At 30.4% G+C, this 144,179-nt stretch overlaps 1 protein-coding gene across 1 annotated transcript; it reads left to right on the top strand.

The window, feature by feature from the left end:
- The first annotated feature begins 75,943 nt into the window (after positions 1 to 75,943).
- Positions 75,944 to 78,325, top strand: LOC122499311. The gene has a single exon (XM_043607590.1). It carries the CDS (start codon positions 75,944 to 75,946, stop codon positions 78,323 to 78,325), a length of 2,382 nt encoding a protein of 793 aa, XP_043463525.1.
- The last annotated feature ends 65,854 nt before the right edge of the window (positions 78,326 to 144,179 follow it).

Genomic DNA, 144,179 nt, shown 5'->3' with positions numbered 1-144,179 from the left:
GGTGTCGTAGTGTATTATACTAAACATACAGTTGGCGCCACTAACCGGTGCACTAAATGATTTACTAAACGCTTTCTGTCACATTTACTGCAACTCTTCTCTCCGTGATTCGTTTAACCAGGTACCCACCCATGTAAGTTAACATAGAAAAATTGTCCCCTAACCCCCCCACCCAAATGACCTTACGTAATTTATGGACGGCCCCCAATTTTCTTCACAAATTAATAAAATTCGAAAAAAACTGACTGTAAACAAGATTTAAATAAAAATAAGCAGAAGATTCTATTAAAAAACAACTTTAAAACACTGAAAAAATATTATATAATGTTAAACAATCAAAGAAATTCGTAAATATTCGAAATTTAAGATGTCGGATCCAATATGGCGTCGACTTTTTTAAAATTCACCCAATTCGCCTGAAACTTGTTACTCGGGAATTTTTGGGGTTGCTAAATACGAATTTCACCTTAGTTTTCAAAAATTCAAAATGGCGGATCCAATATGGCTGACCAATTTTTAAAAAAATTATTGGATTTACCTGAAACATGGTCCGGTCAATACTTCCTTTAAAAAGAATTTTGTGATCCTGTGTTATTATTATTATTATTACTCAAAAGAAATTCGATTATCTTTACAAAATTTCAATAAAAAATTCTTCGAAAAATTTATGAAAAATTACAAAAATGTTATCTTTTGACATTATTATAGGTAACAGCTAAAAAAACGCGCGCGTGTAGTTTCTCCTAGTATCAATAAATAATTAATAATAATGCCTATTAACAATGAAAACGGGTACCTACACATGTTTAATCACAAAAAATAATTCAAATATTAAAAAAACAAAATTTTGCGCAAAAATTATGATTATAAAATAAAAATTATACCTATTTTTTCGTTTAGTAAGAAAAATGAATTTCGTTAAAAATTGAAATTTACAAAATTTATCATTACTTTGCTAACTTTGCATACAATTTTATAAGTATACTTGTGCCTTCAAAAAATGAATTAATTTAAGTTTTTTGAAATGTTACTTCAGTTTTACTTTACGAATGATTCAATTACTTTTGTTACAACAAATTCCTGTTACACATAAGAAAAAAAATTTGTGACCAAAAATTTTGAATGCTTTGCTAACTTTGAACAAAATTTCATTTTTAAGCCTCCTAATAATAAATTGAATTTTGGAAAAACTATATCTATCTGATTGCATAAATTCAATTATTTTCAAAAGTAATAAAATTTTTTTTAGGGATTCAATTATTTTTATAAATAAAACTCATCACAGAGTTTTAATTATTTTTAATACAATTTTAATCAAATTCATCGAAAAATGTAATTGTTCTTAAAAATTTTATAAAAAATTGTTAAAAGAAATCAATTATTTAAAAATGTTTTGATAAAATTCTTTATGAGACTTAAATTTTAAGAAATTTTAATTATTCAATAAATTATTAAATTTTGCATTTAAATTATTGAATTATCTAATAAAAATTTATTTAAAAATGAATTTCAGTTAAAGTTTTACATAATAATTGAATATTGAAAGCATTATAGCATAAATTTTAAGAAATAATTAAATTTTAAAATGGTTTCAAATCAAATTCTTTAAAAATTTGTATTTTTCATACTTATAACTAACAATTCTGTAGAATTAATTATTTTAAAAACGTTTAATTGAATTTTTTTCTGAAATTATTTGAAGTGTTTATTTTTTAATTCGTATTTAATTGAAGAATTTCTGAATAATTTAAATTTAGTAAAATTGATTTGTAAACAAGTGAATTTTAAAATTCTCAAAGAACTTTTTTCAAAAATTATTAAAAATAGTTTATTCCTGTGGGAAAATAATAATGATTAAAATTTATTTACAAAAGAAGCTATTGATGTTATCAAATAATTTTAGAATTAAAGAAATTCGTAAATAAATGTAATAGAACATTTTTTGGAGTATCTAATCATTTTTAGAATGAATTTTTAGTAAATCAAAATATTCTTTAGGGTCTAGGAAGAAGTCAAAATTTTGTCAAGTAATTAAGTTTTTCATATTAAAAAAAGAACATATTTTGCAGGATTTACATTTGTTAATTATCTAAAATGTTTGTTACAAAATGCTAATTTTTTAGAAACAAAATTAATAATAATATTTTTGAATTATTTGAGAAATAAAAATAATATTAAATTTAAAAAAAATAAAAAAATAAAAAAATGTACACTGAGAAAAAAGAGGGCGCGTTGCAGCACATTTTCGATTCATGTTGCGCGACTCAACCCTGTGTTCTGCTAGACACTTTTCTGGGGCGTGCAGCGGACCCCTGAGTCGAGGCGAGCTGTATTTGAAGCGTATTACACGCTCTTTGGGGCGTGCTGCATGCCCCAGAAAGTGTGTAGAAGAATTCAGGGTTGAGTCGCGCAACATGAATCGAAAATGTGCTGTAACGCGCCCTCTTTTTTCTCAGTGTAATATTATCTATCAAAACATATAAAAAAGAAAAGCATGAATTTTGTTAAAAAATCGTTATTTTAAATTATATTTTTTTTTCTATCAAAACGTATAAAAAACAAAACAATAACCATCACTAACTTCAGGTGTGGACAGAATGAAAGAATGAATAAGACGATTATTATAGTTAATGATCCTAATAAGTTGCACATTCTGATACTCTAACTCCACATTCTTCTTTTAATGAAATAATCCACTCGATACAATTATCAAAGTTTAATTAACGCAAGTGAACATTATATAGTCTAGCACACTCAAACCACCACTTCCTTTTAAGGGGGAACTTGACTCTCTCTCTCTCTCTCTCTCTCTCTCTCTCTCTCTCTCTCTCTCTCTCTCTCTCTCTCTCTCTCTCTCCCTCGACAAAATTACATTTTTAAAGCGATTTCAACTTGTAAATTACATAGAACTGGGGCAGTGTACAACGACACAAGTTTTGCATATTCATGTGGAATTTCAGGCTTTTGCGGTAGCCTCTTGTACCTTTCACGCAATAAATGAAAATTACTTTGGAATGGGTCGAAATTGTGTGGTGTACAGGCGGGAAAGCATATACATACGGCTATATATATATTTGTATATATACGAGAAACTCCCATTGCACGTATATGAGGCATTTTACGTAAAATGTCCTAAGTTGAAATTTCAACTTCTTGAAAAAAATTGAAACTCAGCGAATTTGTTGTTCTATCAAGTAGAAATGTGCCCCAAAAAATATTTTTGATTTTTTCGAAAATTTGGAGGGGGTAGAGGGGGGTCAATTTGACCAATTTTGCTAAAACCGGCTACTTTGTGAATTTTTTCTGAACATACTTGTAATGGGAAAAATTTTTTAGAATATGTTTCTGAAAGGTTTTTTCGTCCTCTTTCCAATAGTGTATTTTATTTTTTAATATTTTAAAAATTTACCCTAATTTTTGATAATTAATATTTAATTTTCAATTTCCCAAAAATCGGTCCATTTTTTTTTAAATAAATTATTGCAAACGAAAGCTGAGGTTTTTTCCTATCGGCATGTAAATTTTCAGAATGCCCTTTTTTTTGTTTTTGAGTTGTTAAATTTCAAAGAATAAATTGCGGCGCGCTGCGTCGCGGTTGCACTGAGCCGCGTGGCAACCGGCATGAGACGAGGCGCCCGGGACGCAATTTATTTTTAAAAAAATACACTATTGGAAAGAGGACGAAAAAACCTTTCAGAAACATATTCTAAAAAATTTTTTCCATTACAAGTACACTACCGTCGGGAATTATCGGTACGGCTGCACACGCACGGCCTAAAAACATGCCAATCTTTAAATCTCGATTTCTTTGTAAATGCAAATGTCAGAAAATTAACAAATATACCATTCGAAAGATTATTAAATTCTACGATTAATGGTACATAATTGAAAATTTTAATAATTTATACAAAGATTGCAGCAATTGACAAATTTGACAAAAAAATTTCAAAAATGAAATTTTTTTGGAAATTTTTTCAACCGCTGCACATTTTTTAAAAATTGTAGAAAAAATTTGAAACTTATATAGGTGTAATCATTCAAGTCGCATCTTTAATTTAAGACCAAAAGAGTTTAAGAATCTTATTCGGTTCGTGAGATATCATTATAAACGTCGGAGCATGTTTTTTGACAAATGCATTGAGTTAGTCGATTTTGAACGGTTTTTGGCTGAAAATGCTCGGCCGTTTATAATGATATCTCGATAACCGATTAAGATTTTTTAACTTTTTTGGTCTTAAATTAAAGATGAGACTTGAATGATTACACCTATATAAGTTTCAAATTTTTTCTACAATTTTTAAAAAATGTGCAGGGGTTCAAAAAATTTCCGAAAAAATTTTATTTTTTAATTTTTTTTGTCAAATTTGCCGATTGCTGCTAATTTTGTATACATTATTAAAATTTTCAGTTATGTATCATTAATCGCAGAATTTAATAATCTTTCGAATGGTATATTTGTTAATTTTCTGACATTTGTATTTACAAAAAAATCGTGATTTAAAGATTGGTATGTTTTTGGACCGTGCACGGAGAAACTTTTTCTTCTAATATTAAATATATTTGGTTATCTTTATTCTAAAAGTACGTTAGAATGTGAGGATTTTTCGTGCGTTGTGCTAATAATTTCAACATTAATACGAAAATATGATAAGTTCGTTATATATTAAGCAACCTTCGGTGTACAAAAATTACTATCTGCATTAGAAATAGTCTTATTTTTCTTTAGAAAAGAATAAAATGCTAGTTTTTGTTTGTGAAATAATACGGTAATTCTAACCTTTTTTCCACATATAGATAGAATATATAACAGACATTCTAACGTAACATACCAATTTTGGAAGGACTGCGGGCGGACTTAACCGATTTAACCCGAGCATCACCGAGTCCATCACCTGACGTCGCGAACTAACCCTAATGTTTTCGAAGTTGAAATTCACACGTGTATGAAAGAAAAAAACCTTTTATTAATAAACGTGAATGTCTCCTCATGCCACATTAAATTCAAGAACTGTTCCTCAATATAACATAATTTTTTTCACGACTTTTACTTATTTACATAATTTGATTAGTAAGTTATTTTAAAAAATGCTCTCTCTCTAAGGCACATATTTTTCCACTCGTTTAATATATAAGGACGATTCAGCTGTGTACTTCTAACGAATCGTGCGATCTTTCGGTTTCCGTGACCAATCGTCGTGTCTTTACTTGCGTGTGCGTGTGTGCGTTAATAATATAGGTTAGGTTCTTACGTCGTGTTAAATATATTTACCTACAGTTACAGTGATATACACTAATGCCATCTACCATCAGATCCAAGTATCACTATCGTCTCTATGAGTATCTATAGACAATTAATTTGTTGTGTTTCTTTTTAATTCATGGCTTTCCCAACTTTGCAAAAATTATTATTTTCTTTCTAAAACAACATACTAATTTTCCTTAGTTTCCTTATGAAGAACTGTAAAATATATACTGAATGAGTGTTTTTGATAGTCTTAATAGCAATTTCTATAACCTATGTCGTTTTTCCCTTGAATCTAACCTAACATACTAAAATGTCTCACCAGTTTTAAGAATTAGTGGTATTAAAAGTTTCTCCGTGTGCGCGTGCAGCCGTACCGATAATTCCCGACGGTAGTGTATGTTCAGAAAGAATTCACAAAGTAGCCGGTGTTAGCACCCGTGTAGAAAAATTTCTTGGCGCTAGCTAGCAGTGCTAGATACATGGTAAATTTACATGCAGTCTAGCGCTGCTAGCTAGCGCCACGCAATTTTTCTACACGGGCAAAATTGGTCAAATTGACCCCCCTCTACCCCATCCAAATTTTTGAAAAAATCAAAAATATTTTTTTGGGCACATTTCTACTTGATAGAACAACAAATTCCCTGAGTTTCAATTTTTTTCAAGAAGTTGAAATTTCAACTTAGGACATTTCACGTAAAATGCCTCATATATATACGTATATATACATATATTTATAAAAGGTCCAGTTACTGGTCAGTTTCTTGCCAGATAATCTAACCAGTGACTGCTAAAGCATCGCGTTACATTTGTAATCAATCACTTGCCAGATTTTCTAGTCAATCACTGGCCAGAATCTATAAAAACTTCCCAGTGACTGGTCATTATAGAGTTGAAATTTCAACCTGGGTATTTTAGGAGTTTTAGAAACAAACATTATCAGAACCATAATTAATAGCAAAAGCATTATTAGTACCAACTTTAGAAGCAAAAGAATTGTCAGTAGCATCTGTAGAACTATACTTTATGTTAATATTAACTTAAAAACAGAAACATAATTAGGTATTAGTAACATTTTGAAAAGTAGAAATGTTACTTGCTGCATTTTTAAAATCAGAAACATTATTAGGAGCATCTATAGAAGCAGTAACAATATTAGTAGTTTTTGGAGCAGAAACACTATTAGCATCTTCTTTAAAAGCAGAAACATTATCGCAGTAGCATACTTAACAGCAGAGGCATTATTAGTAGCATCATTAGAGATTCCCTACCGATTTTCCTAATCGTAGATTCCTAATTTCAACGTTTCCTAAAAACGAATTTCCTAAATTTGAAATTCCTAAAACAATTTTCCTAAGCGAAAATTCCTAAAGTTATTAAATTTTCCTAATTTCCTAAAAATTTTAATTTAAAAATGAAGTGGAAATAATTTAAAATTAATTACTAAAATTTAGAGAACAATTGTATGTGACAAATTTTCTAGATATTTCAGAACTGCGTCTGGTTTATAAACTTCGTTCTATCCATATTTTTTTTCATACCAATCTCCATTGTTTTTATTTAAAATATAAATTGAGGCCTTGGATCCAATAACTCGCCCGACGCTCGGAGGAACGCGCAACTGCCAGTCAGTGAGCAGTGAGCGCCTCTGGGCCACTCACTGCTACCCGACTGGTATTAGCGCGTTCCTCCGAGCGTCGGGCGAGTTATTGGATCCAAGGCCTCAATTTTTTTATTTTATTTATAAATTACACTTTTAATTTAGACTCGAAATATTAATTTTCATTCAAAATTTTGGAACTTTTGACATTTATATTTGTTGCTATTGAAAAAACAATTGCAGATCGCATATCGTCATAAAAAATATATATTAGGAAAAATGATATTGTTCGGAAAAAAAGACTTTAGGAAAATTGAGTTCGGAAAAATGATTTAGGAAAATAGTTTTAGGAAAAATTAACTATTAGGAAAAGTAGTTGTTAGGAAAATACGTTTAGGAATCTAAGATTAGGAAATTCGTCGGGGAACGTCATTAGAAGTAGAATCATTCTTAGTAGCATTTTTAGAAGCAAAAACACTATTAGTAGCATATTTAGAAGCGTAATTAAAGGCAGAAGCATTATTAGTAGCATTTTTAGAGTTCTAATGGTGTGTACCGGACAATAATCGACGGTGCACATCATTATACCTCGACGTCAAACCTCCGACTCAGATTATCTCACGTGCCGGAAAAATACCAAGCCAAATGGGCGCGAACTAAGGGTACTTACCCTTGGTCCTAAAAAGTCCGCCAAGCGAGGCATCCATCCGACGGAGCTAATTTAAGCAGAAACATTATTAGAAGCGTATTTTAAGGATAATCTTCAAAAACAAAAAAATTGTTATTAGTGTTATTTAGAATCAGTATCATTATTAGCAGCATTGTAAGAAGCAGAAAGTTATTAATAGCATATTTGACAACAGAAACATTGTTAGTTGCATTTTTTGAAGCAGAAACATTATTGGTTGCATTTTTAGAAGCAGAAGCATTGTTAGTAGCATTTTTAGAACCAGAAACATTATTAGTAGCATCTTTAGTATCAGAAACACTATTAATAACATTTTTAGAAGCATAAACATTGTCAGAAGCGTAATTAATAGCACAAGCATTATTAGTATCATCTTTAGAAGTAGAAACATACTTAGTAGCATGTTTAGAAGCAAAAACATTGTCAGTAGCATACTTAATAACAGAGGCATTATTAGTAGTATCATTAGAAGTAGAAACATTCTTAATATTATTTTTAGAATCAAAAACACTATTTGTAGCATCATTAGAATCAGAAATACTACACGGAGAGAAAAATCTAGCTTTAATAGTATGACACTACCTATACTAATTTCGCATGACTATAGTCACGCTTCAAACGCATGAATTCATACCCAAAAACCATGCGTCCACGCTTCACCATGGTTTTTCGGTATGTTTTCATGCGTTTGAAGCGTGTCTATAGTCCATGCGAAATTAGTATAGGTAGTGTCATACTATTAAAGCTAGATTTTTCTCTCCGTGTATTAGTAGCATATTTAGAAGCAGACACATTGTTGAAAACGTAATTAATGACAGAAGCATTATTAGTAGCATCATTAAAAGTAGAAACACTATTACCCGCGTAGAAAAATTTCGGGGCAGTCTGGAGTCCAGAGATTGCCCCAACTAGACGCATCTGGACGGTCTAATCTGGACGGTCTAACTGTGTGCTATATGGGATTTTTCTGGACGGTCTAATTTAGACTTTCTAACTGTATGCTACATGGGATTTTTCTGGACGGTCTAATTTAGACTGTCTAACTGTATGCTATATGGGATTTTTCTGGACCGGTCTAATTTAGACTGTCTGTATGCTATATGAGACTTCATTGGCATCACTAGAATTCAAAATTTTTAAAGTACAAATCAAAGTACAATCAAGACTTTAGTGCCCGATTTGTCGGTCTTCTTTGAATTTATACATGGATTGTCACTTGAAAATTCAATGGAATAATTTAGTCAATCTAAAGAATCGTTCAAAAATAAATATTGTAGGTTTATATGAATTATTATAAATAAAATTTTCAATGAGTTTAATTAAAAATTCTAAAGATCTTAGATTTTTGAAAAATGCCTAATAATTCAAATTCTCCTGAAATTAGATAAATTTTTTAACATATTGTATTTGATTTTTTGATTAATTATTAAAAATAATTTATCTGTAGAAGAATTTTAGTTAAAAACACTATAAACAATTGAGTGTTGGAGAAGTTACAGATTATTGTAGAAATTTAATTATTTTCAAAAGTAACAAAATTCTACACAGAAATTCAATTATGTTCAAAAATTTGTTTAAATTCTCATCAAAATTTCAATTATCTTTATAAATAATAAAATCGTTCTCTGAAATTCAATTATTTTCCAAATTTTTAACAAGATTCTTGGCAAAATAAAATGTAAGCAAAAATTTAATTACTTTCATAAATAAAAAACCTTTCACAAAAATTCAATAAGGATTTACAAATTTTTTATAAGTTTCTTCTCAATAATTCAATTATTTTTATAAATAATAAAATTCTCAAAATTTTTTTATTATTCAAAATTTCTTAGTCAATCTCAGAATTTCTTAATTATTTTTAATACAATTCTAATCGAATTCTTCCCTCCCTAGGGGTTTCAAGACCTTGCCGTTGGTGGGAGGTGCACGAGGGGCTTTTACCCAGTGGGAGGCTACTTCTCGATATCTCTCGTGGGGACTGAGGGGGCGAACCCTTCAAAATGGGTCGGCCGCTACAGAAACCGAATCTTCTGTGTTTCGCTGGGCAGTGTCTCAGGGCACGGGGATTTAGAGGGATATCGAGAGAGACGGGATGGACAGAGGCTTAACCGCGGGTCCATTCCGAAGACTTCCTACTGGTGGAAGTCTGACCAAGAAGAAACCCTTCCATGGTTACGTTGGCTGTGCCATGGTGATTGAGGCGCGAGTCTCTGCCACCCAATCCGTGATGAACTCGTGTCCATGGATGAATGATACTAGGGTTAACAAATCCGTCGGGTTCTTCCGTGGGGAGGGGGTTGGACGGGGGACGACCTTCGCTGGGCACAATTAACCGTAAACCGTAAAGCTCGGGAACGGTTGTGTTACAGGAAGGGCCCGTCTTCTGGACGACCCGTCCCCGGGGTGGGGCTTGAATGGAGGTATCTTGAACGAGACTCTGAGATACCAGGCGAACTTTCAGATGTAATTTAGCCTTTTCCTTAAATAGAGGCTCTTTAAGGAATGACCTTTCTTTCCTCTTTTCTCGTGGGACCATAATGGATACTACAGAAACTAATAAAAATAAAACCACACACGTGAGCGTCGAAGAGCCCTTTTGGGGGATCACGATGCTGGCGATCAAGGTGTGGACGCGACAGAGGGGACCGTGAGTCAGTCTTAAATATGGCTGCTTCCGGGATCCACTGTATGCAGATTAACTTGCATCATTGTAAGGGCGCTTCGGCGATTTTAGCCAAGAACTTTGCAAGGATGCAGGCAGCTATAGCCTTTGTTCAAGAACCTTGGGTTTACAAGGGTAAGATTAGAGGTCTAAGTGGCGGTGGGGTGCTAGTCAGTTCACCACAGGAACCAGTTCCAAGGGCTTGTCTGATCTATAAAGGTCTAGATGCTTTCCCTCTATTGGAATTAACTACCAGGGACTTAGTTGTTGTTAAGGCTAAGTACCTAGAAAAGAACGGAAATAAAAGGGAGGTTGTAGTAGCTTCCGCATATTTTCCGGGATCGGGGGATGACCCCGCACCACCTGCAGAGGTGGAGAAGTTGGTAGATTACTGTCAACGGCAAGGTCTCCCATTAATAATAGGTTGTGATGCCAATGCGCACCATGTCGTATGGGGCAGCACTGACATTAACGATAGAGGCAGAAGACTTTTAGATTTTCTGTTAGATACAGATTTAGATATTTTAAATCAGGGTAATGAGCCGACTTTCGTTACTGTTAACAGAAAAGAGGTGTTGGATATTACGATCTGTTCCAAGTCTTTTTGTGATGGCGTGAGGGACTGGAGGGTGTCTGATGAAGATTCCCTCTCGGACCACAGGCTTATTACGTTTGGATTGGAATCGAAGGATTGGGAACAGGAGTGGGGACGTAATCCTAGGAGTACCGACTGGACTTCATATAGTGAATACCTCATGGCCTCCATGGCATGCTTCCCCACTTCCTATGGAACGATGGAGGAGTTAGAGCTTGCAGCGGAATATCTGCGAGATTCTATTATCTGTTCCTTTGAAAGGAACTGTGTAGTTAAGAAAATGGGCTTCAATGGGGGCGGTAAATGGTGGACCCCCCGTTTGGAGGAACATAGGAAAACTGTAAGAAAGCTTTTTAATAAAGCCAAGAAACGTAGGCATCAGCGAGCATGGGATGAATATCATACCGCTCGCGATTCTTATAAGAAAGAAGTAGATAGGGCAAGGGGTGTCAGCTGGAGAAGTTTTTGCGAGGGAATCGAGAGGGTACCAGAAGCTTCAAGACTTCATAAAGTACTAGCTCGAGACCCAATGGCAAAATTAACTACTATTAAGCTGCCTAATGGGCAGTATGCCCAGGATAAAAGGGAGTGTCTAAAGCACCTGATGGGAGTAAACTTCCCGGACTTTAGAGAAGGTTTGGAGAACAGCCAGGGCATAGGACCAGGTAGGAACCGAGGATATCGGGAACACTGGAAACTAGCAGCCAGGGTTGTAACTCCGGAAGGGATTGATTGGGCAATAAGCACTTTCAAACCATTTAAGGCTTCAGGGGGGGACGGTATATATCCGGTTCTTTTGCAAAAGGGATTGGATTGTATTAGAGTACCCCTGTGTAAAATTATGAGAGCATGTATAGCTCTTGGTTATACACCGGAGTCTTGGAAAAAGACGAGGGTTGTGTTTATTCCGAAGGCCGGTCGGTCAGGCTATACTGCGGCGAAGGACTTCAGGCCAATCAGCCTAACTTCCTTTATATTAAAGACGTTAGAGAAACTGGTGGATAAGTTTATTAGACAGGAATGTCTTGGAGATTTTCCCCTACATCAGGGACAGCATGCATATAGAGCAGGCTTCTCAGTAGAAACAGCCCTCCATTCGGCAGTAGGTAGAATAGAGGGACAAATTAGCAGTGGTGGTTATGCGGTTGGTACCTTTCTTGATATCGAAGGTGCCTTCCCTAACACCTCTAGCAAAACTATCTGCAGGGCAGCCAGAATGCGAGGTGTGCCCGAGCCGCTAGTTAAGTGGATCGACAGCATGCTTCGCGAAAGGGCCCTGGAGGCAGAGTATGGTGAGGCCAAGGTAACCGGCCTTGTCTCAAAAGGGTGCCCACAGGGAGGAGTTCTCTCTCCTTTATTGTGGTGCTTAGTGGCAGATGAGTTAATTAGAAACCTCAATAGCCAGGGATATTATACGCAAAGTTATGCGGATGATTTCCTTATAATTATAAGAGGGCACTCAATTGAGACCCTCTTAGAACTTACGGAACGTGCGCTTAAGATTGTCAAGGATTGGTGCAATCTGACTGGACTTTCTGTAAACCCAGAGAAAACGAATATAGTAGTTTTCACAAGAAAATATAAGGTACCGAGTTTGAAGAAACCGATATTTTATGGAAAAGAGATTTCCTTTTCTGAATCGGCTAAGTATCTGGGAGTAATCCTGGATAAAAAGCTGGTTTGGAGGGAACATTTCGAATATCAGTATAGCAGGTTTTGTACCGCGTTTTGGGCGTGTAGAAGGGCGATAGGGTCATCATGGGGACTAAGGCCTAATATGGTCAACTGGCTCTATCAGATGATCTTAAAACCAAGGTTTCTTCACGCGGTGGTTGTCTGGTGGTCCAGGACTCAACTGATAACGGTTAAAGAGAAACTGGGCCAACTGCAAGCAATGATTTTCAGGGGTATTACGGGGGCAATGAGGACCACGCCAACAGCTGCGTTGGGATTCATGCTTGCCGAGGCACCTCTGCATATTGCCGCGGTGAAAAAGGCGGCTCTTACTATGAGCAGGTTAACTGCGCAGGGAAGGTGGAAGGTTGGTGGTATACACACCAAGCTTCCACGCTCAATTCTATCAATACCAGAATTAAGTATGGTGCAAGATAGAATGATCAAGAGGGTGAAATTTAAACCCCGCTTTAAGATCATTACACCTTCCAGAATGGACTGGAAGAAAGGTTTTCCACTTGGGGACGAAGTCTGGTATACAGACGGCTCCAAGATGGACTGCGGTGCAGGCTTCGGAATTTATCGGAAAACTGGCTGCATTAAAGTGGCTGAGTCATTAGGACAACATGCCACAGTCTGGCAGGCAGAGGTCTGTGCGATTTTAACTTGCGCCCAAATATCCATTCGAAATGGAACAAAGGGCAAGAGGATTAGTATTTGTGTGGACAGTCAAGCGGCCTTAGGGGCTCTGAAAAATCCCACAATAGAATCAAAACTCGTCTGGGAATGCCGCAGCGTACTAGATGAGTTGGGTTCAACAAATAGACTTTCATTGATTTGGGTACCGGGTCACTCGGGAATCAAGGGTAATGAAAGAGTAGACGTCTTGGCGAAAACCGGTTCCGAGACGAAATTTATAGGTCCTGAACCAGCAGTGGCAATAATGCCATGCTTGGTTAAGGGAGCCATAGAAAGATGGGGTGAAAAGGAACATGAGAAGTATTGGGCGAACGTTGGGGTGGGAAGGCAAGCGAAAACTCTGTTGGGGTTAGCACTCAACAAGAGGCGAGCGAGCGATCTCCTAAAACTCGATAAGATCAGAGTTAGAACCGTAGTTCGTCTACTTACGGGTCATGGACTATTGAACTACCATCAGCATAAAATAGGCAGACAAGTTTCACCTATGTGCAGACTGTGTGGGGAAAGTAACGAAACTTCAACTCACATATTATCTGAATGCCCAGCGTTAGCTAGGATCAGGCTATCTAGCTGGGGTCAAGCAATTATTGACCCTAAGCAGGTGAGCAACCTATCGATAGAAGAGATACTGGACTTCTGGAGAAGAACAGGACTCTAAGGGGTTGCTATAAACGAGCGAGCTGGAGTCTGGTACAATGGGTTCTATAACCTAGGTGCTTACTTTCCCCTCTTGAGGAAAATCCAGCTCGATCTCGGTATTAGATTAGATTAGATTAGAATCGAATTCTTCGAAAAGTGTATAATTATACTTAAGAATTCTATTGAAATTCGCCATAAGAATTCAATTATTTAAAAAAATTTTTGATAAAACTGAAAGTAATTCATTAAAAAATGGTTAATGATTATAATTGTAGTAAGAATTATTTATTTAAATATTCATATATAATAATTAAAATAATTCGGGATTATTATGTGTAATAATTTTAGTCATAGTTTTCACTTCGTCCTTATAAGCAACAGAATATATGACACTGGCATTGATATAGTAAATTAGGAGAGTTCACACCCAGACTTCAGTGGCCGTGCGGTTCGTCAAGGGTGGGAGGCGTGAGTTCGATCCCACATGCGAGCGGATATTTTTCATTGTAAGTGTTATATAAAATAATAAAATTACTATATTTAATCTGTATAAGTGTTATTAATTAATATTGTAAACATGTTTGTAAATAATGTTAAAGGCCTGTTAAAGAATGAATTTAAAAAATGTACCAATTAACGCAAATTGTTTTTTTATTAAAATTATCTTTCAATATTACTCTTTTAAATAATATTTACTGCTAGTGCAGTATATTATTTATTTGAAAATAATATAATTATTATAATAATAAGTTATTGTCATTAAATACATATACACACATATATATGAATAACAATAATATTTATTTATTATTAATAATTCATATTTTCACATTACATTGAATAAACGTGAGAACCGAGTAAATTTGGGTAAATTATTTAAAATTAAAAAACTGAAATATTGAAATCGAACCTAAAATTTGAAATATTAGTACTGCTCATTAGCCCTGATTAGCTCGTCCAGTCTGGACCAACGCGTGGTTCGATCGTCACTGGTCTGATTAGCCCATGGTCAGACAGTCTTTTCAGCGCCCAGTTAGAAAATAGACTGTCTTTCAGGCACCACACTAGAACCCAACAATTTTTCTACACGGGTAGTATCATCTTTAAAAGCATAAACATTGTCAGAAGCCTAAATAATAGCAGAAGCATTATTAGTATCATCTTTAGAAGTAGAAACATCCTTAGTAGAATTTTTACAAGCAAAAACATTGTCAGTAGCATACTTAATAGCGGAAGCATAATTAGTAGTATCATTAGAAGTTAAAACATTCTTAGTTTCATTTTTAGAAGCAAAAACACTTTTTGTAGCATCGTTAGAATCAGAAACACGATTAATAGCATCTTTAGTAACAGAAACACTATTACCCGTGCAGAAAATGCCCCACTTTGCCCTATTTAAAACAGGGTTCTGGTCGGGGCCTCGACAGTTTTCCCTATTAAAATTTTTTTTTTTTAATAAAGTTTTTAGAATTCCTTTTTGTTTTAGAAGCTATTAACAATGAAATGCAATCTTTATTTTAGTTATTTAATAATTTTTTTATTTCAGGGGTTTGACTAAAATTCTTAGCCAGAACCCCAGGTAGGGTGTTCATTAGATTTTAGATAGGGCTCTGATCAGGACCTCGACATTTTTCCTCGTTTGAATAAAGTGTAAATGAATTAAGTTTTTGAAATTAGTTCCCATAATAAAGTTATAAACAATTGAAGAAATTAATTAAACGGAGTAATTATACTACATTTTTAAGAATTTTTTTATCTTATGGGTTTGACCAGAAATTCTGGGCAAAACCCTAAGTGGGGTGTTCACTAGATATGAAATAGGGCTCTGATCAGGGCCTCGACAGTTTTCCTCGTTTTAAAAACATGTAAATAAATTTAATTTTTTAAAATTAACTTTTTTAAAACAGTTATTTAAGTTAAAAAAGCGTGTTCTTTTAAAACAATTTACAAAATATTTATGGTAATATATTTAAAAAACGAAAATACATATAATTTTTTTTTCTTTAAGTACAATATTATAATAAAATTTATTTATTAATAATAACAACTAAATTATAAATAACGAATAATAATAGTTATTAAATAATTAATTATTCTACATTTATTTAAAAATAAAAATTATGAATTTAAAAAATAATAATAAATAAACAATTATTAATAAATTATACTTAATGAATTTTAATAATTATTAATTTATAGGATGAATTTATTATTTGGTTTGTTTATATATATATATATATATATATATATATATATATATTATTTTAATAATAATTATTATTTTATATTATATTAGCTTAAAGTGAGAAAATGATTCGGAGAGATTGTTAAATTTAACACCTTCAATATTTAATAACTATTTTTTAAACATAATAAATAAATTTGAATAAAATATTTATTAAATAAATATTAATTATTACTTATACATTTGAAATAAAAAATTATAACCTTTATTAATATTATAAAATTAAGGAGGCAGAAAGGAGCGACAACCTCCAAAAGAAAAATGAATTAATCATAAAACCAAAAATTATATTTTTCAAAAATTTTTAAGTTTTTCTATTCTTGAAATTATATTATTTTTATCATTTTCACTTTTAAATTAGTCAAAATGACTATAATACCTCATTATGTTATGTATAAATATGTTGTATATATAATGAATATGTTCATTATGTTTCTAATATAATAATATTTGTAATTACAGTAATTTTATTGTAATTTCTTTTGAATAAAATTAACCTCACAAAATAGGGCAATTTTAAGAAAAACTGACGAGGCCCTGACCAGTTTTTCTCTAAGTAGGGCATTAGTCGGGAACAGCGTCACACACTAGTCGGGCACTGGTCAGTTTCTCTACCCAGAGCCACACCAGAGATCGGGAAAACTGTCCAGTACCCTATCAGGCCCACATTTTAATTTCTGCACGGGTAGTAGCAGCTTTAGAAGCAGAAACATTATCAGAAGCATAAATAATAGCAGAAGCATTATTAGTAGTATCTTTAGAAGCAGTATAATTAATAGCATTAGCATTATTATCAGCATCTGTAGAATGAGTATCATTATAAAGATCAGTTTCAAAACCTAAATAAGCATCATTTTTTGCATCTTTAAAATGAAAATTTTAAAAAAGTTACAATTTTTAGTTACATATATTTTGTACCAGAATCATTATTAATAGCATCTTTAAAGTTGAATTGATTATTTGCAGTATCATTAAAGTCAGAATGATTATTTTCATCATTCTTAAAACTGGAATCAGCATCTGTTGTATCCCTATAAAATGTTAGAAATATCTTTATTCACATTTTTGTAAGATATGTTTTTATACTGGAAACTTGTACACATCATTAATACATGTCCTTCTCGTTTTTATTATATATATATATATTTATTTATTTCATTGTTCCGAAAAAGCGTATTGAAATTGAAAAACTGAATGAAAAATCACTGATGCTAATTCACTAAATTGTCACATATACACACGTACTTTATAAAAACAAGATAAATTGTTCCACACGTTAAAATTGAACAATAAAAATTACATCAAACTTGAACGAGCACACAATGAGAATTAATTAATGCGAAAAGGTGTTTTCTTTTTTATGAGGGGGAGTCACGACATTTGCACTTTAAAATTCAACAGTTGAAACGAGAGACAACTATTGTAACATTAAAAGTGTGCGCGTAAGTTTCAAGAGTGAAAGAAAGGTCAGTATTATTAATCTCAACAATATGGATATATCCTATATAATAATTGGAAATAAATTTCTATTTGACACAGAACTCGTGAATACTGGCTTTCAACTAAGAAATTGAAAAGAAATCTATATATAAATGGGTGGAAATCTCTCAATTCTTTTGAAAAATTCGTCGACTATTCATCACAACGGTGTCATGCAATATAAAGCATATATATATTTTCTTTCTTTCTTCTTTTTTTGGGAGAATGGACTCGAGCCAAAAAAGAATATATGGTGCGGTTTTTAGTTATAGTGTCCATGGACAATTATTGGCAAAAACCTGTTGTTAGTGAAGTAACGCTCCAGTGAGCCATACCAGACGTACCTGGGGTCGTTTGGACCCCAATGGAGTAGGTAATATGTCACCCGGTCTGTCGTCGGCCCCGCCAAAAAGAAAGTATATATATATGTATATAATACAAACAGGAAAGAAAATGAAAAAAAAGAACAAGAAAGTGTCGCCTTTGACCGACCCGAACAAAATCCGCAAATTAACGGAGATTTAATTTACACCCCGTTGCTCTCGAGCAAGAATCTCGCTCATCTCTTTCAAAAATTTAACTTACTTTTTTCATCTTTTTCTCCAACTTGTTCTTCTTAATCTTTTCCTTTTTTGCTTTCTTTTCCCTTTAATTAATCAAGGGGAAAAAATTGCAGTCACGATTTTTTGAATCTTGTCATTTTGTCGATGGAAAAAAGACGAAAGTTTATCCACTAATGTACTGTGAAATGAAATACGAGATATTGGATTGAAATAGGAAAAAAAGTGGAGGTAAACGATCGTGAAATTTTAGTAGAAAGGGGCAGAGATATTTAAGTTTTGTTGCTAATTGTAAAACAGGATGTCTACTAACCGGGAAATAGCCGGGAATAAGCCAGGAATGTTATGCTAAACCAGGAATTTTTTAACCAAATTAAAAAAAGTTTTATTATTTTAATTTGTTTTTAAAAAATCGTTTTTTATTTTAATTTTTATAGATATTTATACTGTTCTCTAAATTTGAATTAGTTAAAAATATTTAATTTGATAGTAAAATATCAGTCACTGATTCAAATATAGTATATAAATATATTTAAAAAAAAATTTTGTGAAATTCAACTGAAAATAATAAAATTTATTAAAGAATTTCATTAAAAACCTTTTTAACAAATCGAATTTTTAAAGTATTTTAATTTATTAATTGATAAATAATTGAATTTTATAAAGAGTCACATTCTAATGTATTCATTTTTCTTTGTGCAAAGATTAATAATTAAAATTTTTATTAGTTAATTAAAAAAAATACACTTAAATTTTTTTAATAAACTGAATTTTTGCAAAGTTCTTTTGAAAATTCTGAAAAATAAGATTTTTTAAATTTTGTAATTCTGTTGTTTCAAGAGAATTGAATTTTTATAAACAAATAACACAGGTCAACAAAAAAAGACTTACTTTTTTTTATGAGATAGCGGAATGGTTTCCTATGTATTTTTGGACGCTGATCACGATCCCGACTTCCAAATTTGCCCATCACGTCAGGATTTTGAGAAAAGTGGGGGTAAAGACCCCAAAAACGCTTTTTTGAGGATTTTCAACATTTCTTTTCTCTTTAACCTGACGTGCTAGAGACTTCCACAAGGTCTTAAATTAAAGCTTGTGATGTGCACTACAAGACCAATATCCATAAAATAAAATAAAAATTAAATTTTTTTAAAAAAATGGGGTTGAAGACACCAAAAATTTGTGTTTTTGGATTGCTTTAATAGACTTCTTGCAATCGCTTGGATTCGCTTGAAAATTGTTATTTCAGGGTTTTCGGGGTCGCTGATTACGAATCCGATATTTGTTTGCAAAAATTTAAAACGGCGAAACCAAGATGGCAGATGTAAAAATTAAGAATTGCTTGGATTCGCTTGAAAATTGTTATTTCAGGGTTTTTGGGGTCGCTGATTACGAATCCGCCATTTTTAATTTTTGCAAACTAATATCGGATTCGTAATCAGCGACCTCAAAAACCCCAAGTAACCATTTTCAAGCGAATCCAAGCAATTGCAAAAAGTCTGTTAAAGCAATCCAAAAACACAAATTTTTGGTGTCTTCAACCCTATTTTTAAAAAAAAAATTTAATTTTTTTTTATTTTATAGATATTGGTCTTGTAGTGCACATTACAAGCTTTAATTTAAGACCTTGTGGAAGTCTCTAGCACGTCAGGTTAAAGAGAAAATAAATGTTGAAATTCCTGAAAAAAGCGTTTTGGGGTCTTTACCCCCACTTTTCTCAAAATCCTGACGCGTTATGGGCAATTTTGGAAGTCGGGATCGTGTTCAGCGTCCAAAAATACATAGGAAAACATTCCGCTATCTCATAAAAAAAGTAAGTCTTTTTTTGTTGACCTGTGTAATTAAAAGTTTTTGAAATAATTTAAATTTCTTTATATTCTATTAAAAATAATTAACTTCTTTTAAAGAATTTTATTTAATTTTTTCAAAAATAATGACGGGAAGTTAGTCACCGTAATTATAATTTTATTTTTAAAAATTTCTTTGCAATATATATGTCGTAGGCCGATAGACAATTCAGGCCATTAGCTAAAAGCCTAGGCGATTTGCTAATGGCCGGCCAGTAGACGAAATCGAATTTTTAGATTCTCTTAACGTCTACTTGCCTAGAAATATCGGGCCGTTAGCTACTAGCCTAATCATATTCAGTCCATTAGAATAAACACTATTCAATAATGATGACCTCTCGTTAATAAATATAAATATTAACATTTGTATTTGTCTGTAGGTAATTAATACAGGTAATTAGTCATACATTATATAAGTTGAATAAATTTGATAATAAACTGTAGTTTTTCATTTTATTTCAAACGATATAGTCGCGAAAATGTCGGAAATAATAATTGTCGATCGTGCAGAATTTGAAGCGAAATTAATTGATCATTATTCAAAAAATTCGTCGAGCAACAGATCTGTGTGGAATAAAGTGCATGAGCAAAGTGTTATTTCATCTCTCCTGGAATGTGAGCAAGAAAATATAAAAAAACCTCATCTTTATCATTACTCAAAACTCTACGAACTTTTGAAAATCGGAAATAAAACACAAGTATAATATTGAAAAGAAGTGATCCTAATGACCCCTTAATTTTCATGGTTGCAATGGAGGATTTTTACGATAAACTATTAGAAGCTCACGTTCGTACAGGTCATGGTGGGAGGGATAAAATGATGTTTTATGCCAAAGACAAATGGAAAATTACAAAAATAGCTTGCGGTATTTTTGTTTCTTTTTGCAAAACTTGTGCCAGAAAGCGTGTCACCCCAAAAAATGGCATTGTTGTCAAGCCAATCATTTCTGATGGGTTTAATATGAGAGGTCAGGTAGATCTCACTGACTTTCAGTCATGTCCTGATGATGAGTTCAAGTGGTTAATGAACTACCAAGATCATGCGACAAAATTTCTGCATCTCCGTCCATTAAAGAGATTAATAAATTAATTAATTTAATTTAATTTATTTAATTTATTTAATTTATTTAATTTATTTAATTTATTTAATTTATTTACTTTATTTTTTATTATTTAATTTAATGTAATTTATAATTTTAAAAAATGAGCAATTAAAACAAGAAAAAAGTAAAATTATAATCTGTGTCTATTCTAATGGCCTAAAAATGATCAGGCCAGTAGCCATCTAACAATTTTTTTTATCTAACGGCCTGATTTTGTCTACTGGCCGGCCATTAGCTATACTCGCCTAGGCTTTTAGCTAATGGCCTGAATTGTCTATCGGCCTACGACATATATATATATATATATATATATATATATATATATATATATATATATATATATATATATATATATATATATATATATATATATATATATATATATATTCAATTATTTTCATAAATAGTAAAACTCATTGCCGAATTCCAATTATTTTTAATACAATTTTAATCACATTCCTCGAAAAATGTAATTATTCTTAAAAATTTTATTAAAATACGCTAAAAGAATTCAATTATTTCTAGAAACTGAAAAAAAATCTTTTCAAGAATTCAATTATTTCCATAAATAGCAAAATTCTTCAGATTTACTAAACTCTTTTGAATATTATTTTTTAAAAATATTCTTCACAAGAATTCAATTATTTTCATAAATTTCCATAAAATTCTAAAAAAGCAATTCAATTATTTTCAAAATTAATAAAATTCTTCACAGAAATTAAATTATGTATATGTTGAAAAATTTTTTTAAATTCTCAAAATTTCAATTATTTTTATAAATAATTAAATTGTTCTCCACAATTCAATTATATATTCAAAAATTTTAATAAAATTCTACGCAAACATTTAATTATTTTCATAAATATGTAATAATATTCTTTGGAAGGATTTAATTACTTTTATAAATAGTAAAATTCTTTACAGAAATTTAATTAGTATCAATACATATTTAATAAAATTTAATAAATCAAATTTTAAATTATAATTATGAACAGACAAGATTATTTGAAAAAATTCTTTGTTTAATTCAATTATTTTCCAAACTTTTAATTAAAATTATTTAAAAAAGCCTGTTGAAGCTAGCAGTCGCACTCAGCACCCTCCCATAGATTGTTTTTTGAGTAAATTTGAAATAAAAAGAATCTGAGGGGTAAGAAAACGATGCAACTTTAGAGAATTGTAGTTTATACATCAGTAATGAATTTTTAAAAATTAAACAAACAAAATTGTTATAAACAATAGCCAGCACCAACCAAAATTTCTGAGATTTTTTTAATGTTTTAAGTAAATTCGAAATAAAAAATCTGAGGGGTAAGAAGACGATGCGACTTTTACGAATTGTAGTTTATACATCGCTGATAAATTTCCAAAAGTTAAACAAACAAAATTGTTGTAAACGAGGGGGAATTTACTAGTAAAAATAGTGTACACTTGACTCCCTGTTCCACTTATTATCATTATTACCAAGTATTACTGAGTATTACTAAGTATTACCAAGTATTACCAATTATTACCAAGTATTACAACTTATTACCAAGTATTACCTATTATTTTCAAAATATTCCCGCATTCAAAAATTTAACACGTTGAATTTCACTTTCTTATACGTAGAATTTACAACAAAATTATTTAAAAATCTTATTTAAAATAAAAACTACAATGAAACGCAGAGAAATAAATAATTAAATAATTCGTACATACAAAATACAATAATAATTTAATTGAGAATTGTCTCTTTTTAAAAACATAAATAAAAAAAATATCATTTGAATTGGTTTGAATTTTCTTTTAAGAGTCAGAATTTCCCAAACGGATCACCTAAATCTAAAAAATTTTCATTTTGAACCAAAATATATTTGTTTTACTCTTAATGTGGTTAAGAATAATCCCTGAAAACATTAAGCCAACAAATTTTTTTTGTAAAAGTTATTAACAATTGAGTTTTTTAGAACTGCTAAATGAAAAATTTTTTTTTGCGTTCCAGTTGACAAATTTAAAAATCAAAATATGTATTATTTTCGTCTTGAATTGCACTATTTGAATATTTTTCTTTAATTTTTTAAATTTTTTATATTATTTGTTTATAAAATGTTAATAAAGAAATATGTTCTTCACGTCCTAACAAAAAAATTAAAATTGTATTATATTCTTTAAATGTCTCCGAGTATGAAACTTAAATTAAAGGAGATAAAATTTATAACAGATTCCTCTAAACCGATTTTTGAATTTTTATTTGTTTATATTTTTTTGTTACTCAAAGTTAACAATTTACAATATATTTAGAAAAAATCATGTTTATTTTTTTATTTTTCCATTGCACATGATCGAAATCAGTTTAAATTAGTCTAGTATGTGTACCAGATAAATAATAATATGCATAATGCAATTTATTTAAATTTTTGAAAACAATATTAATTAACAAATAGATAATTTTGGTCATTGTTCATAAAACAATTGTTTTTTTGCAAACAAAATGTTTATTTAAGTAATTTATGCCTATTTTGCTAAAAAATTATTTTGAATTTAATAATTACCATTGTTATTAACAATAATTGCATGAATAATTGCATGATCTAGTTACCAATAATCAAGTAGAGCTTTACATGACATTAAACTCGTAAAACAAGAAAAACAGTTTTTCTTTTTGCAGAAATAAGCCATTTATTTGTTTAATAAGTGAATCATTTGTTTATAACAAATGTAATTGTTTATGCTAATAAATTTTTTAAGTTTTTTAAAGAATGTACGTATGACCAGGCATTACTAAGTATTATTAAGTATTATCTATTACCAAGTATTACCAAGTATTACCAGGAGAGTGTACACTTTACTCCCTGAGTAAATTCCCCCTCGGTTGTAAACAATAGCCAGCACCTAGTTTTGTAAACAAAACGCCTATGGGAGGGTGCTGAGCGCGACTGCTAGCTTCAGCCGGCTTAAAAAAAACATTATTTTCAAAAAATTTAAAGAAACTTTTCAAAGTAATTTAATTATTCATAAAAACTCTAATAAAAAATTAAGAAGCCATTTGTAGATTTATTTATGTTCGAAATCAAATAAATTAAAATTTGATGAGAAAAAAACCGGAAAAAATTTGGACAAAGCCGGGAAAAAACCGCGAATTTTGTTAAATGAAAATAGTAGACACCCTGTAAAATTAGCGGATTAATTATTAGGACTTGCATTTTGGTAGAATGAAATAAAAATTTCTATTTGAATAGACTTTTAAAGAACACTTCTCTTTTTGTTTTGTTGTTTATCTCTAAATTAATTTCAAATACTTTTTTCATCACATATTCTGGAAGTGATATGAGTCTGATAAAATAAGCAAAAAACAAAAAAAAAAATAGAAGAAGAAAAAAAGTGAAGAAAATGATGGAAAAAACGTGAAATAAGGTCAACAGGTATACGATAATACAGTTTAGACACAATACGTGGACTTGAAGTCGACTCGAATTACATGAGATCGGTGTTAAAAGATAGGCTCTCGCCACAGTTGCTCGATGGACCAATAATAGACGTGCCTTATCTCGTTAGGTTACCGTCAGAGTTGGTATAATAAACGCACGAAAACAACTTCAATGTATCATATATACATATATACACATTTCCAATTTGGTCAAGAATAAACGTGTTCATTTTTTCCCTCTTCATTTTTCATTTTTTTGCCCTTTTTTTATATATCGAAGTTTTTTTTCTATCGAAATGACCATCACAAGTGAGAATAGATAGAAGGAAATGTGTATTTAGGTATATATATATATATGTGACTGTCCACGAGAAAACAAGGCTTAGCTCCCAAACGTGAATTTCACAGGGCGAGCGATTGAAGTACTACGATTGAAGTTAACTACGCTTGACATACCCATCTTTAAAACGATATATTGTCGAAAGTAATTGATATTTTTAACTTCTGACTTTTGCATTTGAAAAAGCAACATAAAATCTGTCGATTACCATAAAAAAATCAAAATTGATTTTTTGGACCTAAGCCTTGTTTTCTCGTGGATATATATATATATATATATATATATATATATATATATATATATATATATATATATATATGTATATACGTACTTATATATGTACTTATATATATATATATATATATATATATATATATATATATATATATATATATATATATATGTAGCCTTTTAAACTGAGGTTGAAATTTAAATCAAAATAAGAAACTGACTTTAAAATATGGATTAGAATAAAAAATGGCATTAAAATTTAAGTCAAAATGAGAAACAATTTTTAAAAAGTAGGTTAAATAGGTAAGAAATTTTTAAATTTAGGTCAAAATAAAATAGAATCCTTAAGACTTTGGTTAAATAAGAATTGGACATAAAAAATAAATCAAAATGAAAACCTAACCCTATAAATTAGGTCAGAATGAGAAAGAAGCCCGAAAATTTAGGTCAAAACAGGAAACTAACCATAATCATTATGTTCAGTAGTAAACTAATTTAAAAATCTAAATCAAAACAGGAAACTGAAATAAAAATTGTAAAATAACTGTAAAAATTAATTAAAATAAACAAATAATTTCAAAGTTTAAATTAAAGTAAGAAACTTGCTTTAACATTTAGGTCAAAATGATACAATGGCTTTAAAATATGGAACTAATTTTGAAATTTAGATCAAATTAATTCAAAATTTCAAAATTTTAAATCTTTTATAAGAAATTGACATAAACATTAGGTCAAAGTTAGAAACTAACCTTAAAAATTAGGTTAAATAGAGAAGAAAATTAAAACTTTCACAACATAGCAATAGCCCAGACAGCACGTAATGTTGCAGCAAGCTTGTGGCAAGCTTGCCGCGTAAGATTGCTAATATTGCCGAGCAAGCTTGCGGCAATATTGTGGCAAGCTTCAAATGTCCCACCTACAGGAAGCTTGCCGCGTAAGCTTGCAGCAATATTGCCTTGTAAGCTTGCTGTAATATTGCACGGCAATATTGCCGCAATGTTGCACTGTAAGGTTGTGGTAAGGTTACACGTAAGGTTGTTGTAAGGTTGAGGTGAGGTTGTGGTAAGTTTACAAATTATGGAAAAAAATTGAAAAAATAATTAATAATTTAAATAATTAATAAATATTAATTAAAAAATGAAGTATGTTGCTCTTCTATATTTTTGATACCTAACATGAAACAGAAAATTTTGAAAACAAACTTGGGGGCACTGGGATTTGAACCCGGGATCGACGCGCATAAACCTAACACCCTAACTAACTGAGCTAAGTGGGGAACTGAGGAAGAGAAACTCAATTTTGCTATTAAGGTGCACCAAGAAGCTAACTAACTCCTTAAAAGCAAAATTGAGTTTCTCTTCCTCAGATCCCCACTTAGCTCAGTTACACGGAGAAAAATGGAAAAATGATTTATGCAGTCAGTGTAGTACTCCTTTATAGAATAATATGTGACAGGTACACACTATAGTATTAGAAGTTTCATAGCTGAACAGTTTGGGACTCAACACAAGTTATCCCATTCATCAGCTTAAACAAGACTGTTTATATAGTCTAAGAGGGAATAAGAGTATAAAAAATTGGAATGAGAAATTTCTTTCTCATGTAATTGTTAAAAGAACGCGGCAGTGTACAAAACACAAGTCAATAATAGAAGCGAATATTGAACAAATAGTACTCAGTCCAGTTCTTTCGAAAAATGAACGCCGTGCACATAAAGTAGATACCTACTCAAAAACCACAAGTTATTCTCTCTCTCTCTCTCACACTAATGGTCGTTCACTTATCTTACCGTTTCACTTACTCTTACTACTCTCAACTATTATGCAGTGCAGTTAAGTTCATTAAATTATTAAATATTGCTGTGAGAATAATTAATTATACATTTCATTTAAGGTCAATTCACTATTTTGTACACGAAAAAAAAGAATAATCAAATTTACCATGAGGACTGTCAAACTTAAAAAAGGTTTCAAGGTTATTAAGAAAAAATTAATGTTTTTTATTTATTTATTATAAAATTCTAATAACCGTATCAAATTTAAACTAGTTGACAATATTATTTATTCAATATTATGAATATTGTTGACATCCATACTTACATTAATTACAAAGTAAAATCGACGCATATTCTAATTTATTTCATTGGTAAGGGATGTTTCTTAAATAGGAAATTTCCCCCATCGATTGCGTAGCCGAGAGGCTTAATGTAAAAGCGTGCGATTTATAATTATGCGTATATTTAGTTGTATGGTTAGGTAGATGTTCAATCCCGTATGATTGTAAGATTTTCCGATGCATTTAGTTGTTAATTGTAAGTATGAAGATGTGGGAAGAATAAAACTTGTGAATTAATGAATATGTATATATAAAGAGTGCATTTAACATATTTTTCTTTTTTTTAATGATTGGTTATTGTTTTTTTTTATATAAAATTGACGAAGTGAATAAAAGGAAACACTCGTTTCGCGTCGCGTCGGCCATTTATTTTGACAGGTTCCGCGCCTGCGTTCCCTCATTGTGAAAATTTCGAAGTAGGGGACTGAGTCCAGTTTCTCTACTATGCACACTGCAGCGCGCCTTATAATCTTCGCCTGTGTTTCAATGCTCTTTACAGTGACATTTGAAACTAAGACCCTCTATCCACTATACGCAACACCCTAAGATGCTTGATGGAAATGAATTAATGTACTTTTACTGGACTGAGTCCAGTTTTTTCAATATTGACTCCCAGTTTTTCAAACTCTATTTTTCTCAGTGTAGTTAGGATATTAGGTTTATGCGCGTCGATCCCGGGTTCGAATCCCAGTGCCGCCAAATTTGTTTTCAAAATTTTCTGTTTCATGTTAGGTTTCAAAAATAAAGAAGCGCAACAAAATTCATTTTTTTAATTAATACTTATTAATTATTTAAATTTAAATTATTATATTGCCGCAAGCTTGCTTGGCAATATTGGCAATCTTACGCGGCAAGCTTGCCACAAGCTTGCTGCAACATTGCGTGCTGTCTGGGAGGTCAAAATGAAAAGGAAACTTTAAAATTTAGGTCAAAAAAGAATCTAACCTTAAAAATTATTCCAAGTAGAAAACTAATTTTAAAATATAAGTAAAAATAAGAAATTGACATTAAAAATAGGTCAAAATAAGAATCTAACCTTTAAAATTAAGTCCAATAGGAAAGTAAATGAAAACTTTAGGACACTTATGTAAAAGTTAAAAAGAAGTTTTAAAATTTAGGTCAAAATCGAAAACTAATAAAGAAAGAAAAATAACTTTAAAATTTAAGACAAAGTAAGAAACTGACTTTGACATTTAGGTCAAAATAAAAAATGTTAGCTTTTAAAATTTGGATGAAAGTAAGAAATTTACTTTCAGAATTAGGTCAAATAGAAAACTAATTTTGAAATTTAGGTCGCAATAAATTAATGTAAGGAATTCAGATAAAAATTAGGTCAAATAAGAAAGAAGCTTAAAGATTTAGATCAATTATTTTCATAAAAAATAAAATTTTTATAGGGATTCAATTATTTTCGTAAATAATAAAACTCATTGCAAAATTGAATTATTTTTAAAGCAATTTTAATCAAATTCCTTGAAAAATGTAATTATTAAAGATTTTATTAAAACTCGTCTAAAGAATTTAATTATTTAAAAATTTGTTGATGAAATTTTTTATGAGAATTTAATTTTAACCCTCCATCCGTCGCATGGTGAGAATTTCCCTCACCCAGTTTCTTTTTTTATTTATAACTTTTAAAATACAAAAAATTATAATTTCATATTCTCAGTACCTTTTACGGCACTCTTCTTCTTTACATTAAAACAATTTTGGTGTTTTTTTATATTTTAATTTCTTTGTTATTGAATTATTTTGAAAGCAGTAAATGTCGGGGATTTTTGACGTGAAGTGAGGGAACTTCTCACCATGCGACTGACCGCGTATACTCGATTTCATTTGTCATTAATTTTTTATTTAAATAATTAACAGGAAATAAGAGTTAATTTTACTGCCAATAGGTTGTTTAGAAATTCTAATGAACATTCAAAAAAAAATTTGGCATTTTAGAACAAGTTTGGACTAATTTATGAGGGTGAGAATTTCCCTCACCTGCGACGGATCGCGTTACAAAAAAAGGTGCGACGGATGGAGGGTTAAGAAACATTAAATTAAAAAATTATTCATTTTTGTATTTAAATAATTGAATTCTCGTAGAATTTACTAATAAAAATTGATTTAAAAATGAATTTCAGTTAAAATTTTAGATTATAATTAACTAATAAAAGCATTATGGATTCAAATAATGTTACATTTTATTAGGAGAAAGTGAAATGTAGTTACAATTTTGATTTTAACAAGTCATAAATTTTGTTATTGTTTAAATATAATACGTGAAATTATTTTATTCTAAATTTTAAATTCAAAACTAAGTGAGGGGCTTTACCCCGAGTGTATTCCTCACATTTCAGAATAAATTTAATTGAATCTTTTTGAAATAAGACAAAACTATATATGCGGGCAATTCCACACGGAAAAAAATTTCTTATAGAAAACACAAACTTTTTCGTAAAATATACAAATAGGTTAAGTTGTGCTTTATGCAGGCGAGTTTTGTGTTTCCAACAAGCTGGTTTGTGTGTACCACAAACCAATCTGTTATAACACCAAGAAATCCACGCATGCGCAAGAAAATTCAAGTGAACGTCTGCTTGTCGTCTGCTGCGTGACTGTTTAAGCTGTTGAATCATAAACTGAAGTTTGTGACAAGACTCATTCTGGTTTGTGTATTTCCCAAACTCAGCCGTTTGTGGATACTACAACCGCCGTTCATAGATGGCACAGGAAATCTTGTAATTTTCACAGGAAATTTTTTTCCGTGCACGTGAGATTTAAGTCGACTTCTTAAAATCGGCCAAAAATATTTTTTTTCTATTTTGCATAAAAAAAAACAGTTACGTATTTTTTTATTTTTGTTTAATTGTCCAAATTTTCGAGTTATGAATTTTCGAAATTTTGGACTTTTAATTGTAGACCTATATTCAGTAGCTTATAAGTCCGAAAATATTGAGTTTAGGAAAAAGTTGTCAAAGAATGAAAGTTTTAGTTTTCTTTCGACTTTTAAGAAATTTAAGCAAAAAAATTTTTTTTTATTTTTATTTAAAAAAATTTTTTTTTATATAAACAAATTAATTTTTTTTAACTTTGGGCCGGATTTTTTTTTTTTTTTAAATTTATTGATACCTTATAATATAGAGATTTTCTAAATAGTCCCGAAATGGGCTTTATGTGTTAAATGAGTTTTAAAACATTTTCAAAAATCACTTGCAAGCATCACAGTGGGATTTTTTGACAATCAACTTTTTAAAACTGTCTACATCGTAGACCCTTTAATTTAAAACAAAGAACAATCAAAGAGATTAAAAATCATACGCTGTAGACAGTTTTAAAAAGTTAATTGTAAAAAAATCCCACTGTGATGCTTGAAAGTGATTTTTGAAAATGTTTTAAAACTCACATCAGGCCCATTTCGGGACTTTTTGGAAAATCTTCTCTATATTATAAGGTATAAATAAATTTTAAAAAAATAAAAAAAATCCGGCCCAAAGTAAAAAAAATTAATTTGTTTATAAAAAAAATTTTTTTTGTTTACATTTCTTAAAAGTCGAAAGAAAACTAAAACTTTCATTCTTTGAATAAAAAAATACATATCTGTTTTTTTTCGATACAGAATAGAAAAAAAATATTTTTTGCTGATTTTAAGAGGTCGACTTAAATCTCACGTGGAATTGCCCATAATTATGTACTTCGAAGGAGGACATCCAATAGCAACAAAAAAAAATTTGCCAAATAAATTAAGACTCAAAAATAATGATCGAAAAACTTAAAAATCAAAAAAACATTTTTTTTCTGACACCTCTAAAAACATTTGATCGCCTCTGATTCTATGTTGAATTCGTGAAACTATAATCGAAAGTTCGTTAATGTAAGTTGAATGTTAAGTACTATTCACAGTACCAATATCTCCATCTTAAGTTGAGTTCATAGCGTCAAATCGCTAGTGAGCGGGTTTACCCCAGTCTTTCCTATAATTGAATATTAACCCCTTAAGTGTCATGCTAAAATACAAGAAATTAACCACGTGTGTCAGGAAAATTTAAGATTTTAAAAATTAATAAATTTGCTCAAAACAGGCTTTTTAGGGTCGCTGATTACGAATTTAATGTTAGTTTTTCAAAATTCAAAATGGCTGATCCAATATGGCGACTTTATAAAAGTTGACGAATTTGTCTAAACTCGTGAGTTTTTAAAGTTAGGAAATTAAAAATTAATGTGAAATTGTAAAATTTGTTTTTTCTATGAGAGAGAGAATAAAAGAAGGGAAGCTAAAAATCACGAGTATCTAAATTTCTGTTGAAAAGAAAAATAAAGGGAGGGTTCGAGAATCGTTTATACATCGCTTGCAAATAAATAGAGTGTCGGGTCGTGGAGTTCATTGAGAGCAGCGTTTTCACGTTTTCGAGGTAAAGTAGTTTACATAATGGCCACCGTGGCCGTGTCAGCATATACAGGGGATAAAGAGAAAGAAGGAAAAACCACATACATATACATATACTGGGATAAGCGCTCAAAAAAATATATAGAATGGGCCAAAGAGAGTGAGATGGAAAAATTTTACAATCCTCTATAATATATACCTATATATACGCAGTTTTTCTCCCCAAATGTCCCGAATAATCTTCCCTAAAATACGGTTTTATGAAAAGGGACATATAGTGAGAGAATATGTGCCTGTATCTGATAGATAAACGCACTTTGTTTGTGTATCTGTGTATTTGTGTTTGTGTCACGTTTGCGTGATATTTTCCAGTCTTTGGTGTATATTGAACCTCTTTTTTGTGGACTCAGATAACTGTCCATTTTTCTTGATTGGAAAATGATAATCGAGATTGTGACAAAAAAAAGGTAACGAAAAAGAAGGCTAAAAAGATTGAGGAATGTCCTTGTATTATATGGAGCAGTGTGTACTTGAAAGTTTATTTATTGATATAATTTTATTCGTTCTTATATTCAGAAGTTTTATATTAAATCTTAGATTTAATATAATTATTTATGGATTTTTATTTGTTAGCATTTTTGAATTGGAATTTTTGTATTTCGTTTTCGAAATAGTAAAAATACTTTTAATAAATGTGGATTGTTACTTGATAGGAAACTGGTAATTAGAAGTTAATTTCCAGAGATGATATTTTTCTGATTTTTTAGAAGACGACTTTAGGACACTTGGAAGCTTTCTGAAATGGTGCCTTATGATTAGAAGCAGTAGTAATGTATAAGAAAATTGTTAAGATGCTACAGAGGATGACGAGTATATTGTTAAAAATTTTTAAGATGCTGCGGTAATAATTAAAAACAGTATCAAAATTTTCAAAATATAATATAATTTGGAGAATTTTAGAGAAATTACAAATGATTTCAGAATTTTAAATTTAAATAAGAAATTGACATAAACATTAGGTCAAAATTAGAAACTAACCTTAAAAATTAGGTTAAAAAGAGAAGAAAATTAAAACTTTCACAACATAGCATAGGTCAAAATGAAAAGGAAACTTTAAAATTTAGGTCAAAAAAGAATCTAACCTTAAAAATTATTCCAAGTAGAAAACTAATTTTAAAATATAAGTAAAAATAAGAAATTGACATTAAAAATAGGTCAAAATAAGAATCTAACCTTTAAAATTATAAGTACAATAGGAAAGTAAATGAAAACTTTAGGAACACTTATGTAAAAGTTAAAAAGAAGTTTTAAAATTTAGGTCAAAATCGAAAACTAATAAAGAAAGAAAAATAACTATAAAATTTAAGACAAAGTAAGAAACTGACTTTGACATTTAGGTCAAAATAAAATATTAGCTTTTAAAATTTGGATGAAAGTAAGAAATTGACTTTCAGAATTAGGTCAGGAACTAATTTTGAAATTTAGGTCGAAATAAATTAATGTAAGAAATTGACATAAAAATTAGGTCAAAATAGGAACCTAACCTTAAAAATTATGTCAAATAAGAAAGAAGCCTAAAGATTTACGTCAAAATACTTTAGAAATAATAAAATTCTTCTCTAAAATTCAATTATTTTCAAACATTTAAATAAAATTCTTGGCAAACATTTAATATTATTTTCATAAAATAATAAAAATTTCACAGGAATTCAATTATTTTCAAATTTTCTATAAATTTCTTTGCAACAATTCAATTATTTTCATAAATAATAAAATTTTTACAGGGATTTAATTATATGTTTGTAAATAATAAAATTCTTTTTAGGAATTTTATTATTTTCATAAATAATAAAACTTATTGCAGAATTTCAATTACTTTTAATATACAATTTTAATCGATTTCCTCGAAAAATGTAATTATTCCTAAAAGTTTTATTAAAATTCTTTAAAAGAATTCAATTATTCCAAAATTTGTTGATAAAATTCTTTGTGAGAATTAAATTTTTAGAAACATTCAATTATTCAATAAATTATTTTTTTGTATTTAAATAATTGAATTCTAGTAGAATTTTTTAATAAAAATTGATTTAAAAATGAATTTTAGTTAAAATTTGAGATTATATTTGAATACTAGCTGTCGGACCCGTCTTCGACGGGTTTTAGTTTCTGCTAATACATTTGAAAGGGTGTCTACCAACCGGGAAATAGTGGGGAATTAAATTTTACTGGGAAAAACTAATAATTAGATTTAAGTATTTCTTTAGGAAAATATTACTATTTGAATCGCAGTGACAGACTTTTTTCTATCAAATTTGTTATTCTCAGGAACAGTATTTGTCAACTTGTTACTACAAGTTGACAAATACTGTTCCTATTTTATGTGTTTCCCTAGTAGAAATTTGTCCTAGTTATTATAATGGAACTGTCCAGTCGCGCTTGAAATTGTCTAGTTACTTTACAAGCCAACTGGCTAATAACTGGAATGGAGTGTCACGCTTTTTTCATCAAGTTATTATCTAGCCCAACTTTATTAATTCTGGTCAGCGGTTCTGTAGAAAAACTAGACAAATTAATTCTTTTAAAATACTGAAAATTTGTTTAATATTAAGATTTACTGTAGTTAACACATTTATTTCATGCAATTAATATAAATTTTCTATTTAGCACCAAAGAAATTTAATAAAGAATATTTTTGGAAAATTTCTGTATCCATTATAATATATACATAATAAATGGAATAGAATAAAAAATTATATAATATTTTATAATTTTTAATTAATTAGTTTAATTATTATATAAAAATAATGTGAATAGTAAATTATTACTTGTAATTTTCTACATTACTTTTTGATTTTTAATTGAATTAAAAAAAAATTCTTAATTCGAATATTCTAAATATTTACTGTTTTCAAACAACTTTCATTTTTTTAATGCACTATTATTAACAATAACACTGAAACAAATATTTTTTATTAGTATAAACACTTATAATCTATATAAACCTTAAAACGATAACGCAATTTCACCGAAAAAATCTTGGGGGGTAACGGGGAGCGAACCCGGGTCCCGCTGGACTACAGTCGCACCGCTTAACGCACTCGGCCGTTCAACGCAATGGATACTGGGAATTAATAACCACTGCACATGTTTCAGTTCAGTACCGTAACTAGAGATTTTAAGCATTGGTATATACTTTTAATATTTTCTATGTAATAAAACATTTTAGATGATTTTTTAATTATTATAACTTTTTAGTAATTTAATTTGCAACGTTAACAATTAATAACTAAATTGATTACTGTAATTAAATTTTAAATTATTTTTAATAATTTATCATAAATTATTATAAATATTTATTAATTAATTTTATTATTTAATATGATTAATTGATTATTAATTAATAATAATAAATTCCTTAAATTTTTAATTAATAAAAAATTATAATTAAACTAAAATGGAATTAAAAAAATTATTTTTTAACTAATTTTATTATTTTTATATTTATTATAAATAATTATAAATATTTATTAATTCCCCGCCGATGGTTGTCCACTACCGAACATCATCGATGTCTTCGACGTGCTGGGAGAAGCGGATCCACTGCCAAATGTCATTGATTTCTTTGATGTACTGGGAGAAGTGGACCCACTGCCGAACATCATTGATTTCTTTGATGGGCTGGGAGAAGTGGGTCCGCTGCCAGACATGATTGATTTCTTTGATGAGTTGGGAGAAGTGGGTTCGCTGCCAGACACGACTGGCATCTTGGATATGTTCGGTAGACCTTGCCGTGGTGGCGGGGCTTTTCACTAAAGGACAACCAACAGGGTGGTACCCTGATTCTAAAACCAAAAAAAAAAAAAAAAAAATGATTATGAATCATAATATAAATGAATTACCCCAAGGAGGAACCCCGAAAGGGGACAATACTCCCGACGGTGTCTCTTCGAACACCGCCGCAGGCCCCACGGATTTTGGGGGGGCCAAAACAATAATCAGCCGTTAATATATGAGACAAATGTTTCAGACCAGTTCGTGGCTATTCCGGGAATCTTCAAAAGCTTGCGCCAGGGATTCAAGCGCCAAAAGAACGTCAGTCGGGAAATCCAGGATGGCGTGACGGTTTTGGAAGGTGCGTTTGAGATAATCTGTAGGAATTTACGTTTTATCCCCAAGCCTTTCATAGACCAGGAGCCGCAACACCCAACTGTGGTAGCTCCACAGCAGACGGAGAGCACTACTGCACCTCTGAACGGCGCAAAGACATGTCCTAATAAGGCAAAAGGCGTTAATAAACGCCCCAGGGAAGGTACAAGCCCAGATGCGAGTCCGCGACGGGCGACTCAAGGCGGGAAGAGAATTAAGCGAAAGGAGGCTCCACAGCTTGGTTCTGAGTCGCTGGTTGGAGCAAGAGAGGCGCCCTCAAACAGTCCTGGCAAGTCGTATGCTGAGACCGTCTTGAGGGACGGAACGGACAATGGAGACGGTTTCAAGGTTGTTAAAAACAAGGAGAAACGGACTCCAAAAGAGAAACCCTTAGGTGAGAAAAAGGAGCTTCCGAAGCCCCCTTTGAAGCTAAGGAGCACGGAAGCTGTTAAAATTACGGCAAGCGACCCAAAGTTTTATGAGGGTATCTTGCCGCTAATAAAAGCAAAGGTAAACCCAGAAGATACGGGTACCGTGATCCGGAAAATCAGGAGAACTTTTAAACAGGAGGTTCTCGTGATAGTGAAAAAGGGCGGAGAGATCTTAAAATTTGCAGATGCACTGTCTTCGGCCCTGCATGGTAAAGCTGAGGTCACACCTCTAGTGAATAAAAGGTCTCTAGAGATTAAGGATTTGGACGAAGCCACCTCAGAGGATGAGGTAAATGCAGCACTAAGAGAAAAGCTGGGTAAACCTGACCTGAAGATGGAGTGTCGACTTTTGCCGCGCTACAGAGAAACTAAGGTTGCTCTAGTACGTCTGACAGAGGCAGAAAGTAATACTCTGCTAAAGCTTGGTAAAATAAAAATCGGATGGATAAATGCTCCAATTCGCGAGCATGTTGAAGTAGCTAGGTGCCAAAAGTGCCTAGCATACGGACACTTAACCCGAACCTGCAAAGGCCCCGACAGAAGTAAAAACTGTCGGAGATGCGGCGGAGAGGGACACCTCGCGAAGAGCTGTAAAGTTAAGCCGAAGTGCCTTACGTGCTTGGACCTGGGGAAGCCAGAGACGGATCACGATTCCGGAAAGAGAGCCTGCCCGGTTTACAGAGAAGAACTGCAAAAGATTAAAAGGGCAAATCCTTAAAATTTTTGCAGGTCAACCTGCATACAAGTAAGGATGCACAGTTGCTCCTAATGCAAACAGCAAGGGAAAATGAGGTCGATATCCTGTTCTGCAGTGAGCAGTATCAAGGAAGCGACCTCGCCCCTTGGTATCAGGATAAGGCGAAGAGAGCCGCTATAAAGCTGTGCAACCCAGAATTGCGGGTTGACAAGTTTCTGGAGACGAGAAGTGGGTTCGTGTGGATAGAGGTAGCTAATATACGTATGTATTGCTGCTACTTCTCACCCAACGACCCACTGACAAACTTCGAAGCCAATATCGAAGACCTAGAAGCGAGCCTCACAGAATCCAGGCTGGATGTCATCATCACTGGCGATTTTAACGCAAAGTCGCCAGAGTGGGGTGAGACGAGACTCGACAAGAGAGGAATTCGTATTGGAGAAATGATCTCCAGAAACGACTTATTAGCTGTAAACCGAGGCAATACATGGACTTTTAGAAGAGGTGCGATCGGATCAATTATAGATCTAACGATCGCATCGTCTAAACTATTTAGCCGCATAACCGACTGGCGGGTCTCTGAGGAATATACCGCAAGTGACCACCAGTACATTGAGTTCTCAGTCTCGATGGGAGACACACGAGGAGGAAAAATACAGGATGTTCCTAGTCGCAAAACCAACTCGTGGAATATGAAGAGACTCGACAAGGAAAAGTTCGGCCGGTCCCTAAGAGAAGCCCTTTTAATTGAGGACTTGGGCTGGGTGAAGAGGCCGAGAAGTCTGGATGGGGAGGTGCGAGCGGTGAGGAACATGATAGTCACCGCTTGCAATGCGTCAATGCCACGCAAAGGCGCCACTCCCGTAAGAAAATCCTTGCACTGGTGGTCAGAGGAGCTAGCCTCCTTGAGAAAGGAATGCCTCAAAGCAAGAAGGACATATACCCGATCTAAGGGAGATCCCTTGTTGAAAGAGGCTTTCAAGGAGGCGAAAAAGAACCTCAAGAAAGAGATCCGGAAGTCGCGACGCCATAGCTGGAAGGACCTAATCGAGGAAGTCAATAAGGACCCATGGGGTCTGGCTTTTAAAATCGTAACTAAGAAATTAGTGACGAGGCAAAAGACCCCCGGCCTGGACAATCCCGATTGGGTCAGAAAGATAATAAGTTCTTTGTTTCCTCCTGCGGAGCCATACCTTAGAAGGGACTGGAGTTTTTGCAAAGTCGAAGAGGAAGAACTCTTCACACTTAGTGAACTGCAAAAAGCAGGCAAAAGATTGAAAACAGGCAAGGCGCCTGGAATCGATGGGATAAGTAACGAGATCCTAAAGTTGGTAATCGACACTTCACCCCAGATTCTGCTTCGATGCTTCAATCTTTGCCTTGAGAGAGGAGAGTTCTTCCGCGACTGGAAGCGACAGAGGTTAGTCCTCCTAAGGAAAGGTGAAAAACCTCTAGATAAGGTTTCATCGTACAGGCCTATATGCCTGCTAGATACGATGGGTAAACTTCTAGAGGATATGGTTCTGCAGAGAATGCAAAGCCACTTGACCGAAGAGAATCGTCTATCCGATCACCAATTTGGTTTCCGTAAAGGCAAGTCCACGGTTGATGCCATCCAGGCAGTTGTGGACATAGCCAAAGCAGGAAAAAACAAATTGGGACCTGGGAAAAAGAAGAGCTTCTGCGCGTTGGTAGCAATTGACATACGCAACGCGTTTAATTCCGCAAGATGGAAAGATCTCATCGAGTCGATGGAAAAGAAAAACATGCCGCCCTACTTGTTGCCGATAATGGATAATTATCTTAGCGACAGGTGGGTTATATATGAGGGAGACACCTGCACTCACAAGGAAGAGATGCAGCGTGGGGCTCCTCAAGGCTCGAGGGTGGGTCCATTTGTATGGAATGTATCTTACGATGATTTTCTGCGAATGGATCTGCCCGAAGGTGCGGTGATCATCGGCTTTGCGGACGACGCGTTATTCGTGTGCACTGCCGAAAGTGAGGAGGCTCTTGGGACATTGGTGAACGAATGTCTGCGACTAGCTAAAAGCTGGCTGGATACCAGAGGTCTTGAAATGGCCCTGGAAAAGACCGAGGCACTGCTGGTCACAGACAGACGTGGTTATGAGCTCCTACGAATCGTGATAGACGGATTCGAGGTCAAGTGGAGTAAGCAAATTAAATATCTTGGTGTGGAGTTAGATGGAAGGTTAAACTTCCACCACCACATGGCTACGGCGTCAAATAAGGCGATCGAGTGTGCGGCTAATCTTTCACGGCTAATGCCAAATGTTGGCGGACCCCGTGAACAAAAAAGAAGACTGGTGGCGAGTGTCGCCCACGCTAAAATGCTCTATGCAGCACCAGCGTGGGCCCCATCCCTGAGGAGTAAAAGATGTGTGACCATCTGTGAAAAGATACTGTCTGCGCAGAGATCGATAACAACGCGTATCATCTCTGCATATAAGACGGTATCTACGAGTGCTGTGCAGGTCCTTGCAAGTGTCCCGCCAGCAGATCTTTTGGCGAGGGAAAGGGAAGAAATGTTTCTCTTTTCTAAAGAAAGCAGTTCCTTGAATGAGGAATTAAGACCAAGCAAGGGCCTTATCCGCAAAGAAGCGAGGCACAGGCTCATAGAAAGATGGCAAGAAAGATGGGATGGTGAGGAAAAAGGTCGATGGACTTATCGCCTTATCCCGGCACTCGCCACCTGGATAAATAGGAAACACGGTCAGGTTTCCTATTATATGACTCAGGCGCTCACAGGTCACGGGTGTTTTAACTCGTACCTGTGTCGCTTTAAATTACGCGAGGACGAGGTGTGTGCATATTGCCAGTTCCCTGAGGACAACGCGGAGCACACCCTCTTCTCATGCAAGAAATGGGACTTGGAGAGGCAGGCCATGTTCGAAGGTGTAAACAGTCAAGTTACACCGGAGAACATGGTATCGCTGATGACCCAGTCAGAGGAGAATTGGCGGCAAGTCGAGAACTTCATAATCTCGGTTATGTCGAGGAAGGATCTCGACGTCCGCCACAAAGCGTCATTTAAACAGCTTTTAATTTATTCGTTTGTTTTTTTATTAATTTATTTTGTGATTTATTTGTCCTTATACATTTTTTAATTGTTTGTGTTTTTTATTCATCTTTGTACAGTTTTATGTTTTCAATTTTTTATACGCGTTTATTTTTTCTTTTTTTTTATATATCCGTTTATAATTTTATCTTCTGACTTTTTACACTTAATTACACATTTGTTATTTTTAATTATTGTTGTGCTGTTAATTCCGCTTTATATTGAAATAGTTTTAAATTTTTAACTATTAACGCAGGATGACCGCAGAGAAAAGCAGAAAGTCGCATTAGCGACAGAGTTGGAGCGCCACCCTCGAAGGCTAAAGTCTTACGACAGTTCCGGGGGAGGGTAAAGGGCTCCAGAAGAAGGGTTACGGGTTTTAGTGGGTCGGGCTGGCAGTAGGTCGCCAGTTTATTAAAATTACTATTTTATATATTTATTTTTCTTTTTTTATCTCCTTTTGTTTTATCACACCAACCCCACATAGCCTTGGAGTGCGGAATCCAAGGTATCTGTAGGCAGATTTCCCAAAATTCCCTAAGCAAAAAAAAAAAAAAAAAAATATTTATAAATTAATTTTATTAATTAATATTATTAATTTATTTTATTAATTATTAATATTATTAATTAATATTATTAATTAATATTATTAATTAATATTATTAATTAATATTATTAATTAATATTATTAATTAATATTATTAATTAATATTATTAATTAATTTTATTAATTAATATTAATAATTTATAATAATAAATTAATTAAATTTTTAATTAATAACAAATTAAAATGAAAAGTTTTAAAATATTGGAAAGAATAAGAACAAATTTATCTCTAGCAAATAATCAGTCGAGCTGTCTAGTTATTAGACATATTGCAGTGTCATCGACACGACAAACTTAGAACTATAATTTCTAGGAGTACTTTAAAGTAACATTAGAAAAACTAGACAGAAGTTATGTCTAGCCAATATAAAATTCAACTTGAATCTTTGACGAAGAGCGTTGGTCAGTAACTTTACAGTTATTTACCAGTCCGCCTAGAATCAGCGTCCGTGACAAAAACTGTCCAGTAACTTGAACAATCGAGTGGCTCCATGACAAATTTCTACTAGGGTTAAAGTACTGCAATTAATGTATTAAAAATTAATCCTAAATTTTCACCAGCTTTTGGAGTCAAAGTAGAGTCTAATTAGAAATAATTGTGCACAGTAAAAAGTAAATCTTAATTTAAGAGCTGCCTTAAAAAAACGTGCGTAAATTCAACATTGACTGTCTTAAAAATGTTGCATCTTAATTTAAGGCAGGTTTCGTGCCTTAAAATAAGATTTTCTTTTTACTGTGTGTCGCAATAAGACCCAACGTTACGATTGCTAAAACCTAAACAAAATCTGTAGTATGTTCAGGCTGAAAGTAGGGCTTAAATTTGGACTATGGTCTGTTTACATAAATATTACATCAATAAAGATTAAAGTAAAAAGCAATTTTTAAAAACAAATTAAATAATAAAACTTTTTTAATTTAGTAAGAAAATTCTCGGTTTTTCCTGGCCAAATTAATTTTCCGGCTATTTATCAGTTTCCCGCGCAATTGGATAGACACTCTGGTCAAATGTTTTATAGTACTAGGGTAAGGGCTTTCTGAAGTGTACTCATGATTTTCGAAGGGTATTTTAATTTCTTTCAAACACTATATTTTAAAAGTAAATAATGATAAAAACAACACCTGAAAATAGTTTTTAAAAAAAATTAAAAAAAAAAAAAATTTTTTTTAAAGTTATTAATTCGATTAATTCGATTAATTCGATAAAATTTTAACCACTTATTTAAAAAATCTTCCTTTCTAAAACTCCAATTCCAGTTTTAAATTATCATGTAATTTGTTTAAATAATAAAAAAATTTTTTAAACAAATGAAAATTTAAGCATGTTCTTAATGAGATAATTAAATTTTCTTTACAGCATTTTATTCTACGTAAAATGTGGAACTATTACCAAAAAAAAATGTTTAGGCCCGCATTTTATTTACAAAATAAAGCTATATTTTTGTTAAGCGCCATATTATTCGCCATATTGGATTTGCCATTTTGAATTTAATTTTAATTAAAATTTTTGAAATTATGTATCAAATGCTTTATAAATAACCCCTAACTAACAAATTGAAACCAATTCAACGCATATAACGCGGCAGTGCGACCGCCCGCGAAACTGTACGCGACATGTCTTTGTTACAGCTCGTAATAAAAATAGCTGTAATTTGTAAATAAAATGCGGGCCCTAAAATTTTTTTTTTGGTAATACTTTCAAATTCTACCTAGAATAAAATGCTATAAAGAAAATTTAATTATTTTATTAAGAACAGGCTTAAAAAACCATCAGTACACTTCAGAAAGCCTTACCCAATAATACTAGTAAATTTGTAAAAAAAAATTGACTGCATAAGTAAATATTTTATCTATCATAAGTAAATACCTTGAACAAAAAGTCGGACCGATTACGGACTAATCCGGAATTTGTCCGCAAGAGTACGGTTTATTGTGGATTCTTTTACCCTGAATTAAGTTTGAACTGAATACAGTTTTTTATAACTATTGAATCCGTAATTAGTCCGATTTAGTCCGAAGTTAGTCAGATCATATGCAACTAGTAAATGCAGAAGTAATCCGATTGGTTTAACCAGTGAATCCGCAGCTAATCCGAAACAGTCGGCTTATGGTCAGGTTTTTGTCCCTCAGAATTAGCCCGGATAAATCCAAACTCAATACGGTTTTTGTATAACCAGTAAATCCGGAATTAGTCCAATCTAGTCCGAAGTTAGTCTGATAATATGCAACTTGCAAATGTGAAATTAGTTTCATTTAAGTCCGGAATTAATCTGGTTATGGTCAGGCTTATGTCATACAAAAATATATTTATAGTTTAAATTAATCTGAATTTAATACCAAATTGTTTTTAATATACAAATTCAATATTATACCAAAATATTTGCATACAGATTTTGGATTGTTCCATACTTGTTTCGGATTAAATCTTTCAACTGGATTACTTTCGGATTATTGCCGACTGATTTCGTATTCTTTACATATTGATTTTACATTATTCCGTATTTATTTTAGATAAATTTTTTAACGGATATAATTTCGGACTGTTGCGTAATAATTACAGACTTAATTCATAGACATTCATGATTACTCCAGACTGATTTAGGATTCATAATTTCGCTCGGATTAACGTTAGATTAATTCGGATCATTTTCGGATATTTTTCGTATAATTATCGTTCTAATCCACAATAATATGTCCGGATTTAACCCCTTAGCAGTGTAGTCAAAATAAGCTTTTCGTGCCACAAATGTGCAAAAAAATTTTTTTTTTTTAATTACTTGATATTATTATATTTTATGTTTTCGGGGTCGCTGAATCCGAATATTTGATCAAAATTTAAAAATTCAAAATGGCGGCTCCAAAATGGCGGCTTAAAAATTTAAAAGTTTCCGTATTTGACTAAAAATACTCACTTGGGGGTTTTTGGGGTCGCTGATTTCGAATATTTGGTTAAAATTTAAAAATTCAAAATGGCGGCTTCAAAATAGCGGCTTCAAAAATTTAAAAGTTTCCTGATTTGACTAAAAATGCTCACTTGGGGGGTTTTTGGGGTCGCTGATTTCGAATATTTGGTTAAAATTTAAAAATTCAAAATGGCGGCTTCAAAAATTTAAAAGTTTCCTGATTTGACTAAAAATGCTCACTTGGGGGGTTTTTGGGGTCGCTGATTTCGAATATTTGGTTAAAATTTAAAAATTCAAAATGGCGGCTTCAAAAATTTAAAAGTTTCCTGATTTGACTAAAAATGCTCACTTGGGGGGTTTTTGGGGTCGCTGATTTCGAATATTTGGTTAAAATTTAAAAATTCAAAATGGCGGCTTCAAAATGTCGGCTTCAAAACTTTAAAAGTTTCCTGATTTGACTAAAAATGCTCACTTGGGGGTTTTTGGAGACACTGAATTAGAATATTGGGTTTAAATTTCATAATTCGAAATGGCGACTTCAAGATGTCAACTAAAAATTTAAAAGTTTACGAATGTGGTTATAAATAGTTATTCGAATCTTTTGGGGTTTATATTTTTATATTTTTATATATGTATAATATATTTTACATATATTATATTTTTATATTTATATATATTTACACAAACTATTTAAAACACCGCTCTTAGTCGAATCCGGAATTACGAACTATTTAATTTAATTACTATTATTAAATTTTTTAATATAGATCGATTTTGAGTATTTCACAATGTTTTAAAACATCGGACATATTAATTTCTCTGCTTTAAATTTTAAGAACTAATTTGAGAACTTTAAATTTTTTTGGTCGCCATTTTAGAGCCGCCATTTTGAATTTTGAATTTTTGATTAAATATTTGGATTTAGAGACCTCAAAAACCCCCGAATGAGCATTTTCAGCCAAATTCGTAAACTTAAAAAAATTTTTAGTCGCCATTTTGAAGCCGCCATTTTGAATTTAAAATTTTCAATAACGGATTTGGATTCAGCGACCCCGAAAACCCCCGAGTAGGCATTTTTAGCAAGATTCGTTAACTTTTATATAACTTTTTTTTCGATGCCGCTATAGCGGTCATACACACTGGGGGCACGAATTATTTTGTCCTCTATAGACGTCAAACACTGTGAAGGGGATAATACAGATTAGTCCGAAATTTTTGCCAGAGATATAATATGATTCGGGTGTCCGACTATTTCCGGATTCTTATCATACATATTTCGGATTGTTTCGTATTTGTTTCGGAATAGTTGCGGACTAATATCGGATTTCTTGCTTACTCTCTAAATTTGAATTAGTAGAATTCTACTAATTCTTAGTCAAATTCTACTAATTGAAAAGGGGAAAAGTCTTCCACTAAGAATTAGTAGAAAACTACTAATTAAAAAAGTTATTTTTCGCTACTAATTGAATTAGTAGAATGTAGAATGTCAATGCGCATGCTCCCGCGTGCGTCTTTTTTACTCGCTTCTTTGATTTTATAAAAACATGCCATCTAAAGAATTGTAAAACTATTTAATTATATTGATTGATTTAAACTTTTATTCAGATTATAATTACATATAATTGAAAAAGAGAAAGAATGTTTGAGGTTAGGAGTTTATATACAATTTTTTAATTATTAAAAAAGAAAATTGAATATTATATATGTTAACTATTTTATCGACAGTATATATAATACAATAAATAATTTACACCATAAAAATGTAGTTAATACACATTTTTTGTATGCACGTTTTCATCATTCCAGCATGCAATGATGAACGATGATGAAAATACCGGCGTCTAAAGATATATATATATACAAACAAAAAAAGAAAATAAAGAGAATGTGTATACACACTTTCCCAGTTCTAAAAAAGTAATGAACGATGATTTCAATATCACTTCACGCACTTGTTGTTTGTATAAATTTTTTGAATTTTAAAATCTTGGAAAAAGTTTGCAGCTTGCTCAGGAAAAACCTTTGACACTACACAACAGGAAGCAAATGGCCGTTTAGTGTTACCAAAAGTGAACGCTAAGAGCGCTCCTTCGCGTCACCTGACTTTTACTAATTCAAATAGTAAAAATTACTAATCAAAAAAGTAAAAATTCTTACTAATTTGAATTAGTTATATTTTTGCGTCGACATTCTACTAATTCATTAGTCATAGTTCATAAAACTACTATTTCATTAGTAAAATATTATACTACTAATTTAAATAGTAAAAATTCTACTAATTCAAATTTAGAGAGTACATAGTTCGGATTGCTTCGGACATTTTACGGATTAAGTTTTTTAACTAGATTCCCGTGTAGAAAAATTTCGGGGCAGTCTGGAGTCCAGAGATTGCCCCAACTAGACGCATCTGGACGTTCTAATCTGGACGGTCTAACTGTGTGCTATATGGGATTTTTCTGGACGGTCTAATTTAGACTTTCTAACTGTATGCTACATGGGATTTTTCTGGACGGTCTAATTTAGACTGTCTAACTGTATGCTATATGGGATTTTTCTGGACCCCGTGTAGAAATTTCGCTGGGGCCCTGATCAGGGCCGGATAGGGCCGACCTATTAGGGAATGAAACGCCGCGCCCGATATGGCCCTGATCTGAAAATCCACATTTTCTTGTCGCCCCGATCTGGGCCTGATCGGGCGCGGCGTTTCATTCCTTACTATGGCCCTAGTAGGGTTATTTCTACACGGGACGGTCTAATTTAGACTGTCTAACTGTATGCTATATGGGACTTCATTGGCATCACTAGAATTCAAAATTTTTAAAGTACAAATCAAAGTACAATCAAGACTTTAGTGCCCGATTTGTCGGTCTTCTTTGAATTTATACATGGATTGTCACTTGAAAATTCAATGGAATAATTTAGTCAATCTAAAGAATCGTTCAAAAATAAATATTGTAGGTTTATATGAATTATTATAAATAAAATTTTCAATGAGTTTAATTAAAAATTCTAAAGATCTTAGATTTTTGAAAAATGCCTAATAATTCAAATTCTCCTGAAATTAGATAAATTTTTTAACATATTGTATTTGATTTTTTGATTAATTATTAAAAATAATTTATCTGTAGAAGAATTTTAGTTAAAAACACTATAAACAATTGAGTGTTGGAGAAGTTACAGATTATTGTAGAAATTTAATTATTTTCAAAAGTAACAAAATTCTACACAGAAATTCAATTATGTTCAAAAATTTGTTTAAATTCTCATCAAAATTTCAATTATCTTTATAAATAATAAAATCGTTCTCTGAAATTCAATTATTTTCCAAATTTTTAACAAGATTCTTGGCAAAATAAAATGTAAGCAAAAATTTAATTACTTTCATAAATAAAAAACCTTTCACAAAAATTCAATAAGGATTTACAAATTTTTTATAAGTTTCTTCTCAATAATTCAATTATTTTTATAAATAATAAAATTCTTAAAATTTTTTTATTATTCAAAATTTCTTAGTCAATCTCAGAATTTCTTAATTATTTTTAATACAATTCTAATCGAATTCTTCGAAAAGTGTATAATTATACTTAAGAATTCTATTGAAATTCGCCATAAGAATTCAATTATTTAAAAAAAATTTTGATAAAACTGAAAGTAATTCATTAAAAAATGGTTAATGATTATAATTGTAGTAAGAATTATTTATTTAAATATTCATATATAATAATTAAAATAATTCGGGATTATTATGTGTAATAATTTTAGTCATAGTTTTCACTTCGTCCTTATAAGCAACAGAATATATGACACTGGCATTGATATAGTAAATTAGGAGAGTTCACACCCAGACTTCAGTGGCCGTGCGGTTTAAATGCTTCGAGTCGAGTCGTCAAGGGTGGGGGCGTGAGTTCGATCCCACATGCAAGCGGATATTTTTCATTGTAAGTGTTATATAAAATAATAAAATTACTATATTTAATCTGTATAAGTGTTATAAATTAAAATTGTAAACATGTTTGTAAATAATGTTAAAGGCCTGTTAAAGAACGAATTTAAAAAATGTACCAATTAACGCAAATTGTTTTTTTGAGCAATTCCACGCCAAGTGATCATAAGAATTTTCGATGATTTTAGCAATATTAAAAATACTTTCAAAATTTGTTCCTTTTTATACATGGAATAAAAGTGTATAAAAGTTTTTTCAAAATTTTCAAAATTTTTTGAGTTACCTCTTACTCAAAATTTTGGTCGGTTTTTCAAAAAAGGCACATAACTTTTTTTCTTGTTAACCGATTAAGATAATTTTTTTTTGAAAATACTCATAATAAGAAGTACTTTAAAGAAAAAAAGAAAAATTAAAAAAAAAAATTTTTTTGCCCGAAAAAAATTTCAAAAAATTTTTTGAATTCAAATTTTGAAAAAAATATATCTTCGATTTGAAATTTTTTTTTTTTTGTAAATATTGTCAATAAAGTAAGGAATACTTCCTGTAAATTTAATTATGGGACAACAATAACTTTACGAGAAAAAAAATAAAGTGTCCAGCGCGGCGTGCTGGGACTTGTGCATGTATTCACTTATGGCGGCGCAAGTTTCGTTTCAAATCACTCTACAGGTCACAATTCTTTACCAAAACGCTTTTTCTTTTTTTCTGAATCTTCGTAATTAAATTCTCTATCGATCTCTCGAGCCTTATTTTTGAATTTTTGTTTTTAAACATTTTTTAAATAACAATAAGTATTAAAATAATCAAAAAATCGTAAAATATATTTTCCTTAGTTTTATTGATTAAAAAAGCTATTTAAAAAACCTATTAAAATAATGTTTGATTGATAAAAAATAAAAAATTATTTAGTTAAAAATTGTTATACAATAAAAAGTTATTATTTTGTTATAAACTGTACTTAGGCCTAGAAATTACTAGTTTCTTCTCAAGTGTACAATTTTTCGTGAGTAATACATCTACTGATGATAAAAAAACAATTATTTATTAAAACATTGTTTAAACAATTAATTGTTACTATTTTTTACATAAAATATTTATACTTAGGGTAAGAAATTTATATTTGTTTCTTATGTAATTTTTTTAATTTTTTCATAAGTTTCATTTGGGTTAGAAATTTCTAATTTTTTATAAACAATTAATTGAAAAGTTGAAAACTATAAACTGTTTAAACAAGGGTTAAATAATTAATTTGTAGTTTTTCTTTTGTACTTGAATACTTTACTTATGAAAAATTGCACAATTCAGAAAAAATATAAATTTTTAACCCTAAGTACCGTTTATAACAAAATAATAACTTTTTATTGTATAACAATTTTTAACTAAATAATTTTTTATTTTTTATCAATAAAACATTATTTTAATAGGTTTTTTAAATAGTTTTCTTAATCAACAAAACTAAGAAAAATATATTTTACGATTTTATGATTTTTTTAATACTTATTGTTATTTAAAAAATGTTTAAAAACAAAAATTCAAAAATAAGGCTCGAGAGATCGATAGAGAATTTAATTACGAAGATTTAGAAAAAAAGAAAAAGCGTTTTGGTAAAGAATTGTGACCTGTAGAGTGATTTGAAACGAAACTTGCGCCGCCATAAGTGAATACATGCACAAGTCCCAGCACGTCGCGCTGGACACTTTATTTTTTTCTCGTAAAGTTATTGTTGTCCCATAATTAAATTTAAAGGAAGTATTCTTTACTTTATTGACAACTAGCGACATATACCTCACTCGCTAACGCTCGTTCGGTTGTATTTAAACTTATTTGTTTTTACTTATTTATTTTTATTTATTTGAACTAAGTAAATATTTACTGGACGCAAATATTTTAATTTATGGTATCAAATAAATAATTATTTGAACCAAATACAAATTACTTAAGTCAATTAAATGGAATAATTTTATCGCTGGGTTAGTGGACAAAAAGGACACATCGAATTTTGGTTCAAAAAGAGGACACCTCGCTTTTTAGTTGAAGAAAAGGACACCTCGAAAATATTAATTTTAAATGCATTTTTGTTTGACGATAATATCGTTTTCTCCAAGTGGAATGTACGTATGTTTAAAGAACATTTTAGAAGTTACGTATCTTCCAGGTTCAGTGAAGAAACCACGTATCTTTCTGTTCCGTGCAAAAACTACGTATCTCTGTCAGTCGCTTTAAAAACTTCTAATAATATTCTAATATTTTTAAGAAAAAAAATTAAATTATTTTAAAAAATATATATTTTATTGCATCAACTTTTGAAAAAATTATTACTTCATAACAAAATATTAACTTCAAAATAATAATAATAATAAAAATAATAATAATAATAATAAAATGTAGATCTTCTAAAGTGACTGACAGAGATACGTAGTTTTTGCACGGAACAGAAGGATACGTGGTTTCTTCACTGAACGTGGAAGATACGTAACTTCTAAAATGTTCTTTAAACATACGTACATTCCACTTGGAGTGAACGATATGTGTAAAGTAATTGACTTATGATATTTTGTGCTCAAAAAACTATGAAGATAATATGTTCTTAAATCTTCTATTACAAAAAACAATTACATTACACATAGTATCGCCTAGTGATGCATAACGAGACTTTGTCCTTTCATAAAAGGAAAGAGATGAAACTGTAACATTCAATTGTTTTCATTGTATTTTTCGCGAGATTCTCGATATTCGCTCGTAATGCATCACTACTAGTATCGCCAAACGAAAGTTGATGTAAAATGAATATTTTCGACGTGTCCTTTTTTTCAACTAAAATGCGAGGTGTCCTCTTTTTCAACCAAAATTCGAGGTGTCCTTTTTTTCGACTAACCCATCGGAATGAAGGGAATATTACATTTCATATTCGGAATATTCTAGTGGAATGTTCCAGGATCTTAAAGTAATATTAAAATGTCCGCCCCACAGGAATATTCCAAAATAGCATTGAGGGAATGTTCCACGGTAATTTCGAAGTAATATTCCAGGATGATGTTGAGGCAATATTCCACCGTAATATTAATGGAATATTCCAAGGTAATGTTGAATGAATATTAAGGGAATATTCATATCTTTTACAATTTTGAAAGAAATAACGAAAGCCCTAACATAGTAACGAAGATTCTTTGGGCTGACACTAATTCTCCCATTACCCCACAGAATTGTTACAGGCCAAAATTTGAATAAAAAAATAAAAATATTAACAAATTTTATTATTATCTCGATTTTTATACAAGTATACATATCTACACATATTCACCTATAATATAATGAAAAAGCATAACTAAATAATACGATTTTAACTACTTATGGTGATGTTTACAACGAAAACTAAAAAAATACATTTTCCCTTGTCTTTACTAAAAATTTGTCAAGAATGTAATCGTTTGTTTTGGAATGATATAAACAAAGGTTGTAGAAGATTTTCTAGACATTGCAGCGAATTTTAAGGCTTTTAAGTACGTGAAATTTGAAAGCTCACATTACCCCACGCTCCCCTGCACAAAAAATAAAAAAGATATTTCAAAAATAATATTTTCCCATCTTTTAGTACTTTTGACCCATTTTCCCCTAAATTTTTTATTAAAACCAGCCAATATCGTAGGTTTTAACTTGTTCACAATGTGAATCATCTTAAAATGCTATATGGGGCGTTCCATGGCTCTATGAACCGACGAAATTTTGGTTTTGCTTATACCCAAGCAGCACGGAATATAACCTTAAAATGAAGGGAATATTACATTTCATATTCGGAATATTCTAGGGATCTTAAAGTAATATTAAAATGTCCGCCCCACAGAAATATTCCAAAAATAACATTGAGGGAATGTTCCACGGTAATTTCGGAGTAATATTCCAGGATGATGTTGAGGCAATGTTCCACCGTAATATTAATGGAATATTCCAAGGTAATGTTGAATGAATATTAAGGGAATATTCCCAGAATATTCCCTGGAATTATTCCAAAATTTCATACTTTGAAAAAATTTGACTTTTTTTCTCTTTATCTTCTTTCTTTAGTAAAAACGATTTTCAATGGTATTTTCAACATATTTAATATTATCTAGGAACATTCCCTCAACATCACCCTGGAATATTCCATTAATATTACGGTGGAACATTCCTTCAACATCATCCTGGAATATTTCTTCGATATAATCGTGGAACATTCCCTAAATGTTTATATCTTGGAATATTCCTGTGCAGCGGACATTTTAATATTACTTTCCCAGTAGCACGTAATATTACAGCGATATTGAGAACATTGCCTTAACATTACCAATATTGCCTCAATGTCGTGGCATATTGCTGGAATGTTCCCAATATTACGTGCTACTGGGGTTTAAGATCTCTGGAACGTTCCACTGGAATATTCCGAATATGAAATGCAATATTTCCTTAAATTTAAGGTTATATTCCGTGATACTTGGGTACTTTGTAATTTGATAGTGTTTAGGGTCCTAAATAAGTGTGCCAAAAAGTTTTACAAAATTTTTAATATTTTGCAAGATATTTGCAAGGGTGCGTTCATAAATGATGTCACGTTTTTTGGGGGAGGGTGGAGGGTCTCTACTAAACGTGACACAATGTATTTTTACATGTGAAATTGCATGAAATTTGTTTGACAGGGGGAGGGGGGGGGGTTATAAAATCCCGAAAAATTGCGTGACATCATTTGTGAACGCTCTTCAATCAAATAATTTCAACACTTTTTTTTCAGGAATTTTTATCTCGTAAACTATATAAAAATGCTATTTTATTAATTTTTTTGAGAAATGTTTTTTTGAAATTTTTACTGCATTATTCTTACGCACGTCACCGTCACCAATATTGTTACAATATATATTGTAACAATATTGTTACGACAAATTTGTCTAGACTTTGGGTTTTTGCAAGTCTAGACAATATTGTTATATAATAATATAAATTTTTCTTTCTAAACTAGAGCTTGAACATTTACAAAATTAAAACCTTATAGTGGTTAGAAAATGTAAAAAATTATTAATATTTATAAAAATATAAATTATTTTACTTAAAATCATTGTGTAATAAGACAAAAATTATTATGAAGTGACATTTTAAAAAATTGTCATTGTACATTATACGAAATGTTATTTTTACGTATTCTCTTACTAAATCTTTCATTTTCGTCCGCTATCCTGGATTCGCCATTTTGTATTTTTAAAAAGTGACTTTGGATTCATAATCAGTGGAATTTTACTGAAAATCAGTTGAAAAGTACTAAAATATCAGTCATTCTTCACTGATTGTTATTGTATTGTGATTTATTTATTATTGTAAATTTCTGTCAAACAAATAATTTTACTAAAAGTCAGTTGAAAATTACACTTACAGAAATATAAGTCATTTTTCACTGATAATCCATTTAAAAAGTTATTGTTGATTTCTGTCAAACAAACAAACCCAAGTGCGAAATGCCAAGACTGCAAAAACGGCCCATAATTGGTCTAGTAATGTCTGCCGAGAATTGGCAGTAGTTACTGGGCCATTACTGGTGTTCAAAACGTCCCATTGATGGGCCAATGATGGCGCCGATGGTCAGATTTTCAAATTTTTTAAGACTGGGCCAGCTCTCGGCCTAATAGTGGCACATTCATGGCAAAGTTGATCAATCTTTAATGGCAAAAAGCAATTGCCAGTGATGTGCCGACCATCGGCCCATTAATGGCACTTTAATGGCAAAAATTTTGTATCTTTGATGGCAAATTATGATTACCAGTATTGGGGCGTAGCTTGGCTCAATAATGGCACATTCATGGCAAAGTTGATCAATCTTTAATGGCAATATTCAATTGCCAGTGATGTGACGAAGATCGGCCTATTAATGGCACATTAGTGGCACTTTAATGGAAAACATTTTGTGGCAAATTATAATTGCCAGAATTGGGACGTACCTTGGCTCAGGAATGCCATATTAATGTCTATCATTTTGTATCTATGATGGTAAATTATAATTGCCAATATTGGGACGTAGCTCGGCCCAATAATGGCACAGTATCGGCCAGTGTAGTATAGCTTATAAGAACCCTTTTGCTTCCTCGACTTCACGTCAGAGTAGCAGAGTGGTCAGAGTGTTAGGCTTTGGTGCGTCAGGTTCAGGTATCGATCCCCGCGAGCGGTAAGAATTTTTCAAATATTTGTAAGTTTGCGATTAATTCAGGGAAATAAACTGTATAAATATTATGAATTAATTAGTTAGTTAAATAAAAAATATATTTTTTTTAAATTTTTTCAACACTGGGGAGTAATGGCAGCCAATAATGGGCCATTAATGTTTACCGAGAATCGGCCGATGATTGGCTGCCGACGGCCTACCGCGGTTAACCTCCCGACAGTCGGGCCACTATTGTCTGCCAAGAGTAGGCACTGACTATGCCGTCACTGGGCCAGTTTTGGGCTGTTTTTAATTTCGCACTTGGGAATAAGTAAATACACAAGTAAATAAATAATTTCCCTTACAACACAGACAGCGCAGCATTAGCGAGTGAGGTACTTACGTATATTTAAAAAAATTTCAACAGACACTACGTGCATCAACGAATCTTAAAAAATTCAGCAATTTATATTATCAATCGTTTATTAAATCTATATATGTGATTTGTGTATATGTAGCAGTTTATATCTGCACATGAGTCAGTATACATGTGTATATAATTTATGTACATGTGTGAGTATACATGTACATGTGATTAGTGTATATGTTGAGTATACATGTGTGGGTGAATTGCGCGCATGCTTGATATTCATAGAACACTACTGCACATGCCTGATATTCATAGAACACTGCTGCGCATTCCTGACATTGATAGAACACTACTGCGCATGCCTGATATTCATAGAACACTACTGCGCATGCCTGATATTCATAGAACACTACTGCGCAGGCCTGACATTGATAGAACACTATTGCGCATGCGTGACATTGATAGAAAACTACTGCGCATGCCTGATATTCATAGAACACTACTGCGCATGCGTAACATTGATAGAACACTACTTCGCATGCCTGACATTGATAGAACACTACTGCGCATGCGTGACATTGATAGAAAACTACTGCGCATACGTGACATTGATATAACACTACTGCGCATGTGTAACATTGATAGAACATTACTGCGCATGCGTAATATTGATAGAACCCTACTGCGCATGCGTGACATTGATAGAACACTACTGCGCATGCGTGACATTCATGAAATACTACTGCGCATGCGTGACATGACATGTATGTGTTTTGTGTATATGTGTAACATTCATGGGTATGTGTTTTTTGGATATGTGTGAGTGAAGTATTTTCAAAGATAGTTAGACAGAATAGAAAGAGGTGTGAGTCGGTCGGTCGGTCGGTCGGTCGGTCGTACATTAACTTAATATAATATAGAGGATTTTTAGGAAATAATTAAATTCTTTTGAAAAATTTCTTCAGTTTATTGAATACAATCGAATTTGTTAATAATTATTGTATTTAAAATAATTGAATTCTAGAGAAGAATTTTATTTTTTATGAAAAATAATTTGTTTCTTACGATGAATTTTACTAAGCTTATAAAAATAATTGAAATATTTCGAAGGATTTATTAAAATTTTAGAAAATAATAGGATTCTTTCAAAGAATTTTATTAAAATTTTTAAGAATAGTTAATTAATTAATTAATTACTACTGGCCATGCGTAATAATGATAGAACACTACTGCGCATGCGTAATATTAATAGAACACTACTGCGCATCCGTAACATTGACAGAACACTACTGCGCATGCGTAATATTGACAGAACACTACTGCGCATGCGTAACATTGACAGAACACTACTGCGCATGCGTAATATTGACAGAACACTACTGCGCATGCTTAATATTGGCAGAACACTACTGCGCATGCTTAATATTGGCAGAACACTACTGCGCATGCGTAATATTGGCAGAACACTACTGCGCATGCGTAATATTGGCAGAACACTACTGCGCATGCGTAACAGTGATAGAACACTACTGCGCATGCGTAATATTGACAGAACACTACTGCGCATGCGTAATATTAATAGAACACTACTGCGCATCCGTAACATTGACAGAACACTACTGCGCATGCGTAATATTGGCAGAACACTACTGCGCATGCGTAACATTGGCAGAACACTACTGCGCATGCGTAACAGTGATAGAACACTACTGCGCATGCGTAACAGTGATAGAACACTACTGCGCATGCGTAATATTGGCAGAACACTACTGCGCATGCGTAACATTGGCAGAACACTACTGCGCATGCGTAATATTGACAGAACACTACTGCGCATGCGTAATATTGGCAGAACACTACTGCGCATGCGTAACATTGACAGAACACTACTGCGCATGTGTGATTTGTGAATATGTATACATTTGTGTTAATATTATTTTTAAAAGATATACATATATATATACGGCTAGGGTCGGTCGGTCGGTCGGTCGGTCGGTCGTTCTTCAACTTAATATAATAAGAGATATTTACCAAAAAAAAAATTTTAAATCGAAGATATATTTTTTTTTTAAATTTTTATTTTTTTCTTTAAAGTACTGCTTATTATGAGTATTTTCCAAAAAAAATTATCTTAATCGGTTAACAAGAAAAAAAGTTATGTGCCTTTTTTGAAAAACCGACCAAAATTTTGAGTAAGAGGTAACTCAAAAAATTTTGAAAATTTTGAAAAAACTTTTATACACTTTTATTCCATGTATAAAAAGGAACAAATTCTGAAAGTATTTTTAATATTGCTAAAATCATCGAAAATTCTTATGATCACTTGGCGTGGAATTGCTCTTTTATTAAAATTATCTTTCAATATTACTCTTTTAAATAATATTTACTGCTAGTGCAGTATATTATTTATTTGAAAATAATATAATTATTATAATAATAAGTTATTGTCATTAAATACATATACACACATATATATGAATAACAATAATATTTATTATTATTAATAATTCATATTTTCACAATACATTGAATAAACGTGAGAACCGAGTAAATTTGGGTAAATTATTTAAAATTAAAAAACTGAAATATTGAAATCGAACCTAAAATTTGAAATATTAGTACTGCTCATTAGCCCTGATTAGCTCGTCCAGTCTGGACCAACGCGTGGTTCGATCGTCACAGGTCTGATTAGCCCATGGTCAGACAGTCTTTTCAGCGCCCAGTTAGAGAATAGACTGTCTTTCTGGCACCACACTAGAACCCAACAATTTTTCTACACGGGATTAAATTCGGATTGTTGCGGACTGATTCCGTATTCTTTACACATTGATTTCGGATAATTCCGTACTTATTTTAGAAGAATTCTTCACCGGTCATAAATTCGGATTGTTGCAGACTAATTACGGACTGAATTCGTAGACATTCAGGATTACTCCGGAGTGTTTTCGGATTCAGGTTTTCGTTCGGATTAATATCAGACTAACGCGGATCATTTTCGGACTAATCCGTAATAATCTGTCCGTATTTAATCCGGAATTAGTCCGAAATTTTTACCAGGGATGAGACTTCCGATTATCGCCTAATAGAACGGCGCGGCACTGACTGGTTTAAAAGACCTGAAATAGGTAAACAAACATTTTCCAACAAATTTTTCTCCGAACACAGACACTTTTTACAAAATCTGCTTACATACACTGAATAAGCGTCTTCTAAATTATAATAACCGAAAAGATTGTTTAAATCCATCCGTAAACGTTATTATAAAATGGAAAATTGGAAAGTTAAATGCTACTAACTATATCAATAGTTTAGAAAATGCTGCTAATAACAGGAAGTAGTATCAAAATTTTCAAAAATGCTGCTAAAAACTGTAAATAGTACCAAAATTTTCAAAGATGCTGCTAATGATTGGAAAAAGTATACCAAAAATTAGAAACTTGCAATTAGAAGTAGAACCAAAATTTTTCAGGATTCTGTTAATGATTAGAATTAGTACCACAATTCTCAAAGATGAATAAACTAATAATTAGAAGTAGTTCCGAAATATCGAAGATGTTATACAATTATAGAAATGGTATCAAAAATTGTAAAAATGCTCCTAGTACTTAAAAGTAATAACTAGTTTTTTTGAAAACGCTGCTAATAATTACATACAGTTGTAAAATTTTCCAATGATGTCGCTAATGATTCGTATCGATACAAAAATAGTTAAAAGTTCCTCGAAAAGTTCTGCTAATAAGAAGTTGCATAAAAAGTTTTCTAAGATGCTCCTAATTTCAGCACTACAAAAAATTTAAATTGTACTAACAATTTTGTAGGTATCAATTATTGTAAGAACAAAGATTTGTAAAGACTTTAAAAATTTTGAAGATTTAATGAAAGATATTACGGTTATAAAATTGATAAAGATGTTCGACATCGAGATACAATCGCAGCAACAAGTGAAGCTTTCCACAACTCATCAGTTTTCCTCATCTCCTTCATAATCGAAAAATTTGAAGTTCTTTTTCCCGTACACTGTAAAAAATTTTTGGGGTAATTTTATCAAAAATGTTTTGGAAGTAATTTACACCAAGAATTTGTGGGTAAAAATACACAAGATTTTTGGAAGTTTTACCCAAAATTTCTTGAAAAAATTCCTATTACGTTTTAGGTAAAAATGCACAAGATTTTACCCAAACATTTTGGAAAAAATACCTAAAAGGTTTTAGGTAAAAATGCAAATATTTTAGCATCTTTTATAAAAGTTTTGGAAAAAATACCCAAAAATTTTTAGGTAAAATTACACAAGTTTTTGTACTTTTGTCCAAAGTTATGTGTAGAAATACCCATGAAATGTTTGGAGAAATTCAAGACTTGTGATAATTTTTTATCTAAACATTTTGAGAAAATACGTAAGTGATGTAATGGAATAGTTAATTTTTCATCCGCAATTTAAAAAAATTCGCTAATATAATTTTAAACAATAATTGCAGATTATAGTGATTCTTTTTATTTCATATAAAATATGTTTTAATACAAAACTCCCAGGAGGAAAAGTCGGACGAATGTCGGAGTTTACAACCGCCTGGGATCCGCGCCCGTGCGGACCGCCAGTACCGATGTTTTGTACCGATTCGGATCCCAAAATTCAACCGGCGCGGAACAGATTAGGCTCAGAATTTTGGATCCGCCTTTCTACTTTCGTCAGTACTGGCGTGGTACTGGATTTGTTCCGCCTGCGGATTTCATTCTTCTACGGGCGTCGGAAGAATGACGGATGTTAGGTCTGTACTGGCTCGGTGCTGGGGCGGATCCGACTGCGGATCTCGTCATTTATTGTTATAGTTCACATTATCAGTATAATCATAAATTTATTTTATTATATATATCATAGCTAATTAATTATTACAATAACTAATTGCATTTATTATAATAATAATATTATTATTATTATTATTATTATTATTATTATTATTATTATTATTATTATTTAACCAATAAATAAATTAATTGTATTGATGCAAAGGAAGAATATAAGAAACTTAATTTTTTCATTATATTTATAAAAATCCAACTTTATTAATGTGCAATTAAATAAATAATTTTTAATAAATAATAATATTAACTTGAAAGAAAATGCGTTCAATATATAATAATACCTACAATAAATAACACATTAAATAAATATATAAAAAACAGATTATTAATTAATTTATTTATTGTTAATTAATTAATAATCTCTTTTTAATTTAAACAATATATTAAGTAATTATTTATTGACACTTTTCTGCAAATGAAATAATTAAAAAAATGTGTTGTGCATTCAAATTTCATTCAATTAATAATAATTACGTAATAAAATATTAAAAAATATAATAATAAAATAACAATTTTAATAAGTTCCTTTTTAAACGAAATATTAAAATATTCATAAATACCGGTATAACATCAGTCCGTATTTGAAAATTGTTTATTGCCGCGTAGTAATTTTACAATTTTCATTTTAGCTAGTGAGACTTGAAAGCATTTAAGATTTGAGAGTTCCATGCGAGCGTAGCATAGTGGTTAGCGTGCGTGATTTCGGTGCGTAAATATTCGGTTAGGCGTAGGTTCGTACCCCCAAGCGTTAGGATTTTCCAAATGTGAATATAAAAAAATACCGTTAAGTGTATAAAAAAATGTGTAAAGTGAACTATCAATGAATTGTTATCAGTATTTATCTTTTGCAATTAATTATTATTTTTTTATTGATATTTGTTGAAATTATTATTTTGATCCGAGCCGGTTGTCAGGCGGTAGAATGCCAGCATTGCCAGCGCACATCTGGCTAGGAAATGAAAGATCCGCAGTAGGTACAGTGCCGGGTCCCAGCCGGTTGAATTATACACGGAACGGCTCTTCGCGGCCGGTTATCGGGCGGTAGAATGCCAGTTCCGAGACGGATGGCCAGCCAGCTCCTGGCCAAGTCATCTTCCAATTATTCTTTTCTTCCTTTTTTCAGTTTTTAGGTCGTGTAACCTAAACTTTAAATTGTTGTACCTTAGTGAAAAAAAGTCGGATCGGATCGGGTGTAAAATATTTTGAAAGGTGAATAATTATACTTTCCTTTAAAATTTGTTCGAATGATAAAAAAAAATTTTTGTAGATTTTATTGAGAGTCGAATGTTGCCAAGAATGGCCTTTTTTACTCTTTTAGGTTAGAATATCTCAGAATCCTGACGTGATAGAGCAATTTCGCTGCCAGTTTTGGATTCAGGGTGACAAATTACATCGGAAATGACTTATCCCTTTTCTGGGTCTGACAAAATTCTAAATTTTGTAGGCCTGTGTTATTAATCGACTTATAACAAGAAATTAACAATCGTCGAAATAACAGATAATACAAACAAGCAGATTAATTAATTAAAAAATTCACTATTATTCACTATTTATAAAATATAACATCACACATACATTTACTTTCAATTAAAAACCACATTTTTTATTAAAAACACAGTAAAAACAAAAAAAACCTTCACGCGCGGATGTAGCTTGTCTAGTAAATGCTGCAGAGCAACTGACGCTAAAAGGACCGTTTGACAAACATTTCTAAGAAATTCGAAAAATTTCACAAACATTTCCTCTAAATAAAACTACATATAATAAAAAAACCTGTATTTGAAAGATCATAAAATAGGATCTTTTACCAGGCGAAACCCTTAGCTGGCCATCTTAAGATGAACCAGATGTGACAAACATTTCAAAGAAAAATATATCACACAACTATTATTGAATATTAAGGCATAGTAAAATAAATTTTGTTTAATTATATATGGTAACATTACACAATTTTTGTAAAATTATTAAAAGTTTAAGCTATTAAGAAATTACTTTAAAAAAATTTTTAATTTCCAAAGAAATTACCCAAACATCTTTGTGTAAAATAATTTTACCCTCAAAACCTTGAAAATCTTCACAAGAGTTTACCCAAGCTTTAAGAAAATTTTCCAATTTAATTAGGTAATATTTCACAATTTTTGCAGAATTCCCAACATCTTTGGGTAAAATGACTTTACCCATATTTGGAAATTTTCCCAAGAGTTTACCCAAGTTTTAGGAAAATTTTCCAATTTATTTAGGTAATATTTCACAACTTTGGTAAAATTACCAAAAGTTTTGGGTAAACCGACTTTACCCAAAATTATAAGAGAAATTACCTAAGAAATGTTAGGAAAATTTACCAATATTTTTTACAGTGTAGTCTTAATAACAAATTGAAAATGACAGATGATGATAATTTCTAAATTCAAGTACGCGCCTCGAACTAAAAAAGACTAATGATGCATTAATCACTCGCTCCATATTTTCCTTTCGTACAAGTCAAAAGTGTTCTTGGCGTATGGATCATTCAAAGCAGATGGCTTATTTCTGATTTTTCATTCTTATTCTTAGCAGCTGTCCGCTACTCTTGGACTTCTTGGTGCATATCGTCGACTCTTTATTGCTCGGCCTTCGCACGCCGCAAAGTTTATATAAACATATAGCTATACATAATATATATGTATATATGCCACTGTAATATAAATGCAATACGAACATGCATAAATGACGATAGATATAGAAGATAAATGTACAACTAACAGAAGTATACATATAGCCTCGACATTAGGTACGCGTGGAAAGTCAGAAGAGTCATATCCCCGATTTTGCGCGCTGTTCTTATATATACATACAAACTACAAGTGGATTCACCATGAGAGAGTAAAGGAGATTTAGACTTCTTGATGAAGCGGATTAACTGCGGGTACAATCCTGAGAGTAGAAAATTTATAAGCAACCCACTGTCCCGAGGATTTAACAGAGATCTGAACATTGTGCTGCTAATGGAGTAGATGTTATTAATAGCGAACTAATAGAGACCTTTTTGACCCTACAAATAGCGTATATAACCGCAGTAGTATTCACACACACAAACACAGAATGAGAGAAAGAGACGTCCCTTTTTCCAAAGTCAGAAAGCTGTGCACAATTTGAGTGATTGCTCTCTTGACAATTCACTTTACTTTGCAGGGATTTAATGCTTTATACGTGAAAGCGGAATGTTTTTTACTATAGTCGACTGTTTTTTTATTCTTTTTTTTCTTACGTACTAGTTTCTGTAACAACCAGTAGATAAAATTGCAAATTTGATGAAAATTTCTGAATATTTATTGTTAGTTGTGCTTCCAGGGCTCGAACTAGGTCCGTAAATCCCGTAAAGGTCCGTAAACTTGTTTCAAGTCCGCAAAAATCAGTTTTTTTGAAAAAAAGGTCCGTAAAGTTCGTAATTTGATTGAAGAAAGACGAAAAGTTCGTTAATTGTACGATATAATTTGGAAAATTTTAGAGAAATTACAAATGATTGCAGAAATTCAATTATTTTCAAAAGTAATAAAATTCTTCGCAGAAATTCAACTATGTTCAAAAATTAAAAAAAATTCTCGTCAAAATTTCAATTATCTTCAGAAATAATAAAATTCTTCTCTGAAATTCAATTATTTTCAAAAATTTTAATAAAATTCTTGGCAATCATTTAAAGTTATTTTCATAAAATAATAAAAATTTCACAGGAATTCAATTATTTACAAATTTTCTATAAATTTCTTCGCAATAATTCAATTATTTTCGTAAGTAATAAAATTCTTTTTAGGAATTCAATTATTTTCGTAAATAATAAAATTATTTTTAAGAATTCAATTATTTTCATATAAATAATAAAACTCATTGCAAAATTCGTCAAAAAAATTCAATTATTTTTAAAAATTTGTTGATAAAATTCTTTATGAGATTTGAATTTTAAGAAACATTACATTATTCAATAAATTATTTTTTTGTATTTAAATAATTGAATTCTAGTAGTTATTTAATAAAAATTGATTTAAAAATGAATTTCCAATTATGAAAAGGTTTAAAATTAAAATCTTTGAAAACCTGAATTTTTCATATTTTTAACTAACAATTCTGTGGAATTAATTTTTTTGAAAAAGTTTAATTGCAAATTTTTTTTGAAAATTTTGTTTTCTAATTTCAATTAATTTAAGAATTTCTGAATAATTGAAATTTTGTAAACTTGAATTGCAAACAAATAAATTTGCAAAAATTCTCAAAAAACTTTTTCAAAAATTATTAAAAATAATGGATTTATAGAAGAATTTTACTTACCGTAAGTGAGGCTAAATTCGCTCATGTAGGGTAAATTCGCTCAACCAATGTCTATTTTTTAAAATTCGATTAACATACTTTTTAGACAGAAATATTTAAGATTTACAATTGTTTTGGTTAATATAAATGGTAAACTTTAATTTAAAATTTATTTGCAGCAAATTCATTGGTAACTTTCAGTAGAAATTATATTTAAAACACAAGTGAATAATTTTCATATTGAACAAGTAGTATGAAAAAGTAGGAAATAAAGCTTTACTTCAAAATTTTTAAGTTGAATACTTCTGAACATTACATTTCCTGTATCTCCAACATGATATTCATAAAGCACAAAAATTAAAGCAATAAACAGATTCTGCAAAAAATCAATTAAAAAAAAAAATTCAAATTTGTTGTGTAAATTCGCTCAGGAAATAAGTCTACAAAAAAGATGTTTGGGCCTGGATATTTTAAGTATGTTAATTACTTTAATTTATAATTCGATTTTTTGAAATAATAGTACTCTTATAACTGAAAATTAAACGATTTAAAACGGTTTAAGCACTAAACTGTCAAACTTAACCTTGTTTTTTTATGGTTATGAGTACGTTTGATTGAATGATTGAATCTAATTACTTATTGATAAAACAATATTAAATATTTATTCCAATAACTTTGAATATTGTTCTTAATTTTTTTCTTTATTGATTCTAAAGAATATTTAGTTTCATTTTTGCAGATTATAATATATTTTGCCAGAATAATAATGGTGAGCGAATTTACCCATCATTTAAAGGTAAATTCGCTCACAAAAAAACGGCTTATAAATAATTTTCTGCAACATATTTCAATTTCTTTATGCAGTAATAGGAAAGATAAAGGGTTAAAGATTATATATTTTCAGTGCCAATGTTTATTTTCATCGTTTCCCGAAGTTATTTAAAAAAGAATTGAAAAATTGAGCGAATTTAGCCTCACTTACGGTAAAAAACTGAAAAAATATATAATTTTGGAGGAGTTACAATTTAATTATTTAATTTTGATAAAATTTTAATAAAATTCTTTATGAGAATTCAATTTTAAGAAACATTCCATTATTCAATAAATTTTCTTTTGTATTTAAATAATTGAATTCCAGTAGAATTTTCTAATAAAAATTGATTTAAAAATGAATTTCAGTTAAAATTTTAGATGCCCGTGTGGAAAAGCCACGTTCGAGCCCTACAGCTCCGAGGCCCCCGTTGGGGGCCCTCGTGGAAGATCCATGAGGAGAAATCCACGAGGGCACCAGCAGGGGCCCCGTTCTTTGCCCTTACGGTTGTCCTGCTCAAAAATTTATCTACGTTTCAAAAAAAAAATTTTTTTATTGAAAAACTCTAGTTCAGAATGCATTAAATTACGTTTCAAAGCACCTGAAATAAACATTAAGTGACACTTTTCCAGAAATCCTATCACAAAGTTATGGAAATTTACGAGGGCACCAGCAGGGCCCCTGCTCTTAGCCATTATGAATGCCCTGCTCAACAATTTTTCTAAGTCCAAACAAAAAATTTTTTTTCCAACAAAAAATTATCAAAATCAAAATTTTTGGTACCAAAAATAATGGTTACTTTTTTGTTACTGCTTATAGAATTCTTCTTCTGTATATTTAACACTTTGTTGAAATACTTGTACACTGAAGATTAGTATCATTTCTAAGGGATTGCTTATGCAAATAATACAAACAAATGGAAATCAACGGCTATAAGATAATTTTTCGACGATATTAATAGAGATATTCAATAAAGACAAGCAAACCGCTTATTTTCATTGCTCTGAAAAGTGCAAAGACGAGGAGACGATGACGACAATGACGTTCACGACGTCGTCGTCCCCCGGTTGTGAGGTTATGACCCGCCATCTCGAGCGTTAAGTATGTATATGCAAATTTTTTCGCGTTTAACTATCTTTGATTTTGCTAAAGATAAGTAAGAACGCGCGTACATAGCAACTTACATGCATACAAGCGGATGCAGATAAAATAAGAGGTAATTCACTAACTCATTTCATGTACTTTTCTCTCCCTCTCTCTCTCTTTCGCTCTTTCTACTACCGCGCAGAGAGATTCACCACAAAATGCATATATTTTCCAAATCCCTCCAATCTCCTTTCAATTACACGTTTTTAGCCGCATTTCATCAGTTTAAAAAGAGGGGAAAAAATGCACATCTCTTCATATGCGATCATTTACATTCAATATTACATATATATATATATATCGGGAAAAATTCAGAGGGTCGCTTCATATATGAAGAAGCTCTTATAAGGGCTACAGAATAGTTCCGGAACAATTCCGTATCAAAGAAAATAAAATAAAGAAGTTGTGTATACGCGTATATCCCGTTAACGCCCAAATGGACAAAATTTTGGCATGAAGTTTGAGGACTTACTTCGGTACTTAAAAATCAATAGAAAAATTCACGAATCATTATTTCTTATGTTTTCATATGCGCTCTATCGAATAGCGTTAAAGAGAAAGTCAAAAATTTATAAACAAAAAAGCTATTAGGTGTATTCCACGTCAGTTCAACACAAAAAATTTTATTAGGTTTTGGGATTCGGTTGAAATTGGGTAGATTATATCCTCTGGTGGTAATAAATAAAATCCCCAAGCGATTTTAAAAAATTTCAAAAATTGGCGGACATATTGGATTTTAAATTTTTTTGTACTTTTTTTTGAAAAATATACATCTCTGCTTGTTCTTAACGGATTTTAGTTTAGGACCTCTTAAATTGTTCGTATTGAAATATAAATTTATTTAAAAAATTAAAATTAAAAAAATTATTTAATTTTTTTGTTTAAAAAATTAATTTAATTTTTTGAAATCCATAGAAAAAATATGCTACCTTCAATTTTGATCATTTTTTTACCATTTGTAGCCATAAATGTGTTGAACTTGTCCTAAAATTTTCATCGTGGGACCGCCAGTAGTTTTTGAGAAAAAAAATAAAACGTAAATCCTCGCATAGCGCTCAGTTTTAATGCCGCACGATTGTAAATGGAATTTTAATGAAAGTACGAGTTTTTATTAACCCTAGAACTAAAATATGATTTTTTTATAGACTAACGAAAAACTGGGGTGGTTTGGTACCCCAGATTTGAAACAATTGTAAAAGGTTACCTTTTTTGTAATTTTTTTAATTTGTCAACAATGTGGCTAATTTGAAAAAATTAAACGGATTTTAAAAGGTAAATAAAGAAAAACTGTAAGACCTCGGAAACTCCCCCGTAAAAAATAGAAACCTCCTTTGTAATAAATGATTTTTATTCTATTTTAAAATCATTTAACATTTGTATATATTGTAAATAATATTTAAATTTTCAAGTTGCCTTAATCAAAATAAAATTGTCTCTATGTACCTTTGAAAATCCGTTTAATTTTTTCAAATTAACCACATTGTTGGCAAATTAAGAAAATTACAAAAAAGGTAACCTTTTACAATTGTTTCAAATCTGGGGTACCAAACCACCCCAGTTTTTCGTTAGTCTATAAAAAAATCATATTTTAGTTCTAGGGTTAATAAAAACTCGTACTTTCATTAAAATTCCATTTACAATCGTGCGGCATTAAAACTGAGCGCTATGCGAGGATTTACGTTTTATTTTTTTTCTCAAAAACTACTGGCGGTCCCACGATGAAAATTTTAGGACAAGTTCAACACATTTATGGCTACAAATGGTAAAAAAATGATCAAAATTGAAGGTAGCATATTTTTTCTATGGATTTCAAAAAATTAAATTAATTTTTTAAACAAAAAAATTAAATAATTTTTTTAATTTTAATTTTTTAAATAAATTTATATTTCAATACGAACAATTTAAGAGGTCCTAAACTAAAATCCGTTAAGAACAAGCAGAGATATATATTTTTCAAAAAAAAGTACAAAAAAATTAAAAATCCAATATGTCCGCCAATTTTTGAAATTTTTTAAAATCGCTTGGGGATTTTATTTATTACCACCAGAGGATATAATCTACCCAATTTCAACCGAATCCCAAAACCTAATAAAATTTTTTGTGTTGAACTGACGTGGAATACACCATTAATGTTTTTTATAAAAAAAGTCCGATTTTTTCCAATTTTTGTTTAATTTTCAATTTTTTCTACTATGAAATAGCGGAAAAATAATTCCAAATGTTACAAATAACGTGACATAGATATATAACCTAGAAGATAGGACTATAGAGAAAATTAAAAATTAAAATGGATGCTCAAAAATGGAGTTTGAAGTTCAATTTTTTTTCAAAATTTAATTCGAAAGTACGAAATTGTTAAAAGTATTTAGATCAGCTTAAAATTTGTTACTAGGGAGTTTTAGGGGTCGCTGATCACGAATCTGAAGTCTAATTTTAAAAATTCAAAATGGCGGATCCAATATGGCGGACAATTTTTTTAAAAACTTATTAAATTTGATTGAAACTTGTTACTCGGGGGTTTTAGGGGTCGCTGATCATGAATCTGAAATCCAATTTTCAAAATTCAAAATGGCGGATCCAATATGGCCGCCAAATTTTTAAAAACTCATTAGCTTAGCTTAAAATTTGTTACTCGGGGGTTTTAGGGGTCGCTGATCACGAATCTGCAGTCCAATTTTTAAAATTTAAAATGGCGGATCCAATATGGCCGCCAAATTTTCAACAACTGATTAGATTAACCTGAAATTTGTTACTCGGGGGTTTTAGGGGTCGCTGATTACGAATCTGGAGTCCAATTTTCAAAATTTAAAATGGTGGATCCAACATGGCGGACAAATTTTCTAAAAAATCATTAGATTCGCTTGAAACTTGTTACTCGGGGGTTTTAGGGGTCGCTGATCATGAATCTGAAATCCAATTTTCAAAATTCAAAATGGCGGATCCAATATGGCCGCCAATTTTTTAAAAACTCATTAGCTTAGCTTAAAATTTGTTACTCGGGGGTTTGAGGGGTCGTTGATCACGAATCTGGAGTCCAATTATTAAAATTTAAAATGGCGGATCCAATATGGCCGCCAAATTTTCAACAACTGATTAGATTAACCTGAAATTTGTTACTCGGGGGTTTTAGGAGTCGCTGATTACGAATCTGGAGTCCAATTTTCAAAATTTAAAATGGTGGATCCAACATGGCGGACAATTTTTCTAAAAAATCATTAGATTCGCTTGAAACTTGTTACTCGAGGGTTTTTGATTTCGCTGATTACGAATGTAATGTCCAATTTTTAAAATTGAACATGGCCGCTCCTATATGACAGACGAATTTTTAGTTGAAATTCGATAATCACGTTCTTTAGCCATTAAAATACTTAAAATATTTTTAATGTTTTCCAACTTTTACCACGTGAAGGTAAACGTGAACTGGAAAGTCTTTTTTTTATTTTTAAATTTTGTTTACTTTTTATGTTTTTTTTTCTTTTTTTATTATTTATGTATTTTTTTCTTTTTATTTGTTATTAAAATTCTTAAATTTAAAGGACAAAAAATGGAAATGTATATGTTTAATATTAATCATTACTTATTTCAAGGTCAAATTAAAAAACCAGCTTGCAGCTCTTGTAAAACCTTTCAAAAATCATTATTCACAGTTTTAATTCGGTTAGTTTTACTTATCAATATGTTAAATCGAAAAAAATATATTTTAAAAGGAGACATAATTTATTTTAAAAATAAAAAAAAGACTTTAAAGTTCACGTTTACCTCCACGTGGTAAAAGTTAGAAAACATTAAAAATATTTTAACTATTTTTATGCCTAAAGAACGTGATTATCGAATTTCAACTAAAAATTTGTCTGTCATATTGGAGCGGCCATGATTAATTTTAAAAATTGGACATTATAATTGTAATCAGCGACCCCAAAAACCCTCGAGTAATAAGTTTCAAGCAAATCTAATGATTTTTTAGAAAAATTGTCCGCCATATTGGATCCGCCATTTCGAATTTTGAAAATTGGACTCCAGATTCGTAATCAGCGACCCTAAAACCCCCGAGTAACAAATTTCAAGTTAATCTAATCAGTTGTTGAAAATTTGGCGGCCATATTGGATCCGCCATTTTGAATTTTGAAAATTGGATTTCAGATTCATGATCAGCGACCCCTAAAACCCCCGAGTAACAAGTTTCAAGCAAATTTAATAAGTTTTTAAAAAAATTGTCCGCCATTTTGAATTTTTAAAATTAGACTTCAGGTTCGTGATCAGCGACCCCTAAAACCCCCGAGTAACAAATTTCAAGCTGATCGAAACATTTTTAACAATTTTTTACTTTCGAATAAAATTTTAAAAATAATTTGAACTTCAAACTCCATTTTTGAGCCGCCATTTTAATTTTTAATTTTCTCTATAGTCCTATCTTCTAGGTTATACATCTATGTCACGTTATTTGTAACATTTTGAATTATTTTTCTGCTATTTCATAGTAGAAAAAATTGAAAATTAAACAAAAATTGGAAAAAAATCGGACTTCTTTTATAAAAAACATTAATAACTTTTTTGTTTATAAATTTTTGACTTTCTTTTTAACGCCATTCGATAGAGCGCATATGAAAACATAAGAAATGATGATTCGTGAATTTTTCTATTAATTTTTAAGTACCGAAATAAGTCGTCAAACTTCATGCCAAAATTTTGTCCATTTAAGCGTTACACTGAGAGAAGAGTTATAGTCGTGACAACAAAACGCGTTTAGTAGCAGAAACACATGGAGAGCGATTGTAGCGCCCCTGGCGGTTTAGTTCCTGTTTAGTATCCCTGACTAAACTGACAGTCGTTCCTACTATAGTGTAGTAGATGCGACTGTTAAATTTGTCCGTCGAAAATTAACAAGACTGTTTAGTTATCAGAACTGAACCGATAGTCGCCTTCACTATTCTCTTCTCGCCGTGTAAATGGATATACTTGATCGACATTCGTCAAGCAAGGCGAACTGTGATTGATTGAGGAGGATACACACACATACATACATACATAATACACTTATAGCTACCTACATATATTTTAACGCACACATAATTTATACACAAATAAACGCAAATACACGACGCATTGAATCGCACGCTGGTTGTAGGGACCTGGGAAGTCTCTTATATACTAGATTTTACTTTTATTCAGCGCTTGTGAGAAACGGGGTCGGCACATCTTTTCTTTCGATGAAGTTCGGGAATTATTATGAAATTTAAACTGGAGTTCTCCTTGATTAGACGCTTGTAAATACTATTTTAGAAGAAATATAATTTCTACGACAAAATTTCGATAATATTATAGACCAGTCCTGTATTTCTCCAGGAATTTATTTACAATGCTGATCTTGAAAGTCTCACAAAAACCGTTTCGTAATTAGTTCGGAACGATTCAGATATACTTACATTGAATTTCTAAAAATTTCTGGAACTTTGCACAAATCCTCAATTATGGAACAAATTCAGGAATTCTTACAGAATTTATTTTTTCCGTGTGGGTTAAAACGTCCAGACAATGTATGATTGTTTAATTATTTTTTTTTCATAAAATAAATAAATTTTTTATTTGAGTGTTTTTATATCTTAAAGTACACTATTAAAAGAGTAACTTGTAAAAATTTCGTTAAAAAATATTTAAAATCAGGGCCGTACCTACAGGTTCTTTGAGAACCCTTCCAAAAAAGCGGTGGTCACGATATCTTCTGACCGGTTCATTGAAAATCAAAAAACCAAATATTTTCTGTTAGTGGATGAGTATAGCTCGTGATTGAACGAAGGAATATTTTTTTGTTGATTAGAACCGATTTTACATGGTCTTAATGGTTCTAAAAATTTTAACTTTTGATAAAAGACACTGTCAAACATCCAAATTTCAATTTCTTTAAAAACACTTCGTTCAATCACGAGATATATTCACTCACTAACAGAAAATTTTTTGTATTTTGATTTTAGATGAAGCAGTCAAAAGATATCTTGACCACCGCAAAAGCAATTTTTTTTAAAGGGGCCCAAAGAACTGTTGCTACGGGCCTGATTTTTAATATTTTTTATCAAAAATTTAATATCTTTCTCATTTAATAGTGTACTTTCAGATACCAAAGTGTTAAAATAAAAAATTTTATTTATTTTATGAAAAAAAAATTATTAAAAAAACATACGTTTTCAGGTCGTTTTGACCCATGTAACCCCTTAAAAAAAACTCTCCTGAAAGTTTCAATTATCTTCAGAAATAATACAATTCTTCTCTGATATTCAATTATTTTCAAACATTTTAATAAAATTCTTAGCAAACATTTAATAATTATTTTCATAAAATAATAAAAATATCACAGGAATTCAATTGTTTACAAATTTTCTATAAATTTCTTTAGTATAATTGAATTATTTTCATAAATAATAAAATTTTTACAGGGATGCAATTATTTTCGTAAATAATAAAATTCTTTTTAGGAATTCAATTATTTTCATAAATAATAAAACTCATTGCAAATATAAATTATTTTTAATATACAATTTTAATCCCAGGTTAAAATCCCCGTACAGGATCCTTAAAGGATTCTCTCGGGATCCTGTGCAGGTCCTGTGCAGGATCCCGACCGGATCCCGTACCCGTCCTGTACAGGATCCCGACCGGATCCCGTGCAGTAAATTAGGACAAGGTTCCTATGCAGGTTCCGATGCAGGAACCCTAGCTATCAAAGGTTTCTGTAAAGGTTCCTGTACAGGAACACTTGCAGGATCATGTACAGGAAACTTTGTAAAGGTTCCTGTGCAGGAACCTTTACAGTTTTGTAAACTGCAGGTACTTAAGTATAAAGGATCCTGTAAGGAACCCGTAAAGGATCCTACACAGTTTCCTCAATTAATTTATTTATATTTTTAACTCCTGCGCAGTAGTTTTCTATGAGTTTCTCGAATGCGCAATACATTTTTCTGTCCAACATTGTTATACGAGCCTAACATATTGAAATATGAAGTCTATGTATGTCAAATGTTGCTTAACATATAAAAATTAGAAAAATTAAAAAGTTTCCTGTACATGATCATGCAAGTGTTCCTGTACAGGAACCTTTACAGGAACCTTTGATAGCTAAGGTTCCTGCATCGGAACCTGCACAGGAACCCTGTTCCAATTTCCTGCACGGGATCCGGTCGGGATCCTGTACAGGACGTGTACGGGTTCCGGTCGGGATCCTGCACAGGACCTGCACACGATCCCGGGAGGATCCTTTAAGGATCCTGTACAGGGATTTTAACCTGGGATCAAATTCCTGGAAAAATGAAATTTTTCTTAAAATTTGTCAAAAGAATTCAATTGATTAAAAATTTGTTGATAAAATTCTTTATGAGAATTGAATTTTAAGAAAAATTCAATTAGGGTCAGTTGGGGTAAATAGAAACAGATTTACTAAGTTTCACCAATAACATAAGTTTTTCCTGTTAAATCTGAATACTTTCGGTTTTTTGTGTTTTGAGTTATTTCACTTCCGTGGAACAATTTTATAGAGTAGTAAAAAATATGGGAATCATTAAATCGTAATAATCACACTGAGAAAACTGGAGTATTGGACTAAACATCTGGAGGGACAAATCGTTCATATTTGAGAGTTACACGGAAAGAAAAAGTCTAAAGAATATTTTAATGTTTGTATTAAAAAGTTGGACAAGAGTCACTTTTTAAAAATGTTTCAATACTGTATCTCTAATTAATATTCATAACAATTACAATACAGGTTAAAGAAAATAAAGACAAATATGAATAAAATTTGGATCAATATGAAATAAATTACAATACTGTTTTAAAATACAAAGCCTTTCTATGAAATATTTAATCCTTACATTCATTGAAAGATTCTTAATACAGTATAGTAAATATGTTGACTCAATATAAAGTAAATTACTATACTGTATATAAATGTAAAACCTGACAATGAAATGTATAATAACTTATCATACAGAAAATTTATTTTAAAAAAAAAATTTATATAGTTTACCTTTTAGTTTTTAAATTTTTTTAAAGCACCACGTATCTTGATATTGCACCCAGAATTCATATACTATAAACTCTGAACATTTATTTATACTTAATGATAGCCTACCTAACAGAAAATCTACTAACGACTGGAATCGAACGCACAACCCTAATATTAATAGAACGCAACCCTAACCAACTAGCTACGCAACGCACGCTGCAGGTGGTCCTTCGATACTAGAAGACATTCTCACTGTGAAAATGTATGCGCAGCAGACTACTGCGCAACTGACGCGTGCGCGATTCTTCAAAATATTTCATACAGTATAGTAATTTTTTAAACTTGTCTGGAATACACATCTGAACTCATCTTTCTTATAAGTATTAAAATAATTTTACTTCTGTATATTGATAGTTTCAAAAAATATAATAATAATTTTACGACAATTAAAAACATTTTTTCTATTATATGAGAATATTTATAATCTATAATTTTTTTAATACATTTCAAACGTTTTATCATACGCAACATAAAGTTTCTTAGACATCTTGAAATAATTTTCAGGAAATCAAATAAATATTATAAATTGTTCATCTTGTCAAATTTTTCTATAATATATTATAGAATATAATATATTACAAGGGGTGTTCTGCATTACCGACCTAGTTAGTTCCGGCTGCCACCGCTAGATGGCGCCACTTGCGAATTCCAAACCTGCTGGGCGGGAAATTTAAAATTTTATTTTCAAACTTTCAAGTGGCTTAGAAAGGGTTCTCTGTTTTACCGACAGATTTTTTTTTAGTTCCGGCTGCCGCCGATAGATGGCGCCACTAAATTTTTAATATTAGTGAAAAAATTATTGTTTAAAAAATATTAATTGTAAACATTTGTTTATTATATATATAAAAAATATTAAAAAATATTAATTGTAAATATTTGTTTATTATACAAAAAAATTATTGCTCAAAAAATATTAATTGTAAATATTTGTTTATTATTAATATTTATTCAAAAACTATTTATTTAATTAAGGTAAGTGTAGTTAATTTTTTTTGTTTATTAATTGTTACTATTATCATTAGTTTATTAATTATAGACAATTTATAATTAAGGCAAGAGAAATTATTACTTAAAACTACAATAAGCGTTTTGAATTCAAATTGATTTTCGCGCGTTACCGGCGGTGAGCTCGTTGCCGGCGGTGAGCTGACAGTAGTTCAAGTCAACCGCCACACGCAGCAGAGTGGTGAGCGCGCGTAGTGGGGGAACCGCTTGGTGGGGAGGGAGACCTACGAGGGTGACTAGCACACAGTAGAGAGCTCATTCAGCTCATAGCAGCGGAGTGAGCAAGCTGCAATGGAACCGAGCTGCCGGTGCTACCACTGCGTCGTGAGGATGGTGTCCGAGTATAACGTAAGTAATATAATATAATTTAATATGATATAGTATAGTATATTTTGTTTTTAGTTATAGAATCCAGACAATGAGGTGCCGCTACCTCCAACACCACCCCCTGCGTCACCACCCACGTACCAATGGTACAGGTTAGAGACGCCATCTTTTGTGGAGCTGGGGTTCTACCACGGTCAAGGTCACCTTCACCAGTACCACGACTCGAAGAGAGGGCGCCAGTAGAACCAAGGCTGCCAGTGGTAAATCCCCAAGCGGTCAACGATCAGCGCATGCAACACCGTCGTCGTCGTCGCCAGAGGCGACTAACTGTTAATATCACTATTAATAATTTTTAATAAAGAAGTTTTCATATAAAATGTATATACTTTCTGCGCAATAGTAAAAAAAAGTGGGAATAATGAGTCTGACTTGGGGTAATGTGAGTATAATGCGCATGCGTGATAGGTTGAAGTGGGGGTAAATGGTCTAGTGCGCATGTGTGAAAGGTAGTAGTGGGGATTTCGGGGTATATATTCAGGGATTTTGGCGAGTTTAGTCAGTAGCTGTTCTGTTCACAGGTTCAGCGGTTCCAACAGTAGCAGCAGCAGCAGATTCCCATTAGCACTACTAACTGTCTTTTCTGTTATATTTACTGTCTTTTTTTGTTATATTTACTGTCTTTTTTGTTACATTTATTGTTATATTTACTGTGTTTATTGCATTTACTTTGTATTCATTTTTAGGTTAAGTTCTTTAGTTTGTAAGTTCGTTTTGTTTAGTATAAGTATTTTAGTTTGTAAGTGTGTTCTTCTTTAGCTTGTAAGTGTGTTCTGTTTAGTTTGTAAGTGTGTTAGCTTGTAAGTGTGTTTCTTTTGATTTCAGGTGTAGAGATGAAGCGGAAGGCGACGACCACCGATGGACCACCACGTAAGTATCCGAATTGCGGTACTATTCTCGACGAGAGTGACATTACTGTTACTCTCATTAAAGAAGTCCTTGAGTTGATACCTTATTTGAGTAACGTAAATGAGAGATGCTCTTTCATTGAACAATGGGTTGTAGAATGCTCACAACATGAAAACTTGTTATCGAGCATTCTCAAGTCGATGTACTTTACACATCAAAAGAAAAGATGTGTGAGCATTCTACAATCCATCATTAGACTTCGCGCATTGTTTGAGTCCCATAATGTAGATGGCGCTGGAATCGGTGATCCAGATATAAATAAACGTGTGCGCTGGGAAGAATGTGAGAGTGCGTTTGCGTGTAGACTGTACACTAATGTGATTCTAAATCTTGTACACATTGATATAAGCGCGTTTTTAGACGATGCGTCTAGACTTTTTCAGGACCGCATTAGAGATGCTATAAACAAATATGGTCCTATTTTGGTGTATGGTGTTCTCATTGCCAACTTTAAAAGGGTTGAGAATGAGGAAGAAGTAGTTAAGCCAATTCCGTTTGGAACTAAGGCTAACAGCATCTTCCCCACAACCCTTTTAGATGATTGGTTTGATGAGAACATCTAGCAGCCAATCTTGCGCAGTGTAGAAGAGTTTCACGCAAAGGGTTCAAATTGGAATCTTCAGTCTATTATAAGACTTGAAGTGAATGTAAATAAATACAATCAAATGCGTTCGAGCTCATACATTAATCTACCTTCACAAATTAAAAGAAAGAAAGCCTGTATTAACGTGCAAAACAAAGATAACGAGTGCTTTAAGTGGGCGGTACTGTCAGCCTTACATCCAAATGTCGTGAGAAGTGATCGTGTTTCCAACTATAAAGAATTTGAAAATGAGTTGAATTTTGAAGGTATAGACTTTCCAGTAACGTTAAAAAATGTCTCAAAATTTGAAAAGTTAAATAATATTTCGATTAATGTCTATGGTTTATCAAAATATTATGGAAACTTCTCAACGCACCCTCTTCACCTTACTACAGAGAAAAGAGATAAACATGTAAATCTCTTATATGTTGCTGACATGTATGCAGATGAGGGTATTGATAATAATGTATTGTATAATGATGATGGTTTTATGAACTTCCATTATGTGTGGATTAAAGATTTATCGCGACTAGTGTCTACACAATTGTCTGCTACAAATGGTAAAAAACATATCTGTGATCGATGCTTACATTATTTTTCATCTACAGATAGACTGAATGCTCACCTTGAAAATTGTAAAAAAATGAATGAGTGTAAAGTAACGTTACCAAAACCTGACAAGAGTCTAATTACATTTAAAAATTATAAGAATAAAGAAAAGGTGCCATATGTAATTTACGCCGACTGTGAAAGTCTACTTCTTCCAGCGGATAAAGATGTAGACAATTTAAGTAAGACTGAAGTCTTCCAGCGTCACAAATTGTTAAGCATCGGATATTATATAAAATGTAGCTACGACGAAACATTATGTAAATATGTGCCGTGTCCGAAAAATGAATCTAACCCTGCTAAATGGTTTACTGAGGAATTAAGGCAATTATCTGAAAAAATTGATAATGTATTTAAAAATCTGATACCAATGAATGCCTTAACTCCTCATGAAATCAGTGACTTCAAGCGAGCGACAATATGTCACATTTGTAATGAGAAAATACCGGCAAGTGAGAAGAAAGTCCGCGATCACTGTCACCTTACTGGCAAATATAGGGGTGCTGCCCATGAATCATGCAATTTAAACTATCAAGATTGTCAAACGATCCCCGTAGTCTTCCACAATTTAAGCGGTTACGACGCCCATTTTATAATTCACGCGATCTCGACGAGCTTTGAAGGAAAAATTGACCTCCTCCCCATTAACAAAGAGAAGTATATCTCTTTTACTAAACATGTCAAGGGGAGTGAGGTCAAATTTAGATTCATTGACTCATTGCGATTCATGGCAGCATCCCTGGAAAAACTCGCATCCTACTTAGACGAGTATAAAATTGTAAACTCCGTTTTTGCCAGTACGGTGACAGATCCGGATAAAATCAAATTATTGACGCGTAAAGGTGTATTCCCCTATGAGTACTTTGACTCGAAAAGTAAGCTTGATGAAACCGAATTACCCCCGATAGAGAAATTTTATAGTACTCTGTATGACGCTGGTATTTCTGATGATGAGTATGCGCATGCGCAGAATGTATGGACTGAGTTTAACTGTCAGAATCTCTACGACTATGTACAATTGTATATGAAAACAGATGTATTGTTACTTGCGGATGTCTTTGAAAATTTTCGAAAAGAATGTGTTAAAGCGTACGGGTTAGATCCTCCTCACTATTATACGACCCCTGGTTTAACTTGGGATGCTATGCTCAAGTACACGAGCATAGGATTGCAACTAATAACCGATATCGATATGATTATGTTTGTTGAGTCTGGTATTAGAGGTGGCGTAAGTCAATGCTGCAACCGATATACTATAGCGAATAATAGATATATGGAAAATTTCGATGATAGCAAAGATACTAGCTACATCATGTACTTTGACGCCAACAATTTATATGGCTGGGCAATGGCTCAAGCGCTCCCTTATGGCGGCTTTAAATGGGTTGAAAATGTCGACAACTCTTTCAATTTTAATGTATCCGACGATTTACCTGTTGGATACATACTCGAAGTTGATTTGAAGTATCCTGAAAATCTCCACGATACTCACAAAGACATGCCATTTTGCGCAGAAAATGCGAAACCACCCCTCTCGAAACAGGAGAAATTATTAACAACTCTCCAACCAAAAGAAAAATATGTGATCCACTACCACACTTTAAAACAAGTTGTCGCCAACGGCATTAAGCTTGTAAAAATTCACCGAGTCTTACAGTTTAAGCAATCAACATTGCTTAAACCATACATCGACTATAATACGATGATGCGAACCAACGCCAAAAATGAGTTCGAGAAAAATTTGTTCAAGCTCATGAACAACGCTGTGTACGGTAAAACAATGGAAAATGTCCGTAAACATGTCGACATTAAGCTTGTCACCCAATGGTTTGGCCGCTATGCAATCAAAGATTAATGTTAGCGTAGAATCTCTTTATAAATCAAAACTACTTCCAACAACAGACCTTCACAATGCCAGTGCCAACTGATTTAATATTGATTCATTATTGATTCATTATTGATTTAATATTGATTTAATATTGATTCATTATTGATTCATTATTGATTCATTATTGATTCATTGTTGATTCATTGTTGATTCATAAATGATTCATTATTGATTCATTATTTATTCATTGTTGATTCTTTATTGATTCATTGTTGATTCATTATTGATTCATTATTGATTCATTGTTGATTCATTGTTGATTTATTATTGATTCATTATTGATTCATTGTTGATTCATTATTGATTCATTGTTGATTCATTATTGATTCATTATTGATTCATAGTTGATTCATAGTTGATTCATTATTGGTTCATTATTGATTCATTGTTGATTCATTGTTGATTCATTATTGATTTATTATTGATTCATTGTTGATTCATTGTTGATTTATTACTGATTCATTATTGATTCATTATTGATTCATTGTTGATTCATTGTTGATTCATTATTGATTCATTATTGATTCATTATTGATTCATTGTTGATTCATTATTGATTCATTATTGATTCATTATTGATTTATTGTTAATTTTTGGCACTGGCACTGTAAAGGTCTGTTGTTGGAAGTAGTTTTGATTTATAGAGAGGTTCTACACTAACATTAATCTTTGATTGGTTTGCTGGTTGATTGACATTTGCGTTAAGTTGCTGGGGACGATTTGCGAATAATAGATTATACATTTGCTTTATCTTCCCACGTATTGTGAGAATTATCAAAGCCAAACCATTTGACAAGAACTTTGTTTCCACGTGTTTTGAGAATTTTTTCCACAAGATAAATATCTGAATATTTTACTTTAAGAAGTTCCTCTTCATAAAATCCTCCGCTGATGGGTTGATCCTGGTAATCCTTGAGCTTGTAAGTCACTGATTGAGTTGATATAACTTGATCCAAGGTGAATATTTCTGTTGTTCTATTGGGTGTATATCCTTTCTCGAAAACGTTTTTATATTTGCTTACTCGAACTTTGTCACCAATTTTATACTTTGATCGTCTTAAAGGAATTTTTCTCAGTTTAGAGATCCTTTCTTTTAAAATTTCAACGTCTTCTGAAGTAACATCTTTAGGCTTCATTCCAATTGTTCTATGTTTTGTATCATTATTATAGTTGGAAATAAGAGTAGGCAATATATCATACCACTTGTAATTTCCTTGTAAACTAAATTGCATCCACATTTTTCTTTTTAGTGTTCGATTAAACCGTTCAACAATGGAAGCTTTCATATTACTGTATGTTGAATAAAAATTTATTGTATGCTTTTTCATTAATGCTTCAAATTGTGAGTTATAGAATTCTTTTCCTTTGTCACTATGCAAGTTTTTTGGTATACGTTTTTTAGCAAATATAGATTGCATTGCATGAGAAACATCTTTTCCATTTTTACTTTTTACTGGAACAGCCCAAGCATATTTCGAAAATATGTCTATAACTATTAGTAAATACTTGAAACCTTTATTTATTTTTGAATAAGGTATCATTTCTACTAAATCTGCTTGCCATGTCTCATCAATATCACGCATTTCAACTCGCCGTCGAGGATAATTTTTTCTAGCCTGGGTATGAAGTTCATTCACTACCGTTAATTTTTTGTTGTTCATTCTCGAGAGCACTTAAGCGAGTATCCAATTCACTAATAATTTTAGCTGTTCGATAAGATAAGTCTTGATTTATATCTTTTTCAAAATTTTTTATTTTTTCTGTAATAGAGTCTTCAAGAACTTTTAGAAATAAGTTGTTATTGTCGACTTCTGATCTCAGTGAGGCACTAGCTTCATACAATAAACGCACTTCGTGTTTTATCATATGTCGTACAAGTTTTAAATTGACAGCGTCGTTTTCTTCTTCAGCGTTAGCAAGATTAGAGAGTTTTCTTCCTTCAACGTCAAAGTTACATTGAGAATTAAGTTTAAAACCAACTTCAGGAGGCCCTCGTCTTGCTGTTCCTCTTTGATTGAGAGGATGTCCGAACACGTCAATGCTCATTGTTGAAATGAATGATATTTGCTAAAACACATCTTAATATATAATTTTAGCTTCACGTAGTTCCTCAATGATAGACATGATTTCATTATTGTGACTAGGATTTCCAACAGCTTGAGAAGCCATTAATAGTCTAAGACGGTCAACCAACTCATTTGGATCATCCTAATAGATATATTCTCGTTGAAAATTTTTGTTTGTAATCATAAATTTAGGTAATGAACTAACACTTACAGATGGTTGTTTGGTAGGTGTTCGAGGGAAGAATTGAGATATAAAATTCAAATACTTGTAACTCTTATCTGTACGTACAGATTCAGAGGAACTATACTTCTTTTTGTGTGCATTAGTAGCAATCAGAATCTCTTTATAGTTTCTTTCATCATCTTCACTTATAAGCGATGTAGTAGGTTTACTTTTAAATAAAAGTTCAAGTAATCCAAGCGTTTGAAGATATCGTTTATTACCAATTTTTACATGCTGATCTTCAAGAGTTATTTGTGAATCACCAATCATAAGTGACCCATCACTTAGCTTACGTACGCCGTATGTTGAATCTAAACATTGCTTTCTATTATGATTTAATAAGTATAGAAATTTATTACTTATTTTATCATCATCTGGAGATTTTTCAGTTTCATAGTTTATGCTATCATCTATCTTCTGCTCTTTCTTTTCAATCTTGACATTTTCATATTCAGTGTCTGTCAAGTTGATAATTTTTTGTAAGGGTTGAATTATCGGTTTGAAAGTTTCATTTAACACACTTTCAGCTTCTTCTTTTCCTAATTTTAACATACGATGTTTTCGCCTAATTGCCTCACTAGCTTTAGCAATTTGATGAAGATATTCTTTTTCTTTATGAAACATGTTATTATTACAAGGTTTCATATTGAACTAACAATATTTTAGGGATGATCTTATATTTATAGTGTTACAAAGCTATCAAATCCTTTTCTATATCTTCCATCATTTAAATCAGAATCCTTATCAATTACTACAAATCCATACTTGTCTGAATTCCAACATGTGGCACATAGTTCTCGAAATTAATTAAATGTCATGTCAGTATTAACATGATCATCATAAACATGCCTTAAATTTTTCTCATCTTGACGAAAAAGAACTAGTAAATTAACATTATCACGTACCAAATGTTTGGGAATGCGGGCATATGTTTGACAAAGATAAAAAGAATGAACATCAACATGTCTACCCATGCAAAAGAATGCCCTTACATTATCTTGCTTCTCGAAAGCAATATCATCAAATATAAATATTGAATTCCGTTTTGCATCTTTAGGAGTAATGACTTCTTCATGCTCACTAAATGGTAAATACTCTACTCCTTCAACATTACTTACAACTTGTTCCAAGAATTTATACTTGGGTTGATGTAGAGACTTTGAGTACAAGTAAATATTACTAAATCTAAGACCATTAGGATGTAAAATTAAAGAAAGTAGTACATTTGTCTTTCCACAATTTGATGGTCCACAAAAAATAGCTCGAATACTACCTGATAACAAGCTACCATGACGCTTCACTTTCTTGTCTTGTTGTTCAACAATCGAGTCTAGATTGACGACTGGCAGCTTGTGAAGTTGTTCCTTGAACCGCATCCTGATTTACACTGCCGCTAAAGGTATAAATACGGCGCTTATATAGCTCACAAGTCATTCTAATTTTAACTTTCACAGAGTAAGGTATGATTATATATCATCACTCTCGAGGAAAAGGTTTAATTAATAAACTTATAAACAAGTTGCCATTTGAATTACATTTGCCGGGTTATCAATATTGTGGACCGGGCACAAAGTTAGCAAAACGTCTAGACCGAGGTGATCCAGGTGTTAATCCATTAGACACCGCTTGTAAAGAGCACGATATTGCTTACTCGAAAAATCGAGAAAACGTTGAAGAAAGAAACGCTGCTGATAGAGTATTAGCTGACAAAGCGTGGCAACGTGTATTTGCTCCAGACGCACAATATAGTGAAAGAGCTGCAGCTTACGCAATAACAAACGCTATGAAAGCAAAATCAAAATTTGGAATAGGAGTAAAGAAGAAGACAAAATCAAAAAAACGAGTAAATCTTAGGAAAATTGTGGATGCTGCAAGAAAATCAATAATTCCTGGTAATGATGCTCGATCAACAATAAAGTCAGCTATTGAAACAGCTCGAAAAGCTATAAGGAATGCAGGTGGTAGAGAAAAAGTTTTAACACCTCGTATTCTACCTGTGCCATCAAAAGTTGGTGGTCTGTTACCATTAATTCCAATTTTTGCTGGGCTAAGTGCACTTGGAGCACTTACTGGGGAGCTGCTGGTGTAGCAAAAGCTGTTAATGATGCAAGTGCAGCAAAAGGGCAGTTGAAGTAAGCTCAGCGTCACAATAGAGAGTTAGAAGCAGTTGCACTTGGTAAAGGTCTACATTTAAAACCATACCGACAAGGTTTGGTACTTCATTTGAAACCATACGTTAAAGGACAAGGTATTAAAAGACGATGTACGAAAAAAAAAGTCATCAACATGAAAGAATCTTTTACTATGACTATCTCAGGCAATTCATCTGTCCTGGAGGCAGAATATTTTCCTCCTATAGAATTATTATCTAATAAAAATTATGTACTTGGCTTAGTTGAATTACTAACCTTCAATTCAATTCCTAATATTGATCAAGGTAAAAATAAATTTTATATTGGTGATAAAGTGATTACTATTCCCCCTGGAAGTTATGAAATTGAAGATATTGAAAAATATATTCAAAACTCTATTGAAAATGGATCTGAAATTGTAAGAATCAAACCTAACAATAATACTTTACGTAGTGAAATAACAAGCAGCCTTGAAGTGAGTTTTGAACAAAACGATTCAATTGGTAAATTATTAGGATTTACTCCACGAATATTGACAGCTAATAAGGCTCATACGTCAGATGTACCAGTAGCCATTCTTAAGGTAAATGCTATCAGAATTGAATGTAACATTACTACTGGTGCATACATAAATAATAAAAAGGTACACACAATTCACGAATTTTTTCCAATTGTTCCAGCTGGATATAAGATTGTGGAAGTTCCATCTCACGTCATTTACCTTCCAATCGCCGTGAAGACAATACATAATATTCAAGTAAGAATCGTTGATCAAGACGGAGATTTAATAAATTTTAGAGGTGAAACTATAACAATTCGATTACACGTTAAATCAACGTAATGGGAATTATATTTCATAGAAAAACTGGTGGAAGCTATATAAAAGAGTTGCCATGTCAGAAGTCATTCATTCCTCAATCAGTTCGCAAGAGACTAACATCTCAGAACATACTATTTCTGAAGCAGCTCGGCCTAAGAGTTTATCAAGAAAACAAGAGAAAAAATTGATTTTTCACATACTTTTTATTTGTTGTTGTAACAAAAATGGAAGAAATTTTAAACATTCTAAGTCCAGTTAAATTTGATAATTCTGTGGCACACTATGAGATTCATGCACATCAACCATACGTGTCATCAGCATTTAATAACAGTGACGAGATTCGAATTGCAGTTCAACATCAAGACTTGTACATTCTTCCGTCTAAAAGTACTTTACACGTCACTGGCAGAATTGTTAAGCCAAACAATACGCTCGTAACTAATACAAAGTTAATTAGCAATGGTATTTCCTACCTGTTTAATGAGATTCGTTATGAATTAAATGGTGTTGAAATTGATCGCTCTAAAAATGTTGGTATTACAACCACAATAAAAAATCTAATTTCTCAAACACCTAATCACATGATTTACTCTGAAAATGCTGGTTATCTACCTTATGATGATGATAGTAGAGTAACAAATGATGCTGGATATTTTGATGTAAATATTCCACTAACAATAAGTATGATTATTGGTTTTGCTGAAGACTATCGAAAGATTGTTGTAAATGCAAAACATGAACTTATTTTAACAAGATCTCGTACTGATTTCAATGCTGTAGTAAACATTGGAGTAGCTGAGCGTGAAGAATTTAGAATTATGATTAATAAAATTAAATGGTTAATTCCATATTTAATGGTAAATGATCGACAAAAAATTGAATTATTGAAATTCATTGAAAAAGACTCACTTATAACAATGAGTTTTAGATCATGGGATTTGTATGAGTATCCTATGATTCCTGACACTCAAAAGCACATGTGGACTGTAAAAACTTCAACACAAGTTGAAAATCCTCGATATGTTATTCTTGGTTTTCAAACAAATCGAAAAGAAGATCAAGGAAGGTATGCAAATTTATTTGATGCCTGTAATCTTCTCAATGTTAAACGAAATTGGTTGATACAACCATCGAATGTACTACGAAATAATATAGAAAATAATGATGAAGTTGACAATGATTGTACATTGAAAGATTTTTATAATGATTGTGAAAATTTTCTATATAATGAATAAATGTATTAAATGTCTATTAATGTTTACTTTAATTAACCTTTCCCTATCCTATTATCTTTATTATACTTGTGTAAAACTATTAAACATGTTAAAACTAGTCTAGACTTGTCTTATGACGTCACAAAGTGGGCGTGGCTCAATAATAAAAAGTAGGGGTATTTTACAAACATAAAAAGCTATTGCGCATGCGTAAAATAGTGGTAGGGGTACTGCGCATGCGTAAAAGTAATGGTGGGGATAATGCGTGATATTTGGGTATAAATAGAGGCATCTAAGCCGATTTAGTCATTCTGTTTTGTAACTTCACAAAGTATATCTCTCTAAGAAAAGATGGATCTAACCAAAATCAACGCCATTGGTCGCATGGATGCTTTCCTACTTACGAAGCCGCTATCCGAGCTGACTCCTGGACATAAGTATCCTATAACAAAGATCCAGGTCGTTAACACCAGGTATGGAGTCAAGGTCGTCGTTGAGGTGGATAAAAAGTTCAATACGTTCCTACCTTCAAGATTTGTACCAATGTTCACTGATGACTCGATATGCTTGGACCAAATGCAAGAAGCTATTAGTTCTGGACAATTACGGCTGAAGTATATTGGTGGCCCATACAACCATATTGAATTTAAAATAAAACAAGTGTAAATATTGTATATTGAATATAATAAATGTATGAAATGTTATTAATACTGTATTTAATTAAATACCTCCATTAGTATTACGTTAAATAATAAGGTTTACATTTTAAGGTTATGTTTAATAAAATAGATTTTAAGGTTAAGTTTAATACAATATATTTTACGGTTATGTTTAATATAATATATTTTAAGGTTATGTTTAATATAATAGATTTCAACAACTTTTACAAGCGCCATCTATTAAAATTTTAATAATCTTATTAGTGTAAACAATATGGCGTCATCTTTGCCCGCGAAATACAAACGATTCAGTTGTGGCGCCATCTATCGGGACAACACTCAAACCGCACTCGGTCGGTAAAACAAAATGGCTGCTCTCTGTCCAAGCGGTTTAAATTTTTCAAATAAATTTTTAAATTTCCCGCCAAGCAGGTTTGAATTCGATGGTGGCGCCATCTGTCGGCGGTAGCCAGAACTAAAAAAAATCGGTCGGTAAAACAGAGAACCCCTTCTAAGCCACTTGGCTGTTTGAAATTAAATTTTTAAATTTTCCGCTAAGGGGTTTGGAATTTGCAAGGGGCGCCATCTAGCGGTGACAGCAGGAACTACACTCGGTCGGTAAGGTAGAACACCCCTACAAACCACTGGTAAAGTAGGAATCTGCATTACCGACCGAGCAACTGTCCTAGAACTCTCCTAGCTATACTACTAATTATTCAAATCAAATAAATGGAATATTTCAAACTAATAAACAATTATTTGAATCAATTATATAAATTATTCAACTCAAATAAATATTTACTAAACTTAAGTATTTAGTTTTATCGTATCAAATAAATAGTTATTTGTATCAAATACAAATTATTCAAATCAAATAAATATAATATTTCAAGCTAGTAAATAATTATTTGAATCAATTATAAAAATTATTTCATTCTATATTTAATACAAAAATTTTTTTTTAAGTATTTAGTTTTTTTTAATTTATTAATTTATTATTATATTATATTAATATATTATATTTATTAACTGATATTTTAACAGACTTTTAGTATTATTTACAAACAAGTTCACACAGTTTTTATTCACAACACAACACAGAATTTTATTATTTTATATAACGCTTAAAACGAAGAATGAAAAATATTCGCTCGCATGTGGGATCGAACTCACATCCCGCCGCTCCTAACGCACCTATTTAAACCGCACGGCCACTTAGACTTGGTGAGAATTCGGGCTAATCTACTATATCAATGTCAGTGCCGTATATTCTGTATCCAAATAACACATTTATTTGTCGAAAATTTTTTTATTTGTATTAAATAAATGAAATATTTAAGTGAAATAAATAAATGAACAGTTTCAAGTAATTCATTATTTTCGTTTCAAATAATTATTTAATTCATTGAAATATTTTTTTATTTGTCTTGATAAAATAGTGTATTAGCTTTGAATAACGAATTATTCGGATTAAATAATTAAGTTTATTAGAATCAATAAAATAAATTTATTGTGTCAAATAATTTTTATTTGCATCAAATATACGAAGTATTTGAGTGAAATAAATAAAAGAATAGTTTCAACTAACTCATTATTTGTATTAAACAAATTTATTTATTTAATTCAATTTATTATTTAATTGAATCAAATACGATTTATTTGGTTCAAATAAGTGTGATTCAAATAATTCAAGTTATTTGAATCAAATACATATTTTTGTGATCCAACTAAAAAGTATGTGAATCAATTAAATATTTTTCAAATAATTTGAATTATTTGAATCAAATAAATTTTTTTTTCAGTGCATCACTGACTTAAATCGAATCAGTTTTTAAAAAGTTTAACCTTTTAATATGAAGAAAACTTTGATCATATGCAAAATGACTAAATAAACAATTTTTGTAAGTTTCAAATTTTTTTCTTCAAAATTAATATTTGTTCTTCCAGAAGATACGAGTAACAATAATATTAAAAAAATCCTTTAATGTCAATTTAATATTTTTTCTGAATGTCTACATACCTGTAAACAACCTCCCTCAACGTAAAAACTCGCAAGGAAAATATCCGTAATAAACAAAATATGAAATTGAATTAAATTCCATAAATATTTTTATTGAAATAGCGAATTAATGTTATACTCTTTGTTATAGAGTCGCTGGATGAGAGATTCAAAAAAGTCAATAAAAATTCCTTGCACCTTCTTTGAGAGTTATTTATTGACTGTCAAAAAAATAGTAGGTTTTTGTATAAAAGAAATAATAATTTCAACTTGTTTACAGTTTTTCTGAAATTTTTTTATTATTCACTGACTTTAACAAGAACACATGTTACAACACTCTTTTTGATTAACAAAAACAACCTACCATTAGTCCATATATTGACTAAAATTCTGAATTGAAAATTGATTTCAAGACCTATAAGGAAATTTCCTTAATTTTTTAACCCCAAAAATAAGTCGAATGTAAGAAAAAACACGTTTAAGTTGTAAATACTTTAAGAATTTAGTTTTTATAGTGCACAATAATTCTTCGTATCCACTTTGACACTTATCAACTAACCTATAAAAAATGTATTCTTATTATATAACCTAAATATTGACACTCTTTTTCACACTTAAACTTACAAATCGAACTGTTCGTATAAAACTGCATGGCAAAATTTTTCACAACTTGTAAGACACAATACTCACTGAAAACTCAAAAATATTTAACTTTTTATTTTTCAAGAAACACAGAATAAAAATAGATGATCAGATACATGACAATGCACACTTGACACTGCGCATCCCTGGCGGGTTGGGCTACCGTAAATCTACCCAAGTTATGGTAGATTTAAGGTAGGTTTTAGGTAGACTTAAAAAATTGCTATTATTCAATGAAATATTATAAAATAAATTATTGGGAATAATAAAGTTACATTTGTAGATTAAATTTTTGAATTATATTATGTAAATTGAACAATTATAAATAAATTATTGATATGTAAAAGTGAAAAAAGTAGTTTCCAGTAAATATAGTGGGTTTTAAATAGCATATTTAGTGAATAATGAAAAGAAAAAAAAAATTGGACAAGTGCGAGTTGTACTCGCACTGCAATGGCGGGTTCCGTACACAAATATTAAAACAATACTTGCAACATTTATCGGTAATTAGTAGAATTAAAATAAACAATTAAAAAAAGATATTAAAATCATTTGATAAGAAGAAATAACTAAAAAAATTAAAGTATTGTATATATCTAATATTGTAAACAATAATAAGCAGAGGAACTATAATTTTGAAAATTTTGTTCCTCTGCTTATTATTGTTTACAATATTAGATATACAATACTTTAATTTTTTTTAGTTATTTTTTTTATCAAATGATTTTAATATATTTTTTTAATTGTTTATTTTAATTCTATCAATTACCGATAAATGTTGCAAGTATTGTTTTAATATTTGTGTACGGAACCCGCCATTGCAGTGCGAGTACAACTCGCACTTGTCCAATTTTTTTTTTTTTAGAGTCATTCCATTATATTTCGACTAAAGTCGTTGCTGACTAATTTTAAAAAATTATAATATTTTGCAGGAATGATGTTAAAGATATTAGGATCACCGAACAAAAAGAATTTTTTAAATATTTTTTATATTTATTGTAAAATAAGCATCTAAAGTATATGAAGTCGTAAAAACTGTCACATTTTCATCTATTAGAAAATATTAAAGAAAACACATAATTTACTATAAAAATGTAAAAAAGTTATAAGAATTTATTAAGAATGAATTGTTTTATTATTATAAATTGATAGAAACAATTATTAATAAGAAATATTAAATAAAAAAGGATTTTAAAGTTCACCTGCCAAATAACCTAATTTTGCAAATTTCATTCACTAAATGTGAGAAAGAGAAATCATTAAATTGAATAAAACCTTATGAAATATAAAGAACCTGTGATTAACTTTTAGTTTTTCTTATCACTTTCTTCCTTTTTTCTTCATAAATGTTAAAAAATAAGCAATTAAAACTGGCACTTTGCTTATTTTCACGATTTTAAAATGCAAATAACTTCTGCCCAGAAAAATGAAAAATTACGAAAATTGGACAATAATTATTTGATCACTAAATACACTCACTGGAAAAAGATTTTCTTTGGTCCCGAAGCTATTTTCCGAAATAATTAATTTTAAACTTTTCACTATTTCTATCAGGTTAATACATGTGATTTTTTTAAAACTGAAGTTGGTTCAAAACGATTAAACAAGAAGAGCTAACTTCGTCCTTTAAAAAACACATGTATTAACCTGATAAAAATAGTAAAAAGTTTAAAGTTAATGAATTCGGAAAATAGCTTCGGGACCAAAGAAAATCTTTTTCCAGTGAGTGTATCTAGTGATCAAATAATTATTGCCCAATTTTCGTAATTTTTCATTTTTCTGGGCAGAAGTTATTTGCATTTTAAAATCGTGAAAATAAGCAAAGTGCCAGTTTTAATTGCTTATTTTTTAACATTTATGAAGAAAAAAGGAAGAAAGTGATAAGAAAAACTAAAAGTTAATCACAGGTACTTTATATTTCATAAGGTTTTATTTAATTTAATGATTTCTCTTTCTCACATTTAGTGAATGAAATTTGCAAAATTAGGTTATTTGGCAGGTGAACTTAAAAATCCTTTTTTATTTAATATTTCTTATTAATAATTGTTTCTATCAATTTATAATAATAAAACAATTCTTTCTTAATAAATTCTTATAACTTTTTTACATTTTTATAGTAAATTATGTGTTTTCTTTAATATTTTCTAATAGATGAAAATGTGACAGTTTTTACGACTTCATATACTTTAGATGCTTATTTTACAATAAATATAAAAAATATTTAAAAAATTCTTTTTGTTCGGTGATCCTAATATCTTTAACATCATTCCTGCAAAATATTATAATTTTTTAAAATTAGTCAGCAACGACTTTAGTCGAAATATAATGGAATGACTCTTTTAGTTAAGAAATTAAAGTCAGAAAACAATCTCTCATTTATTCTCTTAAAATTTCACTCTCTTCCTTAAAATATTTAATGCCACGTGTTTAAACTAAAAAAAATTAAAAAAATTTTTTTTTTTTTGAAAAAAAAATTAAAAAAAAATTTTTTTGATTTTTTTTTCAAAAAGTTTCTTAAATAATTTTTTTGTCGTCAGACTGTAATAATACACTAGGATACCAATTTTCAGCTCATTAGGTCAAATAATGTAAAAGTTAGAGAAAAAAAATTTTTTTTTTAAATTTTTTTAGTTTTTCCTTGACAACGCTATGGCCATCATTACATATCAAGTTCTCTATATTTTTCCTGTAATATTCGAGTAAAAATACACCAGCATGCAAAATTTCAGCTCTCCATGTCGAATAGTTTAGAAGTTAAGGGGGGGGGGGAATGGTCACTTTTTATGCATTTTTGGCCAAAAATCTTGTTATTTCCTTGACAACGCTATGACCATCACGTCCAATCACATTCGCTATATTTTTCCTGTAATCTACGAGTGAAAATACATATCTGGACCAAATTTGAGCTCTTTAGGTCAAATAGTTTAGCCGCTAGGGGGGGGACACGATTTGGCTACGGACAACAGAGTCTCACCAATAGGGTTCCGCCGTTACACCGTAGGTGTACGGAACCCTAAAAATTAGGAAAACTTATTTAATTTAACAAAAGTAATCATTAAAGCATTTATTTATTACATATTTAGGGCAAATTAATGTTTACTTATTGAATAATTAATGTTTAAAGTTGGAGATGTCAGTTCTACCGTGAGATGTATGCGTGTGTGTGTAAAGCGATGATAATATACTACTTGATATATCGCCGCGCATTTGTCACGACAGATGGCGGGACTGACATTCGAACTCCTCTGTTTTATCCACATTCAAAACAAGAAATAGGAAAACCAACTTTCCAAGATGAATTTTATTTAAAGCAATTCTAAAAATTGTATATTGAAATTAACCTTTTTTTAATTTAATCAATTCCAATGACAATTATTAGTATGTTTAATAGAATATAAAAAATAAAAAAGCAGAAAATAAATAATTATACTAAGAAAGATAAAATATGCAATTTTTTCCCATTTTTCTAAAATTACTAGAAAATTTACTTTTTAGACCAATTAAAATGAGATTCTAACTCCTCCTACTTTAAAAAAGCAATTTTTTATTCGTTGGTTCAACATTACAATAAGGGAGTGAATATTTAATTTTTAAAAAGTTACATTTAGTCTTAACCCATTAAGAAAAAAAGATGTCTGGCCAATAAAAATAAACTCCACCTATTTTCAAAATGCAATTTTTGATTTGTTAGTTGAGTGAAATTAATATTTGAAAAATAAAACATGTATAATACCAACCCCCAAAGAAAAAATGGATGGTTTAGACCAATAAAAATAATAAACAAACTCCTCCCATTTTCAAAATCAATTTTTCTATTTGTTGGTTGAGTTAAACAAAATGGAGAAAAAATTAATATTTAAAAAATAAATAATATAATTCCAACCCCCAAAAGGAAAAATAGATGATTTAGACCAATTAAAATAAAATTTAAACTCCTCCTTCTTAAAGAAACCTTTTTTTCTATTTGTTGGTTGAGCTAAACAAAATGGAGAAAAAGTAATATTTAAAAAATAAATCATATATTTCTGTTGTATTGAAGAACTCTCCTTCATTAAGAAGGGTGAGTTTAAATTTTATTTTAATTGGTCTAAAACATCCATCTTTTCTTTTGGGGGTTGGAATTATATGTTTTATTTCTTAAATATTAATTTTTTTCCATTTTGTTTAGCTCAACCAATAAATAGAAAAAAAAGTTTCTTTAAGAAGGAGGAGTTTAAATTTTATTTTAATTGGTCTAAATTATTGATTTTTCTTTTTGGGGGTTGGAATTATATGATTTACTTTTTAAATATTAATTTTTCTCCATTTTATTTAACTGAACCCATAAATAAATATATCTGTAGGAGGAGTTTGATTTTTTTTATTGGCTAATAACAGTTTATTGTATCGTGAGGGGTTGGGACTAAATTTTATATCTTTTAAAGTTCAATATTTTCTCCATTTTGTTTTATTGAAGCAACAAATAGAAAAAAAGGTTTCTTTAAGAAGGAGGAGTTAAAATTCTATTTTAATTGGTCTAGAACATTTATTTTTTTGGGGGGTTGGAATAGTATGTTTTAAATTAAAATATTTAATTTTTTCTCAATTTTGTTTAGCTCAACCAACAAATAGAAAAAAAGGTTTCTTTAAGAAGGAGGAGTTTAAATTTTATTTTAATTGGTCTAAATCATCTATTTTTCCTTTTGGGGGTTGGAATTATATTATTTATTTTTTAAATATTAATTTTTTCTCCATTTTGTTTAACTCAACCAACAAATAGAAAAATTGATTTTGAAAATGGGAGGAGTTTGTTTATTATTTTTATTGGTCTAAACCATCCATTTTTTCTTTGGGGGTTGGTATTATACATGTTTTATTTTTCAAATATTAATTTCACTCAACTAACAAATCAAAAATTGCATTTTGAAAATAGGTGGAGTTTATTTTTATTGGCCAGACATCTTTTTTTCTTAATGGGTTAAGACTAAATGTAACTTTTTAAAAATTAAATATTCACTCCCTTATTGTAATGTTGAACCAACGAATAAAAAATTGCTTTTTTAAAGTAGGAGGAGTTAGAATCTCATTTTAATTGGTCTAAAAAGTAAATTTTCTAGTAATTTTAGAAAAATGGGAAAAAATTGCATATTTTATCTTTCTTAGTATAATTATTTATTTTCTGCTTTTTTATTTTTTATATTCTATTAAACATACTAATAATTGTCATTGGAATTGATTAAATTAAAAAAAGGTTAATTTCAATATACAATTTTTAGAATTGCTTTAAATAAAATTCATCTTGGAAAGTTGGTTTTCCTATTTCTTGTTTTGAATGTGGATAAAACAGAGGAGTTCGAATGTCAGTCCCGCCATCTGTCGTGACAAATGCGCGGCGATATATCAAGTAGTATATTATCATCGCTTTACACACACACGCATACATCTCACGGTAGAACTGACATCTCCAACTTTAAACATTAATTATTCAATAAGTAAACATTAATTTGCCCTAAATATGTAATAAATAAATGCTTTAATGATTACTTTTGTTAAATTAAATAAGTTTTCCTAATTTTTTCTTTTCATTATTCACTAAATATGCTATTTAAAACCCACTATATTCACTGGAAACTACTTTTTTCACTTTTACATATCAATAATTTATTTATAATTGTTCAATTTACATAATATAATTCAAAAATTTAATCTACAAATGTTACTTTATTATTCCCAATAATTTATTTTATAATATTTTATTGAATAATAGCAATTTTTTAAGTCTACCCAAAACCTACCTTAAATCTACCATAACTTGGGTAGATTTACGGTAGCCCAACCCGCCAGGGATACTCCCTACAGAATAACACTTCTTAACTCTCAATTGTTCTGAATCGTGTTAAATATACCCCAATTGGCGACAATTGAAAACGATTGGAGAGTTGATAACTTTTTATCGTTTTGAATCGTGGTCAATCGATCTTTTCTAGAAGGGTCCTGTTTACTGTGATAGCGGCATATTTATCAAGCTTGTAAATGGAGCAAATACTTTCAAAAAAATTTGGAAAAATTGGAAGTTTTACCTCTTATCATGTACTAAAAGTACCCAAAGTTACATTGAGAAAACTGGAGTATTGGACTAAACATCTGGAGGGACAAATCGTTCATATTTGAGAGTTAGCTATTGGATAACAATCTAAATGTTCAAATTCACCATTGACAGATATTCGTGCCATTTCTCTAACAGAGGGACAAATTAACCATCTTGAGAAATCCCTTCCTTATCCGGCGCGAAATGAATAAATATGTCAACCTAACCCCTAAATTAAATACATGAAATGTCAGAAAAATAATTTCGCGCGCATCAAATCGTACACATTTTCTGCGCAACTTTTAACCCTCAGATATAATGGGAGAGAATATACAAGTAGATTTACATTATTAATTCAAAATTTATTTTAGAAGGACTATTTAACTCTCTTCATAAGCAAAGGAAACATACACTTTTTGAACCTCTTAATTTGACTCTCCAGTTTTCTCAGTGTAGAGAATTGTAAATTGTATTTGTGAGATCAAAGATTTGGAAACATCGCCCAAATAAGAACCACCCTAATAGGTAGTTAAAATGAGAAACTTAAGGCGCTGAATTGATTTACCACTGGTGCAGTCACCCATATATTTAATTTTAATAAAATACATATTTAGAGAAAATAATAAAATATTTTTAATTGCTTTGGTCAAACTATTAATTTAATAAAAAAAACTACATAAACTGACATTAAAATGTAAATAAACATGTAAAACAAATAAGTTTTATTTCAACCGAACGAGCGTTAGCGAGTGAGGTATACAATTATACATCGCTAGTTGAATATTAAATGCTGTATAGCGTGAATTTTTAAAAATAATTGAATTTTGAAATTAATTTTTTTGAAAAAGTTTAATCCAATTTTTTTAATATTATTTGAAGTTTTCATTTTCTAATAATTATTGTATCCACAAAAGTTTTTACCAAGAATTAGAAGACTAAAATTTACGAATGTTTTAAACTAAGTACCTACTAAATTTGAACTAAATTCTATAAATTATCTATACTGAATGCTATATTATCTATACACTGAGAAAACTGGAGTGTCAAATTCGGAGGTTCAAAAAGTGTATGTTTCCTTTGCTTATGAAGAGAGTTAAATAGTCCTTCTAAAATAAATTTTGAATTGATAATGGAAATCTACTTGTATATTCTCTCCCATTATATCTGAGGGTTAAAAGTTGCGCAGAAAATGTGTACGATCTGATGCGCGCGAAATTATTTTACTGACATTTTATGTATTTAATTTAGAGGTTAGGTTGCCATATTTATTCATTTCGCGCCGGATAAGGAAGGGATTTCTCAAGATAGTTAATTTGTCCCTCTGTTATAAACTCATTTTCCCTCCAAGAGAAATGGCACGAATATCTGTTAATGGTGTATTTGAACATTTAGATTGTTATCCAATAGCTAACTCTCAAATATGAACGATTTGTCCCTCCAGATGTTTAGTCCAATACTCCAGTTTTCTGAGTGTATACAATCTAAATATTACCACACAGTACAATAATAAAGAACCAAATTTCACTGAAATAAAAAGCAACCACCAACAATACTGCATATTATAATTTCCAATAAAAATAAATAAATAAAGCAATAATGCCTTTATTGAAAAATGGTCAATTGAATGAAAGAAAACATATATACACGCATAGAAAGGGTTTGCTGTGACAGTGAACATTTTGCTGCCACAGCAAACCTTGTTCGTTGAAATAGGAACAGCGAAAAAGTTCGCTGTGAGATCAAACAAGTTCGCTATGACAGCAAACTCGCATAAATTGTTACTAACGTTTGCTGTCACAGCTAACATGTTCGCTGCCACTGCAAACTTCTTAGCTGTGGTAGCTAATTTTCAGAGATTTCAAAGCAAACATCTGTTTACTGCTGCAGCTAATTTCTTTTTTTCCGTGTATATAGGACGCAATATAATCGCCCTGTTGCGTTACACAATAAAGGATATGTATTTATGGAATTATTGTGTATTTTAAAGGGGAGCAGAACATAAAGAAACGTTTTCACATAAATGCTCTCTTAATTGATACCAGCATATTTCCCATATATATATTTATATATTCTAACCCCTTTCCCATATAAGAAAACCGACACCAAAAAAAAAAAGAAACCCCTTTTTCCAGGTTGTATTATTATTCATAATATATATTCATTGAATTAAAAAAATAAAAAGGAAAAAAAAAGAATCTCTCTCCTCTATCACCTAAGAATAATACTCAAATTTCCCTCATCTCTTTTTTGGGCATGCACCCCTTTTTGTTTTCTTATTATTTTCTTCAACCTGCGCCGCAGTGTTCGAAGGTGACTGTTTTTATTATTCTAACGATCCAATAATAATTTTTTTTTAATTTATTTATTTATTTGAAACTTTTGAAACTTGAAAATTTGGATTTTCTTATTGCCACAACGCGTCGCTGTCCAATATGAGAAGATAAATAGAACGAAATTTGCTTTTTGACCGTTTTGAGTTTGCCACAACGCGTTATGGCCGTTTTTGATAGTGCCACGACACGAATTTCGGGTATTTTTTTTTTTTTTTTATTGTTTATACTCCTGCCCTATTGGCCTTACGCACTTCGACAAGAGTCCCCGAGAAATACTTTTTTGGATTAAGCATAACCATTCTACTTACAAATTTTCTATATATTAACCTAATTTGCGTCTACAGCCGACTTTATTAGGAGTACTCGCATTACGCCTGGACCACCCGTCAATGGGTTTTCTCGCCAGAGAAGAGGGAAACTGTAGAAAACCTCTCTGAGTACAACCGGTTTATCGACAGTCGAGTTCTAATGGTGTGTACCGGACAATAATCGACGGTGCACATCATTATACCTCGACGTCAAACCTCCCGCTCAGATTGTCTCACGTGCCGGAAAAATACCAAGCCAAGTGGGCGCGAACCAAGGGTACTTATACCCTTGGTCCTTAAACGACCACCAACGCCAGGCATCTATCCGACTGAGCCAATCTGTCGGTGAATTTCGGGTATTTGATACATTGAAGGGTCCAGAACGCGTTGTGGTCAATTTTTTTGCTCAATGAGCGTTTGGGGGATTTGAGCCTAACATATGGGCAATTCCACGTGAGATTAATATGCTCTGATTAAATTATGCTAAATCGTAATTTTTAAATAATTCTATTTTTCTCATAACAGCTTAAAACTATGATGGATTAAATAATATTAAAAAGGAATGCTTTAAATTTTCAGCATAAATAAAACTATTGTATATTATCAATAACATAAATTAACAAGTTTAACAGTATTAATTTATAAACTTTAATATTAAATAAAATTATTTTTCTAAAAAAAAAAATTTATTTATTTTTTTTTTCTCGTTGAAAACTAAAAAAAAATAGATTTTTAATGCCGTTTTGTACTTGTATCTAATGAAAACGGAAAACTTACTGAAATAAAATTTTTTCTAAAGCAAATTTATTCAAAATAGCTAAGAAAACAAAACTTTTATTCTGCAAACAATAGATTTAAACAATTAAACTAAAACGTAAACGGTATAATGTAAAAAAAAAACAATTTTAAAAATTAAAAAAATTTAAAATTATTATTTAAAATTATTTTCTTATTTAACTAATTTTTTGTAGTATTTCTACAAATTCAAGTACATTTAAATTCTATAAAGACTTAAACATTAAAATAAAAATATTCAAAATTTAAAATTCATTCTCTATGAAAAGCTAGTAATGAACGACAGCGCATGAAACAGAGGGAATGAAGTTTTAAAAAAAATGTAATAAAGAAACAGTGTTAGACAATAATTCAACATTATTTCTTTAAATTTTTGCATTCTGTGGAATTGAAGGAACAAATTTTATATCTTTCAATTTGGTTTGCATCTTGTTCGATACATCTTACTAAACTTTATGAACAAAATAATGTTAAACTAAGACCAAATATATTTTTTCTCAAAATTATAATAAATTCAAATTTTTCTAGCTATGTTATGATATAATAATTCAATGTATACAAAAATTTGAGATTATTTTGATTACGTTTTTAATATCAGAATTATTACTTACAAAATTTAGAAGGAAATAGTAACGGAATTTAGATTTCATTTTATTATGAAAATACAAAAAAAATATCCTAATGTTAGAAAAAAAAATTAATTTTCTTTTGGTAAAACAACCTTATAAAATCACTACGAATTATAATTTTTCCTAACGAATAAGCAAATCTTGTAAAATAGCAACAAACATTGTAAGCAAAATATTTGTTCAGTTGAAAAAAAAATTATATTAGAATTAAATTTAAATATTGTAAAGTTAGGTTACTAAGTTTGTTCAAAGAATAATTTTCATATGTATTCTTCGTTTAAAATTAATAGAAATTGTGTATTTATATACGATTAAAAAAAAATTTAAACAGATGAAATTAAACGTTAACTAAAATTATAAAAACCATAAACATTGCCAATAAAATAAAAAAAGGTCATTTATCTAGAAATAAAACAAAAGTTTCATTGGATAAAATACAATAAAATTAAGGCTTTAAATAAAATTATTTGTTTCCTTAGAGCATTGACGTTCACTACGGGGTGAAATAATTTAAATATTTAATATTTATTAAATAATAAATAAATTCATTCTTAACACAGATACGTATTTTTTACTATTTTTTTGGAGGCCAAATTTTTGAGTTATGAATTTTCAAAATTTTTGTTTTTTAAATGAAGATATATTTTTAATGTCAGATAACTAAAAAAATATTGCTTCTTTTCATTTTTTGACAAGAGAAAAAAAGTTTTGTTTTTCTCTCTACTTTTGAATAATCATAACAAAAAATTTTTTTTCATTTTTTATTTAAAAAAAATAAAAAAATGTTATAAACAAATTAATTTTGGGTATGATAAATTTTGAATTTTCTTTTTTTAAAACATACCTGGAAATGATAAGAAGGTTTTGCAAAATGTTTCAGAGTCAGCCTGACAAGTTTGATGGGTTTAAAAAAATAATTACGTTGCCCGTGCAGGTCGCTCGCACGGAGCATAATGGGATTTTTTTACAATTTTCTATTAAAAATTGTCTAGAGCCTAGAAATTTTATCGGATTTTGATTATTATTGAATTTGTAGGCTCTAAACAATTTTTAATAATAAATTGTAAAAAAATCCCATTGTGCCGCGTGCATGCGACCTGCACGGACAGCTTAATTATTTTTTTGGACCCATTAAACTTGTCAGGCCCACTCTGAATTTTTTTGCAAAACCTTCTTATCATTTCCAGGTATGTTTTAAAAAAAGAAAATTAAAAATTTATTATACCCAAAGTTAAAAAAAATTAATTTGTTTATAAAATTTTTTTATTTTTTTAATAAAAAATGAAAAAAAAATTTTTTGTTACGATTATTTAAAAGTAGAGAGAAAAACAAAACTTTTTTTCCCTTGTCAAAAAATGAAAAGAAACAATATTTTTTGAGTTATCTGACATTAAAAATATACCTACATTTAAAAAACGAAAATTTTAAAAATTCATAACTAAAAATTTGACCTAAAAAAAGATTAAAAAATACGTATCTGTTTCAAGATTTTTTGACCTACAGGTCAAGAGTTGACCTGTAGTTTCTCCCCTCAAAATTTAGGTCAATTTTAAGGAAAGTTATGACCTACACGTCAAAAATTGACAAACAGTTACTGCTGCCCTTAAAATTTAGGTCAATTTTGAGGGTAGTTTTGACCTACACATCAAAAATTGACAAACAATTCCCGCTACTCTCAAAATTTAGGTCAATTTTAAGGGCAGTTCGACCTAAACGTCAAAAATTCACAAACAATTCTCTCTGCCCTCAATATGTAGGTCAATTTCAAGGTCAGTTTTAACCTATAGGTCAAAAATTGACATATTAATCCCTCTGCTCTCAAAATTTAGGTCAAAAAATTGAAAAAAATTGACAATCTAACCCCTCTGCCCTTAAAATTTAGGTCAATTGTAAGGGTAGTTTTGACTTAAATGTCTAAAATTGCCAAACTTATAGCTCTGCCCTCAAACTGTAGGTCAATTTTAAGGGCAGTCTTGACCTTCACGTGAAAAATTGACAAGAAAATTCCCTCTGACCTACTGTTTCCTCAAAATGTACAGTGAGACCGCATGGTCAAATAACCTAGGTTATGGAGACCATGCGAGCTCACTGCGTCCCATGTCAAGAGTCAGCAGCGCGCTCTAAAGGGGCGCGTTACACGCCCCTTTAGAGTGCGCAGTTGATCCAAATTTGAATTGCGATACACAACCTCCAAATGAACAGCAGTGTACTTTCTTTTCTCTCAGTGTAGTGGCTGCGCGCCTGGCTCGGTACAGATTTGATGCCGCCGAACAACCGGCGTTGTACAGGCATTCGTCCGTCTGGCAACCAGGACGGGCCAAATTTTGTTCCGAAAGATGGCTCGGTCCAGCGTGACCGGCGTTCTACTGGCATTCGTCTGCCTAGCAAGCGACTCGGGCCAAATTATATTCTCTATTGAAAAAAAAAATAAAAAAAATATTTAATTAACTATGCATGGTGCATGTTAATTAACATTTATTTGTAGATCATTTGAAGCATTTTTTACACATTTAACATTTTTTTTACACATTAAAATTCTAAACGCTCGCAGTGGGATACGAAGCCCAAGCCTATCCAAATCTACGCACCGAAGTCTAATACGCTAACCACTACGCTATTCGCTCGCTTGCGGATGTGAGCAAAACAACGCCAATATACAATACTGCTAAACAAAAACTTATATATAAAGTGAATAATAATTTTTACTCAAATATTTTTCAATATTTTAGCATTTTATTTATATTATGCAAATAAATTTAAAGTTTTATTAAATTTTTATTTAATCTTCAATGTTTTTAATATTTATCTTTATTTTATTATTTAGGAATAATTAGTTGAACACTTCACTTTATAACTATTCGAAATCAATACAAAATTAACTAAAATAAACATTTGTAACTTACTGCGTTTCATTTATACTTTATAAATGTTTTTAAAAAAGAGAAAAAGATGAATGTAATTAATTTGAAAGAAATATTAAATATTAATTAACACTCACCTTGCATAGTTAATTAAACATTTCTTTTATTTTAATTTTTAATAAAGAATATAATTTGGCCCGCGCTGGTTGCCAGACGGACGAATGCCAGTACAACGCCGGGTGCTTGGCGGGCTGAAACCTGCACCGAGCCGGACGCATTTTGCAATAGAATCACAGTGCGAATGTACTTTCCGCTCTTTAAAAATTAATAATACAAAAAATGTTTAAAGCATGATGGATTAAATTTATTATTATTATTAATTTTTATTATAAAAAATGAAAATAGCAAAACTTGTCAGATTTTAAAAGATATTTGTGGTAAGATTTTTAAAAGCGAATTTATAAAAAAAATTATCCTATATAAAAATAAAACTAATTTGAAAACTAGTAACAATTACTATATTCTAAGCATATTCTTATTAATAAATTAATTAATTAATAATTTTTAATTCACTTATTTATTGATTTATTATCAATAAATAAACAAATAAGTAATATTAAATAAATCCAATCAAATTTATTTAATATTACTTATAATTTATTTATAATAAATCAATAAATAAGTAAGTAAATAAAATTAATTAATATATTAATAATAAAATAAATTATATAGTTCTCAGCCGGTAGAATGCCTTTACCGCTCGAATCGTTAGACGGACGAATGCCAGTACAACGCCGGTTGCGAGGTGGTATAAATTTTGATCCGGCGGTCGGATCAAATCTTGTACCGCGCCTGTACTGCCGACAGTAGAAAGACTGTACCGAACGTCGGATCCGACTTTGTACCGCGCCAGCAGACATTCTCATCCGAATCGGTACAGACTGCCTGCACTGGCATTGACTCTCCAATTCAACCGGCGCGGGCGCTAGACGGTTGGACGATCCGGTATTCGTCCGACTTTTCCGCCTGGGACATAAAGTCTTCTTTATAAATAAGATCAGACTTTTGTCTGCACATTGCATAGAATTTGAAAATTCATGTTTAGTTTTTCTATTCGAGTAGTAAGAATTCCAAAAATGACAATGAAAAAAATTATGTATGTATGGTATATATGTATGTATGTATGTAAGTCTGTCCGCAATATTTTATCTGGAATAAACACAAAGACTACTTGACCGATTAAAACGAAACTTTGCAGTCTCTTAGGTATTAATCTAACTTAAATTTCTAGCCATATCCGATTGAAAAATATTAAGCTGAACAAAAGTTATAGCTTTTTTCCCAAAATTCAAAAAATGCAAATTTTTTAATTTTCTGTCAAATTGATGTGAAAAATTCCCATCGTTTTCTACCCTCATAGATTTTTTTTTAAATGAAGTATTTCTCAGATAAAAACAAAATTCTAAAAAATAATTTTTTTTTGCTAGCCATTGTTTATAACAATTTAATTGTTTTATTTTTGGAATTTGTTAGGATATGTTTTCTGAGCATTCAGAAAAATTCCCGTCGTTTTCTACCCCCATAGATTTTTTTTAAGTGAAGAATTTCTCAAAAAAACACAAAATTCTGGCAGTGAAAGATTGGTGCTGGCCATTGTTTGTAATAATTTAATTGATTAACAATGAAAATTTTGTAGTTTTAGAAGTTGTTTGTTGTTGGGTAGACGTAAAGTCAGTTTTTATTTAGTTATCACCTTTTAAATCATTGAATATTACTATATATAATGGAGGGGCATTGTTGGGAAATATTGGTGGTTGGCGCCTATGGATTGGTGCTGACTGCGACTGCTAGCTTCAGTGCGCTACCTACTTGAAAAATAAAAATAGATTTTACATGGGATTTTTTCTTAAAGAAATATAGGCTATTTTTGGGTTTATTTAAGGTATATTTATCACTTAAAATTGGGTCGCAATTTCCCATATACGGTTTTACATGGGAATCCATATGGTTTCCTTTATCAAAGTGGATCCCATGTAGATTCCCATGTGGGAATCGAAAACGTGGTATAGTTTCTACTAATACATTTAACAGAATGTCTATCAACCGCGAAGGAAAACCGAGAAATATCCGGGAATTTAATTTTTTTATCTAATTAAAAAAAGTTATATTATATTAATTCGTTTTTAAAAAATAGCTTTTTGCTTTAATTTTTTTTATGTAATATTTTTATTTGTCAAAATTCAAGCTCTAAATTTAGCCTACAATATAGGTCTTATTTTAGATTTTAGCTGTCGTAACGTAGGGTCTACTTGCGATACAATTAGTTTGAATTACACTCTACATAACTCCAAAAGCTGGTGGAAAATTAGGATTAATTTTTAATACATTAATTGAAATACTACAAACGCATAAAGTACTACAAATTGACAAATATTGTTCTGTAAATCTGAATTAGTTAAAAATAGTATTTGATAGGAAAATTAATTTACTGAAATAGTTAATGTAACTAATTATTAGTTTTTCCCAGTCAAATTAAATTCCCGATTTGTAGACACCTCTTCAAATATATTAGTAGAATCTAAAACCTTTCGAAGACGGGTACGACAGCTAGTTTTATATATAGTACTATATATTATATATAATATAATATAATAATAATAATAATAATAAAAATATATTTGTGTGAATACGTCCCCTATTTTGAAAACTACTCTATGGGATAGTAATCAGTAATATGAAGGGCCGATGTTGCTTTTGTGGTTAGAATTTTTTTTCTTTTTTCATATCGAGAAATAAAAAGGGGGTTTCACATATTTGTGGTATCATCTCACTGACAATAATTCTCCCCTCTCTCTCTTTCGTCCCCGTCGTATAGCTCTCCTCTTGAGTCACACACACCTTGCTTTTCCTGAAAACGATCGCATAATTCCCTGTGGTGTTGTAAATCGTTTTGCGTGTGAAAATATCATTGCAAGTTGTGTGACTCGGATTTATTTTTTGAATAATATACCGTGTCTAAAAAAGAAAAGAAAACAGTTTTTTTTCTTCTAAATTTATTGAAACCATGTAAAATTAAGAGTAAAAAAGGAGGGAGGGGGGGGGGTTATTTTATACAAAATTTAGGTTTTAAATTAATGTAAAACGAAAAAATGATCTGTTGAATTTAATTTTTTTTCTCCTCTTTGTATTGAATTTTATGAAATATGTAGGGTGAAACGATATAATATTTATAATGAAAAGAAATGAGCGCGCGCGGCGGAAAGGACTAACAGGAGCTGTTGGTGCGACGCGTATAGAAGAGAATCTTAGATTTATTGTGTTTTTCCTCACGGTTTCTTTATTCTTTAAGGAACACACTTTTTGGCTCGCTTATTGGCTTTGTGAATATGCAATTATGTTTATGTGTAGGTATAATATGTGCTTGAAAAATCAGAAGATCTGACGGAAAACGTATATATGTGGAATTTGATTAATGACACTTTTTGTGGCGTATTGGACTACTGTAAATTACCATGAGAATCGAATTTTTTTTTTTGAAAATGTTTTTTAGCATATGTGTGTTATGAGGACTTTTACGCTTCATTAAGTTTAGGGATGAAGAATGATTAAAGGAATTAAAAATTGAGGATACTTAAAGGTGGAGAATAAATTTTTGTATTTTGAGTTGGATAACTTTTTTGAATGCAGCAACAATTTTTCGGAGAAGAAATGATAAATTTTTTGTATGCTACAGCGATTTTAAACAGAGCATGACAATTTTTTTGTTGTTGCAACTATTTTTAGGTTGGTAAAACAATTTTTAATTTCATACCACAATTTTTAATTTTACTACGCAATTTTTAAGTTGATGTAACCATTTTTTAGTTGGTTAGCTTCAAGTCCGTAAGTATAAGTTTTTTTGAAAAAGGTCCAAAAAGTCCGTAATTTCATTGAAAAACGACGAAAAGTTCGTAAATAGTACGATATAATTTGGAAAATTTCAGAGAAATTAGAAATGATCGCAGAAATTCAATTATTTTCAAAAGTAATAAAATTATTCGCAAAAATTCATCTATGCTCAAAAATTTTAAAAAATTCTCCTTAAAATTTCAATTATCTTCAGAAATAATAAAATTCTTCTCTAAAATTCCATTATTTTCAAAAAATTTAATAAAATTCTTGACAAACATTTAATTAGTTTCATAAGATAATAAAAATTACACAGGAATTCAATTATTTAAAAGTTTTTTATAAATTTCTTCAGAATAATTGAATTATTTTCACGAGACGCATGCTTATTCCCGAAATCTTTTTTGACCAAATAGTTATTTGATATAAAACTACTTAACTTAAAATTCACATAATATGCACATTATTTGACATAAATTTCATTGTACACAAAACCATTTAACATAAATATCATTTGTCATAGAATTCATTAAACAGAAATATTATGTTACATAAAACTCAGATAACTTAATTCCCATTTGGCATAAAAATTATGTAACATAAATTTCTATTGACATAAAAGTCATTTAACATAATTTTCTTTTGACATAAAATTCATTTAACGTAAATTTTATTTGTTATAAAATTCATTTGACATCAATTTCATTTGGCATAAATGTCATTTAACGTAATTCTCATTTGACATAAATATCATTAGACATAAAATTAGCTTGACATAAATTTCATTTGACGTGAATATCATTTAACATAATTATTATTTAACGTAAAATTAAATTTATATAAATTTCATTTAGCATAAATTCCATTTAACATAATTCTCATTTGGCATAAAATTTACTTGACATAAATTTCATTTGGTATAAATCCCATTTAACATAATTTTCATTTGACATAAAGTTCACTTGATATAAATTTCATTTGACGGATAACTCATGTTACGGCCGAACTCCGTAACTTTTTATATTGTTAATACCTTTTTTAATTATATTAAACTAAAATTACATGCAACAATTACACGCAACATAAGATTTTGTTAAACATCACAAAAACATTTACACAAAATACAACCCTTTGTAATTTCACATAGGCCTGTGCGGTATTAAAAATCCATAACCGGTTTTCGGTTTTTGAAAAAACCGGTTCTTCAGTCGGTTTTCGGTATTAAAAAAAATGCCGGTATTTTTTTTAAACCGGTTTTTTAAGAAATACCGGTATTTTTTTTTAAACCGGTTTTTCTCGAAAAACCGGTATTTTTTTCTAAACCGGTTTTTTTAAATACCGGTATTTTCTTAAAATACCGGTTAAAAAAAAAAAAAAATAATAATAATAATAATAATAATATAATAATAATAATAAATTAATTAATTTAATTAATAATAAATAATAAAAAAAAATAAATAAATAAAATAAAATAAAAAAATAATAAAAAAAAAAAAAATAATAATAAAATAATATATAATTAATAATATTAATTTAATTAATTAATTAATTATTTTTTTTTATTATTATATAATATATATAATATAATAATAATAATATTATAATAATAATTGTTGCATGTAATTTTAGTTTAATATAATTAAAAAAGGTATTAACAATATAAAAAGTTACGGAGTTCGGCCGTAACATGAGTTAAATACCGGTTTTTTGAATACGAGTTTTTCAAATACCATTTTATTTAAAAAGAAAACTGGTTTAAGAAAATTTGGTTTATTACAAAAATCAGGTTGTTTTTCAAAAACAACATTTTTAATTGATCTGTTAAGTAAAAAAAATCACTGTATGTCTAATAAAAACAAAAAAGATTAATCTTTCTCAATCATCTGTTTCTGTTCTGGCGTTATGTCACTTTTGCGCAGGCATAATGCGCAAGTCGGTTAGATTCAGTATTTCTTGAAAAACCGGTTTAAAAAATAAAACCGGTATTTCTTGAAAAACCGGTCTAGAAAATAAAACCGGTATTTCTTGAAAAACCGGTTTAAAAAATAAAACCGGTTAAAAAAACAAAACCTTAAACCGGGAATACATAACCGGAAACCGGTTTCCAGTAATACCGAAAAAAAACCGGTATACCGGTTTACCGCACAGGCCTAATTTCACAAAAGGGACATTCTTCTTTTTGAATATTTAAATCTAAAGTATTTTAATCGGATAAAAATCTAATTTTATTTAATGAATAGATTTAATGAAATTTAACATTCCTTTAAATTTCACAATTTCGAGGTGAAAAACCTAAGAATATAACAGGGTATTTCTTAATAAATTCCTTTCTTGGACAAACAGTTTGTTGACCTTTGGAGAAATATCTAGAAAATATAAAAGAATAAATTGCCCAATATAAGGAGTGGTGCATCCAAGTCACTGAACTCGGATCACGCCACTGCCTAAATCTGCAAGCTTGCAGAATTGGCTTGGCAACAGTCAAGTGCAATAAACTTAACATACGATTTCCCCACTAAATCGTCTTTCAATAAAATTGATTGACACTGGGAAATCTGGGCAGTTTAAGCCAGGCTGTTGTAGCCGGCAGTTAGCCCGGGCAGTTTGGACCCGCAGTTTAGTCCAGGTCGTAGTCACCTGTAGTTGTAGCCGGCAGTTTTGGCCAGGCAATTCTAAGTCCGGCAATCGGCCGTGTTCAATTAAATTTTGTAATCCCTGAGCAAGGGATTTCCTTAGAAGTTAACGGGTTTAATAAAAAGTTTGATCAGAAAAGTGAATTTGAATTGAGAAAAAAAATATAAAGAAATAAAAAGTAAAGAAAGGTTGAATTTAAAAGTTATATTGAGAATAATAAAAGTGACAAGTGAAAAAGTAAAATAATTAAAAGAAAATATAGAAAATAAAGTCTTTATTTTGTGCAATAAAAGGAATATTAAGGTTCAAGACGAAATATCAATCTAGTGAACCTAGATTGGGTATTTCTTTAGTTTTTCGGAGATACAACGCGAAATTTACGAAGTCAGAACGTGTCATTGGATTAATATTTCAAGGAGATCGAATTACTGAGTAGTGAGTATAAAAGACTTACACCACATAACACACACTACAAGTTCATTCACACATATATAAAGTACTTTCTTTACACACATAAAAATTAGATTACTTGTATTAGGGACTTTTTGGGTAAAATATATAATTCATGGTTTACATCTTAATTTTGCATTTTAATTTAAACATCCTAATTAATTTTCCTATCTTCTCATTTTTCCTAAGAGTAGGGTTCTCAACCTCTTAATTGAATCAATAACTAAGTAGAGGGGGAATCCACTACCTTTACAATTTCTTTGTCCGAAGGACACGTGAGTTAAAGTTTTAAAAATTAATCTTTTAAAATTAAATTTCTAAATCCTACTTTAACAACTCATTACACATAATTCTCATTTGACATAAAATTCAGTTGTCATAGATTTTATTTTACGTAAAGATCATTTGACATGGAAATATAGGCGCGAATTTCAAAATTGGCGAATCACAATGTTGTTGATAATATCTAATTGGTTACTTTTAAAATTCGCGCCGATATTGTTATGTAAAATGCAATTTGTGTAAAATGATTTTTATGTCAAATGAGAATTTTGTTGAATGACTTTTATGACAAATGAGAATTGTGTTAAATGTCTTTTATGTCAAATGAACTTTATGTCAAATGAAAATTATGTTAAATGGGATTTATACCAAATGAAATTTATGTCAAGTAAATTTCATGCCAAATGAGAATTATGTTAAATGGCATTTATGCTAAATGAAATTTATATAAATTTAATTTTACGTTAAATAATAATTATGTTAAATGATATTCACGTCAAATGAAATTTATGTCAAGCTAATTTTATGTCTAATGATATTTATGTCAAATGAGAATTACGTTAAATGACATTTATGCCAAATGAAATTGATGTCAAATGAATTTTATAACAAATAAAATTTACGTTAAATGAATTTTATGTCAAAAGAAAATTATGTTAAATGACTTTTATGTCAATAGAAATTTATGTTACATAATTTTTATGCCAAATGGGAATTAAGTTATCTGAGTTTTATGTAACATAATATTTCTGTTTAATGAATTCTATGACAAATGATATTTATGTTAAATGGTTTTGTGTACAATGAAATTTATGTCAAATAATGTGCATATTATGTGAATTTTAAGTTAAGTAGTTTTATATCAAATAACTATTTGGTCAAAAAAGATTTCGGGAATAAGCATGCGTCTCATTTTCACAAATAATAAAATTTTTACAGGGATTCAATTATTTTCGTAAATAATAAAAATTAAAATTTAAATTATTTAAATTATTTAAATTATTTTCGTAAATAATAAAATTCTTTTTAGGAGCTCAATTATTTTCATAAATAATAAAACTTATTGCAGATTTTCAATTACTTTTAATATACAATTTTAATCAAATTCCTCGAAAAATGAAATTATTCTTAAAAATTTTATTAAAATTCATCAAAAGAATTCAATTATTTAAAAATTTGTTGATACAATTCTTTATGAGAATTCGATTTTAAGAAACATTTCATCATTCTATAAATCATTTATATTTGTATTTAAATAATTGAATTTCAGTAGAATTTTCTAACAAGAATTGATTAAAAAATGAATTTCAGTTAAAACTTTAGATAATAATGAATATTTAAAGCAATAGGTATAATGTGAATTTTTAGAAATAATTAAATTTTGAAGTTTTTATTTTTTAATATATATTAAATGCAAGAATTTAATTATTTTCAAGAGTAATAAAATAAAACTGATCGCAGAATTTTAATTATTTTTAATAAAATTTTAAACAAATTTATGGAAAAATGTAATTATTTTTAAAAATTTTGTTAAAAAAATTCTTTATGTCTCTTTAAGAAACATTCAATATTCTCGTAGAATTTTCTAATACAGATTGATTTAAAAATGAATTTTAGTTAAAATTTTGAATAATAATTCGTCGAAAGAATTCAATTATTTAAAAATTTGTTGATAAAATTCTTTATGAGAATTTGATTTTAAGAAACTTTCAATTATTCAATAAATTATTTATTATTGTATTTAAATAATTGAATTCCAGTAAAATTTTCTAATAAAAATTGATTTAAAACTAAATTCCAGTTAAAATTTTAGATTATAATGAAATATTAAAAGCATTATAGAGTGAATTTTTAGAAATAATTGAATTTTTATATTAATTTTTTTAAAAAAGTTTAATTGAATTTTTTTTATATTATTTGAAGTTTTGATTTTCTAATATAATATTAAATTGAAGAATTTACGAATAACTGAAATTCGTAAAATTGAATATTGTAAAGAAATGAATTCGAAAATTGTCAAAGAATCGAAAATTAATTGATTTAAAGAAGAATTTCAGTTAAAAATTATTAAAAATAATAATTTAATTGAAATGATGAAAATAATTTTGGAGAAATATAATATTCTCTTATAATATAAAATAATTATTTCATCAATTTGCCATCTTTAATTACACACTAAAAAAAAAGTTTTACTTTCAGCCTATTTTTGAGGCTGAATTTAAGGTGTAAACGGAGTCAGCCCCGTTAAACAAGGACAGACTTATGTGAAATACATGGGCTGAATTTAAGGTGTAAACGGAGTCAGACTTTTTTTTTCCTGTGTATTATAAAACATGAAGATATCGAACACTCCGAGTCTTCGAAAAAAAAAAATTAAAAAAAAAAGAATTTAATTTATAGTTTTAAGTAAAATGTTCTCTTATTTGACTAGGACTGGTTATATTTTTTTCAGAAATTGGTCCGTAATTTTTCATTTTTAGTCCGTAAAGTCCGTATTTTAAAATACTTTCACTGGTTCGAGCCCGTAATTTTTAAGATGGTGCAATAACTTTTAGAACTGAACAACAATTTCTAGGATAGTATAACAATAATTTTCAAAGAAGGTAGAACAATATTGAAAGATGGTACAACAATTATTATTATGCAACTTAAACTAATTTTTAAAGACTCAAAAACTTTTTATAAGAGTAATCGAATGATTATTATAGAATCGTTATAATAATTTGTGATACCTCAGCCTTTTTAGAGTTGTTGCCCCAATTTTGAAGAAATCTTATAATAATATTATATTTTCTACAATAGATTTACAATTTTATTGTCAGGATAAAAGCAAAATTTTCGTTGTGGTATTTGTAAATTTTTCCCCCAGTCGAAGAAGACGTAATCTGCCTGATGATAAAGATGACTAAGCTAAAATCTGTTGACCTAAAAATGATGCTGCATCAATTTTTAGAATCGTCCCCAAAAATTGTTTCCATGCCACAAATAATCCGACAGGTTACATGAAATATTCCCCAATTTCCAGAAATTATTTTTATCAGGTGCAAAAAGGTCAAAAACATGTAATTTTCAGTCCAAGTGTTTCAAAATCTCACAAAAAAACTTGACAAATACTCATGATAACATTTTTCCCTTTAAATAAAAATAATTATTAATAATTAAACTTTTGTTTTTATAATTACAAACGGAAACTTATAGAATTGTTAAAAGAAGAAAAAATCTAGGTACAGATGGAAATTTAGATAAGAATGCTTAAAGAAAGATAAAAATGTTCAGAGTTGAATAAACAGGAAACTTAAAAATTGCAGATGATTTTTTATTCATAAATATATTTCAGATAGTAGAAATCAACATATAGATGTTCCTTTCAAGATAAAGATATGACTAAATCCGATAATTTCATCAATAATAATTTTTCTTTTGTTACAAGAATAATAAAAGGAGGAAGTTAGTTTTCTTGATTGTTGAACAAGGAATATTATATTCAAAAGTCGTGTCAAAAATTATGGAGTTTGTAGTTTAAAATAGAGTTGCCACGCAACCTAGTAAACGGGAAAACCTGTAAATGTCAGGGAATTTTATAAACCTTGAAAAAACCTATTTAAAAGTCAGGGAATTTTGATCGGAATCTTGGAAAATTGTTATTTTCTAAAGTTATTGTGTCTATTCTTTAAATCTAATACAAAACTTTCAAATTTTTTTATGTATTTCTGGCAATAATTTATTTTCAAATAACTAAAAAACTTGAATTTTGGAGAAGTTATAAATGATTACAGAAATTCAATTATTTTCAAAAGTACTAATAAAATTCTTCTCCCAAATTCTATTATTTTTAAAAATCCTCTATATCCTCTATATTATATTAAGTTAATGTACGACCGACCGACCGACCGACCGACTCACACCTCTTTCTATTCTGTCTAAGTATCTTTGAAAATACTTCACTCACACATGTCCAAAAAACACATACCCATGAATGTTACACATATACACAAAACACATACATGTCATGTCACGCATGCGCAGTAGTATTCAATGAATGTCACGCATGCGCAGTAGTGTTCTATCAATGTTACGCATGCGCAGTAGTGTTCTATCAATGTTACGCATGCGCAGTAGTGTTTTATCAATGTTACACATGCGCAGTAGTGTTATATCAATGTCACGCATGCGCAGTAGTGTTATATCAATGTCACGTATGCGCAGTAGTTTTCTATCAATGTCACGTATGCGCAGTAGTTTTCTATCAATGTCACGCATGCGTAGTAGTTTTCTATGAATATCAAGCATGCGTAGTAGTTTTCTATGAATATCAAGCATGCGCAGTAGTGTTATATCAATGTTACGCATGCGCAGTAGTTTCCTATCAATGTCACGCATGCGCAGTAGTGTTCTATCAATGTAACGCATGCACAGTAGTGTTCTATGAATATCAGGGATGCGCAGTAGTATTTTATCAATGTAACGCATGCGCAGTAGTGTTCTATGAATATCAGGCTTGCGCAGTAGTTTTCTATCAATGTCACGCATGCGCAGTAGTGTTCTATCAATGTCAGGCATGCGCAGTAGTGTTCTATGAATATCAGGCATGCGAAGTAGTGTTCTATCAATGTTACGCATGCGCAGTAGTGTTCTATGAATATCAGGCATGCGCAGTAGTTTTCTATCAATGTAACGCATGCGCAGTAGTGTTCTATCAATGTCAGACATGCGCAGTAGTGTTCTATGAATATCAGGCATGCGCAGTAGTGTTCTATCAATGTCAGGAATGCGCAGCAGTGTTCTATGAATATAAAGCATGCGCAGTAGTGTTATATCAATGTTACGCATGCGCAGTAGTTTCCTATCAATGTCACGCATGCGCAGTAGTGTTCTATCAATGTAACGCATGCGCAGTAGTGTTCTATGAATATCAGGGATGCGCAGTAGTATTTCATCAATGTAACGCATGCGCAGTAGTGTTCTATGAATATCAGGCATGCGCAGTAGTTTTCTATCAATGTCACGCATGCGCAGTAGTGTTCTATCAATGTCAGGCATGCGCAGTAGTGTTCTATGAATATCAGGCATGCGCAGTAGTGTTCTATCAATGTCAGGAATGCGCAGCAGTGTTCTATGAATATCAGGCATGCGCATTAGTGTTCTATGAATATCAAGCATGCGCGCAAAACACCCATACATGTATACTCACACATGTACATAAATTATATACACATGTATACTGACTCATGTACAGATATAAACTGCTACATATACACAAATAACATATATAGATTTAATAAACGATTGATAATATAAATTGTTGAATTTTTTAAGGTTCGTTGATGCGCGTAGTATCTGTTGAAATTTTTTTAAATATACGTAAGTACCTCACTCGCTAATGCTGCGCTGTGTGTGTTGTAAGGGAAATTATTTATTTACTTGTGTATTTACTTATTCCCAAGTGCGAAATTAAAAACGGCCTAAAACTGGCCCAGTGACGGCATAGTCAGTGCCTACTCTTGGCAGACAATAGTGGCCCGACTGTCGGAAGGTTAACCGCGGTAGGCCGTCGGCAGCCAATCATCGGCCGATTCTCGGTAAACATTAATGGCCCATTATTGGCTGCCATTACTCCCCAGTGTTAAAAAATTAAAAAAAAATATATTTTTTATTTAATTAACTAATTAATTCATAATATTTATATAGTTTATTTCCCTGAATTAATCGCAAACTTACAAATATTTGAAAAATTCTTACCGCTCGCGGGGATCGATACCTGAACCTGACGCACCATAGCCTAACACTCTGACCACTCTGCTACTCTGACGTGAAGTCGAGGAAGCAAAAGGGTTCTTATAAGCTACACTACACTGGCCGATACTGTGCCATTATTGGGCCGAGCTACGTCCCAATATTGGCAATTATAATTTACCATCATAGATACAAAATGATAGACATTAATATGGCATTCCTGAGCCAAGGTTCGTCCCAATTCTGGCAATTATAATTTGCCACAAAATGTTTTCCATTAAAGTGCCACTAATGTGCCATTAATAGGCCGATCTTCGTCACATCACTGGCAATTGAATATTGCCATTAAAGATTGATCAACTTTGCCATGAATGTGCCATTATTGAGCCAAGCTACGCCCCAATACTGGTAATCATAATTTGCCTTCAAAGATACAAAATTTTTGCCATTAAAGTGCCACTAATGTGCCTTTAATGGGCCGATCTTTGTCACATCATTGGCAATTGTCTTTTGCCATTAAAGATTGATCAACTTTGCCAATATTGTGCCATTATTGAGCCAAGCTACGCCCGAATTCTGGCAATTACAATTTGTCATCAAAGATACAAAATGTTTGCCATTAAAGTGCCACTAATGTATCATTAATGGGCTGATCTTCGTCACATCACTGGCAATTGAATTTTTCCTTTAAAGATTTATCTACTTTGCCAATAATGTGCCGTTATTGGGCCAAGCTACGCCCCAATTCTGCCAATTATAATTTGCCATCAAAGATACAAAATTTTTGCCATTAAAGTGCCATTAATGGGCCGATGGTCGGCACATCACTGGCAATTGCTTTTTGCCATTAAAGATTGATCAACTTTGCCATGAATGTGCCACTATTGGGCCGAGAGCTGGCCCAGTCTTAAAAAAATTTGAAAATCTGACCATCGGCGCCATCATTGACTCATCAATGGGACGTTTTGAACACCAGTAATGGCCCAGTAACTACTGCCAATTCTCAGCAGACATTACTAGACCAATTATGGGCCGTTTTTGCAGGCTTGGCATTTCGCACTTGGGTTTATTTGTTTGACAGAAATCAACAATAATTTCTTAAATGGATAATCAGTGAAAAATGACTTATATTTCTGTAAGTGTAATTTTCAACTGACTTTTAGTAAAATTATTTATTTGACAGAAATTTACAATAATAAATAAATCACAATAAAATAACAATCAGTGAAGAATGACTGATATTTTAGTACTTTTCAACTGATTTTCAGTAAAATTCCACTGATTATGAATCCAAAGTCACTTTTTAAAAATACAAAATGGCGAATCCAGGATAGCGGACGAAAATGAAAGATTTATAAGAGAATACGTAAAAATAACATTTCGTATAATGTACAATGACAATTTTTTAAAATGTCACTTCATAATTTTTGTCTTATTACACAATGATTTTAAATAAAATAATTTATATTTTTATAAATATTAATAATTTTTTACATTTTCTAACCACTATAAGGTTTTAATTTTGTAAATGTTCAAGCTCTAGTTTAGAAAGAAAAATTTATATTATTATATAACAATATTGTCTAGACTTGCAAAAACCCAAAGTCTAGACAAATTTGTCGTAACAATATTGTTACAATATATATTGTAACAATATTGGTGACGGTGACGTGCGTAAGAATAGTGCAGTAAAAATTTCAAAAAAACATTTCTCAAAAAAATTAATAAAATAGCATTTTTATATAGTTTACGAGATAAAAATTCCTGAAAAAAGTGTTGAAATTATTTGATTGAAGAGCGTTCACAAATGATGTCACGCAATTTTTCGGGATTTTATACCCCCCCCCCTCCCCCTGTCAAGCAAATTTCATGCAATTTCACATGTAAAAATACATTGTGCCACGTTTAGTAGAGACTCTCCACCCTCCCCCAAAAAACGTGACATCATTTATGAACGCACCCTTGCAAATATCTTGCAAAATATTAAAAATTTTGTAAAACTTTTTGGCACACTTATTTAGGACCCTAAACACTATCAAATTACAAAGTACCCAAGTATCACGGAATATAACCTTAAATTTAAGGGAATATTGCATTTCATATTCGGAATATTCCAGTGGAACGTTCCAGAGATCTTAAACCCCAGTAGCACGTAATATTGGGAACATTCCAGCAATATGCCACGACATTGAAGCAATATTGGTAATGTTAAGGCAATGTTCTGAATGCGCTGTAATATTACGTGCTACTGGGGAAGTAATATTAAAATGTCCGCTGCACAGGAATATTCCAAGATAACATTTAGGGAATGTTCCACGATTATATCGAAGTAATATTCCAGGATGATGTTGAAGGAATGTTCCACCGTAATATTAATGGAATATTCCAGGGTGATGTTGAGGGAATGTTCCTAGATAATATTAAATATGTTGAAAATACCATTGAAAATCGTTTTTACTAAAGAAAGAAGATAAAGAGAAAGAAAGTCAAATTTTTTCAAAGTATGAAATTTTGGAATATTTTCAGGGAATATTCTCTTAATATTCATTCAACATTACCTTGGAATATTCCATTAATATGACGGTGGAACATTGCCTCAACATCATCCTGGAATATTACTTCGAAATTACCGTGGAACATTCCCTCAATGTTATTTTTGGAATATTTCTGTGGGGCGGACATTTTAATATAACTTTAAGATCCCTAGAATATTCCGAATATGAAATGTAATATTCCCTTCATTTTAAGGTTATATTCCGTGCTGCTTGGGTATAAGCAAAACCAAAATTTCGTCGGTTCATAGAGCCATGGAACGCCCCATATAGCATTTTAAGATGATTCACATTGTGAACAAGTTAAAACCTACGATATTGGCTGGTTTTAATAAAAAATTTAGGGGAAAATGGGTCAAAAGTACTAAAAGATGGGAAAATATTATTTTTGAAATATCTTTTTTATTTTTTGTGCAGGGGAGCGTGGGGTAATGTGAGCTTTTAAATTTCACGTACTTAAAAGCCTTAAAATTCGCTGCAATGTCTAGAAAATCTTCTACAACCTTTGTTTATATCATTCCAAAACAAACGATTACATTCTTGACAAATTTTTAGTAAAGACAAGGGAAAATGTATTTTTTTAGTTTTCGTTGTAAAATGCAAAATATTTCTAAACATCACCATAAGTAGTTAAAATCGTATTATTTAGTTATGCTTTTTCATTATATTATAGGTGAATATGTGTAGATATGTATACTTGTATAAAAATCGAGATAATAATAAAATTTGTTAATATTTTTATTTTTTTATTCAAATTTTGGCCTGTAACAATTCTGTGGAGTAATGGGAGAATTAGTGTCAGCCCAAAGAATCTTCGTTACTATGTTAGGGCTTTCGTTATTTCTTTCAAAATTGTAAAAGATATGAATATTTCCAGGGAATATTCTGGGAATATTCCCTTAATATTCATTCAACATTACCTTGGAATATTCCATTAATATTACGGTGGAATATTGCCTCAACATCATCCTGGAATATTACTTCGAAATTACCGTGGAACATTCCCTCAATGCTATTTTGGAATATTCCTGTGGGGCGGACATTTTAATATTACTTTAAGATCCTGGAACATTCCACTAGAATATTCCGAATATGAAATGTAATATTCCCTTCATTCCGATGGGTTAGTCGAAAAAAAGGACACCTCGAATTTTGGTTGAAAAAGAGGACACCTCGCATTTTAGTTGAAAAAAAGGACACGTCGAAAATATTCATTTTACATCAACTTTCGTTTGGCGATACTAGTAGTGATGCATTACGAGCGAATATCGAGAATCTCGCGAAAAATACAATGAAAACAATTGAATGTTACAGTTTCATCTCTTTCCTTTTATGAAAGGACAAAGTCTCGTTATGCATCACTAGGCGATACTATGTGTAATGTAATTGTTTTTTGTAATAGAAGATTTAAGAACATATTATCTTCATAGTTTTTTGAGCACAAAATATCATAAGTCAATTACTTTACACATATCGTTCACTCCAAGTGGAATGTACGTATGTTTAAAGAACATTTTAGAAGTTACGTATCTTCCACGTTCAGTGAAGAAACCACGTATCCTTCTGTTCCGTGCAAAAACTACGTATCTCTGTCAGTCACTTTAGAAGATCTACATTTTATTATTATTATTATTATTTTTATTATTATTATTATTTTGAAGTTAATATTTTGTTATGAAGTAATAATTTTTTCAAAAGTTGATGCAATAAAATATATATTTTTTAAAATAATTTAATTTTTTTTCTTAAAAATATTAGAATATTATTAGAAGTTTTTAAAGCGACTGACAGAGATACGTAGTTTTTGCACGGAACAGAAAGATACGTGGTTTCTTCACTGAACCTGGAAGATACGTAACTTCTAAAATGTTCTTTAAACATACGTACATTCCACTTGGAGAAAACGATATTATCGTCAAACAAAAATGCATTTAAAATTAATATTTTCGAGGTGTCCTTTTCTTCAACTAAAAAGCGAGGTGTCCTCTTTTTGAACCAAAATTCGATGTGTCCTTTTTGTCCACTAACCCAGCGATAAAATTATTCCATTTAATTGACTTAAGTAATTTGTATTTGGTTCAAATAATTATTTATTTGATACCATAAATTAAAATATTTGCGTCCAGTAAATATTTACTTAGTTCAAATAAATAAAAATAAATAAGTAAAAACAAATAAGTTTAAATACAACCGAACGAGCGTTAGCGAGTGAGGTATATGTCGCTAGTTTTAATAAAATTCTTGTCAACATTTCAATTATTTAAATAAAATATTTATAAAATTCTGCGGAAACATTTAATTATTTTCGTAAATAATAAAAATTGCCCAGGAATTCAAATATTTACAAATTTTTTATAAATTTCTTCGCAATGATTCCATTATTTTCATAAATAATAAACTTTTTGACAGAGATTCAATTATTTTAATTATTCCATTATTTTCATAAATAATAAAATTCATTGTAAAATTTTTAATTATTTTTAATACAATTTAAATCAAATTCTACGAAAAACGTAATTATTCTTTAAAATTTTATTAAAATTCGTCAAAAGAATTGAATTATTTAAAAATTTGTTGATAAAATTCTTTATGAAAATTTAAATTTAAGAAATATTTAATTATTCAATAAATTTTTTTTTGTATTTGAATAATTGAATTCTAGTAAAATTTTGTAATAAAAATTAATTTAAAAATGAATTTTAGTAAAAATTTTATATAATAATTGAATATTAAAAGTATTATAGCGTAAACTTATAGAAATAATTGATTTTTGAAAACGTTTCAAATTAAAATCTTTAAAAATTTGAATCTTTTAAACTTTTTACTAACAACACGGAGAAAAATGAAAATTCAGATTTCGGACTGAATATAAAATCATTTGAGTAATTTCTATTATCGTAGGGAGGAATATTAAATTTTAGATTTCAATCCCAAAAAGTTTAGGAATGATTTTCAATGAATCAGATTCCGTAATTAATTCAAAGGTGAAAAGAATTAGGTACAATTATTATTATTCGCATTTATTTTAATTCAGCTACTCAATTGTTACAAACTTTGTATCAACGTTCACTTAAACGGGGACTGTTCTGTGCGAGAGTCCTTAGATTCATTCCCAAACAGTTATTAGGAATGCGAAACTCTGTGGCGCGCCTGCGCCCGCGTTTGTTCAGTTTCTTCGTTTTTGATATATACACGGAAGTCTCGGTGTAGTTCGTAGTGTATTAATTGTTTCAATTAATAAAAATTCTAGTTTTAAATATAATAGTGAGTGCAGTTTTGTAATAAAGTTCTAGTGTTACAAATGAATGTAGAAGAATATCTATGTGAAATGTTTGATCTCATTTTGAGGATAGGTGTGTGTTTATTTTGTTTTTAGCCGGTTATGCAATGCCTAATTGTTATTATATTTTATTGTAATGTTGAATTTAGGCAACTAAATGTAAAGTCTAAAATGAAATAATATTTAAAAAAATAGAGAATACTTTGAATTTTAAAAATCTTTGCACTGGGATTTTTATTTAATCTGTAGATATTTAAATATAATCTCTTTCTTTAAACGTTTTAAAACAAATCATTTTAGTAAAAATGGCAAAGGACTTGTATTTAATTTTTAAAGAGATTCTACGTTTAAATATCTAAAGAATATTAAAAATCCCAGTGAGAAGTTTTATAAAATTCAAAGTATTCTAATATTTTCAGTTGTTTCATTTTTAAATTTTATATTTAGTTTCAAATTGAATATTCCAATAAAAGTAAATATTTTGACAAATAAAAGTAATAATGTAGGTCACTAGAAGATCTGCTCACATTATATTCAGTATGGGACTCGGCACTAGACTTGCCTTGGACTCTGCCCAGAAGCGCCTATCAATGTGTTCAGTTTGCTTTGTTCCGCGTATAAGTGTGCATAAGAACGAAAACATTTTAAGCCTACTGACGTGCTTTAAACCTTTTACGATTCATTTCCCTGTTTTCTATCCTGGAGCCGCAAAGGTAGACAAGTTTGGTAATGAAATCTAAGTTACTAGTGCTGAACTCCACAATTTTCAATCGGATTTTTCTGCGTGAATTCTGTAGAATTAATGCTTTTGAATTTCTTTTGTAAAATTGAATTATAAACAAATGGATTTGAAATTTCTCAAAGAACTTTGTCAAAAATTACTAAAAATAATTGATATAATGAAGAATTTTAGTTAAAAATTCTAGAAAATAATAATGAAATTGAAATTATGAAAATAATTTTGAAGAAGTTACAGCAACAATATTCTTATAATTATAAAATGGGTAAGAATTCCTGAAGTGGGCCCCTATTTTTCATTGGGTCGGTGGATTTTTCTCATTCTTATATGTTTCGATAGCCTATGATGGCATAATAAAAACTTGTAAATAGTTTTCCGAAATTCGAATATTTGCCAAAGTTATTCAAGGTCAAAGTTATTTGTAGCGTTTTAGTAAATAGCTAATTACTCGCGATTGGATGAACCGATTTTAATAAAAATTGGAGAAGAGTTTACCTGAAGAATTGTACTTTAGATAAATGATCAAAATTTTAATTAAAAAATAAAATTTGTTTAAATAAATTCACTTTTCAATTTTTGGGGTTAAAAAAAAATTTGTTCTCCATCTTTTTTTTTTGATTTTTTTTTAATAATCAAATAGAGAATACTTTTAAGATTTTATTTTAACAATAAAAAAGTGGGATTCTCTATCACTTTAGAAAATATAATATTTTTAGTTACAAATTTTTTTGAAAAGTTAAAGAAATTTGAAGCAAAACAAAAAATTTTTGCATAAATTTGTTTTGTATAAAAAATAACATTAACAATACTCCACCACCTGTAGTTCAATACGACGCCATACCTTCTGCTCCAATATCAATAACTAGAAGCGACGATATACGAATTTTACAAAAGAATGTTAGAATGCGCGAACTTAGAGACTAAGTTCCGTCTAAGTACGGGGGTGTAACGAAAATTCTATCTCCTACACTTCTCCCTGCATCCACCCTTACCGAGCACCACTAAAAACCGGTTTCTCCTTCCTTCCCCCAAAACGTGGTATTACGTAGCCTAGGGCAAGGCCCTCAAGTCAGTACTAATTTTAACTTCTTTCTATTGACTTGTGTCACGACACGACTAGTAGATTTATACTGTGTATAATAAATACATAAATAATTATAATAAAGAGTACTCCGTTATCTACGGATAATTGAATTATTATTATTAACAATTTAATTGTTAATCTTTCTAAAACCCGTCACATTTTGCTCTAAAATTACTAAATTGCGATTATCTCGAAAACTAGAACCGACAATATGGGCCCTTTTCATGTGGACGTCCACATATGTGTTTTGACAAGTCGAATCATGCGGTTTTAATTAATTTATCGATAAATTAACTGTTTGATTTAATTGATTCTTTAGAAAAATGAAAAGGGCCCATTTTGTCGGTCATTTGCAAAAGTAATCCGTATTTTAAAAATGGAGGTGTGGAAAAATTTTAAATCTCTTGATTTTTCATCTTTAAGGTGTCCTGGACTGTAAACAATTCTTATCTGAATAACTTCTCAGAAGAACCAGAGATATTGATGTTAGAGTCTTTTTTTTTGTAATTGTCAAAACGAAAATATAACTAAATGTGAGTTTTAATTTTATTAATTTAAATAGACATTAATTATTATCAATTTTTAATTCAAAATAAAATTGTATAAATTAACTAAAAAATGTAGTCAACTATTCTATTAAACATCAACCAACTTCTAATCAAGAAACTATTATTTCTTTGAATGTATTTGATAAAGAATTTTGTTTTTATTGTTTTGAAAATAATGTCAAAATAAAAAATTCCGAGAATCTCTGTACTTTCGCTTGAAGAACGATAATATCGTTCGAAAAACAAGACTTATTCTCATATCGTTTTTTTGACACTAGCTCCTCCGACGGCCGCAAGCGGCCGTCTACGGTGCTAGTTTTTATATGTCCATTGTCCAAGTCCATTATTTCATTAATAATAATATTTCAATTTTTTCAGTTAATAATTTGCTTATTTATATTTGAAATGTTGACGTTTTTTTGACAATGCAAAATAAGATTTATTATGAGTACTTTCTCTTAACAAAAATAAAATTTATATATTCGCGCTCTTTTTAAATAACATACGACTGCAGCGCCACCTTCGCATGTACACACAATTTTAAAAACACCCTTCTATTAAGATTTTACATTCTCATTGCCCATTCTTTACTTCGATACTTTTTGATACATTCGACCTTTCCACTCCATGTCTTTTTTAAGAAAGGATAATTATCTGAAATCGCCACTTTTGTGCATTTGGAATAAAAAATATCGTAAGTATAACATGGGCCTTTGACCTCCACTCGTGTCACAAAAATCACCGTAAACAAATGAGTGCCTTTATACCCTTGTTGTTTAATATACTATTAAATATTTATTTAAAAATAGAGTAATATTGATATATGTTTTCGAATAATTTTAAAATTAAAGATGTTTTTTTTTATTGTTTATACTCCTGCCCTATTGGCCTTACGCACTTCGACAAGAGTCCCCGAGAAATACTTTTTTGGATTAAGCATAACCATTCTACATATGAAAATTCTATATATTAACCTAATTTTGCGTCTACAGCCGACTTTTATTAGGAGTACTCGCATACGCCTGGACCACCCGTCAATGGGTTTTCTCGCCAGAGAAGAGGGAAACTGTAGAAAACCTCTCCTGAGTACAACCGGTTTATCGACAGTCGAGTTCTAATGGTGTGTACCGGACAATAATCGACGGTGCACATCATTATAATACCTCGACGTCAAACTTCCTGCTCAGATTATCTCACGTGCCGGAAAAATACCAAACCAAATGGGCGCGAACCAAGGGTACTTATACCCTTGGTCCTTAAACGACCGACAAGCGAGGCATCTTCCGACTGAGCTAATCTGTCGGTAAAATTAAAGATGTTTGTAAATAAATATAATAGAACATTGGAGTATCATATGAAAGTTACATATATTTATAAAAATTTATTAGAGTAATTTAATTTAGTAAAAAAAAATAAATGTAGTTTTAAAAACCTGGAAAAATTCCGTTTTTTTAACCTAGAAAACCTGGAAAAGTCAGGGAAGCATTAGAAGATAAACTTTTTTCAAACTAGATGATATAATGATTTTTTTTAAATTTTTGACACTTTCTGTATATTTTAAAACAGCCGACAGTTTTGAATTTTTGAAACAGTTTTCAATTGTCGATAAATCACATCATCTCTCGAGAATTGTTTACAAAATTTTTCATGAATTATAAATTTTCCTAGAAAGGAATTGATTCATCCGACTTCCTGAAAGTATATTTCGATGACAATATTGTAAATCGATTTCAAATGACTTTTCTCATGAAAAATGAAGAGAAAATAAAGATTTGTCTTTAATGTTGATGATGATGGTTCGACGATGTAATAATGATTCCAGGTGGTTATTTCTCGTTTAAGGAAAAATCATCATCGAAACTTTAAGAGGCGCACTGATCCATTGTTCCTGGAAAGAGAGAGGAGTAATTTACGAGAGACGATTTCATAGGAGATCCTCCCTGGATTCTTATTTCCTTGTAAATGAAAGAAAAAATGCACACCACTTATATATATTGTACTATGGGTGAAGGTGAATCGGTGATGTGAGACGGTTTACACGGTGATTTACCCAGCGACGTGTAAATCCGACTTCGCACTCTCAAGATAGCCATTAATTCAAGGTAGAGACGTATAGCACTCGAAAAGGAAACGGACACGATCGACGCCTTGACATGGGCTACATACAAACTGCCTATTCGCTTGGTTGCAATTCCATAGGATGACGAATGAGGGATGCGCTCATATACTATCTCCTTCTGTGTGTATGTTTATGTACATACGTACGTTTTGTACTTTTGAATTATCTTTAGGGAGGTTTCTTTCTTTATTTCTTTCTTCTTTTTTTTGCGAAGTTAACCTAAGTTTTGAAAAATGGATAACCACCACAAGGGGTTTGCTGTGTTCTTCATTAGTTTTGAAACACCTGAATGCTTCTTTTTAGTGATGGACAATGTGTGGCGAATAACAGATAAGGTTTCTTTTTTCCCTTTCTTGTGTTAAGGAGAGAAAAATGTACTTTTTTGATTTATTATATAGAATGGTATTATGATATGGTATTAATCATCATTTTGTTCTGAGTTCAAAATTTGCATTTTAGGTCTATTGTAAGTTGGTTTTTATCAATGGAAGGTAGAGGAATTTTTTCTTCTGTAAGTGGAACACGTTTTGAGAGAGGTCCACAATGTTTTTGTAAGACAAGTTCAAAAATTGTATAGAATGATTTTAAGTTGGTCAAACAATTTTTATGATACGACAATTTTAAAGATGGTACAAAAAATTTGTAAGAATAATTAAAAATTTTACAGAAATACAAAAATTGTTTAAAAACGTACAATTTTTTTGATGGTGAAGCAAACATTTTAAGATGGTACATTGTTTTTTAGAATGGGACAACAATTTTTAAGATGATGCAACAATTATAAGGATAGTACAACAATTTATAAGATCGAGCAATAATTTTTTAAATCAGCACAAAAAGTTTTTAGATGTTACATTAAGTTTTATAGATTATACAATAAATTTAAATATATAGTACAGCAATTCGTAGAGTCGTAAAACAAATTTTTTAAATGTAAAAATCGAGGAAATTATTTTCTAAATCCAAGTTAATTTATATTATTTGAAAGCTTATGATTTCTACTAAAAAAATAAAAAAGAGTTTTTGATTTGTAAATCTTCGACTGAGTGATAAATTGTTTTATTATTCGACATTTATTAATAAATGGATAAAGTTGTCTCAATACAGAAAAATATTCAGAATATCCGTGAATCTATAAATCAAATGCGTCTACAATAAATCCCGAATTGATTTTATATTGGCAAAAGCCGTTTACAATAAATTAATAAAACTTACAATAATTACACAAAATTCACACTAAAAAAAGTTTTACTTTCAGCCTATTTTTGAGGCTGAAATTTAAGATGTAAACGGAGTCAGCTTCGTTAAACAAGGACAGACTTATGTGAAATACATGGGCTGAATTTAAGGTGTAAACGGAGTCAGACTTTTTTTTCTGTGTTGTCCACTCTATCACTCTTTCCACTCAGTAGCTTCTTCTTGGAGGCCCCCAAAAAAATTGTTGGTGTTTTTTTATTCGCCTGTACACTGTAAAAAATTTTTGGGGTAATTTTACCAAAAATGTTTTGGAAGTAATTTACACCAAGTATTTGTGGATAAAAATACACAAGATTTTTGGAAGTTTTACCAAAAATTTCTTGAAAAAATTCCTACTAAGTTTTAGGTAAAAATGCACAAGAGTTTTAGTAATTTTACCCAAACATTTTGGAAGAAATACCTAAAAGGTTTTGGGTAAAAATACAAACATTTTGGTATCTTTTATAAAAGTTTTGGAAAAAATACCCAAAAATTTTTAGGTAAAATTACACAAGTTTTTGTACTTTTGTCCAAAGTTATGTGCAGAAATACCCATGAAATTATTGGAGAAATTCAAGACTTGTGATAATTTTTTATCTAAACTTTTTGAGAAAATACTTAAGTGATGAAATGGAATAGTTAATTTTTCATCCGCAATTTAATAAAATTCGCTAATATAATTTTAAACAATAATTGCAGATTATAGTGATTCTTTTTATTTCATATAAAATATGTTTTAATACAAAACTATTTTAGAAAATATTTTTTTACATACAATAATAAACACTTGTGAAAAACAATAATAAAATAGTATGAATATTATATTACATTAATAATTTATTATTAATCTACTTACAACAAGAAATTAACAATCGTCGAAATAACAGATAATACAAACATGCAGATTAATTAATTAAAAAATTCACTATTATTCACTATTTATAAAATATAACATCACACATACATTTACTTTCAATTAAAAACCACATTTTTTATTAAAAACACTGTAAAAACAAGAAAACCTTCACGCGCGGATGTAGCTCCTCTAGTAAATGCTGCAGAGCAACTGACGCCAAAAAGGACCGTTTGACAAACATTTCTAAGAAATTCGAAAAATTTCACAAACTTTTCCTCTAAATAAAACTATAATAAAAAAACCGGTATTTGAAAGATTATAAAATAGGATCTTTTACCAGGCGAAACCCTTAGCTGGCCATCTTAGGATGAACCAGATGTGACAAAACCTTGAAAATTTTCACAAGAGTTTACCCAAGCTTTAGGAAAATTCTCCAATTTAGTTAGGTAATATTTCACAATTTTTGTAGAATTCCCAACATCTTTGGGTAAAATGACTTTACCCACAAAATTTGGAAATTTTCCCAAGAGTTTACCCAAGTTTTAGGAAAATTTTCCAATTGAAGGGCTACATAAAATAAGGGGACGAACGCGAGGCTTGGAAGGGATACTACCAGTCGGGTAGCAGTGACAAGCCTTGAGCCGCTCGCCGCTACCTGACTAATATTATCCCTTTCAACCACGCGTTCGTCCCCTTATTTTCTGTAGCCCTTCAATTTATTTAGGTAATATTTCACAATTTTGGTAGAATTACCAAAAGTTTTGGGTAAAACGACTTTACCCAAAATTATAAGAGAAATTACCTAAGAAATGTTAGGAAAATTTACAGTGTAGGTTACTTGAAATATATGTTAATTTAAGATATTTAAAGTACTTTTAGATTTTAGAACAATAAATTACGGTGCTTTTTAAACCGATTTAACTGAAAGGTTCTGGCACCTGAAATTTTCTTCTTGATTTTGATCCTAGATCATAAGTACCTACTTACATCATTATTCAACAAAAACGAAAATCTTCTGTGGAGCCGATTTAAAAAAAAGTTGAATTGAAAATGCAAAACAACGAAAATTCAGTTTTTCTTCAAGAAATATACATTTTAGAAAGAATATCATCAGAAAAAACTATTGTATATATTAAAAAAAGCAATTTTTTATGTTTACCGATGTCCTATAAAATTAATCGTTTACGTCAGAGGCGAAGAAAACTAACCTTTTGCATGTGTTTTTAGTTTTTCTTTATTTAAAACTAGTTGAAATAAACAACTTGCTTTACGAATTTTATTTTCGCACAGTTTTTAATAATAATGGAATATAACATTTTATAATCTACGAAAATGTTACAATAATACAGTTATATATTATGTAACATATTATGTAATTTATAATTATGTTAACATGTAAATATATACTGCGCAAAAGACCATAGTACCTTTCAGTTAAATCGGTTTAAAAAGCTTTGGCAAAAAAACATGAAGATATTTTATGATTTGATCAATTTCAGCAACAGTTTAAACAAATAATTGTTATTTACAAATGAAGGGCTAGCTGCAATAAGGGGACGAACGCGTGATTGAAAAGGATAATACCAGTCAGGTAGCAATGAGCGGCTTAAAGAATGTAATCCTTAAAGTCGTAGTAACTTTAAGGCTATGTCCAAGTTGTGAAATGTAAATAAACCAAAAGGTTACTACACCAGCACTAAAAACGCAATTTTGTGACATCCAATTCTCCCACAAAAAATAACATTTTTACAATTTCTTTACGAAAATGGAAAATTAGAGTATCAAAGTTTCCAAAAAAATCATTTTTAAATATAAGCAATAAAAAGCAATTAGTAAAATAACTAATTATAATGACCTGTAAAATGGCATTTTTGACGCGTCGCGAAAAATAAACTGTTTGAGTATATCAACCGCACGGATGATGAAGAAGTTCCATGTCAGCGATTGGACCTTCAACATGTGGAAAGGGAAATTTTTCCCTTTCCTCCTTAAAATTACAAGAGAAAGGGTAAAAACTTCTTCATCGTCCGTGCGGTTGATATAGTCAAACAGTTTAATTTTTCGCGACGTGAACTCTGTTGCTCGCTGCGCGTGCGCAGACCGTACCAAGGTCGCAATGACATTGCCATGCAAAAAGGCACATTTTGTTTTTGACTGAAACTCAGTGGTTTTCTCATTTTTTCAGTTATTCAAAGTTTAGTAACCAAATTCGATACTTTAGTTCGCCATTTCCATAAAGAAAATGTGAATTTATATTGATTTACGCAAATGCGAACAGCGAAAAAATGCCCTATTATAGACCGAATAGTGAAGCATTTTTTCGCCGTTCCCATTTGCGTAAATAAATATAAATTCACATATTCTTTATGGAAATGGCGAACTAAAGTATCGAATTTGGTAACTACACCTTGCATAGCTAAAAAAAATGAGAAAATAACTAAGTTTCAGTAGAAAACAAAATGTGCATTTTCGCATGGTGCTGTCAATGCATTCTTAGTTTTGGTTTTGAATGATACTCAGTGGTTTTCTCATTTTTTCAGCTATGCAAGGTGTAGTTACCAAATTCGATACTTTAGTTCGCCATTTCCATAAAGAAAATGTGAATTTATATTTATTTACGCAAATGGGAACAGCGAAAAAATGCTTCATTATAGACCGAATAGTGAAGCATTTTTTCGCCGTTCCCATTTCCGTAAATAAATATAAATTCATATTTTTTTATTGAAATGGTGAACTAAAGTAACGAATTTGGTTACTAAACTTTGAATAACTGAAAAAATGAGAAAACCACTGAGATTCAGTCAAAAAAAAAATGTGCCTTTTTGCATGGCAATGTCATTGCGACCTTGGTACGGTCTGCGCACGCGCAGCGAGCAACAGAGTTCACGTCGCGAAAAATTAAACTGTTTGACTATATCAACCGCACGGACGATGAAGAAGTTTTTACCCTTTCTCTTGTAATTTCAAGGAGGAAAGGGAAAAATTTCATTTCCACATGTTGAAGGTCCAATCGCTGACATGAGACTTCTTCATCGTCAGTGCGGTTGATATACTCAAACAGTTTATTTTTCGCGACGCGTCAAAAATGCCATTTTACAGCTCATTATAATTAGTTATTTTACTAATTGCTTTTTATTGCTTATATTCAAAAATGATTTTTTTGGAAACTTTGATACTCTAATTTTCCATTTTCGTAAAGAAAGTGTAAAAATGTTATTTTTTGTGGGAGAATTGGCTGTCGCAAAATTGCGTTTTTAGTGCTGGTGTAGTAACCTTTTAGTTTGTTTACATTTCACAACTTGGACATAGCCTTAAGAAAAAAAAAGGTTTCATGAAACGTATAATAGCGAAGCGAAGCGCGCAACAATCCTCGGAGTGCGTAGCGCGGCGACCAAAATTCGCGCGCCCCGAGGCGCGCTGAAACATGCGAACTCCCCGCGCGAAGCGAGGATAAGAATGTGTCCGCCCGAAGGGCGGGCAGATTTTTTTTAAATATTAAAATTCGTCTTATTCCCGTCTTAAGTATGATTTATGATTGATAAACTATGTGTTCTATAAACAATTCTATGAACAACAAATTGGTTTAATAAATAATGAATATATGTTTCATGCATTACATCTATGGATTTAAATAATGTTATATTTTATTAAAAGAAAGTGAAATGTAGTTACAATTTTGGTTTTAACACGTCATAAATTTTGTTATTGTTATAATATAATACGTGAAATTATTTTATCCTAAATTTTAAATTTAAAACTAAGAAAACGGCTTTACCCCGAGTGTATTCCTCACATTTCAGAATAAATTTAATTAAATCTTTTTGAAATAAGCCAAAACTATATAATTATATTTGTATTTCGAAGAAAGACATCCAATAGCAACAAAAAAAATTTGCCAAATAAATTAAGACTCAAAAATAATGATCGTCTCTGATTCAGTTGAATTCATAAAATGATTTTAAATCAGCACAAAAATTTTAAGATGATACTTTCAGCTTTCAGAATTGAACCATTAATTTTTAAAATTGTGCAACAACTTTTAGGTTGGTATAAAAATTTTCAAGATGGTACAATAACTTTTAGGATGTTACAATAATTTTTAAGATAATACACTAATTTTTAAGGTGGTGGCATAAATTTTAGGACTGAACAACAATCTAAAGGAAGGAACAATTTGTTTTAGTTGCACACAAATTTTAGAAACGGTACAAACAAATTTTGAGGAAGAACACAAATTTTAGAAATAGTGCAACAAGTTTTTAGGAGGACACAAATTTTAGAAATAGTGCAACAAGTTTTTAGGAAGTACCCAAATGTTAGAAAAAGTGCAACAAGTTTTTGTGCCCCACTAAATTTTCTCTCCCCATTTTCCCGAACAGGTATACGATAAAGAAAAACAAAAAAATTCCCCTCGCCCTTCTTCCCATGAACAACGATGATGAATTTCCATGTTTAGAGCATTAAGAAGAATGATGCCACCATAAAAAATTCGTAATCGATACACTTTCTTTTCGGAATTGAAAATGAAAGTTATAGTAGTATATGTAAGAATTATATATTTACGTTAGCGAATGAAAAGAGTCAGAGAGAGAGAGAGAGAGAGAGAGAGAGAGAGAGAGAAACTAATGGGTTCAATGAACACAGTGAATCTCTTTCATATACAAACACACAATCAGAGGAAGGAAGAAATGTCGGTCGGTGGAAAATACACGGGGTCGTATTCCCAAATGGGGTTATTGTCACATTGTATAGAAGTTAAAAGTGCACTATGTCAAAATTCCCTGCACACATCTGCGTCATCGATTGCACGAGAGTGAACGTCAAATGAGGGCGCACACACCTTTCGAGGATGTGTCTACCTGTCCGATATATTAAAGACCGTTATCCGTAGTTAGAGTTTTCCTGAGACCACCGAGAGGTCACAAAGTTACACTTCATATATATTTGTGATATTTCTTCTGGTATAGTGTATTTCCCCCGATGTTTCGAATTTCTATTCACATTTGCAAAATTCTACCTTTTCATTTTCTCAGACAAAAATTTTCCCCCTTTTCACCAATAAATAACTTCCGTCTATTTAACTCTTATGGGAATGAAGAAGGAAAATTTATTTCCTTTGAAGAAGCGTGGCACTTTCTTTTTTCTTTGTCGAATATATAAGGGTCGATTGGATTTATCGACTGGGAATTGTGGACGAGACAAGTTTTTTTTCTTGAATATAACGTGTGCCGCACGATGGTAAACAGAAAGACGTTTTAGGGAAACATGTCTTGTTACTTGTTAGTGAATTTTAGTCGTAAGTGAGTTTTAATAAACAAGGATTTAATAGTTGGAGATTTTTGACGATCTTCAAGTACAAAGTTAATCTTTATTAACTTTGTAGTCGAAGATTGTCAACAGCCAAAGATTGTGGAGTTAATTTGAAAGTAGTTGATTTATTTAAAAAAAATAATAAGGAATTATTTCTAACAAGAGAAAATGTTTTTTAAACTAGATTTTGAATAATAATTAATTTTTTGCAGCAGCAAAAAGATCTTCATACTAAAGTCGGATTCAAAAGTGTTGGCCCGTCACTTTCAATGCTTATAGCTTGTCCAAAAAAATCTTAGAATAAAGCAATAAAAAATTTCTGACAAATAAAGTATTCTTCACTTGAGTAATGTAAAATCTGTTTTGCAAAAAAATTTTTTAAAGACTCAGCAATCGAAAATGTTGCGAAAAACACGTATTTTCAAGACATTTTTCACAAGGTCAACTTTGGTGGGCTACCAAATGAAATATAACTTTTTGAAAAATGTGAAAAAATTCAAGTGAATACATTGAATTTTCTAAAATGTAATAGGTTTTACCGAGTTAAAAAATTTTTATTAATTAACTATTATAATACACTTTTCCACAATAATGTTATCTCTTCACTTAATTGAGCTAGAGCTTTCGTTTATGTCATAAAATAATCCGTTTAATTACATGATTAATATACAAAAGAAACAAATCAATTTATGTACAAATTAAAAGAGAAAAATGAGTATAAATAATAACTCTTTTAATCAGTTGTATGAACCTGTCGGTAGGTACGAAAAAAATGTCGAAAAAAAGGGTCACTGAGAGGACAATAGTAAATCGGAAGGCCAACCGATACAGGCTAGAGATGCATGCTAGAGATGCCTTCCGATTTACTATTGTCCTCTCAGTGACCCTTTTTTTCGACATTTTTTTCATATCTACCGACAAGTTCATACAACTGATTAAAAGAGTTATTATTTATACTCATTTTTCTCTTTTAATTTGTACATAAATTGATTTGTTTCTTTTTGCATATTAATCATGTAATTGAACGGATTATTTTATGACATAAACGAAAGCTCTAGCTCAATTAAGTAAAGAGATAACATTATTGTGGAAAAGTTTATTATAATAGTTAATTAATAAAAATTTTTTAACTCGGTAAAACCTATTACATTTTAGAAAATTCAATGTATTCACTTGAATTTTTTCACATTTTTCAAAAAGTTATATTTCATTTGGTAGCTTACCAAAGTTGACCTTGTGAAAAATGTCTTGAAAATACGTGTTTTTCGCAACATTTTCGTTTGCTGAGTCTGTAAAAAATTTTTTTGCAAAACAGATTTTACATTACTCAAATGGGGAATACTTTATTTGTCAGAAATTTTTTATTGCTTTATTCTAAGATTTTTTTTGGACAAGCTATAAGCATTGAAAGTGACGGGCCAACACTTTTGAATCCGACTTTAGGTCATGAATAATATTTTGAACAATAATTAATTTTTTGCAGCTACAAAAATATCTTTAGACTAGATCGTGAATAATTTATTGAATAATAATTAATTTTTTTGCAGCATCAACAGCAGTAGAAAACTTTCTTCATACTAGATAATGAATAATATTGTTAAAGTAGGATTTTAGAAATTTATTTAATTTGTAAATATTAATTTTTAAAAACTTCAACTAACGTGTCCTTCGGACGAAAATCGTATGGGTAGTGGATTCCCCCTCTACTTAGTTATTAATTCAACTAAGAGGTTGAGAACCCTACTCCTTGAATTTGGAGAAGATAGGATAGTTTTATAAGGTATTTTAAATTAAATAGAAACAATAGATTTTAGACAAACGTTAAGTATATTAAATCCCAAAAATCCCTAATACATGAAATATCTACTTTCTGTCCTTCTGAATGAAAGAAAGTGTAGTGTGTGTAATAAGAGTAGTATGTGTGTGGTGTGTAACAAAATACAATACTCACAACTGGACAATTCTGCTTACTAGTCACTTCATTCCAATGTTAATCTTCTTGGTTTTTCTCAATATTTCTTACGTAAGCTTTTCCCGGAAATTCGGAAATACCAGATCTAGGATCACTAGATCGATATTTCACTAGGAGCTTTTTTAGACGCGAACTTTTGAATTACACAATTTAAGGACGTGAAAAACTAATTGAACAAAGTTGTTTCAAGATTTAAATATTCCTTTATTATGAATTTATTCTTTTTGCTGACTTTGATTTTTAATTAAATACTTATTTTTCTCTTCGATTAATTTTCTGATATTATTTCTTTCACTTTATTTTTTTTACTTGATTTTGTTTTAGCTTCTTTTTAGATAATTATTTTAACCACTTGTTTTTAATTTAAATATGATATATTTCTTTTACTCAACTTCAATCTTTAATTAGTATGCGCGATAACTTTGATTATTCACTTTCTATCAAAACTTTTATTCCTTTACTTTTTTGAGAAAATTCCCTTCTGCAGGGATATGAACTTTATCTGATCTACACGATCTACTCGGCCAAATTGCCGGACTTGAACTTCAGGCTACAATGGCCTGGACTAAAACTGCGGGCCTAAACTGCCCGGGCTAACTGCCGGCTACAACGGCCTGGCTTAAACTGCTCAGATTTCCCAGTGTCAATCAATTTTATTGAAAGACGATTTAGTGGGGAAATCGTTTGTTAAGTTTATTGCACTTGACTGTTGTCAAGCCAATTCTGCAAGCTTGCAGATTTAGGCAATGGCGTGATCCGAGTTCAGTGACTTGGATGCACCACTCCTTATATTGGGCAATTGACATATTTTAGTATTTCTTAATTATTTCTCAAAAGCAAAGTTAATAAACTCTTCAGAATAGAAAAAGAATAAATAAAGGAATTTTACAATTTATTATAGATTTCTATCCTTGAATTGTGCATTATTATAAAATATTATTTTATTAGTTTGGATGTTTGTTTTTGACAACTTGTTTCATAGTATCAAAATAAAAGAATGTTCCTTTTGTGAGTTTACAAAGGGTTATTTGTGTAAATGTTGATGTGATGTTTAACAAAATCTCATGTTGCGTGTAATTGTTGCATGTAATTTTAGTTTAAATATAATTAAAAAAGGTATTAACAATATAAAAAGTTACGGAGTTCGGCCGTAACAAATATTTTGAACAATAATTGATATTATTTTTTGCAAATTAATTTTTGCAGAAGAAGAAAACTTTCTTCATACTAGATGATGAATAATAATTTTTGAATAATTAAAAGTTTTTTCGCAGTAGGAGAAAGAACAGTAATTAACAGTTTTTTTCTCAGTAAAAGAAAACTATTTTCAAACTAGATGATGAATAATATTTCTGAATTTTTTTATTTTATTTACAATCTATTTCAAAAAATACTTTGGAATTATTTTCATTAAAAGAAAATGTTTTTTCAAAAAAGATGATAAACAACCATTTTTGAATTGTTACTGAATATTATTTTTTTGAACACTAATTAATTAAAAGTCTTTTGCAACCACTTGCAACAGAAGAAAACTTCCTTTATACTAGATGATGAATAATAATTTTAAATTATTAAATATTTTTATAATAAAAAATTAACATTTGTTTTTGCATTAAAAGAATAACTTTTTTTCCCACTAGATGATGAAGAAAAATTTTCGAATTTATGAGAACGTTTTTTTTAATTTTCTAAAGTTAAATGTCTCTCGTTTGTAAAATCAGTCTAAAAATTATTGCCATTAAGAAAAAAAAAGTTTTTACATGAGAAAAAAATTCTCTCTTTGCTTCTTCGTAAATAATGACAAAAACTTTTTTTTACTTTTGTTTACTTTTTTCTAACTAATCATATCTTAACATTTTTTTCACTTTTGCGGTTGAAATATTCGTTTTACGTTTGCAATTCTGGATTTTACGTTTGACATTTTGTGGTTTTTAGTTCTTCCGAGTTGTGCTATTGCCGTTTTGCGGTTTCTGTGCACAAGCAGCTGAGTTTTTCACCCTTCATTATTAAATATGGTCTGATAAGAAGAAAAAGTATACGAAATCGACATTATCTCACATGTCCGGACAATATTTTTTTTCTCATTTTTCTCTTTAAAATGAAAGATATCCGCAGGATGTTAAAAGTTCTTTTGATGAGAAAATGCGGGCATTCTTATAACTTTTGGTGTGGAGGAAAAATGTTCTTCGGCTTATTTTTAACTGAAAATATACTAATTATGACTATTATTTTAATTTCTTTTTACTTTTTTAAAAATTTATTTTCCTGCTTCAATTAGAAATATGCAGTATGTAGAGGAGAACGGGGCGATGCAGCCAAGACGGCACATTTTGGTTTGCGAGGCAGTTATTTAAATAGGTTTTTTTAATTTTAATATCGCGTTAGAAAGCTTGTCTTATTGGCTAAAAAATCGCCGTAGAACATTTTGACGTAGGTTGCACTTAAAAATTTCTACAACCCTTTTCCCAAAGGACCACATTTTGGCATATTTGAAAAAACGTGGGGTGAGGCGGCCAACTATTTTAATAGTTAAAAAAACACAACTTAAAGTTAAAATTAGTGAAACATAACAAGGTAGTTGTCCTTAACTTACTTTTATTTTGTTAGTAAACTTTAAAAATGTACATTTGAATAATATTATAATAATAACATTAATTAAACTAAATTTAACATTTTAAGGAAATATAAATTTGTTATTTTAAAAAAATGGTTTATAAAATTCAATGTTAAGTTTAAAATGTATTGGAGTAGGAAAAAAAGAGAAAAGATTTAGAAGAACCAATAAAATCAACACAAAAAGACGAAAAATTTAGTGTTGGCTGCCTAACCCCACGAGTACTTTTTTAAGAAAACATCCACAAAACCCGTAATATTAAAAATATCGCAATTTCAATAATACCATCGTCTTCAGCACTAAATTCTGCATTAAAAATCACTTTACAAGAATTTTATTCATGTAACTCTATTAACTAAAATCACCAAAATAACTCTTAGAAAAGTTACATCCAAAAGTCTGTTTTCATAAATGATACTGTCACTACTAAACTGCTGCAGCAATAATGCCCATCTGTTAGCAACTAAAGTAAACTACCATAAGCAGTCTACATTATCAATAGCGCACGATTTGAAAAAAATTATGCAGAAATAAGAAGCAATTGGCTGCCTCGCCCCGTTCTCTTCTACTATAAACTCGAAAGAATTAGTATTAATTAGTTAGGTACTATTTGTAATATCATTAATTAGCATTAACTAATTTTTGAATTCACCATTTTTTCGTCAAAACTTTGCAAATTTAAATTTATAATTTCAGGGGAAATTTTTAATATTCTTTCTCTTTTTGTTTCAGGTAAGTGGATTTTATTTTGCGAACTGAAAGTGACCATTTGGTATGTTTTATATTTTTTAAAGAGAATGTTACATTTTTAAAATTTTTGCTTTTTTACAAATCAGAATTATAACAGATAAAATTTAGAAAAATAAAATTTATGAAACATAATATTTGGTATATTTAAAAATTATACTAAATGGCAAATAGGATAAAAGTTATTTAGATTATAAGAATATTCGGACAAATGAGAATTATAACAGATAAAAATATGAAAAATAAAATTTACGTATCGTAATATTTTAAAGATTTGGAAATTCAGTCAATTGTCAATTCCAGTAAGAGAACTTTAGATTATGTTAATCTTCTCATAAATAACAATTTTGATAAATAAAATTTTAAAAACTTAAACTTAATTTACATAATACTTTCATTTCTTAATTTGTTATCCACAAAATAATAGAGAAAAATTTGTAACTACCCAGGCGAGAACTGACGCTGGGTTCAGGCTTTACGAAAGCTTCGTTGAGGCTTGGTCAACATTGATCAAGCCTCGGTGGGACGGCGGAAGCAAGGTTGCTTCTAGCCACAATGTAACACTTATTTAAGACTGACGCTCCAGTCCTTGTTGAAGATTGGCGTTCAATGTTCAATCAATGCTGCGGAACCCTAATGCAGGACTGAAACAAGGCTGCTTCCACTGTTCCCAAATTTACGCGTCTATCGCGCTCATTCAATATAATATGGATATATAAATTGTATATAATAATAATAATAATAATAATAATAATAATAATAATAATAATAATAATAATAATAATAATAATAATAATAATAATAATAATAGTAATAATTATAATAATAATAATAATAATAATAATAATAATAATAATAATAGTAATAATTATAATAAAAATAGTAATTAATATTATTGTTATTATTTTTATTCATATTATATGCGTTTGTTAATTTAATGGCATTAAGTTACTATTATAATAATTATATTATTATCATATAAATAATATATTACTAACAATAAATGTCATTTGAAATAGTAATATTAAAAAAATAATTTTAGTAAAAGAAAACAATTTTTCTGTTAATCGGTACATTTTTTTCTCGATTTTTCAGCAGACTTTTTAATATTATTTACAAACATATTCACATTTTTTATTCACAACACAATACACAATTTTATTATTAGATATAACGCTTAAAACAAAGAATGAAAAATATTCGCTCGCATGTGGGATCGAACTCACGCACCCCGCCCCTAACGCATACCGGAAGTCCTAAACGCACGCATTTAAACCGCTCAGCCACAGAAGGCTGGAAGGCAATTCGCCTAATCTACTATTTCAATGCCAGCGCCGTATATTCTGTATATACGGCGCGTCACTCAATATTTGTTCAGCATGGGACACCAATGTTCGTCCCATGCTCGATTCAAGACTCGGTCAATCTTGATACAATATTCACTTTCTTTATTACCGTGTGCACTGAACAATATTAAATATAAATATTTATAAATTATTTAATATTCAAATATTTTTTATGATAATTTTATAAGTTAAATTATATATATATTTTTTTCTTGTACAGTGTCAAATTATTATTTTCAAAGATTAAGAGTTTCGTTTATCTGAAAAATTATTAGTAAAAAAAATGTTCATTAGGTAGTAATAAATATTTATGCCTAGTAGTTTTACACTGGGATTAACTGTTTAGTAAATATTATCAAAAAACTATTTTTTGGCAAACACGCGCAGCTAAACACAAATAACCTTGAAACTCCAGCATTACCAACTCAATACATACGTTAAACTCTTAAGGGGACACCTAAGTGGAAAAATGACAAAAAAATCGATTTTTTTAAATTTGATTTTCTAAAAGTAGACTCAATTAGGAATAGAACAAGACTTTTTAAAACCTTTTCTAAAGAGTAGAAAAAATCTGATTACATGATTCTGAATACCATGAGTTTTTAGTATTTTTTCTTTTTTCGTGTCTCCTGTCAAAATTGTTTTTTTCCAATTTTTTAACTTTCGGTACACTTTTCTCCGAATCTACTAAACCAATTTGTAATTTCTTTTTTTTACTTTGTTCAGTAAGGTTCCAAGAATACGAATAAGAAGTTTAACATCATTTTGAGTTGAACAAACGGAGATATGAGTCAATGAATCAGAGAAAATGGGATTTTTATTTTGCTTTGGGTATAAATATTCATAAAAAAGTTTCTATTGAAGATAACGTCGTATTACTTCTTATTCATATACTTGATTATATTTGTAATCGAATAAAAAAAGGGCGAACGCAATTGGAATAATAGTTTTCGAGAAAAGTGTACCGAAAGTTGACTCTTTTTGCATTGTTTTAGGTGACTTAGGTGTCCCCTTAAGTTGGCAATGCTAAAGTCTCAAGGTTATTTGTGTTTAATCGCAAGCTTTTGACAAAAAATAGTTTTTTGATAATACATATTTACTAAACAGTTAATCCTAGTGTGAAACTACTAGGCATAAATATTTATTACACCCTAATGAACATTTTTTTTACTGAAAATTTTTCAGACAAACGAAACTCTTGGACTTTGAAAACAATAATTTGACACTGAGTAAGAAAAAAATAATAATATATAATTTAACTTTATTTATATGAATCTTATATAATTAATAATAATAATAAATAATATAATAATAATAATAATTATTATTATTCTTATTATAATAATAATAATAATATATAATTGAAGGGCTACATAAAATAAGGGGACGAACGCATGGTTGAAAGGGATAATATCAGTCAGGTAGCAGCGAGCGGCTCAAGGCTTGTCACTGCTACCCGACTGGTAGTATCCCTTCCAAGCCTCGCGTTCGTCCCCTTATTTTATGTAGCCCTTCAATTATTATTATTATTAATTAATATAAATATTATACACTAAATAAATATTAATATTTATTTACCAATTGATATCTTAATAATAATAATTTTTAAATAGTATATAAAATTATCATAAAAATATTTTAATATTAAATAATTTATAAATATTTATATTTGATATTTTTAAATGCACACGTCAATAAATAAACTGTTAAGATTGATTCAGAATTGAATTAAGATTAGATATTCAAGCTTCACTCACGCAGATTGACCGAGCCTTGAATCGAGCATGGGACGAACATTGGTGTCCAATGCTGAATCAATATTGAGTGACAGTGATATAAAGACTGCTTTAACACTGGGTTACCCACGCTGGGCGTTCAAGACTGAATCAAGCTTCAATCCATCGTCAGCATTGGTCTTTCGCGCCTGGGTATAGTTGGATTGTGCAGGGCTCGAACTAATAGGTCCGTAAATCCCGTAAGGGTCCGTAAATTTGCTTCAAGTCCGTAAAAGTCAGTTTTTTTAAAAAGGTCCGTAATGTCCGTAATTTGATTGAAAAAGAACGAAAAATTCGTAAATTGTACGATATAATTTGGAGAATTTTAGAGAAATTACAAATTATTGCAGAAATTCAATTATTTTCAAAAGTAATAAAATTCTTCGCAGAAATTCAACTATGTTCAAAAATTAAAAAAAAAATCTCGTCAAAATTTCAATTATCTTCAGAAATAATAAAATTCTTCTCTGAAATTCAATTATTTTTAAAAATTTTAATAAAATTCTTGGAAAACATTTAATTATTTTAATGAAATAATAAAAATTTCAAACACACAAAAAAAATATGGTAAATTTGACTACTTTTTTTACTATTTCCTGTAGTTCCTATAGGCGCCCGTAACATTATTTACACGGAAAAAATAAGTTCAGCAGATTTTACGAAACTAATTTCGCACTAGCGGATATTTAAGATTCCTTGACGAAGTTTTTCAAAAACCCAGAAACTTTTACTACTTTAAGCAGAACAATTTTCGAGAAACTGCAACCAGTGTTGTAATTTATAAAACAAGCTTGAATGTAGAAATGTTTCGTATTTTCTGGTGAACATTTTATCAGAAAATGGTAAAAATGTTTCGTGCAATCTAAAAACGCGTGGTTTGAGTTTTCACTTCGCTGTCTATCGTGAATCCTCCAACACAGAGTTTCGTAAAATTCTATACGGGGTGTACCCAAAGTCGCGTTATAAATAGATATGTTGAAGCTTGTCTCGTCGCGTCGGTATTAACTTGTCTGCTGTATATAGAGATAATATGGAAGGAAAAAGAGAACTGCTTTACCTGCCGGTAACATTTGGATAATTGTTTTCTTTTACGTATTTCACGTTTCATTGTTCCAAATTCGTAACATTTTTTATGTGATTTTGTAATCCAAACTTTTAATTATTATTAATTTCTTTTAATTTACATTCCAATAAATTTTATAGTTTATCATAATATCTACCGATGACAATAAATATATATATATATATATATGGGGCAAAATTTCTCAAGTGTACCAATGTTAAAATTGCAAGTTGTTGTATCGGCCTAATATTTTCACAGTATTTAGTACTATGTATGAGTACTTCAACTACCAAGTATTATGAAATTTTATAACAAATTGTAGAGGGGGGAGGGGGTTGAAGATTTTGGATAAGTATGAACAGTGAGTTTTATAAAAAATCGTAGCTTCTATATAATAAAGCAAAAAAAATTTTGACCTATATGTTTTTGGTAGGTTTTTTCACGCTCTTTCAAATGGTGAAAATTTTTTTTAAAAATTTTCAAAATTTATCCCTTTTTTTGAAAATTAAAAATTTTTTTGATTTTTTTTTCAAGAAGGACCCTTTTTACATTCTCATCATATGAGAAAGTATTAGTTTTGGTCGAAAATTGACTTTCGCTAATTTCATGAAATCTCGACGTTTTGGGGTCCCCTGAGTCCGAAAAACATGGTCTAAAAAAAGTGTCTGTCCGTATGTCTGTCTTCGTGTCTGTCTGTAGACACAATGGTGTCCCTACGATAACTCTTGAAAAACTTATTGCATCAACTTGCAACTTTGTATGCACAAAGTTAGTGTTAAAATACAGATCGAGTTCGTTAGCCAGCCATTTTCGTCGAAAACTACGCAAACTACAGTAGTTTCAAAATTTTGAAAATTCAATTTTTTCAAATTTCATTATTTTTAACTTTATATTACTTTAGATTAGACAAATACAAACAACTTTCCTCTACAACATTTTTTCATAGAAAGTCAAATGTCGGAGTTATAGGCTCTTAAATAGCAAAAAAATACTAAAAAATCCGAAAATAACGATAAAAATCAAAATTTCTCAAAGGAAAAAAATTATAACATTAATTTCCACATATTCTCACCCCATTGTACTTAAAAAACACTCACATTAATCAAAAACTAGTAATTTCCGGAAAAACCATCGTATATATATATTTTTTATCATTTTTTTAACAAAAAATCCATATTCCGACTCAATTATCTCCAAAACTATTGCCTCTGGGAGCTTGCTACCAGAGACTTTTTTTTCTCGTCTTACCATCAGCTACAACTTTGCTGTTGACAACTTTTCACTAAACTTAAAACTTTTCGACTTATTTGCAAAAAACTAATTTTTTATTACATTCTCATCATATGAGAAAGTATTAGTTTTGGTCGAAAATTGACTTTCGCTAATTTCATGAAATCTCGACGTTTTGGGGTCCCCTGAGTCCGAAAAACATGGTCTGTCGATTACGTCTGTCTGTCTGTCTGTCCGACGATAACTTTTGAAAAACTTAATTTTTTCAAAAACTTTTTTCGAATTTTTGACTTTTTGTCTCAGCTTAGTGGACACTGTAAAAACAAAGTCTTCCTTTAAGCCAGAAATTTGTCTTTTTTCAAGGTGTAAACGGAAGTAGACCATATTGGCTGAATGTCAGTAATGATTAGAAGTTTAAAAAGAATACTCCCCAATTGATACAAGTGAGGTGTTAAATGAACTGAAATTCAACTGTAAGCTAGTAAGAAGGCTAAAATTTAGCCAAACCATCTAGCCAAATTTCAGCCTTCTTACAAGCTTACAGTTGAATTTCAGTTTATTTAACACCTTACTTGTATCAATTGGGGAGTCTTCCGTTTACACCTTGAAAAAAGACAAATTTTGAGCTTAAAGGCGGTGTCAAAGTCGATGCGATTTTTCCATTGAAGCTCAATGCAAAAATCCAATCGACTTTGACACCGCCTTAAAGAAAGACTTTGTTTTTACAGTGTATGTTCATATTCTTGAATTTTATTAAAATAAACATATGTCACATTTAATTTCTTATAACAAACAACAATTATTAAAACTATCAGTGGAAATTTCTCTCTTTAAGATAAAGAATTAAATGCTAATGCACATATATATTAGGTGAAATTAAGATTATAAACTGTTTATAAACTTGTTTATAATCGAATTAAAATATTAACATACTAATAAAACTAAACTTTCTGTCTAAGATTCACCAATTATAAATATAATTTATGGACTTATATATTATTAATAAAACACGAGTCAAAAGTAAACCGGCGACGCGACGCGCTATTCAGACTTTTCACGTTTGCAAATTGCGTCCCTTGTGACGTCACAATCAACTTTTTCAGCCTCGCCAGACTTACAGTCAGCTGTTAGCGTACCTTATTAGAAGTTAATTTCATCCAACTTTTTATTAATACCATTGGATCTGAAATTAAGTCCGGTGTATTACAAATAAATTACAAACTGAGTTTTATTTAAGTAAGAGTACAACTAACTTTAATTTTCAGTTAGTTTTTATGATTAAATAAAGTTGATAGCTTAAGATAAGTCAAAAATTAAAACTAGCCACCATTAAATTTAAGACTTTGTTTTTACTGTGGAGGTGTTTTACTTTTGCTTGTTAAAACGATGGGTAAATATCACATTCACTGTATCCAAATTTACATGTTTTTAATCATACACTTGATATATATTTACAAATCACGTATATAGGGAAAACGGGACATAATGGCTAAGGGGCGTAATGAATAATTGTAATTTATTTAATAATCGTAAATCGAAATGATTTCACTCCTAAGACAACTTGATGTACTGCACTCAGAAAAAGAGTTGGCTGCCATAGCCAATTAAATAGTTG

Source organism: Leptopilina heterotoma, unplaced genomic scaffold, assembly GCF_015476425.1.
Source record: "Leptopilina heterotoma isolate Lh14 unplaced genomic scaffold, ASM1547642v1 Lhet_100, whole genome shotgun sequence".
In the NCBI taxonomy this organism is placed as follows: domain Eukaryota; kingdom Metazoa; phylum Arthropoda; class Insecta; order Hymenoptera; family Figitidae; genus Leptopilina; species Leptopilina heterotoma.
Note: the sequence above shows the minus strand (reverse complement) of the source record. Positions and strands in the feature narration are given on the sequence as shown.

What these genes read in the sequence shown, in the direction of transcription:
- LOC122499311 (XM_043607590.1), top strand. Translation starts at nt 75,944, where the DNA reads ATGCGTTCGAGCTCATACATTAATCTACCTTCACAAATTAAAAGAAAG.